The sequence below is a fragment of the Falco peregrinus genome, chromosome 7, assembly GCF_023634155.1.
Source record: "Falco peregrinus isolate bFalPer1 chromosome 7, bFalPer1.pri, whole genome shotgun sequence".
In the NCBI taxonomy this organism is placed as follows: Eukaryota; Metazoa; Chordata; class Aves; order Falconiformes; family Falconidae; genus Falco; species Falco peregrinus.
The window spans coordinates 12,537,323-12,681,501 of NC_073727.1; the positions used below are offsets into that span (position 1 = coordinate 12,537,323).

Genomic DNA, 144,179 nt, shown 5'->3' on the forward strand with positions numbered 1-144,179 from the left:
AAACATCATGGTATCCCTACACTCTCAAGCATGATTGTTTGTGGCACAAACAAGCCAAGGTTTCTGCTTATTTACTGGGCTGACCATGCTTCTATACCACCAAAAGGTATTCTCTAAGGAGGAGGCTCTGCATCAGAGAGGAATCTTCCATCAACCTTCCTAGGGAAGGAACGTATCCAAGCCTGCCTCCCAGCTTAGCTGACAAGACTGAGTCAATGTTTAAATGTGAACACATAAAATTTTTATCTTCTTCCTCAACATTTAATTGAAGACCACCTTTGCAAAATAATATGTTTGATTATCCTTACAATTCTGCCCTGACAGCATGGTACAAAAATATTTGTAGAGCTTTTTAGCACTGCTATTCCCCTCTGCCTCAGCACAGTGCTTGCTGAGCTAGCATAGCAATTAAAACTGTAGTTTCCTGGTTTATAAAACAGGCGTAATCTGTATGTTTTGATACTTACAGTCCCACAGCATCGTAAGATTAACTTAGTGTTTCAGTGTTTTCTGCAATCCAGATTCAGATTCCCAATGTGATGGTGTCACACAAATGAGCAAACTAATGTAAGATGAAGGATACATCATAGATAAAAAGGGGAAAGTTGATCAATGTCTTCCTGTCAGTCAATTCTTCTCTCACAATGATCATGTAATGTTTTCTGTTGAGTCACAGTTGCCTAAGTTATTGATGTTAATGAACGTTCTCTGAATTCCCTTCCAGAAGGCAAAAAAATAAAGCTAATAAATAAACCCACAATTTCAGTGAACATTTGATGAAAGGCAGTTACCCAGTACATAGTCCAGAGAATACAGTAAGCAATAGAGCAAAACAAGAAACAAGAATATTTTTCTGCACAGACATAGGCTCCTTCACTTCAAATACACATCTGTTTTACCTCTGTCCTGTACCCGTTCACAGTAACCCTGTAGTCCACATATTAAGGAAACCCTATCAGACTGGAATCTTTAAGGTCATGTTCTTGTAGAAGACTTTCTTCCACAGTCCATAAGCTTTATGGCACTCTGACAAATTTAAAAAGTTTACTGAGACAGGAAAGTAGCACCTCTGCGTTTCAATTTCATGCTTCTGCTTTCACTCTATGATTCCTGCTGGGAAAAAAAAATCTTTTGGCTTGGAAATAATAATAAGCAGCTTCTGCTTATGGTCTAACATTAGGAGGAAAAAAAAAAAACCTCAACAGAGAAGCTAACATTTTTTCAGTAGTCAGGGTAATTATTACCAACAATTCATAACATACCACAACTAGCACAGCAAAACTCCCACTCTAACTGTATTTAACTTTGTTTATTGAGGCCAACAGAAATCTTTTCTCATATCAAAGCCTGAAGGGGGAATTACCAACAAATTCTGGCACACAGTTACATTCTTTTCAAATACACTATTATACATTATGAGATTTCTGAAACCAGAGAACTTTCCATAAAACTCAGACCATATTATTCCAAAAGGTTTTGGGGGGAAAAAGAGAAAAAAAGTGATATTACAATTACAGGCAGTGACAAATCAACAGAGAAAAGAAGCAGGAATGCCCCTATCATGACAGGATCCCTGGAACGCAACTCAGACACCATGTTGTGTAAAAATTGTGTCTGCTCAAACGTCTAATACAACTAGAAATCCTGTATTGCTACCAATTTACCAGTTTAGCTGGACTGTTGCTATATGCAGAGCATGAAAGAATATATTTATCGAGTTACAACGAGAAAAATACATGCAAGGAAATTATAGTAACGAGCTATGTATGTCTGACAATACTATTCACTTCGACATAACACGTACAGTGAATAGGAACTAAGTTCCACTGACAGTTGACTCAAAGAGGTTACCTGCACAAGGCCTAAGAAACCAAATTAACTGAACAATAATGGATTAAAACCCACAGAGTTGAAGTTAGTAAACACTGTATCATAAAGAGAAGTGCAATTTGTACAATATCTATAGTACTCCTGAAAATAGATTTCAAAATTAGAGCTAACTTTTCTCCTTGGAATATAAAAATAATGCTTTTTCTTCATGCTAAACACTTCTAAAAGACATTTAAAGTATACTTAGGTACTATTCTAAAAATACACATATCTCCAAAATAGTAATAAAGTCTGTGTGATGAGTAATAGACCAGTAAAAATTAATACAGGAGATACCCAATTGTCCCACCGGTACTCTGTCCATTTAATTAATCTCTTGGGACTACCTTAGCAGTATGGAGCAAAATCATGGTGCCACTAATATCTGCAAAAGATGCACCAATAATATCAACAGGGAAAAATTTTTACCCTGTGGGCTTCAAACAACTGCCACTTAGAGGAAAAAAAAAAAGAAAAAAAAAGAATGCATTCGAATCATCTGTTAGTTTCCCCTTGACTTAGAATTTCCTCCAAAATTATACTGGCCAAAGGCTCGCACCGACACCTTTACTTTGAGGCTAAAGACAGATATGAGGTCTGGCATAAACCTTAAATGTTTCATAAATGACTCACTACATATGGAAGAGAGAGAATTGTAGGTATTCCAGAAGAGGACTACGCATTTGACTCAGCTCTGAAAGGCCCCAAAATAAAAGCTGTAGCAGTTTTTTACATAGAAACTAATTTTATAATTTTCTGGAATGTTTTAGCTACCCTTTTCTTATTCTCTGAGGCTGAGGAACTATGAAAGTAAGCCACGTGACAGAAAAGTAACATTTTTTAACTGTGATATGACCGTAAACACTTTAGAAGTACCCTTTTTTGTCCAAGACCAGGCACTTTCAGCCTCGTATAGCAAAAAGCTTTAATGGAAGACACAGTTCTCACAACAGAATCAGATTAATTAAATTTTTGCAGCCTTTTTCAACACCTAGGACTGGACTCTAGTTTTTAGACATAATTTTTCATTTTTTGTAACTGTGTCGACAAGGTTTTTGTCAAGCGCTTCAAACAATAGTAGCTGGAACCTAAATTATATATTAGTTGTTTCACAGCATTTCATAATTCACTTCTCTAAGCTATAGGCTAGAAAAAAAGTATACAAATTAAAATGGAACTGAAAATGAGGCATGATAAATTTCTGATTAGAATCTTCCCACCACCATTTTTTAAATACTGATGAAGTTTTCATGATCTTCAGCATACAGCTTTTCATTAAAATGTATCTTGTTCTTTTATCCGTTTTCATTCGCTTCCAGTAATAAGCAGGGTCACCTGTGTGATCTAAAAGACAAATCATTGAGAGGAGCCAAGTAAGACACATGAACATCAACACTGAAACAATTTTAGAAGTTAACGACCTGTTGCAGGGTAAGATTTTGTGATCTGTATCATGCGGGTAATTAAACTACCATAATGATGTGTTCTGGGTTTAGTGATCTATGTATTAATTATCCAGATAAGCACTTATGTTTTGAACCTTAAGTTCTGCAAGCCTTAATGCAAGCATTAAGTTTTACAGCGTTTGCTACTCTCTGTTAGTATGGATCATGAGACAGTTTTCAGATAGAAATTTAATTTTCCAATGTTTATAAAAATAAATAATTCCGGCAGTAATACAATAAGAAGCCTAATACAGTTTCTGTACCAGTAAAATCTAGAATGATGATTATGAGTACTACACTAACAAGACACTAATCAATAATATTCAAAACAAAAAAGAAAAATAATCCAAGAGTGGATTATCCAACATAATAAACACTAAGGCCTACAGTTCTAATACAAAGTTTTGAGCATGTGCACCAAGTTTCTGACCACTGACTTTACTGTTTGGAATAGTCACCATCTTCAATAACTAAATATGCTCTTATAAAAATCTGCAAACTGTGTCAGATTTCAAAACTTGCTCTTAACATTTTGCCTCTATCTTTGCGTTTCTTCTTTTTCTGCTGCTCTGTCTTTTTTGAGAGCAGGAACAGGACATCAGGCTTTCATTTTTCTTTCATCATAACCTCTCCTCATACAGGAGGTATATTATACAACTTCATGTACTGAAAATGCTAAAGTACAAAACTAAAGATACTGTGATTCCAAAGCACATAAACAGATGAAAGCCCATCGATTCCCATCCACTCAAGCCAATCCCATTCAAAGTTTGCTAGAAATATAAGAAAAGCATGAAAATTGTTGAAGATTACATAGATTAGAACAATTTTCAATCAGGTTGAGATGCAGATCAGTAAAGAGAGAAACATGGTTCTAAGTGTGTCATCCACCTTCTATGTGACATAAATGCTGTTGACACTTCTTCCCTCTGGTACAATTTTTACACTTCATGATTTAAAATGGGATTTCTACATAACTGCCTTTTTTTTTTTCCCTAAAGACAGTAATTAGATAAAGTACCTCTGATTATTTTTAACTGAATGAGCATGGAAATGGAAGACATAAGAAAGTTGATGTAATCTCTAAACCAGTTTCTTAAAAAACACAAGAAATGACTTGAAGAGGGTCTTCTGCAGTACCAATTTACTATGATATATATGATCCTGTGATGCTGTTAAAAACCGTATATGCTCCGTTATTTTACATTTCTTTGGTATTATTTATGTTAACTCTACTTAAAATGAATTAATTTTATAATTAAATACAACCATCACTGAACTTGAATCACAAAGTGAAATATATTCATTTTCAAGAAATAATTCTGAAGTGTTTAAATTAGATTACTAGACAGGAAAAATACTTAGTTCTCATAGGTATTATTTATTACAGAAGTAAAGCATGACAGATTCTTTCTCTTCTCAGTGCTGACGTGGTTCACTCCACACAGCCAGCTGAGATAAAGTTGTTCAACTAAAAGCACCAAAAATAATTGCAATTTTTGGCTCTTGTAAGAAAGCACTGCATTTTACAGGAAGGTCACTTTGTTTCACTGGCAGGTGATGTGTACATCAGCGATACCATGTTTCAAACTTTTCAACAGGTTTCAGTAACGATGGTATAACCCTTCAGATAAAAATATAATCCATAATTAAGACACAAACCACAACTCATCATGGATATGCCACATCATTCATGGTGAGCAAACTCTTGTAATATATACAATTATAATGAAAATACGCAAAACTTATAATTTAAGTCTTAAGACTTATAGTCAGGAACATCTAACGATGTTGTAAAAACACCTCAGACTTTCCAGTGTTAAATAGACACCATAGTATAGCTATACTGTATACTGTACGTATACTAATATGCTACAGTGCTTCAGCTGGTACCTGTAACTTAAATTTTAGGGATTTCGGTCTCATAGCAAGCTTAGACCTAACGTGACAAGTGATTAACAAGCTGAATAGCCTCAGGTTTGAGTGATTTCCTCTGCAGTCACATGGTTCAGGTACTCTGTAAAGTTCATAGAAAGAGGCTCTCATAGTTACCACTGAGATAATTTTGTCTATCTCGTCCTCTCAGTTTGCTACCTGTACATACGTATTCTTTACCGAGGAGGAAGGTGGAATCTTCTCCTCCGGTCTGGATATCCCAATCCATATTCTCTACCTGGAAGGAGCAGGAGAGGAATGAAATATTTTTAATTAACATTAAAGCATGAAAACAAGAGCTTATTCAGATAGTCTGCAAGAAAAATTACATTTATACATATTTTGAGAAAAGAGCAAGCTCCTCTCCAGTTGGTGTATAATTATGGCTAGTATTTTGAGATGTTGGAGGATAAAGCCCATGGTGGCATTGCTCTTCTTAAAGCTCTTGGGTCACTGTAACTTTTAAATCTAGTCCAACTAATGGGTTGGTATAGTGAATCATACAGGTCATACACAGTGGCTGGTAGATCAGGCTCTGTGAATTCAGGAGAGGAAAATACACTTTTAGAACCAGACAAGCTATATTAACAAATGTTTTCATACTGGTTTAATTGTGCCTGTGTAAATTCCTACAAATAAAGCTGTAGTCAAGCTGTAAATGAAATCTTTTTTTCAGCACCGAAGTTCTACCAAGTCCCACCTACACTACAGTTCTATCAAAATCCTATTAATCAGAAACATGCTTGAACACAGAGTATGCAACATGAGTGTGGAAGCCTTGATTAAACAACCAGCAAATGAAATGGTGCTACAAACTCAGATCTTTCAGTATAGTTGCATTATGTTCAGCACATGGTTTACAGTGTGCCAAGACTGAAATATATGAACCCTTCTGATGCAATTACATTCCATGAAGAAATGGAACTCTGGATAATTCCTTTCTGTCTTGGACAAAAGAGTTTCTCTTGAGTGAGACATACCTCCAACAATTCTATCTTTTCCATATCCTTCCTTGACATCCTTCCTTTCCCCTGAAAAACTGGTTTCAATTTTCCATGAAAGCTTTTCTCTCCAAGATTTTGGGTTTTTGTAAAAAAAATCACTTTTGAATTCTTTAAAATTCAACTAAAATTCTCTAGAATGCTCTAAAAAAAGTCCCAAAGTTTCCCTTTTTCTCTCCTTTTCCATCAGAGAGAAAGAAGAAAAAGAAAGGAAAGGTGGGTGGAAACAAAGAAAGCAAAACTAAATTTTTTTGAGGGAAGATAATTTTCTTAGGCAGAATATAGCTGACCACCAAATCCAACACCTTCTAAATGTAAATATGAAATGGTCAAAACTCTTCACTATCTCCCCATCTCACTGTTTATGATTCTGGTGGTAGATGACTGGTAGCTGAAATTATCATCCCTTACTTCCAGCGCTCTGACAGCTCTTACTCATTATGTCCTCATCCCTCCCCTGGGTCTGTCATACAGAGAGTTATGATGTTTACCTTATCACCAGCAGAAATTCTATATCCTTGCCAATACCTTTCACTATTGCTGCTGTATTAGGGTATCCTTGATTTCAGCAATTCATGCAGCTGCTACAACCAATCCCACATACACTCTCTCCCCTATCTCCTCCCCTTATCTTCACTCCGCTTTTCAGACAGGTTTTCAAACACTAGTATGAGAACTGTTGTAAAAATCACTGAAATTTTAAAATATAGCTCTAAAAGTATGTAAGACAATGCACAGATAAGGTTATAGACTTTTTTTTTTTTGCTATTTTTTTATGTTGATTTATATCTAGGTGGCAATTTGTATGCTATGACAATCTCAGTGTTCACCAGTTGGACTGCTGAAGAGTGACAAAGACGCACGATACTCAATATTGATTTCCATAGTTCTTAGTGCTCAGTTTATTTTTAGCTATTTGTAGAATGAGGTTACAATGTGATTCCAAAACAACATATTAGTGGCCTTAACTGCTAATTAATGAAGTTTTGTCTACCAATATGGCATGCGCTGTGGTGTTTCAGCCACGAATCCATGTGTCATGCTTCATTAAAGACATCTATGCCACCTCTGGCAAGTTTTTTAAACTCAAAGCACACAGGTTATAAAGTGCTGCCATGCAAAGTTTCATATCTCAGTAACAGAAGCCTAATCTTAACTTTAAATTGCACACCTACAATATGTTTAACAAGCATCAGAATGGACAGACACTCAGAATGGGATACATGTAAGTCAGCGTGCTTAATAGCAAGTCTCCTAAATTAACAAACAAGAAACAACAAGGGAAAATCTACCTCCCTATGAGGCTTAGATGGCCTGTTCCGAGTTAGGTGGATGAATTCTCTACTTGTGACACACAGCCAAGAAATTTACAAAAAGAATGTAAAATAAATAAATAAAATCAAGCCAAAGCAACAACAACAACAAAAGCCCCAAAACCCAACCCCTTTGAAAACACCAAAACCTCACAGCTGAATTCCCTTCTCTCAAAATACAGCCAGAAGACGAGATATTAATCAGAAGAGATCAGCGGTTAGTATTCACCATAAAATGAGAGATGCCTAAGTTCAATTCTCCTTCTGCCTGAGGGGATCTAAACCACCATCTCCGAGAAATGCCAGTGTTTCTAAGCTTCCTGCTTCCTGGGTGGAGGCACCCTTTCCTCCACTGCTGAAGCTGAGACATCGTCATGGAATTCTTAAACATTAACTTGTAAAAGAAAGCAAAGGCTGCCTAATCCTTAGGTACACTCCTGATGAGAAGTAGAGGATATGGGTCCTGTGGTTACTGTTCCATTACTTTTTAATGAATTGAATCCAATGATTTCCACATAATATACAACAGCAGAAACCATAGCTGTATGCCACAAGAAGGGATATAAAAGATGGGATAGACAGATATCAGCAACATTACTAGGAAGTTTTATCATGTAAGCTATCATGGAAGACAAAATTGACACTTCTTTGTTCTTTTTTCTCCCTCTTTGGGAAGACACACACTTACAGCAGAGACAAAAGCTACAAAATGAAGCAACCCAAGTGTCTGTCTTAATATTAGCGAACAGGAAAAAGAAACTTTGTCAAAATGAGTCATCTTGGCAGATCAGTTTAAAAGGAGCTCTAAAACACTGCACGGCTCTTTTGGAGGGAGATATCTATTTTCCCATTAAATCTATTTTACTTATAATAGAGGCAATGTAACTGCACTTAGGGGATCATATTTTAAGAGCATCCTGAGGGCAGTAAATAGGGCTAGTGTAGAAGAAGCCAAGATGTTTTAATAGTGCTACTGAAACACATTTGTAACACAGTTCGGCACAGTTACTGTGGAACATACTTTGTGGAATATATCTATTCGTAAGGTCTCTGGAGCTGGCCCGAGATGACCTGACCCCTGAACAGCAGGCTTCCTGAGATGGCCACAGTAAGAATAACCAGTCTGGGTTCTGCTCACAGTCAGCATACACACACCATACTTTAGCTTTACATTTTATCTACGTGTATATGCTTTAACTCATAATAATGAGGAAGTAAAACTGAAATGCTTCATTAAAATGTCTGTTCTGTTTAGGAAATGAGATTGGTGAATGACTTAAGATTAATGCCAAGACAAGACAGAACCTGCATTTGTATTACTGTGGTGGGTTGGCCTTGGCTGGATGCCAGGTGCCCACCAAGCCGCTCTATCACTCCCCTCTTCAGCATAACAAGGTGGGGGGGAGAAAATAAGATGGAAGAAAACCCTTGTGGGTCAAAAGATAAAGGCAGTTTAATGAAGCAATTGCAAAAGTCACACGTGCAGAAGCAAAAGAAAACAAAAGATGTTATTCTCTACTTCCCATCAGCAGGTGATGTTTGGCCACTTCCCAAGGAGCAGGGAGTTACACAGAACGGTTGTTTGGGAAGACAAACGTAAAAAATGAATGCCCTCCCCACCCCCCCTTTCTTCCTCCTTTCTCTTAGCTTTTCTATCTGAGCAGATGTCATATGGTCTGGAATATCCCTTTGGTCACTTTGGGTCAGCTGCCCTGGCTCTGTCCTCTCCCAAGATCTTGCCCACCCCCAGGCTACTGAGAGAAAGCCTCCATCCTGAGCGATCACTGCTCAGCAGCAGCCAGAGCACTGGTGTGTTATCACCACCTTTCTAGCTACCAGTACAAGCACAGCACTACGAGGGCTTCCACAGGGCTCAGCCAGACCCAACACAATCACTTAAGCAATGATCTGAAACTGAGAACCTGATCTAGAAAACCACTTAAGAATATGTTTAGCTTTATTCATATGCTTAAGTGTTTTGTTTAAGTATGAACTAAGATTTGCAGCTAAAGACTTCAGACAGACATTTCTATGCAGCTGTGCCAATTTGTTTTAAAACTATTACAATTTAAAATATAGTTTAGCTGAGACGAAGCATGGAGAGTTTAAATACCACATGAAAGCATTTTTTTCCCCAGAACACTGGGAGTAAAAGATGACTCCAGATTATAACACTACACTCTACCTCAACTTGCAGAGTTAAGTTTTTGCTAATGGTAGTACGCAACTATAACTGAAACATTTTTTGTTACTGGCTGCTGTAGCCACAGGGTAACTGCATACATACAAGCACAAACTGCATATACACAGAGAGCTGTTATATTGCTGATAGAGACAATTCCAAATACACACACGCGCACACATTTTTTACCTTGTGGTTGAGGATTTCTCCATAGGAACCCCCTCATCTGGTGACGATATGGAGGAACAAAAGAACTTCTGTGTGTTTGCTGGAACCTGGGATTAAATTCTCTTTGTTGTGTTTCTGAAAAACAGAATTTAGTAAGAAACTCGGACTGTATGTAAGATTAAATGAAGAAAAAGAAAGACAGCATATTTTTTGGGGGGAAACATTTCTTAGTTTTATGCCAAAATACTTGCGCACAATTACGGTTTTTCCAAACTGAAGTCAGCCTAATAAGCATGGTTCTTGTCCTCATTTCCATCTATGCACATCATGATTACAAGCTGTTAACAAATGTATTTAGAAACCAGATCAAAATTTTATGACACAGATTTGGAGACTGCAGTCATTAAAACAAAACAGAAATCCCTGTCCAAACTGGAATCACAAATCATAATTAAAATGGTTAAGTACAGCTCTCAAGCAATAGCAGATGCTAACAAGGTCTGGTATCACAAATCACCAACAGATACCCTTAGTTTTGAATGTCCAGCACCAGTACAGTGCAGTACCACAGCTGAAGTATCACTGTCACATAATGCAAAGTACTGAACTAGCAGAAAATCATTTTGCCTTGCAATTTGCTCTAGGAATTCTGAAGGGGTAATTTTTGTCCTCACAGACACTCTAAGTAATCTGGTAATAAGCAGGTAATAAACATAATACCAGCATAAACACTGAGACTCAGTGTGAATTATTTTGAAGCCTCAAAAGCCTCAATGTTCAGGCTAATCTGTGACTGATGCTAAAAACCTTTTAGATATTTTTTTTCCCTGTAAGTCAGGCAGACTAGGTGGGGAAAACAAATACCTTTAGTAAACCAAGCCATAAATTTTGGGGGAAAAAATGCAAGGTCTTAGGCAGTAACAAAGCTGTTCTCTAAGTTGCTCAAAAGCTTCTTATATTTTGGACTATATCAATCAGTCCAGTAAGAGGTATTCTCTCTTCAGTGCCTCACTCAGACCTTCAACGATCAATGTTAAGATAGGTCCCCTGAGGGAAAAGGAAGAAAAAAATCTGAGACATCTGATTCTTCCTATCAAAATAACTTTAGCCACTGAGTAAACAGCAGTGATGTTTCTGTCAGTGAACGATATTTCAGGTACTGCATATATCTCAGTAACTACATAGCCAGATGGAAATATTATTCTACCCAAACTTAGGTAATCATCATCACAGAATAACAGAAGGGTTTGGGTTGGAAGGGACCTTAAAGATTATGTAGTTCCAACCTCCCTGCCACGGGCAGGGACACCTTCCACTCGAGCAGGTTGCTCAAAGCCCCGTCCAGCCTGGCCTTGGACACTGCCAGGGATGGGGCATCCACAGCTTCTCTGGGCAGCCTGTTCCAGCGCCTCACCACCCTCACAGTGAAGAGTTTCTCCCTAATACCCAATCTCAATCTACCCTCTTTCAGTTTAAAGCCACTTGTCCTGTCACTAGATGCCCTTGTAAAAAGTCTCTCTCCAGCCTTCTTGCAGGGCACTTCTAAGTATTGGAGGGCTGTGATAATCTTCTCTTCTCCAGGCTGAAAAACCCCAACTCACAGGAATTCCTAAAACCAGGAAATATTTTCTTAGATCTCTCCTTCGGTTGTTTGGAGAAAGAGCTTACAATTTACTCAGCTCAATGGGCTGCCTATGTAAATGCTGCTGCTGTTGGAGGATAATTGAGCTCATCAACATATTGACTTTATTGAGAAAATTAACACAATGCCAACCTGTGACAAATCCACTCCCTCTTGGTCTGCTCTGTATTGTTCTTTTCTTCGCCATGCAAGCCTTGCAAATGAAAGACTTCAGATTCTGGAAGGGTGTATACAAAGACTCCTGCAGACAATAGGGTTAAACATCAATGACTGTTCTGCTTTTCTCTCTTCAGGTGTAGCACAAATCAATCACATATACAACAACTAAAAGACTTGCCTTAGCCACACTCATGCATATATGAAGGTCGTAGATCTGACTGACATTTTTTCAGGAAACAAAGTTCAAACATTTGCTAATAAAAGTGTATCCTTGGAAGGATGGGTAGGGGTGCAGAAGGAATGTTTTCCCCTTTCTCAGTGAAGTTTTTCTTCTCTGTTCAGATCTGTAAGTCACATGCTTCCCTATTCTATAACCTTGCCTTCTGTATATATACTTGACTAGACTTCTATCAGCAATACCCGAGGCAGAGGTGGTTAAAGCCTCCAGGTAAGAACTGATGGATTCATGGAAAACACACCAGTGAAAATCAAAGTGTCTTAACATCATACATGAGAAACAAAACTTAACACAATAGTGATACATCAGCTCTGACTCCTGACTGAAAAAAATGTAACAAAGTCTAAAGAGAAATGGGGGGATTAAACAAAAATGTTTACCTTGTGGTGTGATGAAAAGTTCTACTGTCAAAAGGACAAGCTGAAACTACTTAAAGACGCAATATTAAGAGATGTGCTATATCCTGAACTTTCATCGATTTCAGCGAGCTTTGAAGAAATGTCAGGTTTTAGAATACTTGTCTTTTTTATTCACTTGCACTAGGCATATGGGCAGTAGTACGCATTGAAAAGAATTATGAAAAGACAGATTTTAGAGCAATAACATAATTCGTGATTTTCATAAAATTGAACTGATTTTTATATGATGAAAATTGCCTTTTCTAACCACCAAGGCAAAGGGGGAGGCAAGAAGGAGGGGAGAGGACTACAGGAGGTAAAAATCCAGTAGGTGGCAAGACTACAGCAGCTAGAGAGGTTCCTTAAATTAAAGGTAGAGTCTAAATCTCTGAACCCTCCTGCGAACTTTCCTAGCACATTTTTTGAGTTAACAAACCTCTTTATAGAGCCTTAAGCAAAACCCACAGATATATTTTTTTTCCGCACAAACCGAGCACAGTCGGTGAAGAACACCCACTAATGGGAAAAACTTTCATTGTGTTCCTGGGAGAACAGATTGAGAATGTGTTTATGAAGGCTGGATGAAAGGCATGATCAGAAAAAGACAAAACATATCACTTATGCTGACCCCATTAGGTAATTTAGTTTTAATTTAAAAAAATTGATCACGAACATACTCATTAGTGAGCAGCACAATAAAAAGGCTAATAAAGTGATAATATCATTGCCTCACTGCTTTATAAGACTATTATATCCAATTTTCTGTGTGGATAAACAAACTAATATGATTACTGTTATGAAAAACAGAGAACTAGCATAATATGAGCTTAGCGTATTTTTTTTAAAAAAGCAAGATGGCTCTATTTTTGATTCTTATCAGAAGCTTTCCATTTTTTATCTTTAACAGCTGCTGGGCCACAAAGAGCTGAGCTACACAAAAACTTGCCCACAAATATAGCAACTGCTTTTAATTTATACATTTTCTTCTTTTGGTACAAGAATCTGTGGGAAGCAAACCCCAAAACATTCAAAATTTCTGGTATACATGTAAATATTTAACCAAGATTGTATTTCTAATACGATTTCCATAAAGCTGTTAATTGTATTTAAGCCCACCATAATCAAACCAACACTGATTCCGAGATCTCCTGAATTCCCTGAAGTAATGTAACTGTCCAGATCACAGAGAAAGGACCTTAGGAGTTAGGAGACAAGCACTGAACACCAAAACAAGTAACTTTTTCCTATTACTTATCTTTTCTATAACAAAACACACATGTAGAATAACTTTTTTTCTGAATACAATGCTGTCACTATCATCAGATTAGATTTATGGTGCTCAGGGGTAGATTGTTAACTAACAAGTGCTGAAAGATCTTGGCTTCCAGTGGTACATTAAGCTCTGCCAGGAACTAAGTACCAGTTTTATTAAAGTTAAATGTAGAATAATAGGAAAAAACAGTCACATATGCTTGTTGCCTTGCCAGTGTCCCCAGCTAAACTGGCACCTCTTGGCAATTCTCCCAAAACAGATTCTTTCCTCAAACTGATAAGCTGGAAAGCTATTTTATTAGTCTGGGAGCTATCTCTGCCATATATGTACCATAAAGTCGTACCTAAAAAAGATATTTAAACTACTTTAAAAATTCACAGAGCCAGACTATTCTTCCCCACAACAGAACAGTTTATCTGGAGGTTGTTTAAATTACAGTATCAGGCTTATAAAAACCCTAACCTAGATATTTCAGTTGATCAAGAAAATTCCCAACTCAGTTCTAGGGAATCTAAGTATCTTCCTTCATCTTCCTTCTAAAATATAACTTTAGCCTGACCACATCAAGGCCTTCAAATGTTAGATAAAACACACTACCTAACACATTCTAAAATACCTCTCAGCTGATATAAATTTTGTACAGATTTAGGTACCTATCGTAAAACTTACACGCTAACATGAATTCTATCCAAATGGAAAAGAAGTATCGATTTCACATAGATCTGTAGAGTTTTACATTTTCCCATTTATTCTTTAGATCCTCTATTGTTCTGCAAAAGTCCTACATGAAAAACTGGATGAACCACTGGCCCAGTCCAAAACCTACTGAAATCAACGGACCAATTAATAGGAACAACAGGATTTGGGTAGAGGCTATAGTCCTAATCATATGATTGGTTCCATGTGGAAAGGATTATCCTCCTCCTCCATGCTGAAAACACATACATTCCACCCACCCAAACCCACTTCACTCATCAGATCAGTATGGTATGCAATTGGACACAAAATCAGAAAAGAAAACTAATTATACAACAACTGGTATTGACTACATTGAGATTAAAATAATTCAAAATTCGTAACTTTTTTCTCTGTAATCACTTTTATTTATTTTAACCTAAAGTGATATATGTAAGCGCAGGTAAAAACATTTTCAAAGGTAAAATTTTCAAAAGTAATTAAATTATACAGGATTTTCAGTTCCACATTGATCGAAGGTCTTAACAGATGAGTACAGATCTACCCAAGCATCTCTCCACATATTCTCTTCTCATGGGGCACAAGCCAGGTCTGGTCCGAGGCTTCACTAATGCATTAATACAGCCTTGTACCCTGCCTAGCAGATTCCATCTCTGAGCCCAGCCATACCACCCTACTGCACCAGATATGGTCCATACCCAGCAAGACTCTGCTGATATCTCCCTGCCCTTGCCTGGGCAGGCATGTTTTAAGTCATACGGCTTTTTGGTACCATAGCATGCAAACTGTACAAATCCCCAGCTTCTGAAAAGTGGGACTGAGAACTAAATAAGTACCTAGAGGTACAGGAAGGTACTCGGTGAGATTCTAAAAAAAAAATACCTGAATACACATCTTCCTCTACATCCAGTTCCTCTTTGAATTCACCAAACCTTTCTCTCAAACTTTAGGTTCCTTAATACGTTTAAAAATATCGCTCTTAAACACTTTTAAAATTATACCCAGTATGCTTATTTAAAGACATTCTTAATACATTGCCTAAAATCTTACAGGGAAAAGATCTCATTGATATCTTAATACTAGAAAACCATTACAGCTATTTCCATTTTTTTAAATTGACATTTTGACACTTCCTTATATTATTTTCTGACTAATGAAAACAAAAATAAAGGTAAAATTATAGCTTCTTTCATGGTCTCAGTATTTCTACCTTCTTAAAGTGTTTTTTTTGGCAGAGAGGGTGAAAACGGAATAAGGAAGAGAGGAAATACACAAAGAAAGGAGCCCAGTGTAAACATGAATATTAAACCAACAAACATATATGGACAGGTACATTTTTCAAGGAATACAGAGCTGTCTAAGAGAATGCGATTACTCACATTGCCTTCCAAAAGCTCTTCCAAAGGGCAACCTTGGTGTGACTGCTGGTATTTTTCTTGGAAAAGTTTTCCATCAAACACTTCCCAAGGCATCAAATCATCCATTCTGAATGGAAAGCCACAGGCACTATTGGCCATGAGCAAAGTCGTAAGGCCACGAACAAAGACAGCGCCAAGATGTACACCTCTGGAGTCCACTTGTGCAAGCTGTTAACACACACATACAAAAAAAAAGGCCTCAAAAATCAGGAAATATAAGCAATCTTACCATCACATCTAACCATGCATACAGCAGAGCAAATGATGAACAGTCCCAAAGCTGTGACAATGATGCTCCTCTATTGCACTGTAGAATTCATCAAAGGATCCTGTATCTATTTTTATTCAATAAAGTGAAAGAAGTGAAGTTTGTTTTAACAAATACAGCATCTCACTCAAGTTTTTAAGACAGTTACATTCAAAATGAAAACAGAAAGAGAAAATAAATGGCTGTTCTCCATAGTATTTCTCAAGCATTAGCAGTTCCCCAAAAAGAATTCTGTTAGTGGAATGCAAAACATGAACTGGGAGTATAAAGTTATGTGTACGGCGATCCATTGACCTTCCACAGTTTGATCAACTGGGAAACGTTACAGTACTTAGAGATTATTTAAATTATAAGATTTGACAGAACAAAGTTTATTGTACCCAGGCTTTTATTTTAAACACACTAAAATTTCCTCAGACTGTAGTCTGAAAGTGAAATTATTCCACTTCAACCTGGATGTCTCCAGAAGAAATACTGGAATGGTATGACAACATCCAGAAAACACAAAATGAGAAACTCAACAAGACAATTAAAACTCATGGCCAAAATAAACTTTATGGGTGAATTTAACATCCTGCTGTGGCAGAGCATAGCAAGCTATAAAAGCCTTGAATCCAACATGGGGAAAAATCGTGACTTTAAGTATTGTGTAAACAGTCCAAAGCTCCTCAGTGGGGAATGCCTTTTCCACAGTCTGTACTGGAGCAGGCTGTCAGGACAGGGATGGGTTCATAACAGTGTGGCCATTAGCGCTGTAATCCATGGCAGCTGTTGTACCCTTACAGTACAATTTTCCTTACAGTATAAATTATACCAGGAATGGAATAGCATCCAAAATAGTCCAGAACAGAAAGGACAAAAATGTGGCTCAAATTTGTCTTAGCCCTAGCTCCTGCAGAGCTGTGAATTGTTTGTATGAAATGCAATGGAAAGGGTTGGCTCATTATTACTAACAATAACATCTTACATCTTGAAAGATGCCCAAAAGACTTAAAGGTATGCATATACACCATCAGTGCCCTATTTAGAAAAAATTACAAGTAACAGCAGACAACATCAAATGTTGTACTAATGGATCAGAACTTTCTCCTCCCTAAGGTCTGTATAACAAATTCAGGGAACCTTTGCTAGCAACATGGAGCTACAAAGCTTCTTCCAGAAGAGACAAACACAAGAAATAATTTGGAGAATATGGCTAGAACATAGTCGAGGACTTAGGTTTTCTGTATTATTATGCAACGAGCTGAAGTCTGTTGCATAATTTGACTATGTGAAACTGGCTTCTGTGATAGGGTTCCCCCCAACCACAGACAAGGGGCAGCAGGGTTCTGTTAAGCCAGCTTGAAGGTATGAGGTGTACCTCCAGTGGCTGTTTTTTCTACAGCACAAAAGCAAAAAAGGACCCAGAGATGATGATACAGGCAAAAGATACCAGGCCGGGTGGTCCAGAGCCCTCTGGGAAGAACCTTTTCTGCCTCTAGTGATTCCTGGAAAGGCACCATGCTGGCCACCAGGGCACTGACCCAACGTGACACAGTACTTGAAACTCACCCAACACAGACAACCGAGGACAACCACTGACATCCAGACAAATGCAGACAGACAACACAAGCTAATTTAAGCAGTCTTTGAGAAAATGAAAGGTCCATCTTTCTTTGACTGTGACACTTCATACTTGAGTAAGGGGGACCTTCTTCTCCCCTTCCTTTAAAATAAAAGTATTTTTAGTCCGGGATCAGGCCACTGAGTTTCAGGAAGCTACTGCCTCCAGAAGCAAGCTATCGTTTTGCCAGCTGAGACTAGTAACTACATGCACTCTCACAGCTCTTCTGCTCTGGCAAGTAAAGCAGGTTTTTGCAAACCATTTAACAATGTTGAAAGGTACCTGAAAGAGGAATGTGGTTTAAGTGAGCCAGTATGATTTGTACTAAAGTAGACTCTAAGAATGCACACCGCCAGTTACCATGTTGCAGCTGTGAGATTCTTACATTGCACTAACCAGATTGTTTCTGATCATCCGATCAAATCTTAAGACCTACTAAGGAAATGAGTCCACATCATTACAGGCTTTAAAATGGAATCTGCTTGGTTTGTGATCACAAAGTAAGACTTTATGAGCATGAAGTAAAGAACTGTTGGGAATCTTCAGAACTCCCTTTTTTTTTTTGTAAACTAAACCAGCTAGGGAATTACTTCAGAACCTATTCATCCTGATCTTGTTCTCAACACAACAATAAATTGAACTTTAAATAACTTCAGTAAAATACTTTCGAGCACTTTGACAAGTGGTGAAGTTTTGCTCTTAAGCTATAAGGAAAATGGATGTGTTTTATCCTTATATTAAAATATATTCTTATTATTATATTTTATTATAAATAATATAAATGTATTATATATAATATAGAAAAATATTATAATATCAATATATAAAAAAGGAAAATTAGCAGTAGAGGCCATGAACAACAGTAGCACACCAACTGAATAAATCTTAGCCAAATTTATATCGATATAATTTATACCACAAATAGCCTCTATTACAGAACAGTACAAAACCAGACTGAAATTCCCTGTCATACAAATCAGTATCTTCTGTCACTCATTTATCAAGTAAGTACTGATAACATCAAAAGATTTAATTACTGAAAACTAACTTTCATGAAGAATAAGGAAAACAAGTATTTAAGCTGCTGAGAACAGTAAATGCTGTCATCTGCAGCAAGCAATTTCCCATCTTCTAATTTAGTGGCTGTGTACTAGATGTCTATTAATTCATACCTTTTTGTCATTTATTGACAAAGTTGTTTTTACTGTCCTTTTTAATCCCACCGGTACCAAGGATGTAAAACAGCTGTTAGAACAGATTACTAATACTATATGTGGATGCTGGATGCCATCTGGGCCATAAATCTTAACACAAAACTTTTATATTTTTATTGTATTCTGAAAACTCTAAGCATAGATACTACAGAAGTATGTGACTAATCCAGCTTTCTTTGGTGATGTTATTCTAGTGCAAAACAAATGCATAGATATTTGCAGAACAAGTGTCTAAATGAGAATTTGAAATATTTTGCTTCTGATGGTGATGCACAAAATAGTAAAATATAGAAGAGGACTTCTGAGTGCTGTCTTAAGCTGGAGATCAGCATAGTACTGTCATTGATCCTAATTGTTACTTCTGCCTAAGTGAACATGAAGTCTGAGCCACCAACACAACCCTAGCTGTTCTCTTTTCAACTACACTTGAGACACGCTGGTTAAAAAGGTAAAAAATGTTGCTGGTAACAGGTTTTACAGGTAGAAGGCTTCACTGTCTAGGGATATCAATCCAGAACTTTCCTAAAGCACTAAAGTATTGGGAGATGGACATCAGGTAAAGCTTGGATTTTAATGGAAATCAATATTGGCAAGACCAAGGTGAGAACTATCAACAGTTACCTTTATTTCAATAAGCAGGAAACACATTCACTAAAGGGTAGTTTCTATTTCCCGTGTCTGGCAATGAAAAACAAAGAAAATGAAAGCACAGCGAGCCTGTAACAATGAGCCCATGCACATGGCAAACCACAGACTTGCTTTGCCATGGGAATGCTCACAACTGCTTGGTGTCTGCAATGCAAAGACGTCACGACAAGGAGAAGTGGAAAATTCCAAAAGAAAAGAAGGCTTGCCTTCCAGGGCATTACACCCTAGAGATTACTTCTTGTTGGAAACTGTGCCGGTTCTTTCTACTATTTTTGTAAACTCAGGACCCCAGTGAATCATGTGAGATACACCCCTGTGCTCCCACTGCTGCTACTCCTACCACCAGCTGATGACATTTGTGTGAGAGCCACAGTGCGTGAGAACCGCTCCTCCTGCACCAGCTGCCCACGCTGTGCCCCTGCTGCTCCGACCGACGGCAGCTCCCCACCCTCTCAGCGTTTAGGGAAAAAGATGACTTTTCCCATTTGCCAGAAGACTGAGAATGCAAAGTTCACAGTCCTCTACTATCACTGCAGCAGAGGTTACTGGTGGTGTGCTCCGAATGCCTGAGCTGAACTGGGTTAGCCCGCCTGAAAAGAGCAAGAGAATTGCTACGGCACCTGCATCGCTAATGTATCATGGTTTTTTCCAACAATTTGAGAAATGTCTTTACTAGAAAAGCTGTCATCATAGACTTATATTACGCCTTTTTCTGCTCTAGAAACACAAGGTTTTAGGCTTTGGACCACACGTTCAGGCTGATCTCTGTGCTTGTGTGCACCTCACTGACCACAGAAAGAGGCTCTGCAAGAAGGGAAGTGTTTGCTCACAGGAGCAGTTTGCAAATCTAGACCCAGAGACTGTATATCCTGCAGAGCAGTTTTTACTCACAAGAAGAAAAACACATGGATCTTGTGTAAGAAATGCACATTTCCAGTCCACGTTACATCTAGTTAAATAATAATTTTAAAATAATCAGGACGTAAAAATACCTTTATATTTTAAGAAAATACTACTAGTCCTCTGAGTCTCCTTTGTGGCTTCACAAGGGATTTTTTGATAGAGGTGTAAACTTTACCCTATACGCTTTGAAAGCTGCACAACCTATTTTCAGGAACATACTAAAAAAACCCCACGACTCCTTCACCACTCTAAGGAGATTAGAAGGTTCAAATTCTGTTGGAAGGATGAACAGGTTCTACTGTGCTTGTAATGTGAGGGCAAGCATCTGAACGTGACAGATGTCAGCAGACACAAACGAAGGCCAGAACCATACCCAGGGGCAAAGCTGTCACACACCATTTATAGAAACTAAGGAGAAAGGTAAAGATATGATAATAATTTTACAATTCTTTACTTGAATTACTTTAGACATCATCTGTATCTCACTGCATTAAATGCTACATTTCATTTAAGAACTGGTTCCTTTAGTAGGATTTTCAACAACATTCTGGACACACACTTTTTCAATGAAAAAAATTGTATTAAAAATTGTTACTTAGGTTAAAGCTCTTCTTACGTATTTAATTTTTTTTCCTAACCCATTGCCTATTTCCTGTGGTTGAGCTGAATACAGAAGATATGACTATGGCTAATAATTTGCAATATTAATTTAAATAGAAATAACTTTAAAATTGCATAAGGCATTTCCCTCCCTTCTTTCCTACCCTACCCACCCTCAAAAGAATGTACCTGTTTCTGTTATAAAAAGGTAAACATAACACTCAAGGACAGGTTAGTATTTGTTAACTTCAAGTTCAAATCAATTAACTGAAGAACAATAATTAAAAAAAAAAATAAATGAAATTTCCCCCAAGCAATAAACTGCTGGAATTCAAGTGATGGTGATCAAAATCTTGAGCACCTTCCTAGTTTAACGGGTTCATTTTAGATCCACTTTGAACTCAAGTCAGCATATTATCAGTACACTACTTTCATTACCTTCCCCCAAACCCACCTGTATCTTAAATGATCATATATTTAGCCATAGGCAATTTATGGTTGAGCAATAAAGGCAGCAGGTAGATCCTATCTCAGGAACTTGTCACTAAAACAGTAAGGGTTAGCTCTGTCTGGGAGAGGTAAGGCACATTGTGTTCCAAATATAAAGAGATGAACTGTGTCAACTGAAGACAACCTCGCTAAAGTTAAATTCTCTGCAAGGGAAACTATCACTAAAATTCTTTGAAGCAAAAGACAAGAGTCCTTTCTTGAATTCCAGGTCTTCCTGCCTTCAGCAGGAATTCCCAGTGTGAGCTGTCAAAAGATGCTAAAATCCCTGTGCACTGGTGCTATATGCTCTGTTCTAGAGCAAAGATAACTTAAACTGGTGCAATGGTGGTAAATTTAAGGAGTGTTACCCTGCAGAGATGCGCTGGTGAAACAATGTTTGCCTGGCATCAGTCAGCTTTAAGGAACAGGCTGCTGGGAGTGTAGTACATCACCTGCTTCCCTGACTTGTCAAATGGAGGGGGGAGCGAAGCACCAGGTATTTTGAAAACATGACTAAGGTTTATTCTGATAAAAGATTAGGGCTTAAATTAAGCTCTTCCTGCTTAAACAAGGTGTGTGCAAAGGAAAAGGGACTGAAAAGAGATCCTATGAGGGCATCTGCTGCAACAGAAACTAGAAAAACCAGTTTTCAAACACTTCCAGGGCTTCACAGTAAATATTTGGCAGTAAACAACCCAATTGTTTAGTATTTATATGTGAGGAAAGTTTATTTACTGGGTTTTATCAGGAGTTTGATGTAAAATGATACCTCTCTGTGGAACAACAGTGTTATTTCCATTAAGCCAAAACCTGCAATGAAGTCAAAATTGCTTTTACCTTTAAACACCCTACAAAACAATAACACACAAGTACTACTGCTAACCAATCTGCCACCAGATAAAAACCTCCTTCAGTTCCAGAAAGATTGTTTCTAATTTCTTGTTTAATTTTCAAAAATACCAGCTTTTCATGGAGCTCTTGAATCATACCTACAACAAAACTCAGCACAAACGACACTTTTGTAATGATGAATGTCATCAGTTAAAAAGTTTAGTCCCTTCAGTTTATTTGTACACAGTTATGTAATGGACAGCATGCTAGCACCTGCAAAAAAGATTCAAATAACATTACATTTTCTTACTTTAGCCACAACCGCTTGAATCTGATCTAAATGATTACTGGGCTAATGACAGTCCATAATACAAGTGACATTTACAGAACATTCACATAAATTTTGAGTTATAGCCATCAGGCTAACCATCTGACTGTAGCCCAGCCAGAGGCCACATTCTTTCTATAAAACTGAATAGATTCATTAGGATTTTAATTTTTACTATCTTAAAGACATGCTTGTGGTTTTGGTAATGTACTTACTTTTGAACCTCCTCACCTTTCCCTCATATTGATAATACTGGATTTATTTGGTAGCAAAATATATTTTGTTTGGGACCCTGAAAACTCTTATGATCACATTTCCTTTCCTTTTTTTTTTTTTTTTTTTTTTTGTAATACATTAGTTAAATGTTGTGGAATTATGAGAAAAGGAAGCATTAGTAGCTCCATCTGCCTTGCAACTAATAAAGTTTGTCCCTGATGGAGGACAAACTGCTAGCAGACTCCTGGTATGTCTGCACCAGGCAGGACCTGACAGGCTCCTGTACGTGCTATGTCACTGGCATCTGAAATAATTCCGTAATTATTTGAATTTTTTTCCCATGCCTGTAGCAATGTCTCCCTCTCACACAGATGCCCTAATAATGCGATGTCATGTTAAAGCTTCATCCTGTTGGGCAATTTAGAGTGCCTTACCCTTCTCCCCAGTTGTCTACTTAAAACAATCAGCAGTAACTTATTTCTCTCAGACTCCTACACCTCTGTCAAACTCCGTCTCTGAAATTAGCCAACATACTCAAAAGTTATTAGGGAACACAGAGAGTAATTTAAAAACCATCAAAAGGTCACTTTCCTCTCTTAGTTCCAGTAACTTTCCATTGCAAGCCTTCAAAGACCAAACTTCTTCCATTCCCTTACTTTCTGACACTCACTACACATTTCTGTATTCTACTCTCCACTGACCAGCCCCTTTCCCAAAGTCTTTAACACGGGGGGCTCCATTCGTCACTACCTGCATCTTGACCATACTCCTGCTCTCAAGTCCTTAGCCGCACCTTACCCCAGCCCTTTCCCTTTGTTTAATCATAGGACTAGTCCATGGACCAAAGTTCTAGGAGTAATAATTCTGCCACCAGCACAACTACTCAGCAGAGAGTGCTTGGCTACCTTTGCTAATGCAGTGTGTCCTTTCACAGCTGCAGACTATAGCGGCGAATGATAGCTGGTTAGGCATGCAACTGCTCAGTGTGCTGCTGTCTGGTGGCCTGTCTTGCGGACATTTTGCACAGTGTACTGTGAAACCGTTGCCGTGGATTAAGACATCATCGTGACTACAAAGAAATTTTGATAGGTGGGAGTTCACTGCTAAACCTGGCCAAGGCTTAATCAGCCAAGCTTAAAAGTTAGTTTTGTTTTTTCTTCTCCCCAGAGGCCGCATAGATGTTCAGATTTATTTAATTGTCCTAATGTATGACCAATCCCTCTCTCAAGCTGTTTTAGTAGATACCTTTTAAGGACCTGAACTAATTCCAACTGAAACCAACAGAAAGACCAGTGAACTTCAACAGAATTAGATTAGGCAAGATTTAGTATGTCTGAAGCACTGCAGGTTCCAGAAACATTAAGACAACTGTTACTAATGTCATGTCTGGTATATAAGCCCTTCAAATAAAACTGTCATTGAAACAAGATGGTTAGTATAGAAAGCTCCAGAATAAATACTGTTTGCCAACGCAAGATAGGTTTAGTTGGTTTGTGGTTTGTTGGGTTTTTTTCCCCGAGAGTTTCTTTGTATTGCAAGGCAGCTGCACAATACAATTGTTGATACTACGGTTCACCTTTTAAAGTGATACAGTCCAAGGTAAACAGATCTGGCTAAGGAATTTTCTAGCTGTTAAGTCCACAGGTTGAGGAAGAGAAGAACTGCTCTGCTTCTGTTTCATGACAATCCCAAGGTCCAAGACAAATTGAACCACACATCACTGCAGCAGTATCCCAGATGACTTGTGAAAGGAACTGCCAATCTGCAACTTGCGATCAGTTCAAGATACTAGGAATTGATTTGTAATTAAGCTGCAATACAGTATCCACTTCCAGAATACCTATTTCTTTTGGAATGGAAAACTGTCATACACGGCTTGAACGTTGCTACCTTTTGCCACAAGAACATCAACCCCATGCTGCTATTTAGATGAACACATACAGCAATATTAGAGAATCCTTGTTTGATGCACACATCTGTTGCATAAAGATGGTCTTCTGAGCTATTCAGGAACTGACTACAAATAAAGGTTTTAAAGAAAATAACATTACTCACATGTAATATTCTACATTTTCTTGTATCAGCACTATGCCAGAGCAAATTAATATAAATAGGGAAACAGTTTATGTGAGAGTAACTTGGCCATTTTTAAAGCAGTACTTAACAAGGAGAAGAATGCTGTTTAAAAGAAAATGCACGTAGTAAGTCAAACTAGGATCTCAGCACTTTGGCCAGCACTGGACTCTGCAGGCACTTTGCTCATGAAATAAGCATTCACTGACATTCCAGCCTCAGGAACCGATCCACAGCCATTTTAAAACAAAAGGTACCTTTTTTTTTTGGCATAAAGTGCTGTGCAAAAATAAACTTCCTGCAGAACCACTACGCTTTCAGCCTCCTGTAATTGAGAAATATTACTTGCCATTGTTGCCAGACTGAAGTATGTCTCTGTTGTACTGAAGCCTCTGTGCACAAATACAGGATACAGTTGTATGATTTTGCTAAAAAGTAAATAACGCTGAGTAGACTGAAGGATGGTTTTTCAAAAGTGTATTGGCATAGCTCTGCTTTTATTAAATTCAGTAGTAAAGCTCTCATTGCCTTATGTAGGAATTTATGCAACTTCAGTCTATACAAGTATTTTCTGCCAAGATGTACTTCTGTATCCTATACACAGAAAGTAAATACAAAACTACTGCTAAATAGGAAATGATACTTCGGTATGCATTAACTGGCCTTGCTAAAACCAATACATACATAATTTTGCATTTGGCAAGGAACTGAATGTCTCATCTTTTAAATCTATCAAGGGAATATATAGCAGCCTAGCTGAATGTAATATACCTTTTCAGTTAATGTGCATATGCTTCCTACTAGTGCTGGTGTAACACTAAACACACTGATTAGATTCCTAAGCAATTAACTAAATCTCTCCATAATCACAAACCACCTTTACACATCTGGTGTTTATTGTCCCTATGTATTTTTTCCTCACTTATAACACCGGGATAGAATTGTCTTAACGAGTGATGATGTCTTAAGATGCTAAGATGTAATGCTGGTAAGAGATGTTACAATGCACATGTATTGCTTTCTTCTTAACACAGCTCCTTTCTTTCTAAAAACCTCCTCTAACCACATCTCAGCTATTGTTCAGTGAACACCAAATTAAATGATTCCAAAATAAAGGTGAAGAGGAGGAGAATATACATGCAACATCATTAATGTTAAGAATATTTTAAAAATCACATTTATACAGCACTTTTGGCTAAAGAACTTCTACTGTTCTCACCACTGGTGCATGGCTGTTAGAAGAAAGAACTAAAATACCAGAAAGAACTGAACAATTTGACCAAAGTCATAGAGGAAGCAACAGATAGGAACTGGACACTGTCTTGACTTTTAACCCCTGGGATAATGACTATGTCAATCAAGAATACACTTGAAAAGAAAGGGAACAAAATCAGTTCTTGGTTAGCTTGGCTGTTCCTGGTATCTTCAAGATGAACATTTCTGCTATAGTAATTTGAAAAATTCCAGTACATCCTACAAAGCACTGTAACCATATGCCTAAAGGCTTTTTTTATCTTCTTTCTCCATCCACCTATAAATGGCTCATTAGGTCATTTCAGAAAACATTTTTGCTTTGCTGAAGTTACACATAACCATCTGCTTCTCCAGGGAAAGCCCAGACAGATGTGCAGCTTGCTTTCCTGCTCAGGCGTGACAGGGGCACGCAGGCAGGTGCAGGCAGCCCTGAGCAGAGGACAGGCAGGTGCACACGTGCCACCGCCTCCTGCCAGCACGCTCCCTTCCCTCCTGGCTCCAGCCCCTGCACGTCACCTGCCCCGCGGGGACACAGGTCAGCCCTTAAAGGCAGCAGAGAGCAACCTCACCTATGTCATGCAAACACCACCTCCCACCCTAAGATACTGCTTGTTCCTTCTAATATACAGTATGCAAGGAAGTGAAAACTATTTATCTCATGAGTAAACATACACTTTGACCAACACAAACTTGGCAGGAAAATGTCAGTTGATAACCAGAAATTATTATTTCCCCTCTCTGTAACAAATTATCTCTGACTTTTTCAAAGCTGTCAGTTTCCTTAATATTTTGGGAGAGCTTTATTATCCTCACCACCAATAACCACATTTCACTTTCTGAAATAATATTAGGCATGGATTAAAAATTAACAGTAATTTTGTTATCTGAAATTCCAGAATGTCTTTTACCTTAAACATCCTGGAAAATTCTTTACGCTATATGAAGTCTAAAAGCAATTTTAAACTGAAACATTGCTGCTATTTCTTGCTGCTGAAACCTTGCTAATGACGAGCTACAGGGCAGTAAAGAGGAAAACTCAAGGAAAAGCAGAGCAAATTTACACAGTTCTGGAGAAAAAACGCATGATCGTCTTCCACAAAGGAATACAAATGCTTTCTTTTGAGGCCCTTGCTCAAAATTTTGCTCAAAATTTTCTTCATAAGCACAGTGAATCCAACCAAATTAATGGATTTTTCTCAGAAGGTAGAAGAGCTGATCTAGTCATGCTGGGGTTTGTATTTGTGCCAGTGACACATAACAGAATTCACACAGTTATGTGAATTCTGATACTAGAGCTTACGTCAAATATAAAAAATGTTCAGGGAAATAAACTCTAATAATACTAATAAATATACCAAATTTGGTAAAGAAGAAAATGGGAGAGAGAAGGGCAGAATAGCAATCTTATCTAGAAGTTGAATTTGTTACCCTGAGAAAAGATTTTTTGCATGTTTATGAATGAACAGCAGCAAAGAAAGAGCCAGTTGCCCATGCAATAGGACCAAAAAACCCCTGAATTTCTTCAGAACTTCAAAAGATGCTTATGAAAATAAGCAACAGATAAGAGAGGGGACCTTCAAAGAATGCTGTAAGCAGTGAGTAGCTTCAGCTCCTGCAATACAATTGTATTTGCAGTAACGCATGATCCATGCAAGTGCAATACGTCACTCTTAGTGACAGACCAAGGGAGCCATACCTACCACTTCAAAGTCATTAAAGAAAATAAATAGGTTCTGCAATATGAAGGCAGCATGCTGAACTAGGCCTGCAGGCTTAAGAGGCCAAAACACAGTTATTAAAAGCAGTGTATAGATGTCTGAAAACTGTCAGCCTTAATACACACATTAATTATAAGCAGGCTCATTTAATGCAACTTTCTCTTGATTAACTCTGTATTTATATATTTTTTTTTAATGTTTCAAACCAAAAATAGTTTAACTACTTGAAGACTTGAACTGTTTCTCTTTGGACTAGTCCATTTAAGACATAAGTCCATCTCAAGGACATGAGAACAAAGTTACATTTCTGAGGTTGCAGACGGACTGAATTAATCTCAGCTTGAAATCACATCCCATACTGCTGAACTTTTGTTCCAGATTAGCCCAGTACATTGAGAAAACCTGAAGACTGCAGATGAGAGAATGGGCTGAGCAGCAATTCCATGACCAGTAAACCACTGCAATCCCCACCATTCCTCACCCCCTGCCAGTTAAAATCTCACCTATCATTTTAAAAACACTTTTGACAGATGCAAATTTTGTGGGGATATAACCCCTGATTCAGTAAAGCATTTAGGAATACACTCAAATTACACTTTAGTTAATACTAAAACACCATAGAAGCAGGTCCTAAGTATGTAAGAAAAGTTTACCTGAGAGATCTTTACAATTTATTTTATGTTTTACTCAATCCGATTAGACTTCAAGCAAACATTTATTAGGAAACAGTCACACAGGCACAATAAACATACACTGCCTGGGGAGAAAAGTTTTTTTTAAAAAAAACAACTGTTTTTGAAAAACAGATAGCTCACAAAGGCTGTTCCAAGTCTGTCTGACAAGTATTACATCTAATGGTGTTGACAAATGTAACTTGGCTTGCCAAATAGGTCAGAAGACTGAAATTCTGGAATGTTCAGAATCTGGGTATTATTTATGCTTTTCTGTCTGCATGGCAAGGGAGAAAGAATACAGAGTTTAAAAATAAAGAATAGATTTAGCAATATCCTTCTGAAATTTGAGGGACCCTAACCAAGATACCTACACACTACTCTAAAACATACTGCTTTTTTGCATGTGTGGCTAAGTATCTCTCAGGAAAATATTCAGAGAAAAATATCTTGTGCAATATTGCTATAATTCTATTACCAAGCTAATTTTGCTTCCATGACACTGTACACCAGAAAATATTTGAAGGTTCCATACAACTCCAGTTCTTGCTAAAGCTATTTCTGCCCGTCAAACTAGTTAACTAGTTTGCTAAGGTTTGAGGGTTTTTTGTAACTATTATTCCAAAAGCTAATTAATTCTTAAGAAGTATTTCATGAAAGTTCATTTGCAATCAAATTGCAAAGAGTCTCTGGAACTTAAAATTTAAGATCTAAAATGACAGTGTTCATTTTGTATCAGTAATACTTTTTAAATAACCAAAAGCACTTGAAGAATTGAAGGCATACACTTCAGCACTTGACTTTCTTATACCTCATGCACAGCCAAACTGTTCCTTTTACAAGTGGCTCAAAAGATGTAATTACTCCAAAGCAGATATTCTAGTATAAGTGAGTATTTTTTGGGAAGCTATACAGAGCTTGCAAATGTCATACATGCCAGCAGTGATGTGTATGTCCACCCATGCACCTGCTACTAACTTTGAGTTCATATTTTCTGACATACGCTTCACTTTTAAAAGCATTTAACAGGACACAGATTTCATCTACCAATTTCCAGGTGTATTTCCTTTTTAACCAGATTTTCCCATCTCATCTTTGGCCACAAGAAAAGATGTGATTCACAACTTTACACCTCCAATACAAACTTTTCATATTTACATATTTAAATAGTCACATATTTAAAACGTATCTGTGTTTATAAGTCATTATGGCCTCTCCTGTTTGGGCAGTATTTTACATGCATTACAGGTGAAAGATGATCTATAAACGCACTTGTAAACAACCAGGGCCAGCACAATATAAGAAACAAGACTGCAAGCATGCCTGCTGGTGCCTCTTTTTCTCTACAATGGCCTCTAAGTTAGACTGACGGCTCTCTGGGCTTTTTGCCAACATCACACACCAGATTAAAATAGAAAGAAGGGAAACAGGCAACCTGGGGTCCAAAATTTAATTCTGATCTTATGTATAAGCTCTATGGGAGGCTTGGGCAAAATAGAATGTTAATCTACCGTATAAGGGGGGCACAACAAACTAGGAAAAAAACCCCAAACTTATGAAAAAAAGAATGTATAACAAGTCTTCTCTATCGTGTGCACATTTTGAAACCATCGATCTTAAAAAATAATCAAATCTTCATGTTATTCTCAGAAAGTAATACTTAATGTGCATTTTAGTTATATGTCCACAGCCCACTTTCTTTCAGCATGACATAAACTATACTTTTTATGACTTTAACCCAATTTATTCAAACCATGGATAATTCTGTTTCAGAAATCTGCAGGTTTATGGATCACATTAACTATGAAATATGTATAGCATATCAGAAAGCAGATTTTAAAGTGAAGGCTAAACAGTTCTCTTCATCCTATCAAAGAACAGGCTCTATTTACATTTTCTCTCATACTTAACAGTGGAAGTTAAAGTTCTCTTCTGCTAAAACATACTTGCTAACGGACTCCTTTGCAGAAACAAAGCAAATTTTTTTATTAAATCAGTGTTCTTCACAGAACTGTTTACTAGGAGTAAACATTTTTTCTACATTTAAAATAATAATGTAGTCTTAAGTCCAAAATTGCAAATGAGCAAACATTTCCATAAAGTTTTGCAGACGCTGACTAAGTTTAACATAACTTCCTTGAAAGCTCTGTTATTCAGTTGCTCCTAGGGATCACGTTTAACTTCTCAGTGAAGAATAAAAAGTATGGTAAACAGATTTAAATTCTATTCCTTTGTTTTCCTACTATAAACCCAACATATTAATTAGCTATGTACTATTGAAATTCATTGTACTTGGATCCTTCAGTTCTAAACACAAATACCTAGAAAATTAAGCTGTTAAGAATACGTATTGATACCCTGTTTACTAAGTATTAAAATAACAGTATAACTCAATTTTGTAAATGTACTAAATAAACATAGCAAGGAGTAAAAACAGGTTAAGGTATTTGGAGAGAATCTTGAAAATGAGATGCTTGAATTACAGTACTCAGCTTGCTTTATTGATCATTATTTTTAGAACAGTTATATAAGATGTTCTATTAATTTAGTCTCCTGACCTTCCAAGCAAAAATTCACAGGATATTATTAAGTTCATCTGCACACCACATTTCAGAAGCAAACAAGAAACAGTTTTTTACTCTTCCTGTGAAATGAGATTATCCTCATATGAATCTTCAAATTGATCCTGGTGCTACCACAAAATTACAGGTAGCTTATATATGAAGAAAAAAAAGTATTTTTATGGCAATTAATAAAACATAACCTCTTGATATAGCTTAACCAGTCAGAGATACACAACAAACTGAGGAATAGCAACTGTTTTTCACTGGGAGATCCAGGTCATCAAAACACAGGACAGGGGATTAACTTGAAGGCAACAAGGGTAAGTTTCGAAACCGTTATTCACCTGTTTACAACCTCAAAAGGGAAAGAGACCAAAATCATTCCTCACTGTTCTCTTCAGAGGGGTTTATTCTGGCTCAAACTACTACCAAAGGCAGGACCGTGAATTTCAGTAGAATAAGACACAGAAGTGCTCTACAAAATAGCCCGACACAAACATTTCAACTGCATTATACGAATCTTTCATTGGCTTTTAGCAGAGCAGAAGCCATTACGTGTCAGTGTGTGAAGTGCTTACATAAGCAGCAGACTGATGTAACTTTGGAAAGGACCTACCAACAGCACCCATAAGTAAATCCAAACAATGTACTGTCCACTTCACAGAGTGATACATGATACAGTGTAAGTCCAGCTTTGTGTTTCATGTATTTTTATGTCAACAGTGGAAGAGCAGACAAAATCTGACCTGCCATATGCTTTGTGGGAAAGTTACAAAATTTTGTGAACAACTCTGAATTAGTGGAATGACCATTGCTAAGTAGTATACATTAATTCATATTACATGTTCGGATGCAACACTCAGATTTATAATTTCATAGAACCACAACACAAATGAATCACACAGACATCTAATTCAAACAGAATAAACTTCCAAGCACTTTAAAAACTTACATAATAGTACCTGTCAGTGCACCTATAAACAAATTGCTTCAACATTTCCTGCTTATGCTGGGCTTCCTTTATGCTTTTACTGAATGACTGCCATGATGGACTCGATAAAGTAATGACACCCTCAATATTAAGTGCAACACTATGTGCAATGTCTTTGGCAGAAATTACCATATTGCCTTCATTTCATCATTTCCTTTTTGTTACACAGATCTAACACTTGATCAGCTGCAGAACAAATTTGTGATTAATTCAGGAGAAACTGATAAGAGGCTGGACTTCATCTGTAATGATGAATCCAGTAATGAAACTGGAATCACAGCAGTTTTGTTATTTTGGTCCCTGTGCACTAGAAACAAATGGATAGTAACAGGAGCAGTGGTTTTACCTTGCTATCAGCAAAAAGTACTTTTAAAACTTTAGCATGGACTGTTAAAGTAACAGAGAATTTCTTGGAAACACAAGCAAGATTTTCACAGTGAAGGTACATTAAGATTCCAACCATTTCTAACCCTTTCCTCCTCAATTTTAAGTAAACCCACAACTCAAACAGCCATTGACACGTGCAGTCTGTGCTGTACACTGATAATACTTTGAATACAATCTCAAGCTGTAAAATTGAAAATGCTCTTGCATAATTAGACATGCAAGAACTATTTAGATGGTTCTACTGTGATAATCATCTAGGAACCTGCTTTTCCACATGTGAATTCAAAAAGATAGGAAAGAGGAAAAAAGATTTACAGAGTATATAATTTTTTAAAAAAAAACAACTTCTGAATAATTACAGAACAGTGTGATCCAAAAGGTATTCACTATAGTGAGCTACAACAGGTAACAAGACCTTTTTCCTGGTTAGGTTTATGTTATGCTTATGTCCTCCCATAGGTAGTAATACTAAACTTTATTTAGTAATTTTCATACAACTTATGTCTCAAAAATACTATCTTCCTCAGGAAAAAAGAATGAAGCAATGTTGCAAGACAGGATTTACCATTACAGATTTTCTATCAGCTGGAAGTCTGGAGGCCAAGTCAGGAAGAAATCTGAGACTAGTTCGTTTATCCTAGGACTGCAACCACTAGAAAATGTCCTTTCTATATTATTTTTTTACATTATTAACAAATGCAAGTATTCACATGAACTGTAACACATTAAGAGCCTGTATATTTACCATGATCCTCAGTTGTGGATCTGAAAAGAAACGTAGAAGAATTTTCCAAAAAATATTGATCCCAAAGTTACCATGAGCATTATTCCAGTCCATACCTGCAAACCCGCCAGTTGAGCAGCTGACTTCCCTTTGAGGCAGAGAATGAGTGCCACAAATGCATTTAAGTCCTCCAGAGAGAGGCTACTGACCTAAAATAAAAAAACACACATTATCTGAAGGCTCTGAAGAGGAACTTTCCGAAAATTGACTTTTCTTGCTCAAGCACATAAAACTTAAATCAATGACTTCAAGAAGTTACGACCACCATGAATGTATCATCTACGAAAAAACCCTTAAAGGAAACAAAACACTTACTTTCACAACTTGAGTGAAGTGCATACCCCAATACCTGTGTATAGTGTATATACATGGATTTCCACACACCAAACAAAATGCCCACCCTTCACGTACTCCCTTCTCCTCTTCCCTTAAGAGTTTCTTAATAACAGGAAAATTCTTCATCTCCATAACACTAGGCATAGTAAAAAAAAAATATTATTAAATATTAATTGCTTTATAATCAAGGCCCACAATAAAAACCACCTCAATAAACCACAGATGTGATGACCATTGTGATTTATTTCAAATGCTTACAGTTATCTGTTGGAAGCTTTTAAAAGAATCTAAAATATTTCAATTACCTATATTAAGCTATATGTCAGGATTTAAGAAAACATTTAGATTCTTTTAGCTTTTTTAGGCTACATATTGAAGTGGGAAAAACTCAGAACTAAGAAAACTAAACCTAAAATGTTCAAGTGGGAAAAGATAAATTCTAAACTCATGTAACAGTTCACTGTAATACTTCTATCAGGAAAGGGATAATGGGGGCATTTACTGTTGTGAAAAAGTATTCTGAGATTCTATAAAGGCACATGGTCACCTCAGGAAAAAGACAGTACCTCCAGACCAGCTGGGCTGATTCCCTTGCAGAACCAGTCCATTTCGGATCACTTGCTTCCTCTTGTAAGTACATTATTGATTATACATGTACACCAAGACCAAATACCCGTTACAAATGCTGAGGCTATGAAGAGGGCCCTAAGTGAGATCCATAAAGCTTTACAATTCTTTATGAATTGGAACCTGAGGGAAGGTTCCTCTAGCAAAGTGTGGAAATATGCATTGTGGGCTTACAGTACAGTTAAAAGGCTGCCTAAAACTCTGCATTGCCTTTCTTTTAACAGTGTAATTTTGGGGGGATATTGTGTACACCCCATTTGAATCTGTTAAAGAGTTTTTACTATGGCTATTAAAAATCAAAAAGTGACAGAAAAAATGAAGGGGAGGAAAACTAACAAAAGGGTATTGATGTAAATCAATAGAAAAATAAAATAAAAAAACCCCAAACACTAAGAAACTGTCTATAATTACTTCATTCACTTGCTTAGGAGGAGCAACCCATTATTTCTTCCTCAAAATAAAAATTATTCAACCTCTACTGAGAATTTTTTTTTTTTAAACCAGGCCTTGCTGCTTGTCCCACTGTAAAATACTTTCCCCTCTCTGATGCTGTTAAGACTTGCACAAAGCACAGGAATGTGAGGGATATCAGAACAGTTTTAAGCTTTCAAAATGCTCCTTGGTATTCATTAACTCCACCTGGCTGCTAAAATCTGATAATGGCCCTACTTTACCCTGTATTTCAAGTCAGGTGTCACCCTTGTGTAGATCACAATAAGAGAGGTTTGCTAAACCTGCACATTTCATACACTGCAGTAACAGAAGTGACTTAGACAATTCTTAATACTTGCACAATTTTGTCCTAGGAAAAGTTAAGTCAAATATTGCTTGCAAGTACAACAGCATGAAAACACTGCTAACAGAGCAGATCAGCCAAAATGCTTGTGAATATTAAAACACTTCTTTAAAGAAATATTTTATTCAGTAACTGAACTTGGTGAGTTATCATGCTTCCATGGTCAGATTTCTTCCAAAACTGTAAAAGCTTGAAAGATAAATGTCCCGTTTCTTTGGAGTTTGATATTTGAACTCATTTACTCCTTTCCCCAAGTTTAAAGAAAAACCTATTATTTTGTAATTTTTTCACTATTTTTTCTTAATGTGGAGGACATTTTAAAAGAACACTCACCAAAAAGATTCCTTTCTTTACATAGTTAAGATTTGCTTGTTGGATTTTTTTTTCCTGACTTAAAAAAAAAAGCATCTGAAGTTTTCATAAAATACTTGTATATAAACTCTGAGGAAGCCCGATGGGTTGGTCAGTATGTGATTCCTGCAAACACCTAAGTTTTAGGTTAGATTAAATGATAAGAAATGAAATTTTTAAGAAGCTCATTTCTCCCTCATATGAGCTGAAGGAAATTACGTTAGCCTGCTTCAAGGCAACCTACAATTGCTCAAGTTAAATCACCTTTGGGGTAACAATCCATCTTCCCTCTCTAATACAAATGTAAGACTGAAGTGTAAAGACAAGTACTGGGCCACAGTTAGACAAGCATTGTTTTCTCAGCTATAAAACAAACGGAAGCAGGAAGGCCAGCTCAAAGCATGGCTGCTGACACTCTTGCTCTAATGTTTTCCTCTCAAACACCCCAAAAACCCAAATGGACAATATCAGAGAACCAACCAAAGTCTGAAATAGCTCAGCAGTGAAAAACATTTTAATCCAAATCAATGCCCTAATCTGGCTCACAGGTTAGATGGTATCAGTGCAACTCAGAGGGCAGAAGAGAATCAGGAAAAGCGGACAGGTGTTGAAAAACTGGCACTGTGATGAAAAACCATCCATCAAACTAAGCCCTTTGTGTGATGTCTCTGCTATTATTCTTGTTGAAAACATGAGCTGCAAAACTGTTTTCACATCTGTTTTGAACATTAGCCTTTGGATAATAAGTTCTGAAACCATATCACTAAAAGCATTTTTTTTTTTTTCAGTTTTATTAATGTGCTGTGATCAAGGCTCAGTAAATCCACATTTCTGTAGGTGTTCTGTCCCATTACTCCTCTTCTTAGTCCCACTAAAGAAACCCTTCTCAAATAATTTAGCAATCATTCTATGAAAGGAAAGCACAATAATTAAATGATAGCGTGAAAATAGATAAAGAGAAACTGTAACTTCATATGCAAATATCAAGAACACTTAAGGTATGTTAAAAGCTAAGTACATATGTATCTTGCTGAATTGAAACAACATGACATGAATTGATGTTTAATGAGTTTCATCTTCCAAAAACTTTCCATTTATATTCTGCTATACAAAAATAAGAAAAAAAAAAAGCTATACGGATCATTTGTATAATTCCCATGTGTACTTCCTCAACACATCATCTAAGTTTGATCAAACACGTATGAAGGAAAAAGAAAGCAAAAGTCAGGAAGAACTTGTTTTCACATATCATACACCAGTATAAATCTGTTATTGAGGAAAGTGAAGTCCAAAAAAAGCAAAACAGAAGACAAACTGCAGTTCAGTGTAAGTAAAAGTGCACTACTGCTTATCAGATTAGATAAAGGCATTACAATTTTCTCATCCTCAGAGAGGAAAATCTGCTTGTGAGATCAGCATTTGAAAGGTAGCAAGTACAGACAATATATTAAATACCTAAGAGAAATGTAAATAATGAAGCAATATTGTATTTAATCTGGTGTTCCTTTTTATTATAATTAAGGTAGTCTGCTGCTGCCAAATGTTTGAAATTATAACAGAACTGCTAGCTAATGATCCCCTATTACTCAGAATTTAATGAGAAGAGCCATGTCTTCAATTCTAGCTTAAAACTGAGTAGACTGACAAGATGGTGTAAAAAAGTAGTGAAAGCTGACTAAATATTTATAATGCCTGATTACACAGTCTGCATAGTCACCTGAGGGAATGTCGTCTTCTCACGACACAAAGGAAACACAAAAAGAGAAGCATTAAGTTGCAAACAGGTCCCAAAAAGCAGAGGAAATCCCTCAGTTTATACTCTCTCTGTTAAACTGCCCAAGGGGATTTGTCATGGGCATGTGAGACTTATGACTAACCACTAAAAACCCCAAGTGTTTCTTGAACAAGATGATGCATGTTAAATGGAGTAATTAAAAATACTGTAATGCAGTACTATTATATTTGATCAACTATGCCTACAGTAAAGATTAAGAGAAAAATCCAGCACAGGCTAGCAAGGAACAGTTTATTAGTCAATCACATCTATCGGGGCTGACAGCTGAAGAAAAAGCAACTGTCCCAGTTTACCTGCATCATAAGATAGGTCAGCAAGCAGCAGAATGCTGCAACAGGTGCTTCTAGAGCTTGGAGATCTTCCATCCTGTCCTGAAGGTGAAAGCATGCCAGAAATGTACTATACCGTTGTTTTTCCACATCAGGTCCTTTGGCAAACCACAGTGTTTTCAAATTAGGTGTTCCACCTACAAAAGAAATCCATTATTTTATCTTGGCAGCAACAAGATAAAACATGCCTACCTCATTACAATCTGAAAGGAAACAACTGATCTGCTCTGGGCACTTGCAAAGACCACAGAGCTGAAATTAAAATGTATTTGACAAAACTTGGCATTTGAAAAAAAAACAAAAAACAAAAAAATTTAAGGCCTGTAATTTAAACAAATTGTATTGAATCCAGGCATGTTTAAGCAGAGTGGACTGAATTCAACTGTTATAACAATATAGACAGCAGGCTTTTACCCTTTGCAAGAACAAAGTTTGCCTACAAGTGTGTCCTTTCCCTTGGGGATCCACAGCTTTAAACAAGGTTAGCTTCATCAAAAAATAGTGATTCAGCAGAAAACAACCACATCTCTTTCTTCTCTCTCTCCTAGAGCTAGTGTATCAGAGGTCCTTGAAGGATTCTTGCATTGCCTCTATAATCACCTGTTCTAATGAACAAATGGGTCACCATTTGCTGTCCAATACACATCCTCCAAAACACACTGTGCTGGTGTATCTCCTCCGCAGTAGGTTCCAGTCTGGGAACAAAACCCAAATCTATCTGGTATTTTGCACTCCCTAGGCTACTGTATGAAACACTGTTGCAACCACACACAAAAGAATTGTCATTAGTTGTGTATAATGTATTTTTCCCGTCTTTCTACAGCATCATTCACCCTGGCCTCTAAATCCTTGATATTTACCCCATTTTGCCACGTGTGAACTGTCAGATTTGCTCCCCATTTAAATTACATTTAATCTGTTATCAGAATAAACACTAATGCACATGAAATAACAGAACAGCTAACTAGTTAAGCCTAAGAATTCCAATTAATGCCAGAATCCTCCCCAAAAGTACTGCTGCTTCTGTAGTTAACTAAAACGAGGTGTGAATTTTAAATGTGGACTAATTAAGCTACATTTGGTAACACCTTTTCCTTTTTTGTGTGACATGCAGCAGCTGTAGTCCAGTTAGGAACACTTGGGTGATAATAAATAGTTAAAGTGACAAGGTGCTGAAATCTACACAGAGGATGTTTATTTAGCCAAGAAAGCCCATTAACCAAATGGTACTAATTCTTTGGAAAGAGGGAAACTAGAAGAGAAGTTAGTATTTTCTTTCTTCATCTCCCTGATGGATTTTTTTTTTTTACTATTTTTAAGACTAACTCTCCCATCAAAAGTTTTAGCCATGTAAAGATCTACCATCATGATTGTAGGGAAATATATATATTAAGAAAAAAATACCAGTTGCTTGATCAGTGTTAGAAATGCAGGTTAGCAATAACACAAATACTGGGAGTGAGTGGGCCAGTACAGACTGCATGACTCAGATTGCTGGTTTTGATACTGGTAATTGCTGCCTTAAGAAAAAAAACAAAAAACAAAAAACAAAAACAGAACAGCAGAGTCTAAGTTCCAGGAAGAAAAGCAAATATAACATGCATAAAACCAAAACAAAGACAGCTCTTCTACCAAGCCTAAGAAACTTTAATGTCTGAGACAATTTTTGCATGGGTAAACTCAAACAGTTTTGATGGTTTCTGCTTTCCAGAAGGTTCCCAGCCAGCTGCACATGAAGAGATACACCAAGAATTAGTTAAAAGTACTCTTTCCATTTGTGCAGTTTTTTTTTTAATGAATTGCATCCAGGGGTACCTAATTATAGAAATCCTTCTCCAGAGTAAACCCATGAACTACATCAATAATCAAGATTACATATCTATATTGAGAGAGCTCAACAAAAAATTCAAGACATCTGTTCCATAAACAGTTTCTTACACTTTGAGAATCAACATCTACTTGTGTCTGGGAAAAAGAGGTACTGATGAATTATGAGTTATTTACTCTGGGAAGGAAAACTTGACGCTATTTCTTTTTGGAACATACCAACCTAAAGCATTATTTTTCTGAAAGGATCTCTTATACGAGTAATTAAATTTCATGTAATACCAACAGCGATCCATTACATTAACCCTTAAATGAAAGATAAGTAAAACAAAGAAACAAATACACTGAAGTGTAATGACTCTCCCATCATGTGTGCAGTCAACAATAGACCCCCACAACTGCTCTGTGCTCTAGTTACATTCTCACTACATACTTCACAGCAATTAGAAAATGTTCCTGAAAGAGAGAATTCACTTACATAGGGAGGGAGGAGCAATATGTTACTTTCTGAACACATCTAAATATTTAGTAAATTAACCTAAAAAAAAACCCAAAAGTGAGTAACAAAAGGGAAACAGAACAAAACATACTTAGGTATATATTATTGATACATCTTTACAGTAAAGATTAGTCATTAGAAAATTATCTGTCCTACTGGGGTTGTAGGAGCCCTAAGTTCATATGATTTAGAGATATTCAAACACTGCATATACTTATGGCTATTCTCAACTTGCACAAAACTGCGTGAAAATCATATTCAGTATTATGTAAACTGTAATCCTTGGGAACTCCAAGAAGAGAGTCACAAAGACCTCCACAGAGGTCAAGAGATACTTCTTGCCTAAATACAAAATGGACAACCAACAAGTTAAGAGAAAAAGCATTGATTAATTTTTTTTTCCTTTTTCCCTTACACTCACACATTCAAAGACACTGTCATATACCAAGCATCACGATAATCAAGAGCACTTCAAGGGAATGCATAAATATTTATTTCACTTGTTTGAACTTCAATAACTGATTTATGAATATGCGATGCATGCAAAAGTTGTGGAATGCATTAATACTACATCGTTGAACTCAAGGCTTATACAAAGGTGATCCTCACATTCATACTAACTTAAAACATGCCATCACTGTGTATATAGGCATAAATGTATAATATTAACTGTTAATGCACATTTGAAGTAGTGACTATTGAAACTTCATTTTATAACACCAGTAACAGAACTTTAACATTTAATCGCTTTACATGCCCATGTAAATACTGAGCAATGAAAATAAGTTTATAAAAATGTACTTGCTAGGAACACTCAACATTAACTTGTCAACAACTGTGGCCAATTTTAAAGATGCCATAAACCCAAATGCCAGTTAAATCTGATCATTAAAGAAGCATTCCAGAGACAGCATTTTGAACGTAAGCGTATTTGTGACATATTCCTGTAAGATGCAATGATTAGAATACTGGAAGCACATCCAAACTCCTGTGGTATGAAGCTACAATATCCTACGCATTTTCGGAAGAAATAAAATAAAAAGCAGAATCAATAAATTTCCAGTAAAGACTTTAAAACTTCCTCTGTTCCATATAAATTGCACAGATATCAAATAGATCCACTATGTTCACAAGATATGGATGTTAAAAAGTACTTTCTTGGATCACAGGTCTTCTAACAAAATTAATTTCTCAGAGACATTTTTTATCAGTTTAAGTGCTGCTCTGTCAGTGTGTGGGAAACATCATGATCACATTCATTCAACTGAAAAGAAACATTCCAGAAGGGAGAAAGAGACAGAGAATACGAGCAAATGCAGATGCTTATTCAGAAGACTGTCTCTCAAGAAAAATACATATACATAGTATGCACTATATTTTAAAAACATATTAAGCTATCATCTTCCAGACTTTAGGATTTAATATTTCATTTTAAAAAAAGAGCTAACATTCAATCTATCACCTGCAAGCTTTTCAGATGCAAGACATTCTGCTGTTTTTTGCACATGCACAAAATCAGTGGGAATTCTACTTTTTTTAAAAAAAAAATCAATGCGAAATTTAAAATATCTATGGTTATGGGAATTACAGTTCAAAGTTTATATCAAATATTATTTCTACAGACTTTTTAATCTAAATCAAATTTAGAGTCATGATTTCCCATATATTCTCAGTATACTTCTAAAGTAATTGTTTTCCAAAAACCATAAAACAAAGAACCTTCCCAGATTAATTGCACCTGTGATTTTTCAGATAATTTCTGGTAAGGTTTTTTCTGGTTTTGAGTAACCTGATCTTGACTGACAGCTTTGAACTCTAACTTCCTATAACAACTTCTTTAAATTTAGCTCTAAATATGATCCCTGTCTGAAAAATGTGATGTGCTGTTGAGAACCTTATTTGGTGAATTTGAAAGTCATGCTGTGGAAAATAAAAGATGCATGAGCGAATGTAAGGCATACAAATATGGACTGCAAAAATTTTAGAAAAATATTTGTTCGCTGAAGGAATGACAACAGAGCACTAAAAATAAACACTAGAAGTCCTCCTCCCCTTTTTTAATAGTCTGCTTGAGCAGCCTTTCATTGCTGGGTTAGTAAAGATTATGGCTGAGAAGACCCTGTTTTTATAAACTCCTCTTATGTGGTTACTAAAAACAAGCAAACACAGTGATTTCAAATCTTGTTTACTGTCAACATGAAGGTGGGTTCTATGTGTAGCATGTTTGCAGCGCAGTACAACCAGCGAACGTGAGATTAAGGGGATTCCTCTCCAGAAAGGGAGAAAGGTACTGTACTATTTGGGAAGGAAAATTTCATAACAATAAATACAGTATATTTATCATTAAACTGAAATGTAACTACATAAGTATGGTCTATACTTGGTTGAATTTTGTTTGCTTGTTTTACAAATGCATGTCCCCAGACCATTTTATGCTGAAATAAAACAGTTGTACAGGACAGACCAATCAATTTTTATCCTGCATATTCATATCCATTTGGAAAATTTTGCAGCAATTTTATGCTATCATCAAGTCAATTAGATAATCACTCTCTTAATATCAGGGTACTGGACAGTGAAACCACTGTATATCAAATGAAACCTTGTTTGTGCTTTTTCTGTATAATTCATCTCTTTCCAAACAGTTCCCTTCAAAAGGATTTTGAAGAGGCTAACATCTAAAGAGCAACTGTTTTACCTTTATCCTTGAATAAGAAGACTCACATCAGACATACGAGTTTCAAATATGAAGATAAATGTATAATCTTAGGATACCTTAAAAGAAAATTTACTATAACCTTAGAAGAGTAAAACCAAGCAGGTTCTAAAGCAATATCTAACCAACAAAGATTAAAAAAAAAAAAAGTGCATGCATTTCAGCTGCTTCTGGATCTGGATTTAGACCAGATCAGAGCAAGGACTACTACAGAAACCTCTGGGTACAGAGGGAAGAAGCACTGGTAATTACTCTCAAAAAGTTGAGTAGATAATTTTTCTGAAGAACATGGCAATGATATTGTATATCAATGGAACTAATTAATTTAATTTAAAGACAAAAAAACCCCTCTGAGCTCCTGGTCCACAGGATAGCAGATGACTAGACAGAGAGAGCAAGTTGTGAGAGTAAATAGAGGGGTTATGACTACAATAGCATGGAGAAATGAACAATCAGAGTAATTTTCCCTCTGAAATAACAAGATTGAATCAGTACTTTTACTTCCTATCCTAAACTTTTATTGCATGACACAATTTAGTGACATATACAGTGACCAATCTTTTCACTAATGTGCATGATACTTCCTCATAAATGTAACACATTCCTCCTAACACTAATTTCACTAAGAGTGTTTATGAATGTGTCCTTTACCAAAGGAAAGAAGATAAAAACACACAAAACACTTGATACTTAAGACCACAGAAAGAGCTTCACAGAAACAGAGCGCCTAATTATTTTTTAATTGAAAGCTGGATTCTCTTTTTGGGTTTTCACAGGTGATCTAAAAAGTACTCTTTTTTTATATTCTCCGCCAGCCTTGTTAACACACTCTCTAACAGCTTAACAGAAGAATTTTAATAAGGCCCTACACACCACTTATCCTGACCTCAGAGCCACATTTAGAACCTTTAAGAAATTGTTTGCATTTTAGAAGTGACGTTTGAATTAGCACATAGACACATTCTCCCCCTATGCTGGGCACCGGTGAGGCCGCCCCTGGACCCCTGTGTTCAGCTTTGGGCCCCTCACTGCAGGGGGACGTGGAGGGGCTGGAGCGTGTCCAGAGCCGGGCAGGGGGCTGGGGCGGGGGCTGGGGCACCAGCCTTGTGAGGGGCGGCTGAGGGACGTGGGGGGGTTGGCCTGGAGAGGAGGGGGCTCAGGGGGGACCTGATCGCTCTCCGCAGCCACCTGACAGGGGCCATAGGCAGCGGGGGTCGGTCTCTTCTCCTGGATAATAAGAAATAGGACAAGATGAAACGGCCTCAAGTTGGACCAGGGGAGGTTTAGATTGGATATTAGGAAAATTTCTTCACTGAAAGGGTGGTCAAGCATTGGAACAGGCTGCCCAGGGAGGTGGTGGAATCACCATCCTTGCAGGTATTTAAAAAATACGTAGATGCAGCACTTAGCAACATGGTTGATTGATGCACTTGGCAGTCCTGGGTTAATGGTTGGACTTGATGATCTCAAAGGTCTTTTCCAACCTAAATGGTTTCATGATTCTGTGATAGCAATAACATGTAGGTCAAAGCTGAATCCTATTACAATTACACAGGGTAATTAAAAGCAATTACAGGCATGCAGCATTTCTACTTTAGCTCCTTGTTCTCCACAGTAATTTTGGATTCCATATCAAACATGTAATGATGGATTGTCTAACCTGATTTTAGTGATGTCATTATTTCCGTTCAGACTTAAAACACATTTTTATTTTACCTGGAATAGAAGGTTGTACAGGTTGTATCAGCTCTGGCTGCTGGAGAGGATTTCCAAAATAGACAAACCACTCTTTTACCAAAGGATAGGGTCCACCTAAAAAACACAGAATTGGATCATTAAGTCAAATGCAAGTATTGACACTAGTGTAAAAGCTGGAAGCAGTGGCGATCAGGATTGTAAAGTAATAGAAGGCGCTTCATAATGACTTGTTTGCTCAGCTTCTTCAAAAACAAACCAAGGAAAATTAGTGTTGGTATCTTTATACCAAATCACCAGAATAAAGGAAGAGAGTTTGAATTACATACTATAAACACAAGTTTGGAGTTGGGAACTGCAGCCAAAAAGGTAAGTACAAGAGTCTGTGGAAGGCATTGTAAAATGGCTTTCAGCCAGTTTTAGGCCTTCCCATTCCAAGGCAGTTCAGCAAGCTGTGGAGGTATCTGGCACAGCTTAGGGACCTATATGGGACACCTCAGTCTCTCAAGGCTGTCACACTGCCACATATGCAGGCAGTCCTTAATATGATTCTCCTCCCAACTTGCCCTGACATTTCCTGTGTCAGGGTTTGAGACAAAATCTTTATAAGGAGGCCTTGATGGCTCTTTGAAAGCTGACAGCAATGGAGTCATCCCACTGTCAGATGCAGAGCTTTTACAGCCCATTGTTCCAGACCTTTTATCTAGTATAAAGGGACTGTTTATGCATAATAGCTCAAGTGGCTTCCCACCCCCTAACCTCAATTCTGCCCTGCCCCCCAGTAAAGAGTAGGGTGCCTCTTAAATTAAAAATTCCACTACTGAAATTGGGCATCTACTTGAAGCTTTAAAAAAAAACAAAAAACAAAAAAACGCAGAAAAAACTCAGGCATTTAAGAATTTTTGAAATGCAGTCTATCAAATATCCAATCATTCCAATGCAAGTCTTCATAAAAAAAACCCTACAATCATTATCATTGTTATAAATGATGCTTCTGAATTCTGTCCAGATTTTGCTTACGGTAACCCTAAATTTCCACTCTCTGTAGTCTGGTAAAGAGCACAAATTAAACAGATTTAGCTAGTCCTAGGCACTTGGAATAGTATTTTCAAATCTTTTCCAGGCAAATCTCAAAGCTTTCTTTCCCCCTGCCCCCCTTTGCTTGTCCCTTTCCAGATTCACAAAACTGCATCTCTAATTCCTTCCAGCTCTCACCCAGTGCTGAAGCCACTGGTTTTAAAAATTCCTGCCTTTTATCAATTCCAATCAGCCTGCACTTTACTGCACAAGTATTTCTGACACCACACTATAAGCCGTAATCAAAAACTTCACCTAGCTTAAAACAAACTAAACAAATCTCTCCAACACTCCACTCTACCACCCCAAAAAGTTTGTTCACATTCATCTCCTGATCCTGTTCATAGCTCAACAATGCAAAAGACTGTTAGCATGAATGAACAAATAGCGTGCTATGGTGCAAGGGCAGAAATTCCTCAGATGGAATTCTAGTGCCAGGGATAAGAAGGAGGGAAAAGAACACAAGATCTGTTTTACAGTCCTGCTTCTTCCCTCCTTACCCATGGACCTGCAACACAAACTCCCAATAAAGGTGAAGGACTGAAGGACCAACATCTGGACCAACAAGGGACAGCATTACACCAGGCTTGCCATGCTTCACTGATCAAAACCTGATGACACTAAGAATAAAATGAAAAAATGCCTACACTGGGGAAAAACAAAGCCTTAGATTGCACACACCAGTCATCTGCGTACTCCTGAATAGTCTCACATCTTGATTACAAATCATTGCCTACGATAACGCTATCTCATGAACAGACCCCTCCAATTTAATAACCCAAAGTCACTTTCAGAAACATTCTGACGTTTTAGCATTCTGTTTTAAGATTTATTATGTAAATTACTCTGATTTATTCAATCTGTTCAGCTTACCCAGCCTCCCAGATTTTAGCCTGGCTTCTTAATGAAGCAAGCCTAATACAATTAGGACATCTGTCTTGCAATTAATTCATGGATGCACTGCTCCGTTTCAACTAAATCTGACAGAGGAGAAAAGACTTCAAATTTATTAAAATCCTAAACATTTTGTGAAACTGGTGACTCAGCTGAGGGATCCTGTTAAAGCACCAACTGAAACAAAGGCAGGAAAGTCAAGTTACCTCATGTATGCGAACACACTGGATGGCAAATCAATACACAAGTAGCTATAAAAGAGCCAGAGGTGAGTAAGAAGGTAGACAGGATTTGGGGAGAGCAGAAGGCAACAGGGAACAAACTTAGCAACTCATATATTGCCAGAAGGAGTTGTGAAGGACACAGTGAGAGGCTAAGAGAAGTCTAGGAAGAGGAATGGAAATATAAAAGCTTTGCTGAGGGGAAGCTGGTGAGGAGAGTCACTCTTTATGAGTTCCACAACTCACAGAACAACTTATCAAAACGTCTCTCAATTCCACATGCCAGTAAAATACTATTTTTACATCACCCATTGACCTCAAGCACAGTAAAAAGAGAAGTCAGTAGGAAACCTCAGGGAACAGTACCACATCTGCTGCGTGCTTTTCACTATTATAGTCCATTAGTTCCATTAGTTACAAAAGTATATTACTGTTCCCGTAAGTAGCCAAATAAATACAAGCTGAAAGCAAGGTCCTGCAAATCAACAGCACATTAACATAGCAAGAACAAAATGGAGACATGATTACTAAATGCCAACCCTCCCTGCATGGAAATATCTCTGGAAAAAAACAGTAATTTTTAAAACTTTTTTCCCCACACTGTACTTACAGAATATCACCACTGAAATTCAAAAAACAGCAGTTCCTTTGTTTAAATAGATTCTGAACAACCTGTGGAAGCACTGCTTAGACAGCCTAAGGAAAATTTCAACTATGTGCAAAACACCAAAACACAAGACAGCTGGAAACGCTGTTATATGTGCTCTCTTACACCTGCAACGATGCCACCCCTCCTGAGTGGTCACTGGTGATAACTGGCAAAAATTCTTCTAACAGACTGTTTTTGACAGTATCACAGTGAGGATCAGTCTGGCCTGCTGATGTTTGAACTGGGAGTGATTCCAGGACTTCCAGGAGCTGGCCACAGGCTTAGGCTACGTTACATAACCTCCTAATTGGCAACAGTTATGCAGGTGCAGGTATTTCCATGGACTGCACTAGTGCCAAAACCTGCTGGCTTTGTTCTGAACTCTTCGCACACAAAAGAAAGAGCTTGGCTGGCCTACCAAAGAGCACTACTTACTGTTATTTTCCCATCCTTGACTTTTCCCAATCGTACTGTTTTTCTATGAAAGATACTAGAAGTTGACAATTTATGTATCACTATATGCAATATTCCACGTAATGATCAGAAAAAGCTCAATTAATTTTAAAGATATTTTTAAAATACACAGGCAACCAATGCCATGTTATTAGGATCACCATCAACCCCTATTTATTTTTGTAGGGTCAAAAATAAAACTGTGATTCTAGCAACATCTCTATGAGTAAAGGTACGCGCATGCTTACCATATACCAAACTATGACAAAGGCATAGCTACATGAGTAATTCTTTGAGCAGCACTGCTAACTTTTACAGGCTACCACTGATTTGCTCATTCCCACTCCCTGCCATTCTCTCGGGCTGTTTCACCACAGCAGTTTGTGGCTGCACAGAGTCAGATGGGGAAACAGAACCAGATTAGTTACCTGACTGCAAGAAAGTGAGGGAAGGGAGAGAGGGACTGTTTTCAGTTTCTCAAACTAGGACACCACACAGCTGCACCAACAGCTGCACCAGCACAACTGAGAGGTTGTGCAGGGACTGAAATGAGTGGCTGTGCAAGAAAATTACTTAAACTGGCAGTGACAGCAAAAGAAATGCTTATCATATTGTGGCTTCAGGCAAAGTGGCACGGTCTAGGTGGGTGATTCCAAAAGATATGACAACATCCAGCTCCTATGCATTCTTGGGTCTCTTAAGGAGCCTTGGAAATCTCAACCTAGACATTCAAAACTAACAGTTCCTTCTTTCAGGATAAAGGAAACAGTTAACATTATTTTTAATCTGCTCTTACTAAAACTGTAACCACTGCTTTTACTAAATGTTGGCTGCTTTGCTATCCCTATTTAACAATAAATAAGCAGATGTGCAAACTGCAAAGAGGTTAGTTTCCATCACAGGAATTTTGTAATTGAGGGATCTTAAGGAATAAAAAAAAAGGATCACTAACACATACATCTGTGCTGCAAAGTGGAACACTGTGTAGAGTTAGCCAAGTTAGCTTCAAATGAGCTACATCAGGGACTGTAGCGTAATGGCAGTAGACTCCACGTGTACTAATTTAATTGGTTACCTCCTTCCAATAAACTGATTTTTAATGCCAAACCAAAGTAATTCTACATACTATTATAACCTACATACAGTGTAGGTTACTTCTTCCCATCCTACCCCTCATCAAATCAGAAAAAACAGTCAACTTGACCTCATCTGAGGAAAACCAGCATAGGATTCTAGTTACTTTGTAATAAACAAAACTTCCTTGTAGGTCTAGCAGCAAATTCATATAAAATAATGCTTACATTGCCTTATGAATTCCCATACAGACTCTGATTACTGAGCTACACTTTCACCTTAGAAGCAACTATCCACTGGAATAAAAATCCAACCCATGAACTACTAGGAAGTGGCATGGTTAAAGCAGTTTTAGAGGTAGATACATGCACTAAAAATGCAGATTTAATAGGGGTGTCCACGCATACACACTCTTCCTACCTTTCTGGAAGGCTTAAGGATTGAGGGTACACTGATTTACTTTAGAAAATTATCTCCGTAATTTGAAGTATTAACTGGGAAGAAATAATACGTTATCTACGTTTTTTTCTAAAATCACTTTCTTAGAAGAATTCTTGACTTCTTTCATGTTCAAATTTCATTTTCAATAATATTCTAAATTAATGTTTCTGTATTTCAATTCTAATCTTCATCAGAGTACTACAAACACTGTAACACAAATGCAAATCTGCCTACTACCCTGCCATCTCACAGAAACAATTGTTAATTAGAAGTTTTGGTCTGGTTGTTTCAGAAGACAACAATGAATATCCTGCTGGTTAGAAGAATAAACAAAACCCAACCAAGTTATAATTGTCTACAGAATTTAGAGGCAGTAGGCTGAAAAATGAAAAATGACAGATGTGCATGACTACCGCTGAGATTTTTGTTAACTCTCTCCAAGTGACTATGTAAACTCTGATTCAGTTTTTCCTACTTTTTTCCCTATTATGGCACAACTTCAGCCTCTAGCTACTGAAGGAAGTCAGGTACTTAATTACCTTTCTGTACCTTTCTAAGCACATATGTTGAAGATTAGCTTTGATGGTGGTGTATTTTCATCAGTAAAATGTAAAATGATTACCAAGGTGAAATCAATGTATTGAAGAGAATAAAAGTTCAGTACATTTTAATTTTTCAAATAACTGTCTAAAAGACACTCTAAAGATAACATTAATGGAAGTCTTAAGAACACAAAGATTGTCCAAGGATGTGAATAACGAATTCCCTGTCTTAAACCAGGAGAATAAAAACAGATATATGTATACCTGCTACAGTATCTGTTTATACCACTGGATAAAGGAATCATATTTTCTTGCACTTTGATGAAAGAACTAATAATCAGTGGCATGACCACTTGCATTTGTATTACTACAGTAACTATCCACTGTTCTTAAAATTGCAGACTTAAAATCAATAGAAGGTAAAATAGTAACACTGCATTACTGTTTTGTGGGAGTATATTACAACTCACTAATTCATTAGGAGCCATGCTCATCAAAGCAATGTAAGGTTTCATACCCTCTCAAACATTTAAAATCTTCTAAATGTCATTGCTTTGATCAGTCTTTTGATCATGAACTTTCACAAATTCCCATTTAACAAGGAAGAAAATACCTGTTTTTAAAAACCTCTTTAAAAGCACTGGAATTGAACATGTAGAAAAACTGCAATTTCACTGCACATTTTCTGATTAAGAAGTACACTTCAGCTGCCCAGTTTCTCTCCTAAAGGCCACACCGGTGAAGCCACTGAAACAATTAATTCAAGATTTCCTATTTCAAAATTGAAAGTATGCTTGTATAATGGTGTAAGTAGTTTAATCCTTACCTTTTCCAGACTCCAACAAGACAGAATAAATATGCTGACGAGCAGGACGGTAGATAAGTGCCTGTCCAGGAATTTCCATATCACATTCATCTTCCAAAGAGTTGCTGCACTCGATCTCTCCATTACTCAGGATGTTGAAGATTGTATAATTCTCAGATTGGATATGCTGTTCTTTAGCTAACTGTTTGTTCAAAGAAGAAAGAAGACATTATCTCCAAAATTAACAAGGATCAAAAGGTGACAAAATGTATTCGCTGTTCGAGGAAATAGTACTTCCTCTATCAGTGGAAATGGAGGGGATGGCCAGGGAGGTAACAAGGGCTTTTTCAAATAACACCAGTATAGTGTATCTTCAGGTGCCTATCTTTTTGTAGACAGGAATCCCCAGGAAATGCATCATTGCCTTTCTTAGCCCCTCCTGGAATTGCTAAAACTTGGGTATTTTTAATGACAGTTTTTTAGAGAGTAATTATTCTTAAAATTAATTCTGAATGCAGACAGAAAAATGACCTGCCCTCCTCCAGTCACCTGAAAATGTATCTTCCCTTTTTAAATACTGAGTGAGGGCATGACAAAATCCAAACTTATTTTTATTGCAAGATGAACTACGTAAGACAGCTCCATTTCTTACCTGAGCTAGCTCTGTGTAGTTTACTTAGGGCGAAATGAGAACACTTCACCACACTCTTACTTTGTGCAACAGCTCTTCCACAAAAGAAATACAACCTACTCCAATGAGGAAAAACAAGTCTTCAGGCTGTTGCTGGAAAGCAGAATCACAGCATCACCCAGCCTGCATACTAACCATGCACTGGCTACAGATACATCTGGCTATAGCAGCTGCCTACAAGCAGCCTCAGTACCACAGGGACTGCTGGTCTGGAGCAGCTTAAGATGCAGAAGCAAAAACTGCTCTCAGGCAGTGCAGAATTTCAGCCAGTAACACTTGTAACCTGGACTGGCCAAGTGCAGAGCCAGACAGACTTTCTACTTCACAGCCTTAGACCAAAACTACAGGGGTGTTCAAAAAGCTGAACAGAGCCAATTATTTCCATGCGGTGCCGCTAATAAATTCCCCAGGACCCATGCCTTACGGTGAGCAGGCACTGAAGTTTCTCTGCTTTGCGCTCCCTGCATGTGTCACACTACCTGTATTACTTGGGTCGTGCCATCCATGCAGGTATCTCAGCCTCTTTCACTAGTAATTACCAGACCCCTGGCAAGAGCCAAATATTTTCGCCATCCCTGCAGAATTCCTCTATCTGCAACCCTGTGAATTCAGCAGGTCAAAGCTACAGTCAGTCACTGGGTCATTACTGACTAAAATTAATTCTCCTGAAATGTAATACTTCTAGAAGAAGTTCTCACATGAGCATAAAATCAATGACAGGCTTCTGCCTACAATGCCAATCAACAGAGCATTTACTTACAGCAATAAATTAATGGTTGCCCTGAAAGAAATACTTCCGTATTCTTAACATACGTAAACAATGTAATCCCCCAAAGCTAATTTTGTATAAAACAAAAACAAAGAGTTGAGTATTTCCAAGCGTGATTTGAATGCAGCACGGAACTATTTCATACAAACCACTGTCACAGATGAGATCATTTGAAAATACTAGTTTCTTGCAATTTGTCAATAAAGTATGTACAACCTTATGTACTGAAAAAAATTTAAGCTGATTTCAGAAGTACCGCTGTATTCAATGCTGTACCTTGAAAAATATTTCTGAATTACACTTACAGTCAACTAGAAAGTTATGCTGCTCTTTTCTGAAAAAAGCAGCACCATGAGGGTATGTTCTTAAAGCTGGAACTGAGCCGTGTATGCCATTCACATGCAGCTCAGACCATGTGCAAGGTAAGCAGAACTACGTACCAGTTTCAAAATAGAAAGCCAGACATACATATTGCATATACAAATATTTAAACACCTGTAAAAAAAACAAAGGACAAGCTAACATGTCTATGACTTTGACTGCAATGCCTGGGCCCAGGGACTAGCTTGACATAGGATTTATGCAGTGCAGCATTCTCAACAGAGTTTCTAAACATTATTATTATTTTATTACAGCAGAAGCTCAGCATGATGCTGGAGAACTGCAACCCTTCAAATGAAAGATCAAGCCAAGAAATAATGACCACTTGTCATAAGGACCACATGGTACATTCTCTTAAGGAGTAAGGACATTACCACTATTGTCCTGGCCATAATCCAACCTATATAATTACGTTCTGGCTAATTTTTCCTTGCACTTCAAGCATAAACAGTATTTTTCAACACTTTATTAGTTATTGTTTTCTTTTAAAGAATGTCTTCTACTTAACTACTACAGTCAAAAGCGATGTGTATTGTATCTGTGTGTGGTTAATAGAAAACCCCAAATATATCTGCAGTTTAGCTGAAATGAGCATTGTATATAGGGTATAATGTAGCTTTAAATGTTCTAGAGTCTTTTTAGAGAAGGAAAACGTAAATTATAGGATTACTTTAGAGTAATATGAAGAAACAAAAGAATAGTTTTAAAGAAAATGCTCAAGATAAGTAAGAGAGACAGAAGAAAAGGCTCTTTGAAGTCTACTCGGAACTAACAAAATGGGGAGTAACAGATGGCTAATATAGCATCTAAAATACACTGCCTCATATGGATTTGTTTAATTAAATCTCAATGTCATCTTAACTGCTATGAATTTACAGAATTCTACTCTAGACTTACTACTATTGCGTAAACTCTGATGCAAAGTACCTCAGTTTCTTTCAGCCAGGTAGGCTATCCTAGCTCATATAGCAATCTCTCAGTGACCCAGCCTGCCGTACCATTTCTCACCCCAACACCAGCACATCTCTGCTCATGTGGGAAGCCATAAGTGACACTTGCTAGTGCAGCCCTGCCCTTTAAGCATTAACAAGCCACTCAAAGTGCTTTTGGTTCCTTCAGGGACAATGAATCTGAAGGATAATTAACCTGATCCAAAAAATCATGAAATATAGATTTATAGGAAGTTTCCTCATCTCCTCCATAACAGTAACTTCAACTTCTGCATTCTTAGTACAGCTCCCTTTGGCACCTTGACTGCATGTGCCAGGCACAGCCAAGCAGACCACTAACCAGCCATAGCTGTCCTGTGGATTCTCAAAGCAAAAAGCAATTTTTTACATCATTACATCATGCAATACGTAGGAAGTACATTTCTGCTCCCAGCTACAAGTCCGTATAGGAACTGTTCCCCATTATTTGACCTGCTTGACATTTCAAAAAAAAGAGACATCACTTTTAACTAAATGTGCTGAATCTGCCCTCATCAGGATGCATGTAATAGTCCTAACCATGGCTGTACTTAACAGACAAAAGATTTTGCTCAAGCAAATTTAAATCAATAGGTTCAGTGTACTCATCATCAACTTCCACTAAGTAAACATGGCAATAAAGTGACCATTAAGCTTTAAAAGGCAAGGTACCTGAAAGATTTCTTTATCTTGACACAGTTCAGTCTGTTGTTGAAGGGAGAATGTTTGGCAGTTTGTTATGTTTGGAGGAATCCAGGGAGACTGCTGCCCAGGCAAAAGATAGGACTCCACTCCTCTGTAAAGTATTGTCTTGTCTGATCCCAAAGGCAACACCTCTTCCAAGTGTTTCAGGCTGCTGTAGGAGCATGGAACACGTGAGATGTAATTTGCCACAGCTAGAAGTATGTTTGTTCTTCTGTTGTAGCTGTTATTCTTGCAGGGACTGTTGACTAAACATTTCTGCCAAAAGCCTTCCAACAAGCTTTCTGGAACAATGTCATTACCAAGCAAGCAAGCAAAGAGAGGGAGGTGTGTCAAACTAAGACCCAATGCACGGCAAAGATCTTCTCGAGAGTACATAACAGTGACTAGTCTGTCCAAACGCAGCTTCTCAATGGAAAAGTAGGGGCAGGTATTATAGATGAGGTAGTCACTATCTTGCCCAAGAATTCCTATGCAGTTATGTTGCAAACCATATGCAGCCACCTCAAAGTCTGCCTCCTGCAATGTGCATACTGTTTCTTGACCAAGTGACTTCAGGGCAAAACGTGTAAAAGTAGGCAAAGCTGAAGGAACAGTGAACATTTCTCTTCCCGGTTGTTTCCTGTGAGTCTTGATAAACTGAAATATTCTGGCTATTTCCTTGTTATTCTGCAACCTCCGTTTGATCCATTCATCCCTCTTTTTCTTTTCTACCACTCCATCAAAGTAAAACACTAACTTGATACCAGCTGCCATAAAAGCTTTAATAAAATCCTCTAAAATGTCAAGGTACTCCCTCCACTGGCCACCGCACACCCAGGAGTCTGGTGTGTACCAGTATCTAACACAGCTCATGGCATCTACTACAATAACAGGTGGGAAATCAGGATGATCGATGCGATGTTTTTCTGCCATTTCTCTCAGATCTACCATTCTGCATGCATCAGGGCAAACTCTTGCCACAAATCCCTGCAAACCTTTAATGCCCATGGCTGATCTCCGAAACTCACAGCAGTCTGGAAGAAGAAAAAGAAAAACAACATTCTGAAATGCAATACTGAGCAATGTAATGAAATTCTACAATAAAAAAAAAAAAAAAAAAAAAAAGGCAGCTTGAAAACTCAACTGTTATTTTTCTGCTTTTGCTGATCACTTGTTGTGCTGTCTTGGCCTTTAAACAGCTCGAACCAGTTTTCTTCCCATCAACAAACTGGACATAAGTGCCCATTCACTTTGCCTTCGACTTCTGCTTTTCATATCAGTGAAAACTCGAAGTATCAAAAGGTTTTCATAAATACGACTTCAAAAATTTCAGATTAATAGCATAAAATATAGATAAGTACACACTGCTAGAAAACCAAGTATAGATGTAATTAAAAGCTTTATAACATCTTGGATGCCAAGTGTACAACATGGGAATTAATGGCTTGATTTTCACACTAAAAGTATATGAACATCTTTAATTGAAGTCAGTGGGAAAAAAACCTGAGTAACTTTGGAAATCATCTTGTACCTTGATTGTGCAAATGGCTCAGTTAACATCTGAGTTCACAGACAGCAGTCCATTGATAAGCCACCAGGTGCAATACCTCAACTGCCTTTTTTTTAAACTGTTTTTGTAGTATTGGTTCTGCTTTGAATCAGAAATTCAGTCCATTTTACCATCTTGTCATTTGAAGACATAATTTTTAAGACCTGTTTAAAGAATTAAAGGTTTACCTATACTTTGTGAATCTACAAATCTATCATTAATAGTGAAGTTAATCTATTAAATGGGATTTCTAACATGCACAGCAATTTTGAACCAATCTATTTAAAAAAACCACACATGCAAGTATTAGCTAGACGTAATAACAATGAAAAATCAAATAAGCCTATTTTCAGTTTAGGAAATACCAAAAGACTGAAGAAAAGAGTCTCTGAATTCTGTGGCAGAATTTAATAGCATGCCAAATGAACCAATTTACATGTTCCGTAGAATGAGAGTTGTGAGGTAAAATTAAAACCATTGATGACCTCCATTTTTATTTCTAGACATCTCCTCACAACGAAGTCTGGCACAGCCTCTGTGATAGATGTGTCTTTCCTCTACTACAGCATCAATTTCCTCTCCCACAGCACCATTTTATTTTAAAGGCTGTTCCAGTGAAAAATGGAAGTAATAAGCTCCACCAAGCTTTGTTTTCCTCTTTATTCTCAAAAATGTTTTGATTTGTTTTTTGATTTTACTTGAAAGTAAAATCCACTCTCAGTTAAACAGTGAAGGAGTTCACTGTTTGAATTAAGCAGATAGAACTTTTCCTGGTTTTCACATCACCCATTTCTGACATTTTGATTATAGACTGTCTCAGGAGTGTTACATTACAGTATCTGTGCTTATAGCATACAAAAAGAAAAAAAGGAAGAATTCACAGAAGTATTGTGAATTGACAGCTTTTAAAGGTATTCCTGAGTCCTCAGATTTTAAATACCTAAATACCCTCTAGATACAGGTTTTGAATACCATCCTCTTTAATGATAGAATAGCTGGGGTCAGGAGGGACCTTTAAAGGTCATCTAGTTCAAGCCCCCTACAAACTAGATCAGTTTCATTGATCACTAGATCTCCTTCATTGCTGCACATGGATATAAGGTAGGGCACTGCTCTCTCTACAGCGCTGCTTCCAGTGTTACCTCGCTGCCCTTCAGACTCCAGACACTTGCTTTTCCAGGAAAGCTGTACCTCTGATTCTAAACAGTTTGGGCATTGTTAGGTTATCCTTTTTTATTACTTTCCATGGAAATCTAGCAGTAGGTGTGAGGGTCTTCATCTTTCAATCACTAACACATGCGGTCAGACTAAATGATCCGAGGTCACCACACAGACACAGTAGACTATGGCAGGTCTTCTGCAAAAACGCATTGCATCCAAGCAAGTTTGAGTTATGATTCAGTACAGATTCTGTCCATAGTGGATACACACCTAGAGCAAGAAGTGTGGTAAACCACTTACTAGCTATACTGTACTGTAACAAATGGAAAGAAACCTTTTGCCACCTCCTCATACTTGTATCTGAAGCACTCTTCTTGCCTAACAATTTAAGCAAGTTATGATACAGAGATTATCAGAAAAATTTCCATTACAAGTACTAGTTTAGCTTAATCAATGGCAAGTTTGCACCTAAACACATAAACAAGTACCTTGGCCACTACTAGCATTTTAATATTACTATCCAACACATTGACCAAAAGCATAATAAAAATTGAAGAGTATATATTGTCAACCATCTCAATTCGCTACTAAACAGTAGCACTCATGTTAAGAAAATTACCCTCTAATCCATCACAGCAGAGAAGAGAACAAGTAAAATCTACTGTCTTGAAAAGTACTTTCATCAGAGGCTTCTCAATGAAGTTGGCAGAATCAGGACTGAAATGTTTTATGTTGTTATGCTAAGTTTCCCAAGAGGAAAACACATTCTGTGCAACAGATGAACAGTTTCAGGACAGACACTTACTTCTAATCTTACTCGTGTGAAACAGAAATTTCAGGTTACTACAGGATCTCAACTGCACCACTATCAAGTGCATGAATATGCAGGGGGGGGTAAAATATCCACAAACTGAAATAATCAAAGTAATTTCCCCCCTGTGGTTTTATAAACACAAAAATTCAGATAAATGACCCCTACAACAGCCGATGACACCACTGAACTGGTCAGCAAAAAACTACCACACCACCAATTTTATTAAGCCCATAGTAACACAGAGCATGGCAAAGGGTTGTCGGTAGAAATGTTCACAGTAACCGCTCCAGCCCTCACAAGAAGCCTCTAGTTTGAGGCCCACAGCACAAGGAGCAACGTCCTCCGCGTCCAAGCGGCAGCAGCGCACAGCCAGGCCCGCAGCCCCCCGCTGCCTCAAGGGCCGGAGCCTGCCCCTGAGGCACGGCAGCGGGGGCCTGCAGGCAGGCGAAGGGCCGGGGGTACCGGGGGTACCGCCCGCCGCTGAGGGGGGGCCGAGCCCCCAACTGGGCCAGGTGTGAGGGCCGCTGCGCCCAGCCCTGAGAGGGCCCAGCCTGACCCCGCGGGAGGCCGTGCAGCACCCGGGCCGTGCTGCGAGCGAGCACCGGGACTCCAGCCGCTCTCACACCCGACAAGCCGCCCCCTCCCCGCCGCCCCGCGCAGCGCCCGTCACGCTGCCACCCGCCCCTCCTCACGGCACCCGGCACTGACCCGAGCCTGCGCTTCCGCTTCCCGCGGGGGCGGGGCCGCGCGTGCGCCCGGCGGCGGGGGCGGGGCTGTCGCCGTCCCTGTCGCTACCCGTCCCCTCGCTGGTCGCGCCGTCACTGCCCACCCTGCCGGGGACAGCCGGCTGCAGCGGGGCCCTTCGCATGACAGCGGCGGGGGGCGAGGGGGGGCCGGGCTGGTTTGAACCGCGGCTGTCCCCGCCCGCGGCCTGGTGTCCCTCGGCTTTGTGCGACCACAATGGGGCCGGAGGGGCCATTGTACCCCCGGACAAACCCAGCCGGGACGGGGGGGGGGGGCGTGGGGAGATGAAAGCGTCGCGCACCGAAATTGCTTGAAAACCCCCGAGTCGTACATGGGAGATTTATGTCGGGCCTGGGCTGCGCGGCCTGCGGAGCCGCGCCGGCCCTGTGTGAACAAAGCAGCCGGGGCAGCCCGGCGGGCGGCGGCACCGGCCCGTGGCGCGGGGGGCGGGTGTGCTTCGCCTTGCTCGGCAGTTGCTGGGGGGGGAACACCCCGGTTCCCCCGGGGTGACCCCATCACACAGCCCGGGGTAGCGGCCGGGCTGCGGGGGTAACGGCCCGCAGACGTACTGGGTGTGCAACCTGCTCCCAGCTCGGCAGCAACAGGTGGGGACCCGAATAACTTCACATCTTTTCGGGGGGGGGGAGGGGAGAGGGACGTGGGGGAGCTGATGGGTTAGATGTGATGTTACTGCCAGTGAAAAATTAAACAGAGCGGTGCTCTGGGGAGCACAGATTAATATATTTGGTGACTCTGCGTGCACAAAGCCTCACCATTGTAGCCGTGTCTGAATGCCTGTGAATAGGATGGAGCATATGTGGCCTGTCACCGCAGGTGCCCACATCTGTTCGTCTCCGGGCAGATGCTCTCAGAAAAGGGGAGAGCATTTCCAAAAGCTCGGGCCCGCCCCATCCATACCATACCCCATCCTCTTTCTCATAATCACCTTCTGCAGAGGACTTTCTGCCCCCTCCTCCCTCCCCTCCCCCTCGCTTCCCTGCACATGGAGAGATGCAGAAAGAAATAAAAACGACACAAATTGGACGTGGCTTGGAAAGCCTCGGAAACATACAATCAAACTGTCCCCCCTCTAAAGTTTATTAGCAGCAGGTTTTGCACTGCAGCCAGCGCACAATGCGCAAGATGTGCACACCGTGCAAAGGGGGCTGCAGGCCACAGGGGAACAGAAAAACCCTTCATGCATGAAATGCAGTACAGTACAGCGGCACACTGTGCTGGCTGTCACAGGGAGAGAGTGGCCTGTGCAGCTACTGTCTGGAATGGTAGTTTGCAGCTACTATTTCAGAGTTCCAGTGTAAGATGATGATTAATAAAACCAGGGGAAAGAGAAGAGGGAGTTTCCCTACAAGAACTGATGAATGCAGCAAATGTTGCTTGGTAGTGGAAGGGAATCTTTCCAGCCATCCAGTGAAATCTCACAGCCAGAATGCAAAACATTTTTCTGAGAAGTGCCATCACGTTTTTTATCCCACATACATGATCTGAGCCCAATCACTCACCCTCCCTGCTCTGTGACATCCCCGCCAAGATGAGCCAGGCCTCAGCCCTGCACAGGGTTACGCTGGGCTTGCCTGACAGGCCAAATAGAAGTGCTGGGGCACAGGGCAAATCTCGGGATCGTGGGATATTTCGGGTTGGAAGGGACCTCAGAAGGTTATCAGTACAAACGCGATGCGTGGTTTCTAGCCGGGCGAAGACTGTGTGAGTCCTCGGAGTCGAAGAGGCCACTTCTCCAAATGCGAGGCTGAGCTGATCCCCGGAGGGGTGCGGGCGGTGACAGCGTTTAACCCGCCGTGTCCCAGAGCAGAGAACCGGGGGGGGGCAGCGGGACCCACCCGGCCCGGGGCACTCACGGGAGGTTTCAGGGGAAGGTGCTGTCCCGGGCCGGGGGGGGAGCCCGAGAGGCCGGGGGGGAGCAAGGCAGAGGGAAGCCTCCTTCCCCCGAGCCCCTGATGTCCCCTCGTCCCCAGGCTCTGCCCCCGGGGCGGGCGGCGCGCCCTGGCAGGGGTAGGCAGCCCTTCTCCCTTCCCACTTCGGGAGCAACGACAGCTCATGCACACGATTGACCGATTTTTTATCCCTCGTAGTTTCCCACACGCAAAATCCCGTCGGAAGCAAGCCGGGGAGCAAACCCAAACAAACAAGTAGGCCAGGGGACCGGGGGGTGGGGGGTGTCGCTTTCTCCTCGTGTGCAATCAGTAAAATACATATAGGGGCCACTTCGGGATTTGCCCAGGGAAGGGTTGGAGAGCAGCTGGCTGCGGTAATCTCCTCGGGAGACAAAGGAATGCCCCGTCCCAGGATCACAGGTAAACACACAACCATTGTCATGAAAATGAGGGGCTAGGATAGGGCCGGAGCAGATGATTTGCGATTTGAAAAAGGGGGCTGGGGGGGAGGGAAGGCCCAGAGCTGCTTATCTATCATCTGGCCTCGCTGTGTGCCAGCTGAGCCACGCGACTGCCCTTTCTTATTCTAATCAGCACATGCCTTTGCAACTTTGGGCTAACCTACACGCTAAACTTCTTAATCCCCCTCCCCGCACACGGCAAGGGCGGTGGAGCGCCCCTCCGGCACGGCCGCGGCCCCCGCCCACCCGCCTCGGGGCCGGGCGCCCGGCGGCGGGGTCCCGAGCAGCGCCAGCACCCCTGCCCCGCCGCCGAGCCCGGGGCCGGCGGGGGACCCCAGGCAGAGCCCCGGCCCGGGGGCGGCCCGCCCGGCCTCCCCTTCGCTCCGCTCCGCTCCGCTCCCCTCCCGCCCGGCCCGGCCCGGCCCGGCTCGGCCCGGCCCGGGGGACAGGTGAAGGGGGCGTGCGGCGCGGGCTGCGGCGGAGGGGCAGCCGCGCACACATACCTCCGTAGGGACTATAGACCTAATTAAAATATTATGCACACTCTGCTACACATAGCTCCACACGTACACGTCCCTCCGCCGAGCACGGCTCGCCATATGCCCGGAGCCCTCCGTCCCGGGAAAAATCAGGGTTGCGCGCCAGCGATGGCAGCGCGTCGCCCTAATTAACACACCACCCCCCACCACCCCCCGCCACCCCCCGCGAAGGGACTTTTCCCATAATGTGCCTCGCTTGGAAATAAAAGCCGCGGCTGATGGGGAGCTCCCGGCCGCGCTCCTCCGCGGCGGGACCGTAAATCCTCGCCGGGGCAGGAGAGGGGCCGGCGCTGGGGGAAGGGTCTCAGTTAGGGGCACGGAGGGAGAGCACAACACCCCGCCAGCCCTGGCCCGCCGCGTCCCGGCCGTGCGGGGTCACCGCGCCCCGCGCCCGCCCCCGGGGGGTCCCGCCGTCGGCTCACCCCGGCGGGGCGGGCGCGGCCGGGCAGGGCGTCGGGCGGGACCGGGCGGGATCCGGCGCGGGGCTCGGTGGCGGGGCGCGGGCGCGGTTAACACCGCGGGGGCGGCGCGGGGGGCGGCGGGCGAGCGCGGTGCGGAGACACGCGGTTGGGAGCGAAAAAGCGCCATTTGGTTGGGAGCAGATGGCTGGCTGGGGGGCTGATCGCGTCTAAAGGCGTGTCATCCCCCTTCAGCGAGAATCCCTAAGGGCTCCCCTTGTCTTCGAAATCAATGAAAATTAAAGTGCAGAGAATGGATGAATAGTTAGACCTCGAGTCCCTCCTTTGTTCGCCTCAGCTACTGGTGGGCAGGAGTTAAACTACAACAGCCTCCTATAGAAACACTTAAGTTAAACAGTCTCCCCGTTAGCCCAGCATCTGAAAGAGAGAGGGAGAGGGGGGAAAAAAGCAGAAAAAGGAGCTTTCTGCTTGATTTCCCCAATACAGAATCGCGTGGCATAAATTAAGCCGGAGAAGAATGAGCGCCGTGGGCAGGATCCTGCCGGCTCTCACGGCGCCTTTCAGTTACGCTCAGCAGCGGTAATCGAGAAATCTGTGCCACGTCAATTTAACAAATACCCGGTACCGAAGGGGGGTTGTTAAGGATTTGGGGGCAAGTTTCTTCGGGTCTTTTTTTTTTTTTTTTTCTTTTTTACCCTATCGCTAGGTTAAAGCCCTCGCGCGTGTAACTTTTTACTTCCAGTTTTTTAAGCAAGGGGATGCTAATGGACCAACTTTCTGTCTTTCGTAGATTAAAAGATCCGCGGTGATATATCACTTCTCGCCTCCACCGACGGGCTACCCCCAAATTTCAAGACATATATTACCCTACTTGCTTAGTAAACCCGGTACGAAGTGATTTTCCCCACCCCCCTACACCCCCACCTCTCCCTTTCCCGAGGATAACGCCGCAGCAAAGTTTGCGAGGCAGCGGCAAGTGTCTACTTGAAAAGATGTTGACGCTAGGTGGCAAAAGTAATGTACAGTTAAATCCAGCGTTGCTGCAGGGTGCCCCCCCCCGCCTACCCCCCAGAGGCTGGGCACCGCGGGGGCGGCCCGTCCTCCGGGGACCCGCCGCCCGCTCCGCGGCCGCCCGGGCCGCCTTCCCTGCGCCCTCGCACGGTGCCTGCGGCATCGCTGCTCCCCGCTCTGCCCAGATACAGCTCCGGGGTAAAAAAAACAAAAAACATCTAAACATTCCTGTACATTTAAGCTTTTGCTTAAGCGTTGAGGGGCAGGGAGAGGGGAGAAGAAGAGTATCTGGATGTAGATGGCTCTTTCGACCGAAATTAGTTGTAAAAGACGCGCGTTGAGTGGCGAAGCGCTGCAAAAGTCTGGATGCTTGTTTTAAGCACCGAGGGGTACCTGCCTGGGTTTGGGGTAGGTGTCACAAACCTCCAGTAAAAGAACATGGGCAGCTATAGTCCTGCAACAGTCAAGAAGAGCTGGGCTGAATGAACTCATTAGTGATTTTCTTGTAATTAGTATTACCCAATGCTTTTACTTTAAGAAGTCTTTAAGATTTTTTTTTCTAGCGCATTGTAAGATAATTTCTGATCAAGACATCTGCTTCAATGAAAGTCACATTTTGCCATGCAAATGCACGTTTCAACCCAATAAAGTCGCCATAATAAGGCTTTTAGCACGGCATACCTACAGTGAGGTTATTGTAGCCAAATCCTCTCCTTTCGCATACAAGCTTAATCTGTGCTGAAATGATCTGTTACAATTAAAATGACATTTACAGAGACAGTTACACCTTGCATCCTAATGAATCCGCCTGCGCCTACCGAAGGTGTTTAAACAGAGGGCCCGCAGAAAGTGGAAAACCCCGCTTCGAGTGACATGCCGGAGTTGCCCTCCAACTTTTATCCCCCGCTTCCATCCATCATTAAGAAACTGCTCAAATGGTAATCATCTCTATCTCTCTTTCGCCGCACCAGTAAACTCCTTTCCATGTTTTTAAGATCAAAACAAAAGTTCTAGTGTCTGATGGGTATGTAAAAAAATAATAAGGTGACGGTTGGTGTGAAGTTGGGTTGGGTTTTTTTTGGTTGTGGGTTGGTTTTTTTTGTTGTTTTGTTTTTTTTTTTTTTCTTTCTTACGGAGGGGGGGAAGTGCTGGAAGGGATTTCTTTAAAAAATGTGCGGACATTGTTGTAGAGGCAGTAGCGTGCGCCGAGGGGAGCTCTTTCTCTCCCTCGCATTGTGCTGGGAGCAGGTGCTGTCTACATTACCATACAGCTGAGAGCACAAAGAGCTAACTGATTCAGTCCTTACACAATAACAAACGGCCTTAATGACAGCCACGCGAACGACACACACCAAACTCACTTTTTACTAAGCTGAAGGAGGAAAAAAGAGAGAGAGAGAGGGAGAGAGGGAGAGGTTGCTGGTGATGATGATAATAATCATAGAGGGGTGCGGGACCCGGGCGGAGCGGGTGGCTCTCTCCGGCAGCGGTGGTGGTGGGGACGGTACCCGCGGAGCCCCGCAGACGGATCCCCTCCGCGGGTCTCCTCCGGGAACCCGCCCGCGCCCTCCCCCGCCGTCTGGAGCCCCGGGGACCCCCCCTTCCCTCCGCCGGCGGGATGCGCGCTGGGAGCGGAGCCACGGGATGAGCGAGACCCGGCTCGGTTCGCTCCAGTTCATTCCCCCTTCCCCAGTTATCCCGCTGATGCCAGGGGAAGTGCGGTGTGAATTTCAAGGGATCAGATTGCCCTTGTTGTGGCTCGCTGGCTCCCACCTCCCTCGTCCCTTTAAAGCCGAAGATGCCCCTCGGAAGTGGTCACGACCACCGAGTTACTTTTTGGGGGCACGGCGGTTGCTTTGCACGTTTCAAGAGGTAATTACAGCCCGCCGTCCCCGGGGTTGTTTTCTCGGCGGAGCGTGTTGCGCTGGCTCTCTCCGGTGCAGAGGGGGTGTCACCCTCTCCCCGGAGCAGAAGGGGGATTCTTGCGGTTACCAAATTTGCAGGAATGTAAATGAGCACGTTTTGTGAGCGCGGAGGGGAGGGGGAGGAGGGTTGCACATTTTACAGCTCACTGACCATTTGGCGATCCATTGAGAGGAGGGTTTGGAAAAGTGGCTCCTTTGTGACAGCTCTAGCCAGATTGGGGGGCTGCTCATTTGCATCTCATTAGGCATGCAGGCGGCCGGCGGAATATAAGGGAGGCAGGCGCCCAAGGAGAGGCAGATCCTTAGCGCTTCACCCTGGGAGAGAGCCGCCGAGCTGCGGCGCAGAGCAGAGCAGAGCAGAACACGGCAGAGCAGAGCAGAGCAGAATACGGCAGAGCAGAGCAGAGCAGAGAGCAGGCACCCCCTCCCCCGTAGGAGCACACCCGGACACGCTCAGTGCGCCGCTATTGAGACACGAGCTTATTTTTGTTGGCTGGGATTCCTCTAAAAACAAAAGTAAGCCCACAACAAGGAAAGAGAGCTTCGCTTCTTCTCAACAACAACAACAAAAAAAAACAAAACCAAAAAAAGAAAAAAAAACCCAGAAAAAAAGGGGATCAAGGCTCCGACGTGACCTGCCCGCCGCCGCTGCCGTTTGACACCCGCCCGCCCCCACGTGCGCAGGGGAGCGCAGCCGAGCAGGGCCGCTCCCGCATCGCACCGCACCGCACCGCCGGGAATTATCGCCGCTGCTACTGCAGGGATTTCCAGATCGCCGATTTTTTTTTTTTTTTTTTTAAATCTTCCTTGGGAAGCCTCTTCTCTGCCTCTGTTGGGAATAAAGTTGCTTTTATTTTTTAATTTTTTAAATTTTCTTCCTGAAGAAAAGGAGGAGCATCGTGGATTGGGAAAGAAAAAGAGTTTAGCAGATTAATTTTAACATTTTTTCCCCTTCCTTTTTCTTTTACCATCCGAAAGAGCTGTCAGTCGCCGACAGGCTACATACGTAGAGGTATCGACAGAGGGAAAAAAAAGTCAGAGACACTCCTGAAAGAAGGAGACCGTGACACTAACTCTTCCAGCTCTGCTGGGGCGAGCGGCTTTGGCCGCTGTATTTTTCCCTTAACCCCGAGAGACACTTTCCCTTTTCCCCTGTGACGAGAAGCCAAGGGGCAGGAACGCGAGGGCACCAGAGCTGCCCCTCCAAAATGGGAGGTCGGTTCCTGCTGACGCTCGCCCTCTTCTCGGTGCTGCTGAGCCGCTGCCAGGTAAGTGCCCGCGGGGCGGGGGGCAGAAATACCTGCGGTGTTCCCTGCACCGGGGGGTCCCACGGGGCTGCCGGGGACTTGCTGCCTGTTGCAGCCGGGAGAAGCGGGGAGGGGCGTCGGGGCAGGGGGTGTCCGGCCCGCTGATGCCCGGCGGGGCCGGGCCGGGGCCGGGGGAGCGGGCTGCTCGGCGGGCTGACGGCCGCTGTCCCCGCCCCGCAGGTCGGCTGCTCCGGGGTCTTCGAGCTGAAGCTGCAGGAGTTTGTCAATAAGAAGGGGCTGCTCAGCAACCGCAACTGCTGCCGCGGGGGGGGGCCCGGCGGCGGGCTGCAGCAGTGCGACTGCAAGACCTTCTTCCGCGTCTGCCTCAAGCACTACCAGGCCAGCGTCTCCCCCGAGCCGCCCTGCACCTACGGCAGCGCCATCACCCCCGTCCTCGGCGCCAACTCCTTCAGCGTCCCCGACGGCGCGGGCGGCGCCGACCCCGCCTTCAGCAACCCCATCCGCTTCCCCTTCGGCTTCACCTGGCCCGTAAGTGGGGGGGCGGCGCGGGAGGGGGCGGCCCACATCCCACCCCGGGCCACCCCAGCTGGGCGAGCGCCTTTCCGAGGGGCCAGCGAGCCCCCCGGGGGTGTCGGGGGGGGGATGGGGACTGATAACTTCGGGGGTTGGGGGCGCTGACCCCTGGCCTGCCTGCTCTCACGCTCTCCCGGTGGGTTGTCTCCGCTCCTTCTTTCCCCAGGGCACCTTCTCGCTCATCATTGAAGCTCTGCATACGGACTCTCCTGATGACCTCACCACAGGTAACTGCCCGGAAACAGACTCTTCTCCAGAATAATCCCAGCCCTGCGGCCCCACTTGGCCCCTCTCTCTGCCGCGTGCAGCATGTTCCCCCCATCCCATCCCTGCTCCTCGTTGGGAGGTCATGGGAAGAGAGGCCAGCCTGCTGGCGTGCAGCCCTGTCATCCTGCCTCTGTGGTTCCCCTCCCACCAGAGACCCCCAGTGGAGCATCTTCCTCCCCCCTGCCTGCTTCGGGCTCCCTAATCACGCCTCTCCTCTCCACTTTCACACAGAAAACCCCGAGCGCCTCATCAGCCGCCTGGCCACCCAGAGGCACTTGGCGGTAGGTGAAGAGTGGTCCCAGGACCTGCACAGCAGCGGCCGCACTGACCTCAAGTACTCCTATCGCTTCGTGTGCGACGAGCACTACTACGGAGAAGGCTGTTCTGTCTTCTGCCGCCCCCGGGATGATGCCTTTGGTCACTTCACTTGTGGAGAGCGTGGCGAAAAAGTCTGCAACCCGGGCTGGAAAGGCCAGTACTGCACTGAGCGTGAGTGTCCACCTTCTTGTCTCCCTGGGCACCGGTTGCAGCAGTGTCCCCTGAGCTCTTGGGGATGGGCATTTCTCTGCCATCAGGCCCCACGGGACAGGGGGAGCCAAGCTACAGTGGGTGGAGGTCTGGTGTTGTGCACGGGCTTTACTGGTGCGGGGGACGGGAGGTCCTCAGCATTGCCACAGAAAGTTAACGCAGACAGCCCCTTCTCAAACGAATAAAATGTCAGTGCCAACATTACACTCTTGCTCGTTTGCTGTAGGTATGAAATCTGATAGCAAAATATCCAGCAGTTGCTTGAGATGTTATTAAAATGTATCAGGACTACTTTCTAAACCTAGCCATCCCTTCAACCATGGTACATTGCTATCATCATCTGCAGGATACATGACTTCAGGAGAGGGAGCTAGGCTTTGGCAACACCCATGCGGCAGGCTTGTTGGTAGGCTTGTTAGGGTCTGATGTCTTGCCGCTTTGTATTGAGAAAAGTATTGGGAGGCGCAAGATACATTCTCTGGCCCCTAGACTGTACCTTTCTCATTTGGGGTACTCATAAATGGCCAGTAACAGAGATTGTTGTACCTGGAGCCACAAGAACATTCAGCTTCTTCCCCATCTCTCTTCTGTGCCATTGCCATGATCATCACTGCTAATAAAGTAGCGAGGGACATGAGTTTTAAAGTATGTCTGAGCTTGAAGTTGTCAAGGAATGTGGTGTGTTGATACAGCAGGAAAAGCTGGGACAGTACGCATATCACAGAGGATAGTCAGGGATGTGAGATACCTGCAGCTTTGTACAAGATTACTGCCCTTTGTAGATGCGTAGCAGTGCGCACCCAAACATGCACACAGCGCTCCTGCCACAGCATGTGATGGCATTCTCTGTGTGTATACACGGCTCTGAAGTATGCTGGCAGATGACGTACTGGGTGCGTGCTCCTCTCCACTCATCAGAGGGCCAGGCAGGCAGGGAGAAAACAGTTACAGGCTGTAAACCAGCCTCTTGGTTCCCTTCTAGTGTTTTTGTTTTTCTTAAAGCCCACCTACACTGTGGTGGTCTCAGCTGAGCTGCTAGCAAATGAACCCAGATTGATTATTCACACTGTTAGTGACTGCTAGGATGCTTTTAGCAGTGCATGGTACAATGTTGCACAATAAACAGCAGGGAGAGGAGCTCGCATTTCCTTTGATAGTGCTTTAAATAGGAACTACAACCTTTCCCATGATCAAAAGTGCCCAGCCCAGTTGTGTCAAGGGGTGGGGGAAAAGGAAGCATTTTGATAATGAGCTCTTTCGGGGCTGTCAGCACTTTTGGATGCCTGTACATCACTGCTCTTCCCATAGCAAAGAAGAAGACTGTTCGTCTTTTTTGACTTGTTACGTATGCCCTTCGCTCTGCTTTCCCTCTCAGAAAGAAAGAGCTTGTAACAGTGACACAGACCTACTGGGCAGGGGAGATGTGTTTATGTATGCATGCAAAAAGACTGTTTTGCCGTTAGCGAACGGAGCTGCCAGTTGCAGATTGCTTCCCGTTGCCTTGCCCCCAGCTCCATTCTTTCCAACTTGGAGGCGATCTGATTATCAGCGCTGATTCTTTCTTTCTTTTTCTCCCCCCCCCACCCCCCCATCCCGCTTCCCTTCGCATGCCATTGTCTCTGGCTGGCTTTGTTGAATTAAAACTTTGCAGTGCCTGCTTAATGAGTTCCATAACCAGGCAAAGTAATGAGCAGAAGTCCCTTTTTTTTTCCCTTCCCTCATCCTCCCTCCTGCTGGCCCGCTTACCTCTTTCACCAGGGCTGCACCCACCCACCCGCCCCTTTTTGCAGCGGGGCGGAGGAGGGGGGAAGGAGGGAGGAAGAACTTTAGACTTATTTATTTGAATAAGAAAAAAAAAAAAGTTTTTTTGCAGCGAAATCACGCGCGTGCCATAGATTAGCTGTGGGCAGGGATAGGCTGCCGGCCGCCGGCCGCCGGCCCCATTGGCTCCGGGGCCGGGGTATTGTTGCAGTGGGGCAGCTGCTGGGAGAGAATAGACAATAGAGCAGCTGTCTTGCACTGGCACCCTGCACACCAGCTGTCCACTCTTATCTGCACACACACTTTCGGGGGATATTAAGAGGTGGAGCTGTGTGCATAGAATTGGAAAAAAGGACTTCTGACCCTCACTGGGAAGGGAAGGGGGGTGAGGGGCTGTGGGGAAGGGAGCAATTGTGAGTCTTCTTTTGTCTGTGTGCAACTGTATTAAGAAGAATGCTCATCCCCGGTGATAAGTAAAGTGCCCAGTTACGGGGCGAGATCAATATTCCTGCAGACTCCAGAGATTAACTCAGCTGTGCTTAACTGCCCCAACCTAGTAAAAGGGGCTTGCTCCCCACCCGCAAGGTGCTCTCGGGATGGGATGTATAAAAGGGAGGCATTCAGCCCTGGTGCTGATGTCTTTCCCTGCTTGGTTTGTTTACAGCAATTTGTTTGCCTGGATGCGATGAGCAACACGGCTTTTGTGACAAACCTGGGGAATGCAAGTAAGTTTTCCACTCCTCTCCTGCTCCCTTCTTTGTCTTTAACATTGATGCTCTGGTGTTAAGGAAGCCACTGGTTATTTGGAAGGTCTGTTTAAATGCCTTGCTACATGTTAGATGGTAATTTGAGAAATCCAGGTGATGTCAGATCAAAGTATTAATCTACAAGTCAAACATCAGTGCCACTAATATTAACCTGATGAGTTTACAGTGCTGTGTGTAAGGTTTAGCTGTTTGTTACTGGAGTAAACAAATTAACTACCTGGAACCATGGCTCTGTCTAAGCAAGTGGAAGAAATAGCTGGAACCAATGAAAGCCGATGCTACGGTTGGACTCAGTGACTTTCTTACATGAAGGATCACTGAGGGCTTTTAGGAAACTTGATCCCTGACATCAGTGTGTTTGTAGAGTTTGTGATAGGGTTTCCAACTGTGAAAAGTCTAAATCTGACAAGACTTTGTTGATGTTTGGTTTTTTTTTTTTCCCCAGATGCAGAGTGGGTTGGCAGGGGCGATATTGTGATGAGTGTATCCGATACCCAGGCTGCCTCCATGGTACCTGTCAGCAGCCATGGCAGTGCAACTGCCAGGAAGGCTGGGGTGGCCTTTTCTGCAACCAGGGTGAGTTCTCAGTCCTTGCCTGACCATCTGTTTTAAAATGCAGAAAGCAAGTGACTATTTCCAGCTCACCCACCCTGTGCTAGCCTTGCAAAGGAGCAAGTATCTTGACTGCCCTCTTTAAAAAAAACATAAATAATCTTTTACAGACCTGAACTACTGCACCCATCACAAGCCCTGCAAGAATGGTGCCACATGCACCAACACTGGTCAGGGGAGCTACACTTGTTCTTGCCGACCTGGATACACAGGCTCCAACTGTGAGATTGAGATCAATGAATGTGACGCCAACCCTTGCAAGAATGGTGGAAGCTGCACTGTAAGTTTGAGTTGCTCGTGCCGGCTGAAACCCCAAGGGAGGAGTTAATGTCAGTTTTACTGATTTTCAAAATCCCTTTTTGGATTTCAAAGCAATTTCAGGTTGCTTTTTTTTGACAATTTCTCATTTCTTCCTCCCAGGATCTCGAGAACAGCTATTCTTGTACCTGCCCCCCGGGCTTCTATGGTAAAAACTGTGAGCTGAGCGCGATGACTTGTGCTGACGGACCATGCTTCAATGGTGGGAGATGTACTGACAACCCTGATGGGGGATACAGCTGCCGCTGCCCACTGGGTTATTCTGGGTTCAACTGTGAAAAGAAAATTGATTACTGCAGTTCCAGCCCTTGTGCTAATGGTAAGGCCAAACATGCTACAGTGACCTTCTAAAAGGAGACCATTCAGTTACTTTGGCTTCTGGTCTGGAGTTCATAACAAGGCCCACTAGGTCAATCATGATCCACGTCATGTCAATAGTTGACTTGGTGGAGGAACTGCACTTAAAAAGTAATGGTGTGATTTGGGCTACTGCTGCAGATTGCATTTTCTCAAGGGGTGACTGTAGCCAGGTAACTTGGCCTGAAGCTTCATGCATGAAAATGTGGAAGATTATACTTGCAAATGTTTTGCAAAGACGCTCTTGAGCTCTGTGGATGCAAAATGCCATACAAGTGCTAAATATTATTACTTGTAATCTGGTAACGGTAATCTTCCTGTTTTGATTAAACTAGCAAAGACTTTCTTTACTGCAGTCCTCCTCATTCATTGCCACTCAAACTCTGTAATGGGAGACTGTGGTGTTAACCTGATCTGGACTAGCTTTGTTGTCCATGTTGAGTGAAATGTTAAAAACTGAATAGGATGGAGAATGAAAAATAGATCTGATTAACAAATGTTTTCCTTAAAAAAACCAACCCCATACTTTTTTCTGGTGGATCAGACTGGGCAAAGATTGAGCTAACCTCTCAAAAAGGAAAGCTTTCCTTAGCCTCTGGTTGTGACAGTCACCCTGAGAGCAGCAGGTGGGAGGCTGTCGGGTCTGGCTGCGCACCACTCAACGCTCGTCCCCCTTGGTGTCTTGCAGGAGCCCAGTGCGTTGATCTGGGGAACTCCTACATATGCCAGTGCCAGGCTGGCTTTACTGGGAGACACTGTGATGATAACGTGGACGACTGCGCCTCCTTTCCCTGCGTCAATGGAGGGACCTGCCAGGATGGCATCAATGACTATTCTTGCACGTGCCCCCCAGGATACAACGGGAAGAACTGCAGCACCCCGGTGAGCAGGTGTGAACACAACCCCTGCCACAACGGGGCCACCTGCCACGAAAGAAACAACCGCTATGTCTGTGAGTGCGCCCGGGGGTACGGCGGGCTCAACTGCCAGTTTTTGCTCCCCGAGCCGCCTCAGGGACCGGTCATCGTTGACTTCACTGAGAAGTACACGGAAGGCCAGAACACCCAGTTCCCCTGGATCGCCGTCTGCGCCGGGATTATTCTGGTCCTCATGCTGCTGCTGGGGTGCGCTGCTGTGGTCGTCTGCGTCAGGCTCAGAGTGCAAAAGAGGCACCACCAGCCTGATGCCTGCAGGAGCGAGACTGAGACCATGAACAACCTAGCGAACTGCCAGCGTGAAAAGGACATTTCCATAAGTGTCATTGGTGCCACTCAGATTAAAAACACAAATAAGAAAGTAGACTTTCACAGTGATAACTCTGATAAAAATGGCTACAAAGTAAGATACCCATCAGTGGATTACAATTTGGTGCATGAACTCAAGAACGAGGACTCTGTTAAAGAGGAGCACAGCAAATGTGAAGCCAAGTGTGAAACGTATGATTCGGAGGCAGAGGAGAAAAGTGCAGTACAACTAAAGAGGTATTTCTCACATCTGAGTATGGGGGGGCCAGCTTGACTCGGAAGGGTGTGTTTGTGTCTTCTAGGTAGTGTTAAGCAACATCCATCTGACTTGTGTTGTCTCTTTTTGTCTTCAATAGTGATACTTCTGAAAGAAAACGACCAGATTCAGTATATTCCACTTCAAAGGACACAAAGTACCAGTCGGTGTATGTCATATCAGAAGAGAAAGATGAGTGCATCATAGCAACTGAGGTTAGTATACTGCCTGGCGGTTGGAACATCAGGGAGAAGTCTCCGTGCACAACCCTCATCTAACACATGTCAGGGCAGCTAAACTTTTTTCCATGTTGCCGCAGTGATTTGTACCTGTTGACATCCAGCCAGCTCGAGTTTGTTATGCTTTGGACGTTGTAAAGACAAGCTCAGTGACTTACTGCTGTGGATGTTATGAGTCTGACAGCTTTTGCAGACAAGGGTACAGTGGTAGTGTGGTTGTGGTCTGCTGACCTACCGCTTGGCCAGCTTCATGCAGAATCTGTTCTTGCCCGGTGTAGACAAAAGAGTCCCAGTCTGCTGCAGCCCTACAACCCTCCTGTTACTTTCCATTAACCTCTCCTGATCTCTGCTCATGTTTTCTCTCACCAGGTGTAAACCAGAGGTGATACGGCAAGGTGGTTGTTCAGAACAATTTCAGAGGAGACGTGCCCCGATGAATGCTGCTGAAAGAGGAATGGGAGATAGATTCCTTCACTGACTGCTGCTGAGAAACTAAATTCAGGCTTGAGCTGGTTCTCTACTGAAGTTAGCAAAGTGACTGCAAAATAAAGAGACAAGATGGACACCAGGCAAGGGTCTGTGTTCAAGGATTACTGTTGCACTGCCTTTTATGAATTTTATCATTGCACTATGGTCAGTTGCTTTTCTATATATATTTAAATGAATGGACTTAATTACTACATAAGAAGCATGCACTGCCTGAAGTGTATATTTTGGATTCTTATGAGCCAGTCTTTTCTTGAATTAGAGACACAAACACTGCCTTTATTGTCTTTTTTGATACTAAAATGTGTTTTTACTAGGTGAGAAAAAGTGTGTTATTTTTTTGAATCTGTAAAAATATTTTCATGATAATTGTAAAGCTTGAGTATTTTGTGATGTTCGTTTTTTTATAATTTAAATTTTTTGGTAAATATGTACAAAGGCACTTCGGGTCTATGTGACTATATTTTTTTGTATATAAATGTATTTATGGAATATTGTGCAAATGTTATTTGAGTTTTTTTTACCGTTTTGTTAATGAAGAAATTCATTTTTAAAATATTTTTCCAAAATAAATATTATTAATGATAACTAGAGTGCTACGTTTATTCCATAAACCATGATGAACTGACTGAACCTTGCAACCAGGCATCTGACAGGCTTCTATGGACTCTTGGGTGAATGGGGTAGGACCGAGACCTATCACAAAGACTGAGGAACAACTTTTTCTGTGTAGACCCCCCTCCTTCCCATCCAAAGCTTCTGAACTGTTGACCCTGCAGTTGTGCTCACTCTTACCCCAAAGGTGAATGCCTGTCACAACCTTGAGTAATGTTTGCTCTGTCATGTTGGGCGGTGTATATTTAAACACATACAGCATCACTTCCCGAGGAAGAGCAATGTGAGTGTGCTCTGTCGTAATCCAGATGTTGGGCTCATCATGACTCAGCTTTTAACTTCTTGCAACCTCAAACACTTGCCTGGAATCTCGGGGGAGTTTGGGACGTGCAGGGCATGCCGGTGAGGACCCCCAGCTTAGGTCCTTGATGTGCACCCATGGGATGTGCGCTCCCCCAGTCACACCTGCCAGGGGGTGGCACTTTCCTCTCCAGGAAAGGGTGACACTGAATTGCCTGGTGGCCTCAACTCTCCTGGCTATGCCTGTCTGAAGTATTAGTTGCATCTTTGTTTTCTACTCTGCCCCTGGTGCCTGCTGCCTTCGTATTGGGGCAGGGTGTGATCCTGTTCTCTCGCTTGGCCCCGAACACTCGGGCAATGTCCCCAGTTTAGTTTGCCCTAACTAGCTCTCCTTCAGGTTGTGCTGCATGTTAATTAGCAGAGGTCCTTCAGAAACAGGCAAGTGTTCTTTCACTTCAGGAAAACCTAGGAAATAATTTCCTTTTTGCTCCATTAAAGGTGAACCCCTATCATTGTAGGCCTCCTTCCACAGCTTTGGGGGGCTGGTGAAAATCCTCTGTTCCCATCCATGTCAGGGGGAGAGCCATCCTAAACACAAAGAGTGGGATAGCAGATATAATCAAGCAATTATCACAGCTGGTGATCTATAACTGTAAAGTATATATGTGCTCCCCTTGTTTTAGTGTACATAAATACATGAACCGTTGGAACTGTACTGTGAGGTTGATGGAAATCTCACACTGACTGCAGGGACTTGTCTGTCTATAACTATAAGGCTTTCTGGCTAAGCCAAACCTTAGACAACATCTACTGACTCATGCAAGTGAGCCTTGGTAGGTTTTGTTGCCATCTCTGTTGCTGATCTGCTCTTCAACCTTGCGCCAATCACTTTATTACTCTCTGTATCCTCTTCCCAAGCTTTTTGGAGCAGGCTTGTCTCTTACAATGTACTGCACTCTGCACAGTCAGTGCCGTGGTCTCACCTGGGCCCTCGTAATGCTGCTTCCGTAGAAATAACAGCAACAAACAGAAAGTCATAGGTGGCTGAATGCCTCTGTAATGTCAGGTCTTTAGTGCTACAGCAAATACTACTATAGTATTTATATACATCTACTATTATAATATGGTGTCAGGTAAAGGTCTGGAAAAGCACACAGCTCCCTGCTCTTGTAAAAAGGCATGACATTGGCATCTACCTAGCTTCACTTAAAAATAAAATAGCTTCAGAAAGCTCAGTCTGTCCAAGTGCGCTAATTACCAGGAGTGCTGAGCTTGGTGAGCAAAAGAAAACGTGGGCAGGGAGAAGGGCTCGGTCTTGTCCTGAAGCACCTTCTGAAATGGTGGCTACACAGATGAGCCAAACAGCTTCTTCCTTTTCTGTCTCAAACAGGTTTGGGGCTACTGCTGCATGCAGGATTTACTTCTTGTACAGGATTACTAAGTGCCCCGAACCTGAGTGTGCGTGTATACAGGGGCTCTCAGTGACCAGAGCAGGTTGAGCCATGCAGTGTGGAGCACTGGCTCCATGCTCCTCTCCTGTAGTGCCTGGGCCTTTCTAGGGGGAAAAAATGGATGATCTGGGCGGGGGGTGGAAGTCGTACATGTGTTTGCTCGAGAGAGAGAGGGCGGCACACACAGGTGCAGAGCTGTGCGTGCAGGTGGCACGCACTGTGGGCAAGGGGCGGCTATGGTGCCTGCCTCAGCCCTGCCAGGGCCGCGCTGGCCCTGCCAAAAAGCGTCGGGAACCTCCCTGTCAGCAGGGTCCCCAAAAAGCCTCCTCGTTCTAAAACAAGAGGAGAGCCTGCCTAGAGAGGCTGCTTAGCCGGGACAGCTGAGAATTCAGGGCCTGATCCAAAGCCCATTAAAACTAATGGAAAGGCTCCAACGAGCTGCAGGGACGCATGGCACCATGCCCCTCCTGACACAGCACATCTCCGTCCTTCCCCGGGGAAGCTGCACATACCTATGTGGTGCGTGTCCCCACAGGTGGGGGCCACAAAAGCCTAGAGCCCATCTAGCCAGGTTTGCCCCCTGGGCAGCTCATCCCTCTGGCTCCAGCCCGCATGCTGTGCCAGGACCTGGGGGGCCTGGGATCCATCCCCAGGCCATCACTGTGGCATCGTCCCTTCATGCCCCCACCTTGACCGGCAACACCTCCTCCCCTCCACCCTGCAGTGGCCAGGGAGAGCTTGGCCTCCTTTGGTGCCAGGTCTCAACAGGGTGGCCCAAGAAGGCATCCCTCAGCCCACGCCTCTGCCTGCAAACCTGTCTCTCTGTGGCCAGCGGTGTTTGCAGGGTTGGCATGGACAGGACATGTCTGAATCTTAGAGGCACTGAACCCGCAGGAGAGGTTAGCTGCAGGGAGGTGTTAGCTGCCCTGTTTGTGGAAGGGGACTTTTTAAGCAAGGCTTTTGAAATGTAGGAAGCTTTGGGTTCAGACAGCATGTCTTCGGTTTAATTGCAAGACACAGGCTTATAAATTGTTTTAAATTGATATTTGTGCTAACTTCATACACAGTGCAGGAGGACAGCTTGGGTGTCAGGAAGCTTGGCTACTATTCCTGGCTCCGCCACAGACCTGATGTGTAACCTTGGGAGAGGAAGGATGGTCTTGTGGTCAAGGCAGTGCAGAGGGACTCAGGAGGGCCCCCTTCTATTTCCAGTGCTCCCTCCAGACTTCCTGTGCAACCTTGGACCTGTGTCACTTTATCTTTCCAAGACCTTAGGAAAATGGGGGCCTCCTGGTTGTGCTAACAAGGAGAAGGTCAGTTTGTGCTTGTGAGAGGATACCATGGTGGTGGGGAATGTTTAAATGCCCTCCAAGGTGAAGAAGGCTATTTCCTATCTCTGCACATCAGATTGCTTGTCTGCGAGGTGGTGAGCTATTTTTGCAAAGCACTTTCAGATGCTTGCGTGGAATAAAGACCCCTGTCACAATTGAAACATCCATCATCTCGGAAAGGATACGCAAACCCTGTGCTGGCAGCAAGGAGACGAACTGGTGGGGGGAGGGGAGGCAGCTGCGGTGTGCTCGCAGGGTGTGCGGGGGGATGTGCTGCAGCTGTGTGCCCACTGCCCAGAAAGGATGCTGCACGCAGCAGTGTTAATGCGGGGGGCCACAGTGCCATCAGCCTCTTGTCACAGAGCAGCACCTGCCATCAGGGTCTGTAGCCTGCTCTCTGCTGTAGCAGGCTTTCTTCCAGCGAAACTGTTTTGCAGGTAGAGATATAGATTAAACTTTGTTTGGAGCTATGAGGGACAAGGAGGAAAGGTGCAGAAATGATACAGGTGGGAATTCTTCACCAGCAGACCCTGGGAAACATCCCTATTGTTATGGCCTAACATCCAGACTCATCTATTTCAAAGAAAATGACCTGAGAACTACTTCCAGGACAAATCCCAAACTGAGTGGCAATCTCTCATGATGCCTGACATCTTTCAGATGTAACATGGGACCTACTGTTGTGGAAATGTGACAACTGATCCCGCTGCTCGCAGTGAGGCAGAGGTGGGTGACAGAGCCGCTGTGGTGTGGGGGCTGCTGCCTGGCCAGTGGGGCAGGGAGGTGGGGCTGGAGGTCACGCCGTCTTCGTGGCAGGTTGGCTTTTTTTCTTAGGAAGAAGCATCTCTGATCTTTTCTTCTGCTGCTACGGCCTCATCTCCTGCACCAATAAATTCGGTTCTGCTGGGGCTGCTCTCTGGCCCTGCAGCCCATTGGTATGGATCAGTCTGCATCCGTAGCGTTAAACTGCCTTACTCTCCCAATCCAGCTGCTTACATCCACACTGCCTGTGGGGGATGGCTCCTGCTTTGTGCCTAGGAACAGCTTGGGACAGTGCTAACCGTGGGGGCAAAAGCATGGCAGGACCACTATAGCAATGCAATGATACAGATGGTTGTTCTCCAGAAACCAGGAGCTGCTTAATTTCCCAGCACAGCTGTATCCAGAGCATCTTAGTGCTGTGTTCAGGAATGCCTTACTCCTTGGCATAGATGAGGGAACGCTGTACGTCAGCTGTGGGGGTAACTGTGAAGGGTCAGTGCGGGCTCATGTCACCTTTTAGGGGCAACTATATAAACTGGCATTGCTTGCTTTAAAGCCTGCTCTGTGTATGGATTATATATGAACAGGGTGATATTTTTCATGGTATAAAACTATACCACCTGAATGGCTAGTGTGGATGTAGTTCCACTGGAAGAAAGGTCACGTACATCAGTGGAGATACCTTCCCTTCCCCTGTTTATTTAGCTAAACCGTGCTAGTAAAACCAACTTTATACCAGTGCACTCTCCAGAGCGTGGCTGTGTGGCTATAAAGACACAGGTATAATTCACAAAGTAAATGGCTGTTCAGGCAAGGCTTCAGCACTCACAGTTGCGCAGGCTCAGGACTGCTCGTTAGTGCGTGTATCTCCACGGGGTAATTTCCCAGGGTGCTGAAGGCTGAGCAAGAGAAAGGATCAGGATGGGGGTGTCCTGCGTTCTCTTTTGTAACATGAAACTGGAACTTTGCGAGGACAGCACTTTCTGTGGGAAAGGACAGAGCAGACAGACAGCTCCGTCCAGCCCTTGGTGCAGGGAGAACATGTGCTGCAGAGCCCCCTGAACCAACTGCTGCCAGGATGTTCATGCTGGAGGCACTTGATGACCATTTCTAATCAGAATTTTTATCTAGCAGAAAATTATGTTTTTCCCTAACACTTCAAAGTAAGTATTTTTATGAAGGAGATTTTCAGTGGGGAAAATGTTTTTCAGCTATGATAAACTGAAATACCCTCTTGAAAAGCTATTATGAGTTTCACTTTCTTTGTGAAGCAAGATAGCAAAACGACAAGTAAGTGCTTCTCAACAGACAGAAAATTAGATGAAAACTTCCCATCTTTTTCTTTTTTTTCCCCGCCCCAAAAATAGAATTGATCCGGGAATTTTATCTCATTAAAAAGTGGTATATTTTACTTTTGATTTTGCTTTATAATGTGAACATCTTTAAAGATAAGTTCTCCCTCTCACCCCGTTTTCTGGCCCTAAGTAACACCTTAGTGTCCTGAGGTTGTATTTAACGCAAGCAAACTGCAGGATTTGGCCATATGTCATAAAATATTTTTAATGATAACCTGCACAAGGAAAAACTGGTATCCTCAAGAACAACTTATTACACGAGGCAGAAAGCATTATGAGATATGAACTCCTAGCACAAAAGGTTAGCACTTTACCATTAATACAAATAAATTAAACCTCTTCAGAATGTTTTCAACAGGCATAGAGTCAAAATACCTCATCTACATTTAAAGTAAAAATTTTACAGAGGAGAATCAGGCCTCCAACATTTGGATCCAAGTTCCACATCCAAGATAATTTGGCTATTACTTGTGTGCTTTCCTTTTCAAGGCACTGAAAGGTTTTCCTTTACCAGCTTTTCCATATATGCAAACGCGGGTGTTTACAAAGGCCACCTGTCTGAAAAATGTAAACCCCTCGCTTCGGTCTGGTTTTACCTTGGTTTGAATCAAAGGGCCCGTGGAATTCTCCATTGCCCTGCAGTGGTGATGGTTTGGCACAGCTGCTGCTGTTTCTGCCGTGTTTGCGGGTGTCTTTGGAAAAGTCAGATGCCCGGCGCTCTCGCTCAAAGTCAGTGGAATTGTTCAGAGCAAAAAACTAATGTGGAACAACTATGTGTTATGCTTGTTGTAGCCTTTTTTTGTTTCTTTCTGTCTGTCTTTCTTTCTGTATCAGTTTAAAGAAAGAAACCTTGAAAAAATATATGATGCTGTGTAAGTTTTTCTAATTGACTTCAGGAAGTGTTATCTGAAATGGCAGTTGTGAGCACACAAACTCAGCAGACTTATCTGTGTTATCTAATTACCAGACTATAAAGTTCTGCTGACATTTCCCTTTGATAAATACAGTACACTGCTTTCTTTATCTATCTGTATTAAAGAAACAATGTTCTCCTAAACCCAACCTCATGCACGCTTTTTACTAAAACAACGCTATAAACCCCAAGACTAACAGAAATGTTGCCACAGCTTCAACAGTCCTAAATGAAAACAGTGGCTTTCAGATGAAAAACATTATCTAATGGTGGTAGGAAACCACTACAAATCTCAGTGTTTAAACTGTGAATAAGCATGAAACAGATTTGACCGGTATTTATTAAGCAAAAAGAGAGAGCTGGAGGGGGGGGAAAAAGGAAACAAAGAGCAGCAGTATTACAGGTGTGCTTGCATTTCTTCCCTGCTGCTGACGTGTTCAACTATGTGCAGAAATATGGAATCATAGAATAATTTAAGTTGGAAAAGACCCTTAAGATTGAGTCCAACCGTAAACCTAAGACTGCCAAGTCCACCACTAAACCATGTCCCTAAGCACCACATCTACATGTCTTTTATATTATGTATTGTTTTATAGTATATATTAGTGTTTACTATAAAGTTTTCAATCCAGGATTGCCAGAACTGGCTGGACTTTCAGAGCTCGTTTCTGCATGTGGACAGGAGGGGTTTGGATGATCGCGGAAAGCAGGGCTTCCTACACCAAGCTTTGGTCTCCTTTGTTTTCTTCTGCCATGTGAGAAGAGCTTTGGGTGCCTGCTGCACTGGGATGGAAGGAGCAAGAGGCAGCCAGGGGCTGTTTCAGGAAGAGGTAAGGCAGGGCATTGCTTTGCCTGGGGAACCCCTGGCTGGGCTTGATCTGAGCAGGGAGACAGAGGCTCCCACAGAAGACAAAACGGACACAGAAACATTACAACACCCATAGCACTGAAATCCCATCTTGTAGGCCCTCTGAGTTTCCATTGGCCTTGGTGAGAATTAGGCATATGGGGTCTGTGGTGGTTGGGAATCTTTTGGCACCTGTACGCACCCCACAGTCACTGTGTGCCCCTGCCCCTGTGACCGATGAACCAGCGCATATTGAAGATTAAAGGCCACATCCGCAAAAGATATGGGGTGTTCAGTGCTTTTTACTTTTAGAATAAAGAACCCACAAGTGAAAAAGAAAAGCTGCGATACCACGCTGGGGTAAGCTGTAAACACACATTGTACATCAAATGTAGCCACCAAGTTCTGGGGATGTTCCAAAGAGCACTTTTCTATCACGTAGAAAAGATACCCATTTCTGTCAGAAATGCTAAAGGAAGTGTTAATGATGGGAATAAATAACAGGTGCTGGGAGCAGCTGTTACTGATTAATGACTTGTCTTTTTTTAAATAGGTTTTCTGTTGGGGGAATCAGAAGTTTTCAGTAATGCTCCATTGTCAGACATTCGAGGAATTTTTTTCTGTTTTCTAATAAAGTGCTCCTGCATTATTTCTAAGGCAAAACAGATCCAAGAATCAAGCTAAATTCATGTTTGAGTTTCAGGCCATCAAAAATTGAGGAAAATCCAAACTATAATGCTTCTCAATTGTACAAATGACTTTCTTTCTTTCTGCCCATTTCCATCTTGTGTTCTCTCACTTTTTCTGTGGTTTTTTTCCTGTCTCTCTTTACCTCTCCATCTCCCTCTTTCTGTTTACCTGAGGTATCTGCAGACAGTGGTTCCAATGCCATTTATATTTGTCCCTGAAGTTGTCTTTTTATAAACATATGAGGGATGATGAGATTGAATGTTACAAGAAAGACTGGCACTGTTGCCATTTTTCAATGATGAAGTAATTTAAAAGTCATTGAGGACAGCTCAGTGAAAACATCTGCTCTGTGCCTTGGGGCCATCAGAGAAGCAAACAAAATAGTGTGATGGAAAACAATATGGAAAATACTGTAGTAATTATAATTATTTTTTATTCAAGAATTTAATTTTTATATGCATCTAAACCCACTTCAGAAACAATGGCAAGTACCATAATATCACATTTTTTGGCACAAAAAGGAAGGCATGGGGGCTGCTATCCTGACCCCTTTGAAGTTAATGGCAATGCTTGTATTGACTCAAATAGAGCTAGGATTTCTTACAGAAATCTAGGTCACCCAAGACTGCCTTTCCAGTAGTCTAGAGCCCCATCTCCCTGCATCCTAAAATGGCCAGAAAGCCACAGTCAGTTCCCATCTTGGCATTTCAAAACAGATAGGTTCAAGACTGAATGGACTGCAGAGGCTGACAGGGGAGGTTACAAGGCGTGTGGAAAGGCTTCCAGGTCATGATAAAATGCTAGGGTTTCCTCACTAAAGAGCAGGTAAAGATAGAAGATGACAGTACAAGGAATAGTGGTTTGGCTTCTCCTACTTGCTTGCTGGAAAAGGCCAGAATAAGAGGACTTGAAACTACATGTAGTTCACCAATGGAATTTAGTGCCTATGAACAACTTTGATGTCATTTCAAGAGCTTAGCATGCTTTAGAAAAGCATTGTTGTTCATATCAATAGTGAGCGTCTCTACAACTACATTAGAGATGATAAGTAATAGAATAAAAGCCTTAATATGCTGAAGCATAACATCACCATACCCGAGACACATCATGTATTACATACTCTTCCAAGGCTAGTTGCTGTCCTTATTGTTTATTAAAAATCTTTACTTTTTTCTTTTAAAGTGACTGTTTAAAATTGTTGCCAAAGACAAGATGCAATATTAAACAAACGTGGTGATTTGTTCTGGTTTAGAGACAGAGCTGAAGCACAGAGTTGAGATTTGCTTTCCCACTGCCTGGGAATTTTCAGGAACTCTGAGTTACCTTCATCTGACCTTGATTTTTCATTCATCTGAAGATAAAGTTAAAAATAATGCTATCATGCTATAATTTCCATGTACTGAGCTCCTTAATTATCTTTGCGCATATAAGGAAAACACTTATTTTGCAATGGAGACATATCTGGGGAAGAACACAGCACTGTTCTGTACAACACCAGTTACCTATGATACTTTTGAAGAGAAAAGCAGCTGTTAGCGTAAATATGAGGGAAGAGGAGAAGGTTAAGGTTAGGCAGGAGGTAATGGTCTTCACTGACGTGAGTGACAAGGGCCACTAGCTTCTGGTCTATGAGGATAAATCAGCCCCCATTCTGCACTGTGCACTGCGGTACCCACCAGTGTGGTTCCAGGTGGAGCAGTGCCACTTGCTGCATCACCACTGCCACCTCCTGAGCCCTGTGAAACCAGGGCTGTGTGGGGAGTGGTCCCACTGCGAACCTAGTGCTATCCCGTGCCCTCAGCCCATTTGCAGGATATAGAGACTGTAGTTCAAGGTAGCACAGACACATGGCTATGGTGCCAATCAATTCTAGAGCATCCATGCACAGCAGTCTCTTTTTATCATCCACCCAGTTTTTCTCATATGTGACCACACAAGATTTTTTTTTTAACTGATATGAGTGAAACAAGAATTGTCTCTACACTTAGATTTGCTGATCATTATGAGCAAGCCACTTCACAGTGGTTCCAAGAAAACATCCTGGGCTAAACCAGTTTCTGAGAACCTGAAGTGCTAACCCTAATGGATCTGTTTGGTTTTGCATGCTAGTCATGACCATCCCTGACTGGTTTAAAGATCTCTAAGAAGTATTCCCTCTGCCCAAAGAAATCCATTCCACAGTTTTCAGCATCCCTTTCTGACAACCAGGATTTCAAATCCCTTTATCTGGAGACAAACAGAAAGAGTGTGCTTGTGGTGAATAATTTGAGCTGATATTCTTGCCAGCTGTTAAGGGACACATGCAAAAAAAAAAAAAAAAAAAAAAAATCAGTGACATCTGGTCAGCACTGATATTTCCTAACAGAAGTATTTGTTTCAGGGTGGGGAAGGGGTGGTGGGGGTAAAGAGAAATACCATCTCCATGCACCCCTTTGCCTGCTTTTGAAAAGTGAAAGCGATAACATTGACCACAGCAACTGGAACAAAAATTGCAACTTACATCATGGGGAAACAGTGACATTACATTAGCCCATATTACACAATGGTTGAGCAGTTGCTTTCACACACTAAGCTTTCAACTTTAACTTTTTTTCCCCCTTAAGCTACACAATAGATTTTTTTGCTGAGTTGGAAAATATCAGGAGACAGGCAGAAAGCTTTCCTTTTGTTCCTTCATCCTGCCGAGCACCTCATCATAAAGATTTTTTCCCTTCTGTTCTGTTTTGCTTTCCCAACTTCCTTTCCCCTTTTCACCCTCCCCCACTTTTTTTGTCAAATAAATGTGACTAATTAACAGCATGACTTCTTTCCACTAAATTGTAAAACCACCTCCTTTCACTTCATGAAGGTGTTAACACCGCATCCTGGTTTGTACTTGGGAAGCAGACTTGCAAACTGTCTTCTAAGTGCTTTGCTTCAAGTGATGGTTTTCCTGGGCCTCAGACTGGAAGACAAGTTGACTTTAGTTCAAGAGTAACTTCAGCTCTCTCCTTCTCTTCTGGGCCTTTTCACCGAGGTACACCCAGCTCAAGTCAGTAGATAATAGAAATCCCAGAATGGAAACACATAAAAAAAGTTGTTTCCTGGGGTCAACAAAGGACAGGAAAAGAGCCAACAATTACTTAAATAAACAGTATTCAGAGAAACAAACAAAAAAAAAACCCAAAACACCACCCACCACAAAACTTGCCTGTACAAACTGAGTTACATTGTCAGGGAAGCAATAGTTTAAAGCAACCCAGCGCTCATTCTGCTGAAGTTCAATACTGTTGGGAAAAGGGAATCAAAACCAAATAAAATTCAAAGGGTGCTTACTCTTAGAAAAATGTCTTTCCCCCCCCCCCCCCACTTCTCACCTCATAATAATATTCCACTCTTACATAACACTTTTCATCCTAAGAGCAGTAATGACTGCAAGGTGGACATTTCCTGGGGATTAATGACTAGCTGAAGGTTAACGATTTTCTGCTGCACCTCAAACCAACAGCTCCTCTTGATTTGTCTGTAACTCTTCAAAAGTAATCCCTACACCTCAGCCGTTACTGCTTATTAAGATTAGGACTAGAAGAGTGGTAGAATAATTGTGAATTTTGTACCATATAGTTATCTCAAAAAAGGCACGGCAGGAAAGAAAGTAGAGAGATGAATAATGTCTTTAAGAGAAAGATGCATCATGGGGAATTTAGTAATTTCTTACCAATGACTACTCCTTACTGTCAACACAGCAAAATCAACTGTACTAGCAATTGCTCCAGGTGTTTCTGGCTTCTCAGGAGAACCATAGGGCAACTGCAGGGGAGGCCAGGCAAGAGAATTTTCCCTACTGGGAGAAAATGCTTTGCCTTCATATCCAGAATGCTCAAGGAAAAATGTAGGCTTGATCATAGGCAATTGTGAATTCAGAGTGTGGGAAGCCATTTGCTTCCCAGCCCTGGCTCAGCTGGCACAGAAAGCTGCCTTGTGAGGGTTTCTGAGGGCTGGTAAACTTTAATGTTCTTTTGCAGAAATTGGTGTGAAAGTAGGAGATGGGAGTTGGGACTCTGAGAAATCTGTGAGAACAGTGGGTCTGGCCCTTCTCAAGTCCCTGTGTAAGGAAGGACATATGAGGACATGCTATTTATTTTTTTCATTCCTTTGGGCTGTGCCTCCTACATTTCCCTCTGCACTTTGGTGTTAGAGACTGGCTCTCTGCCTACAAGGTGGGTGAGGTGCTGTGAGACAACCCATCTGATATGATAGACCTAGAGTCTCCATTAAAGGAAGGAGCCCTAACTCTCATGAACAGCTACTTCCAGAAACACAAAACCTATCAGAATACATGTCAGGATCAGCTGAACCACTCAATTCTATCTAATCTGCTTCTTCCTAATTGTAATCTCTTCTTGGAAATGTGAGTTCAAGTGGGTAAGAAGTTTAGGGCCAAGTGAGAAGAAGTACACTTGAGCTTCTGGTTTGCTATGGTGCCACTTTTTACCTTGTGAAGACTTATAGATGAAATTCATGTCTTGCAGAAAATCGGTAAAATTCTCCAGGTCCTTAGCATTTAAGTCCTCCAAACAAGACTTCACTGGCACACCGGTTTGGTCTGGCTGTATGTGCAAAGGCTGTCTTCGCTCTATTAGAAAAATCCAGTGCACTCTGAAGCAACATCAAAAGGTCTGAGAAAAAAGTCCCCCTTGACTCTAGTATTTGGAATGATCTATTTTTTTAAAAAAATATTTATTAAACCACCTAGAAATATAGAAATGAAAGAAATGAAGCAATAAAACTAATGAGAATACTTCAGTTAGGGAGAGACAATCTCCCCCCCCCCACGCCCCCCATCTATATCTATACCCATATCTGTATCTCTCTACCTGACACACATGAACACATACACCACACACATCACCATATTATGTTTCTTTCTACTAACTCCTCTAAGATTTTTTTTATTATTGTTTAAGGAAACTGAATTGTTCCTTCAAATATTTCTGAGATTGTCTTTTCTCTATACAAATTCCTGAGACAGCTAGTGACAGCTATTGTCTTCCTCATGCCTCCCGTGCCTAGCATTTATTTTTGGAGAAGGATGCTCTCGCAGTCGGGAGGGGGGTCTGGCACTCCTGGATCATAGTTCTCACACTGCCCAGAAATGGTGAGATTTTTGGCTAACTGCTTTGCACCAACATCCCCATCTCCAAAAAGGGAACTGTTGCACTGCTACTTCTTGCGGTGTTGTGGATGCATCCCTGAACATTAGCACTTCTATTATTGCCTCCAAAACAACAATGGGATGACTTCTATCAGGAACCAAGTAGCAACCTTACAGAGACCGCAAACAGCCCTTCAGAGAGCACACAGTACTCCAAGTACAGTACAATCAGCACTTCAGGTGCAATGGGTTGGGAAGAAAAGCGTTGAATAATTAGGTGAGCATAAGTGGTGAGGTTCAGTGGTGAGTGGCAGTGAAAGCCTTTTGGATTATGAGTTGAGAGCAGTCGGAACTATTTATTTAAATTGTTGATCTTGTGTGGTTGAATTTCAGTGTTATTGTCACTGAAGCAGCATTGAATTATAGAGTGTCACAGGTCGACTGAACATGAGAGTGGAGTTAGTAGGTGATCTGAAGAAGGAGAAATACTTCTGCAGTAAAGTAATGAAAAAGAAGCTAGTTACATTGGAAAGGTTGCTCAGAACTGAACTTAACTTTAATGAGGATCACCCTGAAAGGTCTGCTAACAACTAACCAAATATTAATCTTATTTACATAGCACTTTGAGTTGCCTGTGAAGGATCAGGTACTAACACAGAATAAAGGCATAGGGTGGGACTGAAACAACCTCTTCCAGAACCTTATACAAGAGCTAAAGAAGACTAAGGCACAAAGAGATTAATTCAGAAAACCAGTTCTCCATTGCTGGGAAGGCACCTAGAATCATTCAGATTCAGAGATTTTGGATCACAATGTTCTCCGAAATTTCCCTGTTGCCACTGGAGCTTTACAATCCTGGGGGCAGGCACTTGCCTCAAGGCCAAGCTCATTGAGCTTTGGAGACACCTATGCTCTGCCTGAGTACTCTGATGGCTGATGTCTTGGTGTGTCTGGATCATGCTTAATTCACCCTAAAAGCATTGAGGCCCTTACAAAGGATGCTAGGTGTTGTGGAGCAGATGGCTGCTTACCTCACTGAGTGCACAGATGGACAAAAATAGTGAGTATAGAAGGATGAAACGTATGACTTGCAGCTGTAATAGTTTGCTGATCAACCGGCAGCAGCAAAATGATGCAAATGTTCCTCTCAGCTGGGGAATCAGAAAATTTGTTGGGGAGGAAGGTAACATATATTGTTCCCCCCAAAGACAGTCCAGTTGAAGATGATGGTATTCATGCAAGCAGTACATCACTCATAACCTGTGATGGTCAAGCTGTTAGCCAAAATTACATTGAAAAAAATTCTAGTTTAAGGAGTGACAAAACAAACCCTGCTTTGATGGAAGTAAAGCCTGGCCTATCCAAACCAGAAACAGAAACAAACTCATTTGACTTCTGTCAAGTTCAGATGGTAAATTCTGAAGAATGAGAATGTGCTGAAAAAAAGCTTGCTGCGGACCATTTGCCAGTAATCTGTGACTATACTATTGCCGTGAAACCTCAGTAAAGAAAGTTTTGCACAAGGATCAAATTAGGCCTGACCCTGCAGAACCTCACAAGCACTAACAGTGGCTATTTTGAGTCATGGAGGGTCTTCAGCTGGGAGGTATTTCCCATTTTTCTATTCCTCTTTTCCTCTTGGTGCTTTCTGATCCTCAGTTGCAATGCATATGCCTGGCATAGCGGTGAGGTCAGCTTCAGCAGGTAAGATCAAAGTCTGAAGGCAGACGCAGCCCCACACTGTGCGCTCTGGCCAACCCTTTTTCATTAATGGAGACACAATCCAATGATTACTGCAATTCTTGGCACATACGCAGATGTGGGACTAAATCCATCCACACTGACTTTTGCAGAAAAACAATGGGGATCGCTGGTCCTTGCTCTGGCCTGTCATCTTTTTGGTGATTGCAAGTAACAAAAGAAAAGTGTGTGCGTGTGGGGAGAGAATACTGTATTTTACAGTAAGTGGATGGGGTGACGGCACGTGTGCGTGGCCCGAGTGGCAGTGTGCAGTGTGTGCCTGGAGCAATGTGCACTTACAATTAGTTGAATTTCACTGTGTTGGAGATGGAAGCTGACAGGCCACCACACAAAACCTCCCTGCAGCCAGACTCATGCTGAGATCCAGAGCGGAAAAGGATTTTAACTGAAAGGCTTTGAAGGCTTTAAACATGGAGGCAGTGAATTCATGCACTGTTTACCTTTGCAGGCCTGGCTTTGACTCTGTCTTTCATTTTGTTTTAATGAACTAGGTGGTCTCATGTAATTCCCAATTACTGCAGAACTCCAGTCCCCTAAACCCCATAGCCTGCAAATTATGAATATTCACTGAGGCTCACCCAAATTCTGAAGCGGTGACAGTATTGCAGTATTTAGACAGAAACAGCTCAAAACAGGTATATCCTCACAGAACTATTATAGGGGTGTAACAGCTTCTGAACAAGCCTGTGCTGGTGGCTCCATTGGGGTACTGAATTAAATGGGCCAAAGGTCTAAGCCACCGTGGAAATTTCTCTCTTTCCAACTGAAATGGTGTTCTTCCATTTGCAGCCTATTTATTACAGTACTGATCTAATCTCTGAAAAGACCAGATTATTCAGAGGAAGGTCAGAGACCTCACAGGTGCAATTCATCTCTGGATGATGTTTCTACCTGCCCGTGAACATTTCGTTCTGGTTTGTATTCTGAGATGAGGACTAGTCTATATCATACACGTACATTTTAACTTACCAAGTGATGCTATATGAATGACGTTCCTCTTTAATATAATTCCTCACCCTTCTGTGAATCGCAAACCTTATGTCCCACAGCATACTGTGGAGATACCCTGGCTCATCCCACAAACTCTACATCCCAGCTCCGCTCTTTCTCCTCCTTGCCTGTGGCAGGACATTCACCCCAGCTCTTTATCATGACAGCAAAACTCACCTTGCACCTACCCTACTGGCAAACCTCTGAGCAAAGGGAACTTAACTTGGATTAAACACAGAAAGGATCCTAGGGAGTACGAGACTCCAGCCAAAGCCCAGCTAGCTCATTTGTCATAACATGCATCTCTCACTTGAAGTCCTTGGAGTGCTTGCTTTTCATCCTCCTGCCTAAGGACTGACTCAGACTGAGGTGGGACCTGTGCCTGTTAGACCATTACCTCTTCCTACAGCCTTCCAAATCACCTCAGCTAGTGGGAAGGCAACAGCTCCCTTCCAGATTTTGGAGATACCCTGATGCTCCCACTCTTCAGACTCTGAGCCAGAAGGAAATACAGTATGCACAGACAACTTTGCTAGTGGTCAGTGTTCATTAGTGTCCAGACTGAAGTTGCTAAAAGCGTCCAGGTGCTTTCTTTTCTTGAAAGTAATATGAGGGATTACCAATGAAACCTGAAAAGGAATTTCTTCCATGCAGACACATCGCTTATTTCTCTCCAGCTCTAGAGAAATGGAGTAGAGGGTACCTGTGTTACTAAGGACCGCTGGCAGCCTTCCACACAGATTGCCTATAGACACAGTCTAGCTGATGATGAGAATGGGGGGAGGTCAGAAGGGCACCACATGAGAGAGCATCATGTCTTTTTCTTGCCCCTACTTTGAGAACTGAAGTGTTGCTTTCCCTAGCGCACAGTCTGCCAAGCAACAATGATGCTTGATGGGGGTGCTGAAAAGGACGTTTTTGTATATGTGAAAGAGAAGCATGTATGACAAAGACTTAGTTACATGCACAAGGAATGACTTGCAAAACTCAGGTTCTTCCTAATCTTTTCAGACTTGTTTTCTTTCTTGTCCTTATCCCATGCACCTATATCTCCTAGCTGTAATATCACACAGTCTGCTCATGAAGTGCCATGTCAGGGTCAGCTCATTCAGGTATCAGGAAACCCACTTGCAGCATGGATCGTTCCACCTGGAGAGTGCCTGATGGGACCTCACCCTCTTATACTTCTGTGTGTATCCCTGGAAAGAGAGACAGATACTCACAAGGTGGATTTTCCACTTTGTGAGGCTTCGTTTCACAGCTTTGCCAGCAGTTCTGACACCCTTCACCACTTTCCCTCTTGTTTGCAGTGGCAGGCACAGATTTACCTTGCAGAAAATGTCACTGGCCAGCACCATCTGGGCAGACTTTGGAGCACCCGTTGGTGCCCTGGTTAGCCAGATCATCCTGGCAGGTCTGATGGCTCATGGCAAAACCGCTGTTCCCAGGAGGCACCTGAGGGAGACAAGGTGGCCGTGGCTTAAAATGTAATTGAAAATCCCCATCATAATATCACCTTCATGACAGATTATCTCCTGATAATAGGGGAGGTATCAGATGCTCAGAGAAATGCTGATGAAATTAACGATTAAAACTGTCCTTTCCAGGGCATTACTTTTTATTAAGCTCTTGAAGTTAATCTTTTATTTCTTCCTTTATTCTTTGAATATCTTAGATACAGCTCAGATTCCCCCTCACATGAACTTGTTTCATTACAGACGGAAAATCACTGAAAATGTTATTGAAGTTCTTTGGACGTACCTGCATGTGGGTGAGCCCAGATGCCCTTCCACTGACATCAGTGGAAGCTGGACTTAGGCCTCTTTGCTCCTGTTTTGCAGGTGAAATTCTAACTATAGATCCTCAGGCCCTGCGGATGGCGGTCAGCAGCCTGATGGGTCTTTTCAGAGTCCCATTGCTTGTACCGCCCCCCATGGGGCCACCAACAAACAATGGTATCCACCCGCAATGCACTGCAGGCCTGGGGCTTTACTACCCCACATCTTCCCCAAGAAATCTGTGTTCACAAGAGGTCTTTACCACTTCAGAGGACTCCCCTTTGCCCCGAAGTCTTTTGTTGGTTCAAAGAGCAGATGTGGTGCAGGCAACAGCAGTGCCAGCTTCCCCCAGCGTCCCCCAGCACTCACCTGGAGGGAGCAGCTGAACGAGAGGAGGTGGTTCAGCCCTATTGCTTTTTCCATTCTTCAGCCTTTTAGCTGAGCTGGCCTCAAAAAAAGTACCAATTACTGCCACTTGTAGCAATGGCCTTGATGATGGGGAGAGCTGTCAGCTGGGAAGTGGACTGACACAACCAGTTCATTTCACATAGGTCAGCAAACAGCCATCAGATTAAAATGATTTTTGTTCGCTATCGACCTGGGCTCGATTGGAACCAGTGACCCGGAGATGAAAGGCTCAGAAAGAAGGGTTTCTATCTTGTGTATGGTCACACATCACTTCTGTCTCCACCTCACTCATTTTCTTGTCCAAAACTCTTTCTTTTCTTTTTCTTTTCTCCACCCTAAAAATTATAAATCCATCCTCTACTCTTTTAATTGCAATGCACCATATGGGGATCTGTTGAGGTTTTGTTAAGGCTTCAGTAATCTATTAGTCATCCTCTCCTTTGTGTTACAAAAGATCTATCCTTCAAGAGGCATGTATTGATTTCAGTATTTCTGCAGCTTGTTTGAGTTTGGAGGGCACTTTGTGAAGTAAAGCAGAGCATGGTTTGAAATCAACAATGATAGCAAAATAGCAAAACAGACAATTCAACATGCAAGCTCTATAAGGAAAAGTTAAATGAATGGAAAGGATATACACTGGTAGTCCAGATCTGCTTCCTTTAGGGAATAAAGCAATATTCTCTTGGGTCTGAAAAGTCTCTATCAATTTTTAAAACATGGGCAACTCTTTAATTCTATCTTATCACACCCTTCTCTCTCCTTTTTTGTTCCCTAGCCTCACCCTACAATATATAAAGGAAGCTTCTAACTTTTGTTGTTGTTGTTGTTGTTAGAAAAAAGGATACGTACTGGGAAATGAATATGCTTATCAATTTTTTTAGTGCTAATACATTGTTCCAGACCTTCTCCATTTACACTTTGTTTGAGCAAGCTTCCCTCTCATCTACGCTTGTGTTTAAGTCCCACTGTAGTAACAGGAATCTCAAAATTCTCCTGAATTAGAATCTTTGTTGCTTATGAATTTCACAAGATGCTCACAAATCTGTTTCTTTTTAGCACATGGTTAGTTTTTTCTTTCTATGTCAGGGACAAAACAAAGATGATATAAATGGGACCTGAGTAAAATTTTAGAGCTTATAAAAATGTTACCAATAAACATGTGGGACTCTGTAATGGCTCTCCTTACCATGATCATGACATTAACACCCATTTTTAAAGGATGGCAAAGAATATCTACATAAAATTTCTCTCTTCTTCTAAATGAATAGTGCAAATATGGTAGCCCACTACTTAAATCAGTGTAATTTTCAGGCATTCAGAACAAGGCATTTTCCTAGGACCATACTCCCCTGTAAAATTCATTATCTGTGATAAACTATTCATTTTGATTAAACCTGTAATCCATCCCCTAAAACACTGGTTATTACCATCCTCGCTACAGTTGAGCAGTATCATCATCATCCTCATGACCATCATTACCATATGAATCACTGGTAATTGATTTTGTTGGGATAATTGCTTCTTTGTCATGTCTGCTGTTGCATTTCCAGCACATGGGTGATGGTTGAAGACCAGGAACAGGCAGTAGTTAATTCCTCCAGACACTTTATTTAACCCACAGAAGTCAGCAGGCACCAGCCCTTATTCTGAAGCTTTTACCACTGACAAGCTGGAGCTGGCTAGCACTGGTCTTTGGGTCTTTAAAGGGAGAATTCTTGCTCTTTTTGAGAGCAAGCCCCTTTCATTCAGGTGGTAATACTGAAAACACGGACCCCAGAAAAATAGTCCTGGAAGGAGGCATCTTTGGATGTCATCAAGTCCATAGCACTGCACCAAGGCAGGAGCAGCTCTGCTTATGTGATAGATCTCCCTTCCCCAGAGGTATTTTCTAATTGCTTCTTTATGACCTTCAGTGACATAGATCCTGCCATCATTTCCAATGATCCAGTTGGGTGTTTCACTGTCTCAACTGTCAGAAGTTTTCCTAATGTCTGAATGAGCTCCTGGCTTGTGGATAAGAAGAAGCATAAAGAAGAGAATAAGGTTATTATGTTCTTTACTGGCAGCCTTTCACATGTTTGAAGAGTCTCATCCTGGTGTCCCTCAGACTTTTCTGAATGTGGCCACCCTAAGTTGGCCAGCCTTCTCTTATCTTCTTTGGGCTTCTTCCCATTTCTGCACATCTTGCTTCAACATTGATACTGAAATTTGCACAGAGCACAAATGGTGACCTAAGTACAGGACTGTCATACACTGACAATGCCTGTTGTAAAGTCAATATATGTTTATAACAGATAAGATATAATATTACATGTATTTATGAAAATAGATAGAATGTATTCTTATGTTTATACAAGCCAAATTAATATAGCAGTGGCATCATTCATTAACAGCATACAATACCTGCAGCCTGGCACAGTCTTGGCATGGGACTGTCACCTGTGGCTTCACCAGTTGTTTCTCTTAGGAAGAACATTATTCTGTCCTTGAAAAACTGCTAGGCTAAATCATGTTGCCTCTTTCCCTGGGTAATTCACTTCCAACGTTGGAAGATTTTGACCCTGGTTTTGTCTAACTGGAAAGAATTCTAGAAACGGGATTGTTTCTGATGAATTGCACAACAATATTTTTTGCTGAGAAGTCTCAGGCGATGGACTTTTGAGTGTTTTTTTCCCATATCTCATGTACACAGAGTATACAGAATACATTATTGTATGGGTGATGGCTGGGTGATATTCTGCTCATTCAGCGCAGCAGCTGGACCCATGACAGCTCCAAACTGGAAGCTGTGGCTAGAGGAATGCTGAGCCTTTACTAAGGAGTCCTGCTGAGAGATGCAGGAGAAAACACCTTGGATACAGGCAACATTAATACAGCTGCGTGGCTTCTAGAACAAAGTTTCCTTGGTTTTCACTAGGGTGGAAAGAGTTTGTGCTTGCCTGGAGTGTGGGCAGAGTGAGCTTGTGTCAGCCTACAAAGCTTTTTGCAGCCAAACCCTAAGACAGTGATGCAGAGTCTAGGTATTTCTTTAATATGTTCTGATTCATTTCAAAAACTCTGGCCCCTGGAGCTTTTTTGAAATACTGTCTAACCAGTTGTTTCCCAGCCTGCGTACAGTGCACCATTGGCTGTCCAAGGAGCTGGTTTATGGAACAATCTTCCCTTTAGAGTGCATACAGCTAAAAGGTGACTGTTTAAGGTACCTCAAGACTGACAGAAATGTGAATGGCTGTCAAAAGTCTCTGATCCAGAAAGCCTGAAACCTCCCACACTGAGAAAATCCCCAGACTCTGTATCACTTCTGCTCCAACCAGTAGCTGGTTTGCAAGACCACAAAATCTGGTACTGTTCAACAGAGTACTGATGCCTATATAGAATGGGTCCACAAATAGCACTCTGTAATGCTACAAAAATATGAACAACAGAAGAGGCAGTGCACAACACAACTAATGATGGAGTAGCTAAAGCTTGGAAAAGTGTTTATTGCTAGATGTTGTGCAATTCTCTGAAAATGTTACACCTATCAACAAAGTCTATTACTGTGTTTAGTTCCTTTGCTGGCTTATTTTTGGGCACAGTTTCTGTCTACAAGATATTTCTGGGTAAACCAGGGATTGCATGGTATGTGGACCAAAGCAAATTATGTGAATGCTGGTAAATGGAAATTGCAGAGTTTTGTTCAGCTTTCTTGACTATCTGCTGCAAAAGGAAGTTCACTGTCTCCAGCTGCAGCATTAGGAATAGAAAATTATGCAATCATAATAACAACAACAACAACAGAAATAGTAACAACAATAATAATAATAATAGGAATATTGCAGCAATTATACCACTTCTGCTTTTTTCTCATCAATTTGCAAGAATAGTTGGCTTTAGCCCTTTGTATAATGCTGTGTTGGGTTGTAGTTATTGGCTATAAGAGGCATTAGTGCTGGACAATGTGGTGATTATTCTTAAGATCTAATAGTTTCCTCTCTAAGGGCAGTAGTTTTATTTAAAATTTGCCAATGAGTTCTGTACAGCATCTTGGCTCCTATATTGCCTAATCCGTATTTTGGCATTGGTTCCATGAAGCTCAGACTCAGGGATTTGGCACCAGAGACCAATATGTTTCTCCTCTCACTTTTCTCTCATTGCTTGCCACCAGCTAAACTGGAACAAGAAATAATGACATCCTACATGTTCCAAGTGAGGGGAAAAAAGTGGCCTATGGTACAACTGACAGGCCTTGTTCTGTGTAGAGATGGAGTCTCACTGAGGAAAATATTTGACTTGCAAGTAGATATTGAAATCCTGTTTAAAAAACTCATGACTTTAAGATACATGCGTAAAAATCATAAATGTTTTTTCTGTTTTCTTTTTGTTGTTGAGTTCTTACTTGGGTATAGGGGAAGATATTTCTCTCAGGAACACTGTTCCTTCAGTGCAGAGTGAGAACTTCTTTTAACTAGTACATGGCTCAAACTGCCTGGATTTCCCTCTCTGTTTAAGAACCAGCTAACACCATGTGCATTCTGATGCTTGTTTCACACAGAATTATCCAGGGAAGCCAAGCCTACCTGCAGATTTACTTGAGGGTGAGAAGGAGTGGCAGTACCCTAAACGAGCCCTAGGTCCTGCCTCTCTCACACTTTTTTGCATTCAAGGGGTTCCCAATGTCCATCAGCCCAAGCAGAACAGTGCCTCTGGCCAGCTGTTGGGCCATTGCTCACGAGTAGTGTGACTACAGAGTACTGAGACAGTCTTGCTCGTGACTGCACACCCGCCACGTGTCATGCACATCCATATTTCTGCCTGGGATTTCTTGAACTAGTCTTGATGCCTTCTCTGCATGATCTTGCCAATGTGACACAGTCATGAGGATGCAGTGGTACGGCCTGCAGCTTTGGACTGGGGCTGCATCAGAAGTTATCGATATGTTGGTATGTATCCCCTTTCCTCTTGGAAGGAGGACTGCTTTGCACAGAATTTGTGATTTCTTAGAGTCTATCACAGTGTTGATATGCAGTACATTTTTATATTGTCTCTGGATAGAAGCGATATTTTACTGTAACTGTGCAGATAAAAAGAAACAACAAGAGCATTGACAAAATATTGAAAGCAGCAGTCAGAAGTAAGAAAGTGTAATGAAAAAGATAAAATCAATAACAAAGACTGTAATAAGGGATGGAATGCAGAAAACTGATCAAGGAAAGCCAAAGTTATGTAAAACTCCATCTGTAGATGCTGAAGACAAAGAATAGGATTTTTTTAACTACAGTAGGAACAAAAGAGATCCTAATGATGGGATATAAATATTAGCAGATGGAGATTACAAAAAAGGATTCCTTGGATGTGGAAAAATAGATATTTCACAGCTATGTGTGTTTTTTTTCTTGATGTACTTTTACGAAGATCATGGAAGCTCCTTTCAGACACTGGGTTACTGGAAGGAAAGCAAGGCAACATCTTTTAGCGATAAACATTTATAAACCATCAGAGCTCTGTACCTTATACTCAGAAGTTCAGAAACCCTTGACTGAGGAAATCTTCAGCTTGTTGACATTAATTTTCAATTCATCTCAGACTTCTAAGGATATTCTGGCTGTACAGAATGCAAATGGCCTGCTGATACAGGGGGCAAGTAGGATGACCCAAGTAATGCCATTTATCTGAGGGGAAATAATGCTTAGACTTATACAGATTTTAATCAATAAAGAATTAGAAGATGGAAATATCTTTGGATTAGTGACACCAAAGCAAGCCAATCGTGTCAAATAACTGCAAACTCCTTCAATGAGATTCAAAGTTCAACTTTTAAAGATAACTACAGATACAATATATTTCATACAGCTATGGGACACTAATTAAGACTAAAGTTCTTTAAATTATCACTAGATCATGTGATAAACTATATACTAGCCTGTATTGAAGAGAAGTTGTCCCTGGGTAATTATCTTTCAATGAGATTGTTCCTAGTGTGCTTGACAGCAGCCAGATACAAGCCTTATCCTGCTCATCTTGGAGTAAAAAAAATGTCCTTGTAAATATACATTCACATACAAAGATTATCAGGATGGTTGAGAACACAGCAGTCATATGGAGCAATATGATCATATGTCAGACAAACACAATGCCTTTGAAACTGCAAAATGGTGCACACTTAGGAACAAAGAAGGTGGGCTACTCCTTGAGAATGTAAGGTTGCCTTCTGGAATACAGCAGTTTTGGAGGGGATTGGCACTCACAGCGGACAAGCTGCCTGGGCATGGCTATGGCAAAGGGGTCAAAGCAGACCTTTGGAGCCTGCATCAAAGGATTAGCGAGTGAAAGTAGGCAATCCCTACCTAACAGCAAAGAAAGATCAAGAAAGTAGCTTCCAGTGAAAACCCTAAGGAGTTAAACCACTTTATATTGGCAAAAAAAGACTAAAGACATAAAGATTGCAAAGAGATCTACATATTTTGACAAGATGAAAATACCAGGTTCAGGAAGGCTTTTTTACTTTAGTAAAGCTAAACCAGGCAAACCTGAACGTTAAAGACAGGCCCGCTCAAATGAGAAACTAGGCACATGTTTTTGAAGAGTGAAGGTCATTAGAACACTGGCACAATCTACTACAGGAGGTAGTAGTTTCCCATTTTTTTTATTTCATCTCATTAGGACAGAATGGGTGATCTGTTTTAATCAAGTACAGGTAATTAGGCTCAATATGGGAATAACTGGGCAAAATACGATGGCATATGGTATGCATAAAGTCAGAGCAGATGATCTAACAATCCCTGTGGTCTTTGACTCTGTGAAATTATGAAATCTGTCCGATCAAATTTAGTGCTAGCAAAGTCCTGACCTCCAAATTCAGGCTTGGTCCAGGAGAGTCTTTAATGCCTTCAGACCCAGGCAGATCAGCCTGCTGTTACTGCAGGCTTCACGAGTGGATCCTGGAAATTTACTGAACTCATCGAAGTCAAGGGATGTTGAACTTAGACAAGTTTACAGAATTGACCAACTGTGAATGGGTCAGGGGAGGCTGAAGAAGGTGGTAGGCAACAGTACATTCACCGCTTGGCAGCCACTGTATATAGGGTATATGCTAGGGCCAAATCTAGAAATCAGCAAAATCAGTGTGAGGAGTCTCACTGACTTGAGTTGGCTTAGGATGACACAGAACCAGGATCATGTTGTTTCCACTTATTTATATAGGAACAACTTAAATCCAGAGGAAGCAACACAGGATTTGATATAAATACTATGTGCATGTTGCACACGGAAGTTGATGGTGCATTCATTCTTACTCAGTGGTTATTACCTGCTGAAAGTTCCTCTTTGGGATGCCAGGCATATTAGGCTTTTAAATATTTAACATATCATGAACTTATAGGTTGCAATGTCACATTTGCTGTTACCTGTGAAACAGGTCCCAGTCTTTGACTACTAAAGAGCTGTGGGGAAAAAAAATAGAAAAACTAAAGAGCATTTAGGGTCCAACCCAAGCAAACAGGAGGCACAAACCACCAAGCCCAGACTGACATGCAGGCACCTACCCTGCTTCCCTTTGCTGCCACAGAGCAAAAGGCCCTACTGCCGTGATGGCAACAGGACTGTCTCCTTCCATCAGAATGATGCTCCAACACATGTTGTGGTGTTGAGTCAAGTTGCCCTCTTCAGGACTTGCCAGCAATGCTCCCGTCTCCTTCATTTTTCCCAGGAATGTATTACAAATAATCAAAGCTGTCTACTTTACCAGGCGCTCCGTGACTGTGCACAAAAAAAAAAAAGAATGAGTTAAAGGTAGGGCACTGGCCACTATGCTGAATTTCCTGTCTTTTGTGATCAGCCTATCTTACAACACCCAGACATTATTTCCAGGCTGTAGCAGAGACTGATATAGATTTGTATTTATTAATGATTTTGGTGTATGTGGGGGCTAGTCACTTTTGTGTGCAGTTTTGGGTTTTTTTCATGTTCTGTTGTTCTTGCTGCCGCAAACACTTGTGCCTGGAGAAAAAAAGAATTAAAATGGGGGAGAAAAATAGATCAGCCTCTATCAATTGGTCTGTTCAGCAAAGAAGGAATAGATTTTACTCTAATCTGTACCATTAGCATAACAAGAGAAATGCTGGAGCAGTTGTTAATAACAGCAAAGAGGTTGTTTAAGTCAAGCATGTGTTTCAGCTCCACGGGCTGATTAATCTTGTCACCACTTTTTTTTTTTTTCTTTTTTTTTTTTGTGGTTCAGAAAACTTTTCACTGGAGGCAGAGGGGAAGGGAGGGGGAGGGAGAAAAAAAAAAAGAGGCAGCAGAATAGCTATGTCCCCGCCTTCAAACCTGTCTCTGTGTCTACCCTTACTTCTGCCTGGATTAGTCGACATAAAGCTGTTTTCTACAGCCAGGGCCCTCAATGGCAAGTTAAATTCAGACAGATTGTGAGGAGTGGAGAACATGGGCCTGAGAAAAGGGACCCGGCTCCTGCCCTGACCCCGCTTTGTTCCCCCGCCGTGGTCACCTGCCACCCTGCACAAAGGCCCACGCTGCCGCCGCTGCCGCCGCTGCCGCCACTGTGCCGCCCTGACCCGGCCTGGCCCCGTTGGCTGCTGCCCTGCTGTTGCCGGGAGAGGAAGGCTGGGAAGGGGCCAGGGAAGGCCGGGAAAGGCCAGAGGAGGCTAGAGGAGGCCAGGAAGGCCAGGGAAGGCTGGGGGATCAGATCCCAGCCAGCCCCACCACCCAGCCGGCACAGCCACGGGCGCTGGCACAGGGTGGCTGGGCGGGGGCCGCCGCTGGCGCCTCGCAGGCGCTGAGGGAGAGATCGCTCGCGGCCATGAGGCCTGGGGCCAGTGCCTGGGTGGCAAGCTTCTGCCGAGGCCGGGTGGCAGATCTGCCCTGGCGCGCCATCTCCTCCTCTGGCAACCTCATCCCAAACTAAGCACAGGCCTCTCCTGCCTCTGCTTCGCTTTATTTTAAACTCCGTCGTGCATGGTGGGAGCTGTAGCTGCTTGGCTAAATGAAAAACAAACAAAGAGTGAGTGGTTGAGTGAGTGGTTGAGTGAGAGCAGCCTCCAGCTCTTGCTTGCTATCAAAACCTACCTGCACATGGCAGGATATTTTTCTAGCTTGCAAACAGATCTACTGACAATAACGCTGGAAGGAGGAGAAGAGAGAGCAGATCCTAGCCTAAATACCCTGCTTACCCATAATAAAGGAATTTTGTCCGTACTTGTTCCTGCTGCTGAAACAAACAGGGAAAAAATATTGCTGCCTCCTTGCAATATTTCCTGGTTCGGGAAAACATTTGTACACATGCTTGTCTGTGAACGTGCCAGTGCTACTTTTCATTCAGGGAAGCTGCTGGCAGGGCTGACGTTCGTTCTGGTTTCTCACACTGGTGAGGCTTGGGCCTCTCGTGGGTGCTGGAGGGGCAGCGTGCGCCCACCGCCTCTCCAAGGAGCCCTTGGCTGACTTCAGCCAGGCCCTGAGCAGAGAGAAGCCAAAATGAAGAGCAACAGAGTCCCCGTGATCAGCCTGAAATAGGGAAAAATACCTGGTGAGGCTTGTTGAAGCAATGCTATTAGTGTACAAATCTCTGTTGAAAGCAAGTGCTTTTGTGCCTCCTTACCTCACACCTGGGGTTTGCTGTATTTTGCTGAAGATCTCAGGAAGGTCATAGCTGTTTTGTAGTAGGTCTTGCCTTGGTTCAGCTTGTCACAGGAAATAATAAACACACAGCTCCTCCTGAAAAAAAGCTCTCAGTAAAGGATCCTGTATCCTAATGGAAATAGCAAAGGATGCAGTGGTGCCTCAGGGAACTACAGACTCAGAAATGGTGGTAGGCTTGCAGAGGTTCAGTTTCCACAGCCCACCTGGGAGGAATCTGTAGCTTAAAATCTGTCATTCAGACCATTTGTATATTGTGATCCTGTGCAATGATTCTGTCCCAAGCCATGTTATCTGACTGCTAGGATAATTTTATTGCTTTCCATCTATGGATATTAAATTTTTTATAAAAGCGGGTCACTCACTGTTTGTACTTACAGATTCTTTCACATGCACACACATGCTCTTCATTCTTTTTTAAAAAGAAATAATGAATTTCTCCACACAAATCTGCCTGTGCAGATTTTGCAGCCATCGTGGAGATCAGACGCTGTGAGTGCAGAGGTCCAGCTCTAGGTACTCTTATGTGCTTCCCCAAGCTCATCTTGTCTTTGCAATAGAAAAGTTGCGTATGACCCAGCCATGGTTTTCCTTCTGTTATCTTTTGCCTCTGGAAGAAGGATTTCAGAGTGTAGAGATGAATTCAACCTTGGATTCAGCAATGTATTTTTAATGGTCTTAAACCAGCAGCTTGGCAGATGTTTTATCTAACATCATACCTGGCTTAGCCTGTAAAGTGCCTTACTCTCCCTAACCTTTTACATGCACAGAGAGAATGTAAAGCAGTTTTAAATAGCCTTCCTCATTTAAATTTATGATAACACTGAAAATGGACTTAAAATAACTAGCAAAATCGTAAAGGCAAGATGAACTGGTACCAAAGAGAGTAGTACGTTTGTATGGTACTTGTTCCTTATGTTCCCTCCATGCTGGTACTACGGTTGGTATTATTAGAACAGACAGGGTAGAAACACAGTCGAAAGAATGTAAATCCCCACTTAAAATAGGAATGGCCAAGATATAAAATCCTCAGAAGCACTGTCTCCCAGAAAGTGTAATATAGGTGATGCAAAAAATGGTACAAGAAAGGTTAACAGTAGCCAAATGTAGTCTTGTAAATGCTTCTCTGATATTTGCTTCGTCACCATGTGCTGTATTATACCACCTGACAGCTCCTCAGGACTGGGCAGAAGGAGAGATGAGGATTTGCAGGGGGCTTAGTTTTAAAAGCCTTCTTCACAAGTTCCATGTTTGGTTCCCCCTGTCTCTCCAGTATTTTGGTCTGCTCTAAGATGGATTTTAAAAATCAGCTCATTATCATTATTGCTTCCAGAGTCAGTCACCTTGCTTACTTTAGCTATCACAAAATTGTGAAAGTACCTCTGAGGCGTTTTAGGCATGATTCCATATGTGATAAACAACCCCAAATTAATGAAAAGTTAAAAAGAAGGGGGAAAAAGGCATAAAAGATATATGAGTGTATCTGGGGAGATAAAACGTCACTCATGTCCTATGTATTTTAGGGAGAGATATTTGCAATTTTTATACATAAATACAGCTGTAACGTGGTAACTGCTTTATTTCAAAGTGCATGGTGTTACAAATGATCTGGGGGGTAACGGGAGCAGCACAGACACGTGGGAGATGCGATGTCTATTTTAATCGCATCTATTCTCTGCACAAAGATTTATGTGAGCAGAATTGACTTAAAAATCCAACCGCTAGGAACCTGGCCATCTTTTAAGTGGGTTTTGGTCAGAAGGTACATAAGGGCAGTAACTTTACAGAATTGTAAACATGGTTTTACTAGTAACATCTGTTGTGCTTTCTTTCTCCTTGCCCCATAGTGGGCTATTCTGAGCTGACACCAAGGATATTGTCGTGAGTTAAAAGTAGCTCTCTGGAGACCGGACCGTTCTGCGCTTGCAGTCTCTTACTCTAAAAGTTCCCAGGAGAAGCGCTTGACACTAACTGTTTGACAGAAGGACAAGGCAAGATGACAGCTTGGGACGCCTATGTCCATCAGAAGTCTCAGTCTGTATCCCACTAGCAGAGGGTATTTAAAGATCAGACACATAAATAATAGCATTCACACACATTTGGTTACAATGCTTAATAGCCGTATCAGGAATCAGGAGAAAAAACAATGCATCCTTTATAGTATTTTTAACAGAATTAAAACTGCTAGTTAGGACATTTTTTGCTTTTTGTCTTTTTGTTTGTTTGTTTTTAAACCTCTAGTTTACTTAGTGTCAAACTGTCATAATTTTAAAAGCAAAAAATACCCCAACAACAAAAATCTGTTTCGCTTTCCCATCCATTGCAAGCCTTGAAGATTTTCCTTCCAAAAATGGTCCAGCCTGCTTCTTTTTATTTTAATGGTTTGATGCATAGGAAAAGGGTTAACTGCATAACTCAATCACACAATATCTTAGATTACAGATAGCCTGCAAGAAAAGGTTTTGCAGTGTGGTAATAACTACCACTGCATCGTGGGAACAGGCTGTGGCAGACAATGATGGAATTGACAATGGTGCATACAAAGGCCACCTTTGGGAGAAACCATATCTCACAGCATGCTGGGAAAAGTGAGAAATAGTAGCAGATGCTGTCAGGACTATAAGCAACAGATGCCTCCTGGCCAGCGTTCAGCCAGTACAACCAGATCACACCATTCATAAGCAAGGAACATTTTTTTTTCTCCCTCTCTTTGTAGGAGGGAGGTAGCAAATACAAATATTGCAGAGGAATTAAAAACAGCAGATGGTGGCAGCAGGATTTGATGAGATCAGGGTCAGGTATGGGTATACATTTGGTAGTGGCATTAATCATCCTTTCCCTTTGGGAACTGAAAGTTCAGGCCACTAACACAGCATTAAATTGACCACCTTCAGGTTATGTTTTACTTACCCAGTCACCCTCAATACCCCCTTGTCATCCTCCTCCCACTTCAACAGCATGGCCACATAGCTCTCCCGTGCAAGGCTCTGGTAGATTTAAGAGAGTTTAAAAGAACATATGTTCAATATTTGGTTAATTCAATTTGTGCTTAAATCATTAATAAGCCAACCAATCCTGAACAGGAAATGTTAAAAGCCTCCTATTAAACCCACTGCATTATCTCTCTCTCTCTTGTGCCAAGCTGGTTGTTTTCACCTACAAATGCTGTTTATTATAGGCTTGAATATATTTGGTCACCTTTCATCTTCCATCTATTGCTTGAGACATTTAGCTTATAGATCCCGTCGTAAATGCTCTAAAGGAAATGAGGAGGTAAATAATACAGCTCCCTTGGAAAAACAAAGTTGGAAGTGTAAATGAGCTTTCTTGCATGTGTTACTCAGTGTGTTGGGTTCAATACGGTCAGATCATTAAAGGAATGTAAATGAACTGTTCGTTTCTGAAAGTGACACAGATTCCTTTTCAGAAGCTTGTTTCAGATTTTAGTTTTATTTCAAGAGTGGTTTGAACTCGTTGCAGGTCTCTGTGTAAGGACTTGTCGAATCTCTGAGATAATTTTTCAAAAACAAAATGTATTTTCTCCCAGTCATTGCTCTATTACCAGATTGTTGAGTAAACAGGATGGTGATGAAGGAGCAATCATTCTTCTGCTAGAGTTGTGGGTTTATTTGGCAATTAGGAGAACACAGTCCAGTAATTAGACGATCTGTGTTCTAGCATTGTCTATGATGCTGGTTTCCTCACCTTAGGTAGGTGATTTTTTTCCATTCTTCAGTTTTCTCTGTTGTGAAATGGAGATTTTTATTATACCTACATCAAAGCAGTAGTGTGGGTGCTTAAACAAATTATTCTTCATTTGCCCAGTGAGTTTGTGGAGTCTGAAAAACATGCCCAGTAGGCATGTTGTGTCAGATGCCAAAGCCTGACAGTTTGGTGGTTGTAATCTGAAACTTTGACACATAAAATGTAGGTTCTGAAATTCAAGGTACAGGAGAGGTGAGAGCTGACTTCCCTTTTTGAATTTCTTTTTTGAAAGTCTGATCCTAGGCCTTCATGGAGTGTTCTGGGAAGACACCCAGCATTACTCCAGCACCGTGACTTTTCCAGGCCAGTGGACCTTTCTGGCCACCCAAAGCACTGATTTTCTAGAGACATATCATGGAATGTGGCAACCAGTTATGGGTCAAATCAGGTCCTTCAATCAAACCACTAGATTTTACTTTACATGATTTTGTAGATATTTGCTAGGTGGATGGTAAACTTCTGCATCCTCATTAGAGGTTTTTCTTCTAGTTCTTACTCTAAAATCCATCCTAATTATCAGTGAGTTAGGATTTGGAACATATTGTATCCATATGCTGGGGATAAACTGGAGATTAGGGAGGCACTATTTAATTTATTAATCTGTCTGTTGCATAAATATACTGGGATGAGCAAGAATAAAGAAGATATTCTGTGGGCAGCAGGGGAAGAAAATATTTCCAGCCTCCTCTGCATAAGTTTTCCTTCTCCCAGATTGCTATCTTCAGCATCACCAGATTCATTTGCTTCAGGGTGTATGGCCTGATCTTTCTCCTACTAAAGCCAGGTGACTCATTACTACTGAAATGGTAAGAAGACTGGGCTTTTATTATGCAGTATACTCTTCTGTTGTAATTATTTTACAGAAATGGGGAAAAATTGTGTGTTCAACAGGAGATTGCACTGGAGATAGATGCTACTGCCTACTTTCTTTTGCACACAGCAGTACATGAAAAAGGAATTATCTCAGTTAAAAGGCAGTGGGTGTAAAATGAATAGAAGGGCGTGATTCTTTGTGCTAAGTTGTTTCATAGAGCTTTGAGCCAGATGGGACAACTAGATGATTTAGTTTGACCTCCTGTTTATCAGAAATGATTACATTTTTCCCAGTTACCTCTCTTTCAAGCCTGGCTGAATGCATGCTTGCCTAAAGCATAGCTTGTGCTTGCACATGTCATTATCTGATGAAAACTCACAGCTTTGGGATATTAACAAGTAAAATAAAGAAAAAACAGTAGACATCTGTATGGATAAAAATGTTACTCATGTGAATGCTATCCGGTCTTAGATTATGAATGATAAGGCTCTTCCGGGACTTTAGTATTCAAGGTATCTACAGTTACAAAATTAAGGGCTTTTTGAGGCATTTTATTATTCTTTTGAAGGCTCTGACATTGGACACTGTATTTATGATACTGGAGAAGTTATGACAGAAATATTTATTCTGTTACTGCTGTGATATCCTGCTTGATTGAGAGGGTATGGCAGACCTCTACTGGATCTTGTTGGATGAAACATTTGTATCAAAATCTGGGCAAGCAATCAATTTACAGCTACTAGCAGCTAAATGCCTACAAAGTAGCATAATCAAAGAGAGTGCATTTACTAGATATTTATGGTTCCTTTGACTGAAAGAAATCAATCAACATATTGCTGTGACTTCTCTGAAGTCTTGAAATGCACATGGTTTTATTGTACAGAGTGGCAGAGTGAAAGTGAATTTTTGTGGAGTCCAAACCAGACCTTTATCTTCCAGAGATCTCAATAACAAACAAAACTGACCCCAGAACCAGACACTACAAAGCCCTGTAAATGTGAATTTCAATTATGATGTTATGGAATCCCTGTTTAGTTATGGAGCCAGCTATTCAGATATGGGAAAAAAACTTTCCCTGAAACTGAGCAATCCTGAACTTTGAGGTGCTGAAATCTTGCAAACAGGGTTATGGATTTGTCCTCCTGGAATACATTTGATTGTGATAAAATGACAAACTGAAATATGTTGACTAAATGATCCTACTCCATGTTACCCTTTGACACGCTAAGAAAGATCATATGTATTAAGTACGTGTTGCCTGATCCTTAAAACGACATGTTCTGAAGATTGGCAGTGAAGACATTTCTTAGCAGAGGAGACAGAGCCGTGCCAGATGACACAGATGAAGCAGGTGAGCTTCGCAGCGTTGAGGCAGAGCTGAGTGTGGGCACCGATGTGGCCAAGGCAAGGCATGTCCATGCTCCAGCAGAGGTGTGGGAATGCAGCTTTGGAGACTTCGGAGCAACTTGGGCTGCAGCACTCTGTGACTCTGGCAGGGAACAATCCTGCCTGATCCTGCAGTCCTGCACATGTTGAGATATTGATATCTAGAGTTAGCTCCTCAAAGATCTGGCCTACTTAAAGAATAATGACCTTTTAACATATATGGGGGCTACCAAAAGCTTTTTAGTGCCTTTGCAGATTGGACTTTTGATTGAAATTCCAGCAGCTGGATGGAGCCCTGACCTTCCACACCTGCCTCTGAGGATCAGCAAGATCCATTCTTTAAATTTCCAAATTGTAAAGAAAAAGACTTGCTCGGGACGGTATTTTTACTAATAGCCAGTTGTGTGTGGTCAACATAGTTCTCTTTCATTGCTCTTTCAACAAAGTTCAAAACCCCTGTGATTGCTAGTGAAAGCTAAAATTAAAAAATGGATCTTTCCAAGCCTAATCAAGCTTGTGTATTTGTTTTCCTGCTAGGTTTGGGATAAATCTTTCCACCCAATCGGAAGTTCTTTTGTTTTAACTTTCTGTTTCAAGGAGCCAATCGTCAAACTTCCCCCAGTGCCCGCAAGTTCAGCTGTCATTAGTCCTTTCTTCTGAAATGACTAATTTCCATCACTCCATGTCATCCATGAATGGGAAAGTAATCAGCACCATTTAGAGAGAAAAACCACTTGAGCTGCAGGATCCTTTTTTCTCTGTCGGCTGATTGTGATTTCATATCTTTTATGTAAAGCAGACTTTCAGAGCTGTTACCTATTTAAGGAATTTTTCAATTAACATTTTTTTTCTTCAAGAGTGACCAGGGCCTTTCGATTCCACCACAAAGGATTGGCTTACTTTCCATATAACACTGTGCTCAGCTCAGTTCCTTCATCCTGAAGGTCTTTTATTTGGCAGTGATAATTTAGTTTAAACCCTCACCAATCAATAGCTGATCAATGCACAGCAGGAGAGGATTTCTATTGAAAACCCATTACACTTCAAGGGACTAAAAATTTCTCATTTGAACAAAAAGAGCTCCAACCTTATTCAAAATCTGTCTAATTGGCTCTTGGTTAAAAACAAAAATAAGCCTAAAAGGGAAGAAAGTTCCATATGAACATTAAGGAAAGAATGAGGTTAAGGGCTGGTCCTGAAAGGTAATGAGAACCTTTAGTTTTTGAAGAACGCAGCCTTTCAGGACTTGCCAAGGTTGGGTTCTAATGTCAAAGTGCATTTTATGAAGAAGATCATATTTATTTGTAAATGTTTGCATTAGGATTGATTTTCCTTGAGTGTGAATTATATTATTTACAAACCATAAAGCCTTCAAAGTGCATAGTTTTTCTGCCTTCACAGGACGGGGTAAAATCAAATCCCAAACAACACGTGTAATCCATTATCTACCCATCTGTTTGCTGGATGTTCTCCTAACCGGGGAATATCATAATCACAGGTTGTAAATATTGTAAAGCTGGCCTCAATACTAATTGTGATAGAGAGGCTAGTGCTTTCTTGCAGAATGATCCTCAGCTTTCACCAGCACTGTGAGCCTGATGATGCAACTGATGTTGTGTGGAGCTTTGTCATTGATTTCTGTGCCATCATCTCTCTGTCCAGCCAAGATGGCAGGACCACACTGATATAGTCTCATGACTGCTTGTAGGGCCACTCTGCGAAATGCCCATTGCGAACTCCTGTTTTGACAGGTGCTGGCTGGGTCCTGGTCCATTTTCCCACAGTTTTGTCTCCATCTCACTACTGCTCCTTCCTCTGCTGCTTCTCTCCACTGTCTCAAGAGGATGACATGAGAGCGAGCCATCTCCTCCACAGCTGCAAGCGCATGGCCTCCTGGCAAAGCAAATAGCTGTATCTGTGCCCAGCTGGGTGACTGCTGCCACAGAGCAGTAGTGGCTGTCTGGTGGCCTCAGAAGGAACCAAAGCACCATGAGTGCACCTGTGCAGGTGGGACCCCCAGGAAGCCGCCTGCTGAGTGCCACCTCTCCAAGCCATACAAGGATCCCTTATTGCTCTGCTCCAGCACAGGCTGTGCCCCAAGCCACCTCCCTGGGGAAGAAGTGACAGTCACGGGCTTCTCAGAGGTGGAGGAAAATTGTACTTCTCCATTCGATCTGCAGGGAGAAGGGAATACCTTAATCACACAACCTTAACTCCACTGAGCAGCAGATACTCAGGCTCTGGGTTTGCTTTGTCCAACCAGATTAACCCAGAGCCCCCCCCCCCCCCCCCCCCGCAGAGTGCTGGTATCCTCTGACTGCTCCTGGTGCAGGTCTCCTGATGTGAGAGACCCCATGTCAGTGAACAGAGCTCTCTTTCCAGCTCCTCTTCTGCCCACCCCCCATCCTGCCTGCTGCCGCTTCGCCTGGCCTTTCCCCTGCTGCCTCTGGTGCCAGAGGTGAAATCCAGCCCTGCGCAGAGGGTACCGCATGGCGTCCCTGTGCCACTTAATTCATCTTTACTCCCCACATGCAGAGGTGGCACTCTGCTAGCCACATCTTTGTCTTGTCTGCACCAAGTAGTCTTGGTTTTTTTCTGTCCCATCCCACTTAGACATCAACAGATGAAACAGCTTCTTGGGTGCTTGTGATTTAATGCAGTGGGAGAATACAGACAGTGACACAGACACCTGGTTAATAACACATACCCCTCCTCACAACACACAGTTTCCTAATCTGTGGTTGCTTCAAAGAGCACAGGAAGAATGCATGGCCACATGGAGTTGAAAAAGTCATCCTGAGAAAATAATTGTTTCAATTCTTATGCTAGATGTTTTTATTTTCACTGCTTTTTAAAGATCTTGAAAACCCTAAATCATTGTCAGATTAGTCTGACTTTGCAAGATTCTCTCCACTATTTTTTATTAGCACGATAATTTAATTTTTTAAAATCAAGCACAATGGATTCTCTTAGTGGAAAATAACATTTCATCAAATGAAGTCTTTTTATGCGGAAGTAAAAAACCCACCTTCAGCCTAAAACTTTGTTAAAAATTTTGCTAGGGAAAAAGAATATCTGAAAAATACCCTAAGAAATTGTGCAAGAATGTATCCACTGAAAATTCTGTAAAATAAAATCGGCTTTGATTTTCACTCCTATTTAGTAAATAATTTTCCTGAGCTTTGGTCAGTTCTGCTTGAGAAGTGTAAAGAAGGTAGATTAAATCTTAGAAACTCGAAGTGGAAAAGAACTTTTACATCATTTTGTTCTTCCGTTTGTGGAAGACAAAGGATTTTTCCTCTTCCTATCATGTATCTTCCTACAATATGCTTTGTCCCAACCAGGATATTTTTTCACAGAAGTAATTATGGGCATTAAAAAAAAAATCATCTTTATGAGTGTTATCAATTTAACTTTGGCTAATAAAATATAACACAAAGGGAGCTAAAGCACCCTGAAGCATTAAAAGTACTCCAGGAAGGTGAAGACATTTAGGTTGGTTTTATATCAGTGCATTTCAATTAGTTTCTGTCTCTCTGAAATTTTTCATTTTCTATGTCTACTGAAGACTGCCTACAAAGATCACCTGTGTGGTAACCCCTCAATATTTTAGTGATATTATAATTTAGTGATAATTTAGTGATACCCCTGCAAAGGGACTCTAAATTTAAATGAACCTTTAAATGGGAATGGATGCAATGACCAGTACATTTCCTGTAAATTATTTTTCTCACTGAAATCTGTGTAGGTGGCTGGAGAATCTTTTTTAAAGAGATGAGCACAGAATGAATTGTTAGAATAAAAGTGCGATGTGACTTGGTTTCACTGGAGAAACCCCAGCTCCCCTGTATGATATAGCACACAGCTGCGCTCCATGGACACAAGCAGGTTTCTGGCCATCCTATTTCCCCTCCTCAGCATTGTTTGGGGTTTTTTGTCAGGCCGCCTTCCTCTAAAGTCGCCTCCCCTGGGACAGAGGCTCTTGGATGCCTTTGAGAGGCAATCCGTCCTGCTGCCATACCCAGCTCTGCAGCCCCACAGCCTCGCAGCATCCTCCTGCATAGCCCTGTGCCTGCTGCCTGCAGCCAGCACTGCTGCTAGAGGGAACTTGTGACAGGAATGGCTAGTCCACTGTAAAAAAAATCACCCCAAATGTCAAATAGCCAGAAAAACATCCATTAAGGACATCCTTCTCTGCTGCTTCACTTAGGGGAAGTTATACAAGTAATCATGTCACCTTAACTGGATTGCTCTGGTGAGCAGGGGTGACTTGCATGGGAGGATTTGCAGGAACCAAACCTCAGGTTTGGTCCCAGTTATACTGGTTTAGTTCCAGGGTAATAGTATGCCAGTACTTAGTTGGGTTTGGTTTTAATTAGCAATGGACATCAAATATTTCTTCTGCTCTAAATCCAAGTGAATGTCATGTACATAAATCCAGCCACTCCCATCCCAAATGCTGTCAATAATTATTTTTTTCTGAAATAATTTCTTAGTGAGTTACTTGCCTCTGCGCACTCATTTTAGTGAGGTTTGGTCCTATTCCATGTGGCAAGAGTTTATCCATTGCTGATGTGAGAGGTGAGGCCCTGCAGATCCCATTATGGGAAGATTTGCAATCTGTGTCCTCTGAAGCCACCGATAAGCCCTAGCCGTGGGACCCACACCAGACTCACCACCCAGACCTGAACTTACTTTGTGCTGCAGTGCAGTTCAGATTGCCTACCCTGGTTTAGCCTGATCTGGTGATGGACTTAGGCCCCTCAGTGTGGACTTAATGCCCCAGCTTTTATGCCAGAAGCATCTTCTTGGAAAGCATCCCGTAGATGTCATCAGGCAGACGTTAGGTAAAATGAGGAAGCATGGGAAATCTTACAAGAGATCCTGTTTTCAGACTTCCAGATCCGCCTGCAGATCCTCTTGGAGGATATGGATCCAAACAACAGTGGTATAATAATAACAGCAACAGAAATAACAGCCGCGTATGATGCCTACTTTTCAGTAATGTACTCAGGAAATCACACTGTAACGCTGGTTCTTGAGCAGCTTTTGCAGGAAGCGAGGCTTCACAGGCTGTCATTTTAGTACTCTTGCTCTTCCATGCCACTTCCTCACCCGTTAGCCGAGATTTATTTTGTAGGTAGATGTTTTGCTTTCTTTTACAGGAGAATTGGGTGTCCTCATTTCTTCCTTTCAGTTTTCTGATTTAGCAGCAATCTAGTAAAGCCACTGACATTTCCAGAAACGTAGTCTTCCATATTGATATAAAATGGTGACTATCAACTTTGCATTTAGCTTTCTATACACTGAAAAAATTCCCAAGGGATTAGTCTAAGCATCTCCAGTGACCATTAAGAAGTAGATAAACAAGCATAAGGAAGAGCGTTTATTTTGACAAGGCAAAGTTTTGGCACTCCTACCCACGCTCCCTAATCCCTTACAGTGAGCACTGACATCAGCAGGCTCTGAGACAAGGTACTATTCAAGAGGGTGAACTTACTTTAGCCCTGAGTAGTTAAAATCCGAAAAGGTGCATTGTGCTCGAAGTCCTTTCATAACCCCTGCTTCTTTAATGATAGCCATTTCTCCTTATTGAACCCTTTCTACTCCTTTTCTTCTCTGTTCCCCTCTCCTCCTTTTAAGGCTCCTTTGAGTGAGTGCTGTGCCTCTTGTTTTTCTTTTCCTTCGCTTGCTTCCTCCCTTTTATTTGTTTAAACCATTCCCTTGTTCATCTGCTCTCATTTTCTTTCTGCCTGTAACCCCCCCATTCAGTGTTATTCTCCGTTGTTTTTTTCTGTGTGGGTGTGAGCACATTCTCCTGCCTTATCAGCTCTCTGGCCCTTTCTCTACAACATCTGAGTGGATGCTGGAATGATCTTTAGCCAGAATCTCCCTAGGGGTCTCAGTCCCAGGCTCCAGAGCTTCTGAAATGAGATGGAAAAAGAGAGACACCCTGGCAGCAGCTTGTCCCTAATGGCCAGATGGCCAGCACTCACATTAATACAATATCAGGCATTGCTGTAGTTCTGCCTTGGAAACTGCTTGCCTGTGCTGGCATCTTCTCACACTCCTCTGACAGCCATGCCAGTCCCAGCACCCTCTTGGGAAAAGAAATTGAAATGACCACATAAATACTTTGAATTCAAGTCACTGTGCAACAAGAATCATGTAATATTTTCATGCGTGAATGTTTACGTTATCCCCTCCCCCTGCACACTCCCCCCTCTGTCCCCCTCTGCTTCCATTATACATTGTCCTTTCCTGTATGTTTTGCTGATATTAAATTCAGCTCCCTTGCAGCTTGGGACTGATGTTTTTGAATTTACCCTAGCTTTCATGTGTACATCCTTTCACACTGTGCTTTGTCGGGTGGGAGACTAGAAAGCAATTGCACATGTCAGGACTGGAAGCAGCCAACTATCTACAAAGGAACAATCGGTTGTTAATGTTTGGCTATGGTTAGATGGAGGAACAAGCAGGCAGTGCCTTTTTTTTTTTTTTTTTTCTTTTTCCTTTTTTTTCCCTGACCTTGTAATACCGTGGGGCTTTACTTTGTGTCATGCCATTCCCAGAAAAATACGGATGTGAAACAGAACGTTTTGTGGCTGATGGCAGGATCAGAGGAGGCAGAGGTGGAAAAAAGCTGTTGAGTGCATCTTGCGCTCACAGTCGCTCTTCCTTCTCTCACCAGGAGTGCATTATTCAGCCTACCTCCATTGCCAGAGCTACCCCCTAGGTCTAGCTTCCCCCAAACTGTGTTGAGCGTGGTGTAATGTGAGCAAGGGCTGCCTGTGGGGCTCTTCTTCCTGGCCTCCAACAAGGAACAATGTGGTTCAGCTTTGACTGTTGTAAGCTCAGACCTGGCCTGATGCAGAGAAAGATATGTTTGGTGTCACTTGAATGTCCAAGCTGCAGTTGCTCACCCTGATGCGCTTGCTTGTCTGTGTGCAGCAAGCTCCAGCCTGTGTGCCAAAGAAGAGTTACCTGGCTGTGCAGGAACATCTCCTGTGGATCACAGAGCTTCCTGTGCTCCCGTGTCGGGATGGGTGGGCAGCTTGAGTGTGTAGGACCACCTAACACCTCAGTGCAGCATCAAAGCATAAGCCACTGAGCAGAGAGGTGAAATGTGGGGCACATTGTTATTCTTTCAGAGGAACTGTGTGTGGAGTCCCTCACTCCTGTTGGTAAGGGACAACTTGTCAGCCCAGTCCTGCTGGGATGGCTCAGGTGGACGTTCCCTTGCTAGAGCGAATGGAGGCACCACGCAGGGCTGTGCGTGAAGCTTGCTTTGCTTTTCAACCTCTGCTTGTCTCTTGCTTGTCTGTCTCCCTTACAGCTTTCTTAATCTTTCCTGGTTTTCTTTTACTTGGAGTGGAAAGGGGAGGGAGACTTAATCCTATACTGCTTCCTTTTTCTTCGTTAGGCTACCCCTTGCTTCTTTAGGATCTGACCTTTTTCTCATCGAAGTAAATCCCACAACTCCCATCAAGTTCAATAAAAAATGAGTATGCTCTTAAACCATTACTACTATTAATTATGTTACGATAATGCTGATTACTACTGCTATGACTACTATGTCTACTACAACTATTACTATGACTAGTATTGCTAGTATTGCTATTACAACTAATAATATGATTTATTACCTATTTCTTTTTTCTTTGGAGCACTTCGTAAAGGTTGGGAGTGACATGTGCAGCTTAAAGGATTTCCAATTTCTGGCTGAAAAGAGAGAAATTATTTTGGTGGGAACCTTTAGCCAGGAAATTACCTCTTACGCTAAAAGAGGCAACACCATTCAGTTGAGTTTACATCTAGGAAGTGAACAATGGCTGGAGTTAAAAAAGAAGGAGACTGAAACAAATAGAGCTTGGCAGATCTGGCTCAGCTCTGTCGGAGACATTTATGAGCCTCTCAAGCGGCTTGGACGTTGCAGGTCTGACCAGACAGTGCTACCTTTAGACTTAGGGAGACATAATGAGAGGGAAGAACAGGTGGCCCGACCCTTTATGCACAGAGAGTTAGTAAATATTTGTCGGCAAACAGGGTTGGCATTAGTGCACAAGTCTGAGTGGGGCTTCATTAAACACAGTTTCTGCTTCAGATCATTAATTCATTTTAATTATGTGTCCACTGGTCAGCGTGGGTTGGGGGGACGCGGCGAGATGAATGGGATGCCGGGAGGTGAGGGGTGCGTGTGGGGATGCCCCGCTTGCGGCAGCCGGAAGGGCGCCCTCCATGCACCCAGCCCACGTGCACCCTCTCCTCCCTCTTCCTCTCACCCCAGCAGTAACGAATTTTGCACAGGACATTTCCTCTGGGATTAAATAATGCCTGCCTGGGGTTAATAGCACTTGGCTGTGCTTCATGTCAGCAGCTCCACCTAGCTGGTCATTAATCCATGGCCTCAGGGGAAGTCCTGTACTTCAATTATTGTTGGATTAATGAGATTAGAACTAGTCTGCACCACTCAACAGTTAATTTCCTCATCTGAATGTTTAAAATTGTGTGAGTGATGGGGAAAAATTTTATGCTCTTCATATAAAAAATTCTCATCTCCTTTATGTAAACTGTGTCACGGGCCTTCGTTTGATTGAGGCAGCACTCCTGAACGGATGGGGGTACTGACGGAATCAGTAAGTGCAGAAAGGTTAAGGTCTGTGTTAGAAACAGAAATTGTACTAACCATGACTGTCACACTAGAGTTAGTGCAATGGACTGACAGTGAGTTCCACTTAAACACCAATCAATATTAATGGCAATGGAGAGAGCAGCTTCTGGCCTGAGCAGTGTGTGAAGTAGTTCTCATGCATATTTATTAGGACATAAGTACGTAGTATGGGATCTGCTTCTGCTGTTCTAATCTGGTTATATTATCCAAGACAGGCAAATATATAGCTAATAAAAGCATATGCTGCTATATCATTAACTTGAACAGCTAATATACAACTTAATTTTCCTCTGCAGTGGGAGATAATCTTGATTAATCTGTTATCATTTCTATCTCTGGATTGCTGAGGTGGTGTTTCTTTTGTTCATGTATTTTCTCCAGCTATAGGACAGGTTGTGTCTTAATCTCTAACGCTAACACATGTACACCTTTGCGTGTGTGTATCCTGAAACCACTTGGATGGGTCTTCTCTCCATGCTGGCCTCTATCTTCACATTTCATGCCTGACAATTAAAAAACCTCATAGTCGCCCACCTTTCCTTCCTCCATGCTGCTGCAGGCTGACAAAGGTGCTGCTGCTTCCCTTCCCAGACCCCAGACTTACCCTCCAGTCCTCTGGCCTTGGCTGCCGGTGGGCATGGGCAGGAGATACTTCCCAGACTCTGGGGTAACATGCAACACTGCACACTGACCCCTGACTTTCCCAAGAAAGAGGGGGGAAGCTCACTGATTTCCTTAGACTTCTGATGTGTTTTCAGGCAAAAATGAAGTAGCTGTAAGTGTGAGAAGAAACACAATATAGGACTAACGTTATTTTCAAAAGCCTAGCTAAAGACAGAGATATCCCCATTACAAATCAAAACTAGCAACTTCTGTCCAAGGTCCGGATCATGTTAAGCATAAATCCACAGCCGGGTAGGGCTGAGAAATTGAGACTTCTGTACGCCTCTAAAGGCAGAGGCTGCAGCATGGGGCTCCCTTTGGCGCTGCCTCTCCTTCTAGCCCCTGAAGCATTCATCCCTCGCAGGGTGCTGGTCACCTCTGGGAGGAGCGATGGAGGCATTGCCTCTCTGTTCAGCCCTCCCGAGTCTCTTTCCCAAGGCACTCCCTCCTCAGACTGGCACGGGCACGGGATCAAATCCTGTGGGACATGGGGAGAGATGAAGATATGTTTCCCAATTTCTAGGGAGGGTGTCCTGCCCTGTGTGCACCACATCAGAAGGCCAGCGGTGTTGCTGACACTCATCCTCTGGTTGTGTTTCAAGGGTAAGAGGGTCCGGTTCAGTCTTCGGACGTAAAGCACCAAAACATTAGCCTTCAGAAGGGGAGTGAGGGTGGCTTATGCATGTGGTTCATACAGAGCTCAGTAGGGTGGTCAGAGGTTTAAGATATACTTGCATTTTCTCAGGTGTCCACTAGCTACTTTACGAGGCTGCCATGACATAATTTGCTTTTGACACCAGTGGCCAAAAAGTGTGCAAAGTGCATGGAGTATGGAGAGGCTCTGTGCTGCCTCCTTCTTTGTGTCTGTGATGCCACGAGTCCCAGAGCAGGGGAAACCTCACTGGAGCTGAGATCAAAGAAGAAGAAATGAATGGGCTGGAGGACTGGCCATCGACCCTTTTATCAATATTAAAAACATCACTTAAAAAATAGCAGCAGGTAATCCGCAGGCATCACGGGGTCTCAACAGTGATCTTATCTAGCTCAGTATGCTCTCTATGATGCTGCTGCTATTAGGGCCTTGGATTCATTAGAAGAAGGTGTGTTAGACTCCTCAAAACAGTTACATAAATAACTAATTCTGGCAATGTCGGTCATTGTCTGAATTACACCAAAAGCACACAGGTCTGTATGTCACATATATACATACGTAAAATGATTCTGTCTGTTGTAACCGGATGTCCCCATTATCCATGTAAAGGATAGAGGGCATCGTGAATTTTTCATGCAGAGTGATTTCCATTTAAGTGCTGATCTGGATAACATTGATCTGTAGTCCCTGGTCATGCTATTATTCTTTCATTGACATGAACAGTTTTGATTCTTCTAAGGGGAAATATAAATTATTTTGCTTCTATGTTGGGGTAATGAATGGGACACAGAAATAAAAAGAAAGGTTGAATGGAGCAGGAAGCCTGCGTGTGACATAACAAAGAGAAGAGTTTTATACAAAACTTTCTAAAAAATGCAAAACGTTGACCAGAAGTATCCTTTAGGAAGATGATACATTTGATTATTATAGCCGTAACAATGAGCTTTAGTTACAGGAGTGGTAAATTGAGTATCTCATTGGGGACAAGGCTGCAGATTAGACTTCAACTTGGAAATGATATACATTCAAGTAAGCTGAATTTGATCCCAGCCTGACTGCGTAATGTGGTGTGGGGGGGCAGGGAGAGCAAGAAGAAAGAGAAAGAGAGAGAAATTATAGGGTGTGTGGACCATATAATGCCTGTGTCTGAACTTGATCCACTTGAGGAACCAGCAGGATGATGTGGTGGGGGCCCACCTTGTCCCTTTCATCTTAAAATTCAGAGAAAGGGACTGTTCCCATCAAAATCTGCCCTCTATTTTTTTTTCATAATCCTCTGCAAAGCCAGGCAAGGATGGGCAAGCATCCACCTACATGTGATTCACCTGCATACCCAAACACACGGCAAACATCAGGAAGGCTGCTAATGTGTGCAGAAAGGTGGCAGAACGTGGTGAGGGAAAAGTTCTTTACTGTCTTGCTTGGAAGATGGGTTGAGGGGAGCAGAAAACCATCAGTCATCTTCCCCAGGCCATTTTTTCTGGGTAGAGATGACAAATACCCATCTCACCTTATGACTGTGGCCCATATCCTGTGTTATGAGATGCTGCTGAGCAAGGGAGAATGGCATCTGCGAGACTGTCCCACATCCTCAGCCTCTCTTGAATGTTAGTCACTGTTCCTGGCACCAGTTCCTCTGTGTCCAAGCTGAGCACTTCCCCGAGCATATGGTGAAGGCTTTGCCTGCTCTCTTGCCACAGCAGAGCCAAAGCCGGGAGGTGGAGGGCTCCACAGTAGGATTTAAGCCTGTAGCATCCGCCCACAGAGAAAAGGGCGCAGTGTGTTTAGTCTCTCACTCTTTTGTACAAACATTCCCTGAAATAAGCGGATTTGCTCACTTCCACGAATTTTTCACTTTTGCTTCCTGTGCTGAGGATGTTGTTCCAACAGACCCCTGGGTACCAGGTAATGAGAGGGCTGAGGCAGTAAGACGTCCCTCTCTCTTCCCCCACCCCCCTTTCTTTTTTGGAAGCCACCAAATCTTACACAATCTGTTCAACTCATCTCCAGAGGTAAAAGACAGAAACAGTTGCCAGTTATGTGGGGCTCAGTGATCAGCGGTATCAATGCAGTCCCTTCATTTGCCTCCTGGCTCTGGCTTCCTGATCGGTATGGCCGTTAGCGGAGACAATGCCAGCAGAGCAGATGCAGAACTACAAACCACTGAAGGATGAAAGGGAAAGAGAAAAGTCTGTTTATTGCAGCCAGCTCTAAAGGGGGGAAAAAAATGACCCAAACTCCATCCAATTAAATTTTCTAATTAAACTGAGGACACACACATTCTCTCCCTCTCGCATTCCCTTTCTGCACACACGCACATGCTCATGCACACGCGCACCCCAGTGTTTTTAGAGTGGGGGTCTTGCCATAGAGCTCATCCTCCCAGTTCCTAGTGGGGCACAGAGTAACAAAGAGAGAGGAGCCTTGTCAGGCTGCAGAAACGATAATGACTTTTTTTTTTTTTTTTAGTGGAGAAACTTCACCACTCCAGCAACAGTGTTTAGGAGAAGAACAACTGATAGGAAAATGTAGAAGCAGCAGTAAGGAAAGGAAGAAACAATGTGAAATAGGTCAACCCCCCAGGTTTTGTTTGCAGAATTGCAAAATTAAACAAACTCTCTGGAAGACTTAAACATTCCCTGCGCTGATGCAGTATTTTGCTACTTGTCCAATGCTGACTAGAAATATGTATGGCTGGAGAAAGCCTGATGTGACTAGATGGAAGACCTTGGCCACACAGCTGGCCCTTGCTGCTCCCCACTTTGGTCCTGACACTGGGAGGGGATGGCAGGGGTGACACACTGCGGGAGCCGGCCTCCACTTATATCAGAAGAGTCTTCAGGATAACTTTCTTTCAACAGGGCTCAGAGATGGCTAGGTCTCTCTAGAGCATCGAGGAACTCCTGTTACCCCTGAGCTTCTCTTTCAAAACAGAAAAATAGATGGACATGCTCCTTAATCAAGGGAAATGCACTAGGTCAGAGAATTTAGAAAAATGAGGAACTATAGTGATACACTTGACAGTCAATACATCCAAGTTAATCACGAGTCCCTGTGGTAGCTCAGTTGTGCTTTGAAACTGGCAGAAAATTTTCTTGAATTGAGACTTAAAAAAAAAATCATAGCCAAAACACAGTATATGATCTCAGACATCATTTGCTAGCCTGAGCAACAAGCATCTGTCAATGAGCATCTTGCAACTTATCACCACAAACATGCGGCGTGCTGCTCAGAACAGGAACTTGAATTTTACAGGGTGATAGTGAGACACCAAGTATAAATGATAATCCAAATTAAAGTATGCCCAGCATGCTAAGAATAATAGAGGTAGGGGCACTGCAAACAGCTCATGGTAACACCACAATTAAGGTAAACCCTGGTCACCTCCACCTCTTTCCTGTTGGAGGTCCCAGGGGCTTCAAACAGTCCCATCCCTGTGGGTGAGCCGGGAGACGCTGAGGATAGTGTCTGCAGCATGGGGCTGAGACCTAGTGGGATGTTTTCACCACAGCTGGTGTTGCTGGTGTGGTGGAAAGGATAATCTAATGTTTGCAGAAGGTTTGGGCTGGGATGAAGGTTAACTGTCAGGAGTTTGCACAAGATGAAACAGGGAATAACAGATTACAGGGAACAACCAGAACCATTGGATACAATTATATCACTTCCACCAATTATGGTGTATAGGAAACTATTACTTATGAATCAGGCTAAAATATGGCACTGGGTACCGTGCTGCCTCTTGAATTCCCAGGTAGTCTCTATGCTGAAGAGCCTACTTGGGCTTGTTAATGGTGCTTGTGTGTTCACCCAGGACCTTGTTGCCTTCAGGTGAGACAAGCTGGGCTGGGGGTTAGGCACCACGATCTCTCATCAGAGAGGTCCAAGGTGGGAAGCCTCTGACTCTGTGATTTCCTTTCCTGCCTCACTTGTCCCTTCTTACAGGCTCCACAGAGGGGACTGCGGTTTGGTATTGGTGCAGCCTAGTAAAACACTAAGCCTAGTCTGAGCATGTTTTTTCTGGGTAGCTGATGCAAGTGAGTTAATGTGGTTTTGCAGACTTTTGGTTTTGTTCTAGCGAATACAGAGCTTGAGGTCAACACTTCTCAGTTTGCTAGTTATTAAATCGAAATAGATAAACCCCCAAGCTTTCAGTTTGTGGGCAGCTCTGTGTACAGGATTGACACAATAAAAAATAAAATGGAGAAATCGTCAACAGCAAGCCCTCATTAATATGATTGCACATAGGTAACAAGAAGTGAAACATATGAACTCAGTATCCACTCAGCCTATAGCACGTGAGAGTTTTCCTATAGCATATGAACAAACATTCCCTTGTTTGGTCTTTCCAGCTGCCCTTCATATAATCTTTTACCTGAGCATCTGTTCAGGGCAAGCTGTGAATTATGCCTGTTGAACCATGCTCACAGCATCACCCAGCCTCTGGGTATGAAGTTTTCAAGGGCTGAAGACACATTAGGGCTCTCTCACATCAGACACGTCAGTTTGTTGGAAGAATTGTCCTGCCTCTCAGGATGTAGTCCTGCAAAGGCTGCTGAGATCTTACCTTTTCAGTAAGTCACCACATACTTTTGCAGCCCCTAAAACACTAATTCACTGGCAATGTTCTGCCATATTAATCTATAGAGATAGTTTTTCCTGACTGCCACCAGTGTGAAGGGGCAGATCAGAGGAGAAACTGACGGTTGACCCAGTTTCCAAACCAGGACACACCTTAGGTGCCAAATTACTGTGTTTGAACTTTCAAATGGTCCCTAAATACCTGTTTTACTGATCTAAAAGACACGAGGTATGTGCTGCAGGGTCAGGGTGCTGAAATTCATAACCTCATTGTCTGGATTTGAAAACGTGGCATTTTACCCCATGATCACAGAGCAGAAAGGAGCTCTGGTCACCATCCGCTGCGGTCTCGGAGCATCACTCACAGTAGGTGGGGCAGAGCCTGAAACAGAGAGCCACGGGTCTCATTTTAGGGTTGTAGAAACGTTGGGGAAATGAGGACAGTGCTGGGTAAAAGGGATGCAGGAGGGATCAGGCTGGGTGTGGGTCATATGATCACCTGCCCAGGGAGAAAACGGAGGTAGCATAGGTTGGGTTAATTGGAAGAAATGTTTAACTGTTCTCTTAGCGTTTGAATGATTGGGGCTTAATACCCAGGTCAGGGTACCTGACCAAGCCACGTCCAGTATCCCTTTGGTCTTGAAAATCTGTTGCTTGTATGCCTGATTCACCTGATCAGACCCAAGCAAACAGGATCTGTGCCACTGACATCTATTCGTCGGGATACACTGTGCCTGCACCACAGTTAGATAAGGGAACTATTTTTTGAAGAGATGATGCTTTTGCTTACATTTCTAAATATAAATGACTAATTTCTACTTAAGGTGATCAAATGACTGTTGTTAGCTGAGTTGATCCATGGTCTGCCTGGTCCTGTAGACAACCTCTGGCCTTTCCTTTTTCTGCATTCTTTCGGACAAACAGGGAAATACATAATTATTTTGTTTAATTTAGCTCTCTTCTGATTCCCACTGACAGTGGGACCCCTGGATGCTTCTGTTCAATGCTCCACCTCATGATAGCTGTATCCACAGAGAGGAACTCATGTTCCTCAGCAAGGAAGGGCACATGCTTCTCTTACCTCTCTGAGTTTGAAGTTATTTATGAGGTGTTACCGGTGTTTCTGTAGTGAGACATGACTAGTTTTATATGATAGTACCACACAGATCAGTAGACAGACAGACAAAAAGATATATAGTGGGATAACCTATAGCCAAATTATAACAAATTCCTGGCACTTACTATTCTTAGAAAAATAATTTTGTGTTGTGAAAAGGAGCAATGGTTTGATATTGCAAGATAAGCACCTTCCTTAAAGGTAGAAGTTACACAGCACGTAGCAGGATTTGATCCTCTGCAAGTTTTTCTTTACTCATTCTTGACTTTTTTGCTGCTGTGAGGTTAAGGCAGTATTTGTAATACTTGAACGGATCAAAAGTAGTAACACATATGTGCTTTCCGTGAAAAAACTAGTACCACCAGTTTTCAGAGGAAGAAAAATACCTCTGATGTGCCTCACTATATTTCAGGTCAATATAAAAAGAAACTTCACTTTCAAAGAGGAACTTTTACATTAGATTTCTCTGTGGAAAGCGGAAGGCACTGATACGTTCCTTGTTCCTGCTTTCTCCTTTGCCAAGACGTACACCAGACAGATGAGGTCTGGCACTGGGCTCTGCTCTGCTGTTTTTAATTCAGAGTGGGAGAGGTCCAAGTACCACATACTAGAAAACATTTCTTTTACATATTTCCAGCACGACATGCATAATAAAGCCAACTTCCCAGACACAAACTACCCATCAAACATGCAATCATCTCCAGCTGCCAAGCCTGACAGAAGATCCAAATGTGCAGGTACATCTGCAGGCAGCAGCATCCCAGGAGGAGGCATGAGGGGGACACCTCTGTCTGGCAGTGTGGCCCAGGTTAGGTCACCAGCACTGATCCAGAACTGATCAATGCTAGTGAAAGCCACAACTACCTTGCTGGAGGAGTAGACCACCTCCACCAGGTGTGAAGATGGGTGATGGATGTGGTGGGGATGATGGGGTCCCCTCTCTAGAAGAGGTCAGAATGGTCTCCTTATGTCTCACATCTCCAGGACTGGCTCCATAGGATGACAAGTTTTCACCATACCACTGTGACCTTCTCCATAGCAAAAGCAGAACAAAAATACAAGGTGGTGGTCTTTCTACCAGGTGGAAAGTTTAGGTGGTGTGATATAAACCCACGTGCAGACAGACTGTAGCTATTTTCATGTCCTCTGACACTCCTAAATTCAGTGAGGGACTCAAGTACTGAAAATCTGCCTCCTAGGCTCTAGCCTTGTTGGGTGCAGAACTGAGAGAGTATGTTGCACTATTTAGATTTTTTTTTTGCAACTTTTAAAATCCTCAAGCCCCATTAGGTGGGATCTTCAAAGGTTTTAAAAGGAAATGAGGTGTTGACTTTCCAACTTCAGCTCCTTTGAAAGCTGCCACCTGGATTCATTTAAATGTTGTAATAATGTGTAAAATGGTTAATTAGAAAGGTGTCTTTTAGCAGTGAGGTCAGAAGTGGGGCAGAGGGGCGGTCTGACATTCTGGAGAGGGAAGAACTGCCAAATGGAAAGTAAACTTACTGGAGCATTTGAGAGGGACAGCGTCTTCAGGAAATAAATCAAACATTTCCAGATGATACTTAGCCATGCAATACCTTTCTTGTGTTTTTGAGGGTTTCTAGCAAACCTTCTGCCCTGCTGCCTAGACTGAATCTAAAGGTAAACTGATCAAAAGATAATGCCACTTAGCTTCTTGGATTGATTTTTTTCCAACTGCAATGCCTGTTCTTGCCTTCTATTGGTCTTCTGAGGTCTGCTCCTGGTAGGAAGCTGAAGGGAGCTGTAGATAGCTGCACACTCACTCTTTTGGAATGGAGCTCAGTCCACTAAGATGGAGGTCTGGAGAAGAAGCTGGCCAAGCCTCTGCTTGGGTTCTTTGATGTCTAATAGTAACTGGGAGACTCCAGACAGCAGGGTCCTTCTGTATCAGTCCTTAAGAGGGACTTTTTCCTCACAAAGCCTTTCACAAACCTTGTGAGAAGGTGGTGTACAAAATGTCTCTATCCCTCTGCCAAAATTAGTTGAAATTGCCCTATGGATTCAAAAGTTGTTAAACAAAAAGTTAACGTAAGGACACAAACAGACAATAACTAAATGATAAGGTAACTTCAGGTAGAAAAGCTGCAGTGCAAGATTATGTTTGCTTTTCCTGTAGCTGCTAATACTCTACATTTGCTTCACATACTGTTCCTGTGAGTTTGATACCTTTTCTGCATGACATGTTAGCTGCAGATATGATATCCAGGAAGGTATCTGAAGAAGCAGAGCACAGAGTAGGTGAGAGTGAAAAATCTTTTAGCAGAAGGAGCTGCTCTCACATGCATGACTGTGTCCCCCACCATGGTGGAGATTACAAGTAAATGGGAGCAATTCATTTGCTAACCAGAGTTTGAACCGTCTCTGGATCTCGATCTGCAACTTGGCCCCACCAAGTCCCTGAAACACTGTTTGCATTGTTTACTGTATGTGGTACTAGGGAAAAGCTGGTGTTACTGTTATTTAGCACCAGCACTCTCCAGGCTGCCAAAATCCTTGTGCCAAAAAAGGAAGGTCATTTGAACCTCAGTGTCTGACAAAACAAGCTTAAACTGTCTACTGTGGGAACATGCTTTCTCTTGGGCTGGTCCCATTCTGCAGCCAGAATGCGAAACGGCAAGCTCTTCCCCTCCTGCTGTGTCTGGAGGTGAGTCCTAAAATCCCAATGAATCATTTTGTTTGTTTTGTGATGCCTTTTATTTTTTAATAGACACTCTGCCTTTTGTTAATGACAAAGAAATGGCTCCTTCCATCTCTCCGAATAGCAGTTGCTGCTGCAGGCGGCGTGTGTGTCTTGTGGCTAATGGACCAGTGGTGGGCTGTGCACAAGGCTGGTGCAGCCTGGCGAGCAGAAGATGCTGATTTTGAACTGCTCTCTCTTTCTCCAAATGTCTGCGTCAGTTTTATACAGCCTGCATTGCTGATGAGGCATTTACATGCCACACCGTGGGAGTCACAGCCCACAGCAGTCTGATCCCTACTGGCTGCATGACCCTCCGGCTAAGTTTCTGAACATCATGGCTGGGCTAAAATGATTGATCACAGCAATAAAGGTTAGGCTCCTAAATCCATACGTTTCAGGTGCTGAGTGCCTACAGGTCCTGTTAGTCAGAGCAGACAAGGGGGCTATTCAGTGGCTCTGGGAAATTAAAACCTTTCTTAGGGAACCGCAGGATCACTCAGTGATGAGCAGGAAGATGAGGAATTTGCTTTATTTCTGCCTGTGGTCTCGGAGAATACGCTATATTTTGGACAAGGAAGGGATCACTCTTTTATAAGCATATCCATCTAAAGCAGCCTGTCGCTGAATCGCTGTAAAGCTGGTACTGCTCCAGATGTCAAGCCTGGCTGGAGGTACATGCAACTGGCACAGCAACTTGCAGCGTTTGCTGGTTCCTGCAGGACCAGGATGGTGGCTTGGCCTGGCTGAGGGAGGCACGGGCTGGAGATGTGACAAGGCCAAAGGGCTATGGGCTCTCTCAAGCCCCAGGGCACCCACACTGGACCCGTGCCCAGCCCAAGCACATTTGGCAGCCAGAGGCAGGCCAGGTGAGTTCCACCCATAGGATCCTCTGTTTCCAAGGAGGCAAGAAATTCAAATGAGGTTGTATGCAGAGACACTCCTGATAGGAACTGTGCTTCAGGGGAGTAATTTGGGGCAATTCCTAAGGCTAGGAATTATTTCCCAGTGAGTAGTAAAGATCTGGCTGGGGGACAATGCTCCCAAATGCCAATGCTTAGAAAGGTTTTCACTCTGCCAAATGAAAACTCACTCCTCTTCCAAACATAGGTGGCTGGGCAGCAGCTCACATCACCTGGCAAGCCTTAAAGCATCGTATAGCTCCTTTACTGTGAACAAGCAATCCACAAGTATAGCTTCAGCGATGACGCTCACTGCTTACTAATGTGCATTTTAGTAGTTTCTGAACTAGTGTCAGTTTATCTCTCTCATGCAATGCCTAAGCAGTGAAAGATCCAATAACTCTAATAAGAGAATAAGAGTATTGCCCTAGTGGTCTGAACATGTTTGTTTTATCTCTGTACTCTGGGCTGTCGATGTAAATCTAGGCAAAACCGATACTGCCTTCCACTGCTCTGAAACATCTGATAAATGAGCAGTTTGCTATGCAGAAGGGCTGATACATGCACTTCATGGTGTTTCTTATGAAAATAGGGGTTTACTTGGAAGGACTGTGAATAAATTTCTTTTTCTTTGAATCCAGCTCATCTGTTGCATGCACTTTGACTTCAGCTCCTTAGCTTTCTTGATATGCAATATGCAATGCTGTGCATGGGTTTTCAAATTTTTCAGGATGTCTATGCTGTATAAATGTATATATGATTGATTCAGAACTGCACTGCAGTACTTTCAAAGGTAAGAACAGTTTCTGCTCTTTCCATGTCTGTCTTGGTCTTTATTTATGGATCTGTCTGGTCTTTTGTGATGCTGGCAGGCTCCCTTCCAGCACTGTGTACGCACCTCATTTACTTTTTCAGAAAAGTCTTTCCATGACAAACAAACCCCATCAGAAGTGGTGTGACCTTGAAGAGGGTGTCCTGTGGTGCCGGTGGGGACAGTTCATTTGCAGAGGTCTGCCTTCAGCCTAGTGCCATGCACTGCACTGTACTGCACGGGTGTTGCCACCCCTCAGCACTGTGGCTGTTTTCCTCGGATGTTACTAGAAGGAGTGATGAGGCTTTTTTTTCTGAAGCAGAAGTTGTGGGAAGCCCTTGTTCATGCCCAGAAATATCCCCTGGAAATGGGCTTTCAGTGTGCCATAGCTGCTGAGAAACTTTCACTCTCCTGGGGGAAATGGCCTCTGCAGTTGCTGTGGGACTCCCTGGTCATCCTGACAGGGATGTATAGTGGCACCCTCACATACCTGCACTAACCTTCACATGAAGGCTGAAACTCATGTTGCCAGCCATGACGATTGGATTCTTCTGATTCCTAACTCTGGGGCAGATCAGCATTACCTTGTTCTTGCAGTTTGGGCAGGGTTAACATAGCACTTGTTCAATATTCAAGTCAGAAATCTTTGTCAGAGTCATGGATAGACTACAGATGTCCTCAGCTTCCCACTTGACTTGAAAATTAACTAGGAAACCCAGGGACCTTCTTCAGTAAGCCAGTTCTGTAAGTACCAGCCCAGCATTATTAACCAATAACCAAAGCACTGGTGCTCTAGCAGCTTATTTGCAACATAACACAGCTGAGTATGGGCACATTTTTTGGTGACCTCAACAGGAGTTTTGCATGTAGGTGAAGGGTAATAAATGGTGCCTTGCTTTGATATGGAACAAAATAATAAATTGTTAAGGTGTAAGTAGCAACAGATCTACACTGCGATGGATCCTCACATGGAGTGTGTTCTTGAAGGACAGCTGAACATCAGCTAAGAGGAAGCTCCCATCATGGAATGTAGGAAACAGCTTTCATAGGTGACTGCAGTGACCAGAGATTTCAAAACAAAGAACAAGATAAGAGAAAATCTTATTCTCAGTGCCTGGCTGCCCTCTGTGCTTGCTCTTGTAAAACAAAGATGCTTCCAGTGCATGAAGGCAGACAATAAAAGAACAAACAAGGTGGTGCCCTGCATTTCAAGAGTCTCTTTGCAAATACCTCTGACCCACTGAGGGCTAATACATTCCAGCTTTGCCTTCCCTTGCAGGAGGAATGCAATAACACCAGTAAGCAAATGTACCTGCAGTTTACAAACAACTGAGCATACCCAAGGCTGTCAGCATAAAGGCTTTTGTGGTAAAGCCTAGTTTGCAACCAACAGTGCCTGTTCATAATTGCCAAACCCTGGTGCAGCACTTTCCCTGCCTGTTGGGGAGTGTGCATGTTGTGTTCAGACTTGGCTCAGAGCCCAGAGCAGTCTGGGTTTTGTGTTCCTTTTGCATGAACATGCAGAAGATTTTCCAGTAGGATGGGTGGCTTAGCAGATAATGCACTGGCCTTTCAAAGTTGTGAACGTGGTCTGGGTTCAGCTTGAGGTCTCAAGCAAAATGATATTAGAGGTCTAGGCAAGTCACAGTCTTTTTTGTACAATAGTTTGTATGCTGTAAATTTTTCTCTGATTTGCCCCGCACAGGTTTATGGTATTTAGACCGCAATACTAGCAAGGACATGGTGTTGTATCAGCCTAGGTACCTCTGGTGAACATGATGGTCCTGCCACTGGCCTGCCATTCCTAGGTCTGGTGGAATGAAGAGATGCCCGTTACATTCTGCCATAGTTTATTGGTTTAAACATTTCCTCTGTTCCCACTGGTTCACTGGGAATTTTGCGGTTAGTTACAGTAGGAATAAGAGTGTAGCTCACCGTTTCACCAGGGGACATGAACTGTGAATCCCAGGGCAGTCTGAGCAGCATCCTTAGGGCTCAAGGTTGTAATTTCACACTGAACTCAGCATGGCCAGGGTGTGTATCGATAGGGGTTTAAATAGATGGTAAGACTGCAGGATCCCTATGCAATGGGCTCAGGGATTGCCCACAGCGGTGATGACTCCTGAACCCCACCTAAGCGAAAGGCTCCCTACCCTTGCATGCACTGTTGATAACGAGCAAGCACCAAAATGACTAGCTGTTGCAAGCATTCCTGGAGTGTTGACAAGTGTGCTTCTTTCAGCCAGTATAGCCTTCACCAAGGTAGACAACAGGATTTACCCAAGATGAGAACAGCTATGAACAGCTGATTATTGGCACACAGGACTGTTTCAATACTGCGCTCCATTTCTGTGAAAAGCAATGCTTCGCCATCTGAGAAAAGCTTTCTAAAGCTTGTTGCAGCACTCATTAGCCAGTGTTACTGCTCCCGTCTGACACAAGCGTACTGTGTAATGCTGCAGAGGATGGGTGTAAACCGGTGGAAGAGCTGGCTCCGCTTGCCCTGAGCTCAAACTCTGAGCTGATGGGAGACACGCTGGTTTAGGTCTGGAAATCATAGTCCTGTCAGTGTGGCACTGAGCTGGAGACAGCATGCACCAGGTGCTGTGCCTGAGAGCTTACCTACGAGACCTTCCTTCCTTTCTGGCAAAAACTGAGTGCTCTGTGTGTACTGAAAAAAAAAAGGCCCAAACCCAACCCAGCTGATTAAGTTTCATCATTGGATAGTGTTATTGGGACCCAGCTATGGCAGGGAGCAATGCTAGAGCAGACCAAAGGCATGGACATGACAGATGGTTTAATTAATCACAAAACATTGGTAATGTCTTATCTGTGCTACTGTGTTAACTCCTCGTTTGCTGGATTCAGGGATAACTCCCCTGCAGTTGAGTCCCCCAGTCTGCCTGTTATTATGGTGTGACTGGGTAGCGGGACCACTGGTGAAATAGTCCCTTTCACCTGGCCCATCACAAAACAGAGCTTTATGGGGGAACAGATGCAGGACTGAGGCTGCCCCCCCATTAAAGGTCTGACAAAAGAAAACCAGCCAATCCAGCAAGAACAATGGTGTACACAAACCAAAAATGTCCTGGGTTCATTGGAGATTGTAAGAGCGACCCCCATGGGGCTTGCCAAAAGCATGACTGTACCTCCTGCCCTGTGCTCCGAGGATGGCGTACCTCTCATGGGTGTGCAGGGACTGCGACGGCAGCTGGCTCTGCTTCTCCCTAGCAGCAGTCCTCACATATTCCCATCTCTTCTTTTGGCCTGCTCCTGGAGGTTAATCCTTTTCTTCCATCTCAGGGCTTTGCTACTTATGTACAACCATTTCATCATGAGTTATCAACCCAGAAAACTGCTGTTACTGGCCACAGTTGCCTGACACTGATCTGGTACCATCAGTCCATGCACAGCACTTGTGCTAGCTGTGGGTTGCTCCTCCCTTTCCAAAATGGTCCATGCCATTTGGATCCGCACAGCCTCTCTCTGCCCCTCAGCCCCTAGACTTGACCAAATATCAGTTGCATCATGCAGTGAAGCTTGTCCTGACTGAATATTTGTTAATACTCCAGAAAAACAGCGCTTTCTTCAGAGAGCGATACACGTTAGCTAGCTGGTGGGCTGAGGCCACTGCCCATGACCCCTGACTGTTCTTTGCTTCCCTGCCTCTCTGCCTGTGTTTCCCTGTTGTTCCTAATCTAAGTGAATAAGCCTGCTAGGCAGGGGCCATCCTTACTTGCCATCTTCATAAAATAGGTAGCCCATTGACTACCTATTCTACTGTTCTACTGTTAGAAACATTGTCAGCAGCACTAACATTATGGTAAAGGTGACTAATAGCTTTTTTCATTATGCCATCCTTTTTCCAATAAATTGCTAATATGCTGCATATAATATATGCACAAGTGTCTCATCAGTTTCTGGTTATCTCCCTTTGATTTAGGCTTTCAGGAGAAGCAGCCACTCCAACAAAAATGTCCCTATGAAATATGAGTGCCTTTTTGTGCCCAACAAGTAAAATCGAAAATTGAGCAGTGCTGTATAAGCCTTAACAAGTGCAGTAGTCCTAGTCCTGCAAACAGCAATGCTCTTGTGTACTGCTCTTTTACTTCATTTCCCCTCTGTGGCCAGGACTAGTGTCTCTCTGTGAAGCACTGACACAGTGGTCATAACCAACCATGGCTTTGCTGAGTCAAGAGGAGAAACAGAAGAGACACCATGAGGCAGGATACCCTCTTAAATTTGTCAGGTTTGTTAGGTGGTTGAGCTCATATGCTACCTGGGCTGGCACTTCCACCCCATGCTTTGGCTTCTGTGGCAGTTCACACTAGTATTTGAACTCCATTAGATGTCCTTTGTGTGTGAAACTCCAGAGATCTGTTGTCTTCAACTTTTTCATCTAAGGTTGACTTCCTTTTTTATTGTTTGGGTTTGTTAACTGGCTGCTGTCGTCCTTCTCAAGTCCCAATAACCATTTTTCATCCCCCTTGTTTTTTTCCACAGGAAAGCCAGGAAGAAAGGCGTTTTCAGCAAGGCCTCCCTCCTTGCTGCGTTTTGTGCACAGACTTTAATCATTGCCTCGCCTGGAAAAGGGAAAGAGCTTTTCTTAGAACGTCCTACTGCGGCGTGCAAAGGCTTCCCCCCTTCTCCCTTCCTACTCATTAAAGCACAATTGTTGACTGCTCTGGGGTCCCTGTGGGTAAAGCTTGTTTGTAATGTCAATTACCTTGGGTTTATGAGTTAAGAGCTGTTGCCGGTCCTCTGGAAAAAGGAATCCTTCATTTAGCTGTCACTGGCATACACTGCAGTTCATTCGGCCAAGAGGAAATGGGGATTAAAGGCCTGATCCTGCTCCCGCTGGAGGTGGTGGCATGGTTCCTGGTGAGAACAATGGGAGCAGACCCCGGCCTCCGAGGAGAGGGTGGTCCTAGCTAGGGTGCTCCCCTGCTCCCCCTCTCCCCCAAGTGAATGATGATAATTACTGCAGGAGTGTCTGTTTGGTGCACTTCCTCCAATTGTTCCCAAGCCCTTATTTTGCTTGGTGCTCAGAAAGGGTCATTTGTTTAGCTGGATAGCAAAGCTTGTCTAGAATGACTTAATGTGTTCCTGAAATGCTTGAAAAGGTGGGTGATCACCCTGGGGAGTGGCAGAGTGGCTGGAAGAGGCTCTTTGCATGTCTTGGCCTGTCCTGGTTAAAGCAGTAAGGACAGTCGACAACGTTGGTGGCACAAGGCCACATTTTTTATGAGGTATAAAGAAGCTGTGACTGCACTGCCAGCCAGATTCCTATACCGGGATATCCTGAGGCAGTGTTTGCGAACTCTTTTGAAGGAATTAATGTGGTTCACCTTGTCACTAACCAGATGCTTTGAGAAAAGATCACTTTTTGTTTGACACCTTGGACAGTGGATCCAGCAGAGCCCTCAGCTCTGGATGCTGTGGGAGGATAGATCAGGTTCTCCAAAAAGTGAGCACCTGACTTGTGGCACAACCCAGTGGCTGGGCTGGTTCCCTGTTGCTCTGTTAGGGGAGTGACAAACTGCAAGAACATGGAAGAGGGAGGTCCTGTCATCAACTCATAGCTCATGAAGGCCTAATTATGACACTTTTCACCCCAGGTGACTTCCTTGTCACTGGAATGTGCAGCTCTAACGGGAAGGAAAACCCCCCATTTATTTCAGTTTTGAACACCCAACTGTCTTTATCCCACCACAACGTGTTGGTATACTCAAGCAGATTTTCAGCTAGGTGTGCAAAGCCTTGCTTGCAAATGCTTCCTCTGATGCTGGTAAAGCACTGGGTGTTTTCGTGTTTGTTCTTCTGTCATGGGAAAGTTTTTGGAAACATCTTCCATAACAGCTGAGATTTAATTGCTGACAAAACCAGCAGCTCCACACTACGTCACAAGTTCAAGTAACAAGTTAGAAAGTGCAGAGATTTTTTTCTGCAACAGAAGATATTCTCACCCCAGGGGCCCATACCTGTTAATAATGACCCTCCTTTGCACTCCTTTTCATCTCCCACCTGAAGGCTTTAAGTTGCTGAGCAGGCATGAAACAAACCTCCAAAGACCTCCAAAGAAGAATTCTAGAGTTACTGCTTTTCTTTTTAAAGAAAGGATGTCACAATACAGAAAGAAAAGTGAATGCTTAAAGTTGTACTGTGGAGCTGTGATTGCAGTAAGCCCTGAAAGGAGATGAACCTGAAAGGGGCTTCCACATCTGAGTCTCCTAGGCATTTTGTGTTGGAAATGTGGAATAATCTCCTTCCAGCTTAAATGGCCTTTTCCAGCTCCCTTGTCCTCAGATAGCAGCACGTTTCTGTTGAACTCCACTTGGCAGAGCGGTGGGCTTTTGTTGAGCTTTGAATTGCCATGAATATTTCTCGGTTGCAGGAAGTCACTGATAATGCATAGGCTGTATTACAGCCTTAATCAAAACTAAGCATTTTCAAGATCTTCTTGAGAAATTCAGAAACGTCATGACATCAGCTGTTTTTTGTCACCAGCCATAAGTACCTCTTAAGGAGTCTGTTTCTGTGGAGCCCCAAAGTTCAATAGCTTCATGTTTATGATTTCATTGTAAGGGTCACCTATTACATCATCAAAGACCCTCATTAAAGAGTGCTTTGTTTTGAGGCAGAGAATACCTCACTACTCACACACAGCTCTTAGGTTTCTCTAGTTCTAGGCAGCAAAACTTCCAGTGAAAGACTTCACGCTGAAAACGTATTTCAGTGGCATCAGCTTAATAACAAGAGATCTGATTCCCACCCAGCATGAGATCTGATTCCCATCCCAGGGATCTCAACTTTGTTAAAGAAACTTCCTGAGCCTTCTGAATTTCAGAAAGAAAATGTTAAAGGATTGAGGTAGTTTTCACCCACCACTCTTCATTTTCACTTGATTGTGCAAGTCTCCTACATGTAGTGCCCTTGCATATGAGTGTATGCAAGTGTATGTATGGAGTGGCGGCAGCACAGCGAATCAACATGTGCCAGCTGAGCTGTGGCAACCTTGGTAGCTCTTTGCCGTGTGTGCTTTTGGTCTGCCCTAGATGTGAGGTAATGCCATTTTGCCGAAAACTCGATGAAAGAAGCTTAAACTGAAACGCTAAAAATGTAGACATGGACTGTTACAGAGGTTTGGCTGACATATAGTAACTCCTTCAGCCCGGTACCCAGACTGTGTGTCTGAACGCTTGAGTTGCTTGCTCACAAACCTTGATCCGTTCACCGCACCTGCACACCGGCTCGATGCACAGCCAGCACTGAGACACTGAGCCCAGCGAGCCCGGCGCGCTGCCTGTGGCTGCCCGCGCTCTCAGGCAGGGGGTGATTTTTCTGGATGCAGCTGAAAGGATTGATTGGACTGATCATACCAAATGTGTGGGTGATATGGTGAGGTGTGTTTATGTCAGTATAGGCTGACTGGGCACATTCTTATTTCCAGTGATCCTGACTAGCAATTTAGCTATGTAATTTTGCCAGTGGCAGCATGTTGAAAGTAAGACAGGCAGGGCAGAGAACCCGTGCTGCTTACTGAAGACAAAACAAGACCAGGCTGTAGTTAGTTTGTATACCAGTTGCTCCAGAGCAAAGCAATACTGGATATTTTTATCTAAGCAGGTCACATTTTGATGAAGAGCCATGGGGTCTAGAGCTCAGAGGGCAAGAACAAGTGTCGCAAAGGATCTCACCATGCTGTAGTCCCTCCTGAGCCATGGGCTTGCAGGGTGACCTTGGCTGTGACACTTGACCAGTCTGCTCAACCTTAGGAAAGAGGCAGCCAGCCCACCCCCTGCCAGCCCAAAAGTCACAGCGTCCAGCTTTTTAAGTGATGCTTCCCTTGCCCCAGCAGAAGTATCTGTTGATAAGTTATTATGCAGGGATCAATACCTGGTTCCTGGTGCACTGCTAGTTAGTAATCAGCAGCATTATGAGTGCTGTGAATTTTAAAGATTTATCAGTAGAAAGTTCATTATTAATAACAATGGGCTAGTGTATTAAATGGATGTGGATTTTGGGTGCTTTGCCAGATTCTGCAGTTTTGTCTTGGAACTTGCTCTCTTGATGGTTACTGTTTCCCCACGGTGATACAGCTGAGAAGATGCTTCATCATGGCTTGTCAAGATCTGTAAGATAACTCTGAAGCACAACCATTTTTTTTTAAAGACAGCATCAGCATTTCGAGACAAAGGAAAGCAAGTATAGTCACCTAGAGGCTGGTAGCTCAGCCCAGAGGGAGGGAGCAATGTGATGCCTGCACAGAAGCACCCAGTGCACTTCTTTGCACCCACCTGGCATCCAGCTCCCACTCCTGAAGGGTGCATCTCTTGCCTAGGTGTCCTGGACACCCAAAGACATACAAAATGGCACCCAACACCTACGTGTTGGACTTAATCTAATGGCCTGATTTTAAAAGGGGCAGAAAAATCACAGCACTGGTGAAGCCAGTGTAGTAGACGTGTTTAACCCATTTTTTAGGTTGGTTATTTGTCTTTATTAGACTTGTTCACTAGCTGCAGTGAAGAACAACTGAGGACAGTGGGTCAGTGGAAACCCTCACTGATTGCATGCAAATGGGAGGGCTGCTGGAATAGTGGCTGAGACTCCTTTGGAGGAAGAGGTAAGTCTAGATGCTGGCTGGCACTGCAGTCAAGGGGACCCTCCTTCCTCTGCGATGAAATGCACGCTTGTGACAAGAGCTAGGAGGAACTTGTCGTAGTAGGTCATGCTGCTTATTGGAGTAGGTTGGCTGGTCTCAAACCTTGCTGTGGATAGGTGGGCAATAGTTAAAGTGAACTGCCCTTATCTATAATAACCCACTAGTGATAGCCAGAATTTGGTTGCCTAATTTAACTCCTCATGATTGTGGCAAGAAGGATGAGATTTCATCTCAGAAGTCATATCTTTATAGCACTTCCATATTTTATCTCCTTGCCCTTACTTCCGTGACATCTGGGCTGTTTTTTTCAGTACAGCTTCTGGCAAAACAATCAAATTTCCTGTAGCTCTGTTTGCCACTTTTCTGAAACCTCTGAAATGTTATCTTATAACCTAGATATTGATCTTCTTTCTAGTCCCTTCCCCTTCCCCACAAGATTTTTGTATTTCTTATAATTTCTAATCTTAGGGTTAGTAAAGATGTTCTTAGAATAAAAATCATACAAAAATCTGTGAGGATGGACTGATTTGAATTGACTCACAAACTCTAGGAACTGGCCTGTGATTGAAAGAATGAGTCAAAGTGCTTTTTTTTTGTACTAAAAAAGCTGAAAAGTGTGTGCTAAGAGACTGGGATAGTATTTTCATGCTGGTAAAATTTTAGCTGTGTGGCGGGTGATAGAGGGTGCTGCTGCATGGTGCTGTGTGTGAAAGAGAGTAGATTGTGTCTCTGTCATCCCGCTCCTGAAACATCTCCCCTCCTGCATGGAAGGATGATGCACATGTTTGTGTAATGTGTGGTGGTGCCCTGTTGTGGTTGTGATGTCTCAGCATCATCCACTGAAGCAGGGAAGGAGCTCTGGGCAGCGGAAGACATGGCACAGGACAGTTCAGGCACTTAAAGAGCTAGTTTATGTGGTCTTTGCTACTCAGATAAGTTTAAAATAATCGTTAGATGCAGTTGGAGAAGGAGAGGGAAGTGGACAGCTTGGCCACAGAAACTTTCACTCTCTGGCAGCAGAAAGCAAATCTATCAGACACCGAATGCAATGAGGCAAATCAGGGCAGACCACAGGCCCAGCTGAAACTGGGGTTCAGGTCTGTTGACCTAACCGGTCCCTCAGGGTGAGATGGGGCTGCTGGGTCAGCCGTTCCCCCCAGCAGAGTCTGACTGTGGTGTACAGTGGTTCTAGTTTTCATCATGGAGCTGAGCTCTCACCTCTTTTCCTTTCCACGTTTCTGTTGTAGTTGCTCACGTTTATCTCATGGGGATCAAGATGTACTTGAACTTTAGAAATGAAAACGGAAATTTGAACAGGAAACATGGCAGATTGACATGTTCCTCATTATCACTGCTACATTTGTTAGACATATGTTTTAAAAATCAAAACACTGCAGTATCCAAAGCACTGGGGGTGGGAGCAAGGAGGGACACCCATCCATGCCCCACCCAGGGCATTTATTCTTAAGGATGATTCATCTGGAGATGAAACTACAGAGCCAACCATAGCCAATGTTGAAAGTACTTAGTTACTGTTCAGAGATTTCCTGACTGAAATCCCAGCTCCTCCTCAAACATGGTGTGAGCCTACTGCAGAGGGAAAACACCACAGACCAGGTTATGCCCTCTAGGAAAAAACAAACCCACAAAATGCAGGCTGCCTACACCTATCAGTTGTGGAGGTGGAGCCCTGTACCCTGGTGGCAATCTGATTGCCTGCAGTTTAAGGTGGTCCCTTGCTGGGCTGCCAGGTATCAGCAAATCAAAGCTGAACTGCTTTTGTCTGTTAACGTGGCATCCCCACAGAACTTGTGGCATCCCCACGGAACTTGTGCAGCAGGTGTGTGTTGTCCCGCATGCATCGTGTTTGCTGGGCAGCAGGGCTGATGGCGCGCACACCTTGGAGCTCTCACCCTCCTGCTGTGGGAAGGGCCCCGTGTGTGCAGATCAGCAGCTCATGCACTGAATTTCTGGTGCTGGGCACACCAGGCTGCTTGGAGTTTCCCCAGTGCTGCTGAGATAGAGCAACCCCTAAAGAAAAAGCAACAAAACCCTAAGAAACTGCAGGCGTTTCCCATGCTTCCTGGTAAAAAGAAAAGCAAGATAAATGGCTTACTCCTCCAGCTTCTCTGGGCTCTCTCTTCAGCAGCGATTCTCCTGAGTTGACCTTATCCTACTGTTGGAGTGCCCTTAGACAGAGGCATGTCTAGACAAAGGATGATGTCCCCTCGACATCTTGGCCCCTGTGGACTCTTTGGTCAACGTTAACTTCAACATAAGTCAGAGGAAGGAAGCACCTCAGAGAAAAGGTGTACTCCTGATGTATCTATCCCCAAACCTGAAGGATGCAACTTCATAACTGTAGGAGAACCTCTGAAAGGGGTCCTTGGAAAATGGCAGCAATGCCATGGATGTGGGACTTCCCACAACGTTTTATTCCCCCTAACTAAACCTGCCTGTCTGTATGGCCTCTTTCTGCCACGAATGCTGCAAGAAAGGTACACTCATTACCAGTCAATTAATTGACTTAGGGTTCATTTTTGTTTAATTTTTGAGAAAAAAAGTCTTCTCACAATGAAGTTAACTGGGTGCTTGCTGAAGAGACACGGATTTTTCTGGTATTCAGTGAATGAGAAGAGAGATTCTGTCATCAGCTTGTAGCTGTGTCCTTGTCCACCTAACTCTGCTCCTATCACTGCAGTAGCAATGTACCGTGTTAGCTGCAAAGATTTGGAATGAGGATTTAAAGTGCTTTTGCCTGACACAAGTCAGGCCCTCAGTGAGCTGGCCAGTATGAATGGGACATGAAAGGACCGCAGTGAAAATATGTCAAGACTGGTGTGGAAAAAGCTGTTGAGGCTGGTAGATTCACACCTGCAAGGCTGAAAACCTCTTGATGGTCTGGGGCTTGGAGGATTATGTCTGTATTGAAAGCTGCTTTGGGGAGCCACAGCCTGCTTACGTTCTGCTCTATGGATACGAGGATACAGAAGAAAGGATTTAACTTAGAGCACATCCTGTTCTTGAAGAGTGACTGTCTTTAGGAAGCAAAGCACAAGAGACTCTTCTTGGACACACAGCAGTCCCTCCTTGGTTTAAGTCGCGCTGGTCTTTTAAGCAGCCTGGGACTCTTGTGATCACGTGGGCATTGCTCTCCAGAGAAAACAGCAAGGTCTCCAGAAAGTCACCCAGAATCAATTCTGCAAGTAACTTTTAGAAGAAAGGAATTTGCCTAAAAAAAGTTGGGAGAAAAGCATTCCTACATTTCTGGTCCTTCATCTGTCCTGCTGGTACAAGTTTGGGGGAAGCTTGAAGAGCTTGCTCTCCTGGTGGTAAGTCTCTTGAGGTAACACCTTTCCCGTGAGTTTCTGGTGAAAGAAGCTCCAAAACGTATATGAGCAGATCATAGAATAAACACAGGATGTAGGTAGTTTCCCGCATTCTTCACTTTTAAAATCTTATATGGCCTGCTTTTTGTTAATTTGGCTGGGTCACTGAGGCTGTGTTGTGACAAGCCTTACCGGGGGACATGGTGGTGGCTGGGAAGGCACAAATAACCCCTGTTTTCACATCCATTCTTCAGCAGGAGAGAACAGTTTGTCTTTCCAGTGTGGTAAAAAGCAGGGAATTGTGGAAGATGACAAAATCATAGCCTTGTTGGTTTTGTTTTGTTTTGTTTTTTCATCAGCTGCAGTGGACACTGCTCAAAAAGAGATATCAAAGTTTCTGCGTTTGAGCATGTTCCCTCCAAGGCTGCTGGTGGTACTTGTCCCATCTCCATGTGTTACTGGGATGCCTGCTGGACCTGCTGAGGTCCTGGGGCCAATTCTCTCTGCTGAGGGCAGGCAGCACTGGCAGATAAGATTTTTCACTCATCCCTCTCTTGACCACAGACATCACCCAAGGGCTTGTTTCTAAATTAGGCACTAGGAGTAGCCAGCCTGTATATGGACTAATATAACTGGTAACCCTCGTTGCTGAGGACCCAGCTGTGGAGAAGACAGGCACACATTTTCCAGACACCAGTCAATCTGGGGTCCTACGTGAGAGCTACCTTGAGAAGTTCGCTAGTATGATTATATGACTTCTGGTGTCCAGGTGTAGCTCTTCCTCTTAATTTAATTCTGTATCCAAGCAGTGTATGCTTACAGGGTGGTTTGGGTAATGAAGACTCTGCTGCATAGTAAAAATACTCACAGGCTGATCACTCTGGTATAACTATGAAATAATATGCCATAATTAAGTAATCATCTATTCTGTTTAAAAAACAACATAGCATTTTCAGTAATGAGGACAGCCAGCGCTGACTTCAGGTGTGGTTTTCCTGAGATCGGAGTCTGTCCGTCTGGAAGATGGTGGAAGCAACTAATCCATCTCTGTTTTTCAGATTCCTATTTTGTCTTTCTAGACTTCATTTCATACAGAATTCTCTTTTATAAGCAGACTTTCAGGAAGGTTTCTAAAGGTAACAACTAGTTACCTAAAATAAGGACTATATTGCAATTTCCAAATATTTCCATAAATAGATGTGGGGAGAAGGGGAAAGGGAGATGCCCAGAGCGGCTGTATCTCTGCACTGGCTTTTTCTCAGCTTGGCATTACCAAGAAGATTGTCACCTAGTGAAACTCAGTGCAACTTTATTTTTATTTCAAGTGATATGCTGGCTAAAAGCTGAAGGTATTGCCCTAGAAAAGAGAAGTATTTTTTCTTCTTTTGATACCTTCCAGTAAAGTGATGATATGCAAATTCTACATTGGAATTTTCTATGTATCCTCCAAAGACCGACATCCTAGCCAGCTCTTCCTGGATGAGTTGTCAGCTCAGAAAGAAAACTGAGCCTATAATGTGTCAGTCTGATCCCCACTGAGAGGGCAGGCTCCAAAGGGAAAGCAAAGATTTAAAAAGGAAAGGGTATTAATATGCCAGCAGGTCATATGATATGCAGCATAATTTCTGGGGTCTAGGGTTGATTTCCTTGGCTATGCATGTGAGACTGACAAGCCCACTTGGTGACATGAAGTGCAAAGTTTGGTTATAATAAATGATCTTGCCTTCCTTTCCTCTGCGTCTGACTTTCGTACTTGCTTTTCCATGCTTTAGTTTGCAACAGTGAAAGCAGCAAATCCCATGTGTAGATTCTGATCACAACTAGCAGACTGCTATGAAAGAAACAGGTCAAAATGCTGATCTCACATGCATCAGGACAAATTTAGAGTGTCTCCCTGCCAGCTCCAAACTAGAGGTTTAAACTTGTAGCCTGGTTGAGTTTTGTTACGTTCTCTGTGGTTTGTGGTTTTTGCTTCCCATGTTTTGTGAAAAAGGACACCGGGACTAAGGAGTGAGGCTTGATGTCTCTTAAATTAAAATCACTATGCATTACAAGATGGGAGAGGTGATTCTGGTTAGCACCCTGGGACTTCTAGTTGTGCTGGCTTAGTAGCTGCTGAAATAGACTTCGTGTCCCCTTGTGTTTGCCTTTCCTGTTTGCCCAGTGTGGTTTGTGGAAGAGCAGCATGCAGGAGGACATCGTTGTCACAAGCAACAGCAAGAAAAGTGCAGCAGCATGCAATATTAAAAGAAGGGGGGAGCATTTTCATGTGTTTCAACCAATGTGCAGACAAAACACCCTCCTTTACTTAGGTTAGACAGGTCCCTGGGCCCAGGAGAATGAATGATGTCGCCACACTAGCTCATGTCCATGTTTTGGGAGATGCACCCATGGATGTACGCTCTCTAGAGCTAACACAAAGAACAAATTACATTTTTCTTTTCTGTTGTGGTCGTTGCTTTTCTTCTCCCAGGGTAAGGCTCAGCATACAGGTCACCAAACCAATTCTTCAGCCAGCCTACAACAGCCTCAAAACTGTGGAATGTCATTGTAAAAATGCAAACACGTAAAATGAGAAGACATCTAATGCCAGCCTTTTGGTGGAGACTAGATTTAGGTTTAAGACAGCTGGTGCCAGAGCATTTGCCTGTTAATGTTCCTATGCTCTGGAATGCCTTGCAAGAGGTTATCAGAGCAGCAGAACCTTAAAAGTAATATTAAGACTTCTAGGTGACATGATCATTTTTTACTTGGAAGAGTGTACTTTATGAGCTGAACTGCTAGCTGGAGAGGTACAATGTCATTGTTACAGGGAAGAGGATAAACCATAATAACCCCCCCCTACAAAACCAACAAAATTCCTCAGATGATGACTTGCTTTTATGCTGTGCTTTACCATCCAGGAGCAGGGAAGAAGAAAGCAGGCGGTTTCCGTGTGACACACACAGATTCATACCTGCCTGACCATGCTCAGATGAGTTACAAGTAGGAATTTACTCTTGGCTGGTCTTTAACCCAGACTACGTGCCAGTGCAAAGGAGTCAGGGTGGATAAGAATTCCGCTCAGATTTCTAATAGGATGATGCCACCTTTTATCCAAACATATGGAAATACATAGGACTGTTTGCCTGATTACTTCTTTTGCTGCAGCAAATGATGGGCAGTTATGGACAGAGCCCGTCTCCCTCCCTCCTGAGCTGCGTCAGAGTCCATGACAAAGCAGCAAGTAAGTGTCTGCGCCCCTGCAAGCCAGAGGAGGGACTTAGTGGGAAGAGGGACCCAGAGGGATTTCTGCTCAAAGCCATGGTGCTGCCCTCTAAGACTTAAGGGGATTCTTTAAAGGAATTGAGGGCATTGCCTTGCCTCAGAGGGAGAAGACCCGACTTCTGCCTTGTGCTGTCAGTCCTGACACCAGGGAAGAAGATGGGAGGGGATGAGAGCCACTGTCTCTCCTTGCCTTCCGCTCACAGGGCTATGGATGATACAGGGAACCCCTACAGAGCCACGATACAGACATGGAGTAAACTCTGCCTGCCAGTGTTACGTACAAATGGGTGATCTAAATGTTTCATATCCTGCCTATGGCATCAGCACCCTAAGCCTCAGCCCATACCTCTCTCCCGGTACAGCAGGCTGTGCAGAACTGAGCCCTGCAGATACACAACACTGATTCAAGCAAATGCAGACCGGTGGTTTTGTCTTGATGCAGGAAGAGCAAAACCTCAGTTCTTTGTGACTTCCTGAACCATAGATTGGCACTGACTGCATATCTGTTCAGGGGCAACCCTACGGTGGAGCCTGCAGAAGGTATGACTCCTCAGGAGGATGCTCTGATAAGCGACAACAACCATCAGGACAACAAATGTAGGCCAGGTTCTCATATAGGCTGACCCCTCTCCATACTGATAATAGAAACAACTCAGGCAAGCAGTGAAATTGTTCCAGATGGCAGCCACTGAACCCTGTTCATAGAGTAATAATTTACTTTGTGAACAGTCCTACGTATTTCAGCAGGACCGCAAAGTGCTGTGCGCAGGAAGAATGAAACAGGAGTGTCTGGTCTTAGGCTGCTCTGTAGCGTTTCCAATGAACACTGATTTCTGGTGGCGTAGTTGAATTCTACACCACGTACCACACCTGGACTCGTACACGGGTTGTGCCAGATGCTGCTACTTCCACACTGTACGAGGGCTGTAGAAAAAGGGGCAGAGGAGTGATCACTGCAATGGCAGCGCTTTCTTTTTGGTGTCTTTTTGGTGAAAATACTGCTAACGGGGCAATGCTCGCTGCTTGTGCCTGCACAGCCAGTGTACTTTCAGCAGCACTCTGTGCAAGGCAAGCATCTTCGGGGTCTTGGCAGGGAAGAATAAAGGATACAAATCAAAAGCAAGGTTGTACGCTGCCTCGTTTAATCAAAGGTGAATTGTGCCAGCAGAACCTGATATCTTATCAGAGAAGGCTAATTGGTTTTCCTGGTAAAGGAAACGCGGCTGATCTAGCTGGCTATCAGCAAAGCATTTGATATGATGCCACATGGGAAATTATCTGTTCAGCAGGGGATGATAGGGTTAGGTAGAAGAACAGTGTGCGGAGGTCTGGCTAAGGGAGGGATGAACACAGGTGATGTTGGTGTGGGAGTGATCAGCTGGAGGGGCACTACTTGTACAGTTGCTTAAGGAGTAATCATGGGACTGATTCTGCTTAATACTTTCAGTAATGGCCTCATCATGAAAAGTAGGAATGTGTAGATGAAATTTGCAAATGACACTGAATTTGGGAGCAGTTACTCTGCAAGAAGATTGTGGAGTGATACAGGAAGCACTGATTGACCTTGAGGACCGGACTAATAGAAATGGGTTGAAATTCAATATTACAGAGTGCAAGGTCATGCACTTAGGGACTAATAACATGAATTTCCACTATAAGCTGGAAGCTTATCAGCTCAAAACAAGCGTAGAAGAGAAAGACCTGGGTGTATTAGCTGATGGGAGTAACTAAGAAGCAGAGATATCATACCATCATGAAAAAGACAAATGCGAGCATAGGGTGTATGAG

At 42.6% G+C, this 144,179-nt stretch overlaps 2 protein-coding genes across 7 annotated transcripts; one reads left to right on the forward strand and one right to left on the reverse strand.

Moving 5' to 3' along the window:
• Window positions 1–1,294: 1,294 nt before the first annotated feature.
• On the reverse strand, window positions 1,295–64,660 carry FAM120B (family with sequence similarity 120B). Of its 5 annotated transcripts, none has more exons than XM_055810573.1 (11): window positions 64,584–64,660; window positions 53,888–54,933; window positions 50,428–50,608; window positions 44,272–44,367; window positions 37,478–37,650; window positions 33,336–33,428; window positions 15,699–15,905; window positions 11,688–11,796; window positions 9,935–10,048; window positions 5,430–5,487; window positions 1,295–3,213 (listed from the first exon to the last, which is right to left on the reverse strand). In XM_055810573.1, exons 2-11 carry the CDS (start codon window positions 54,905–54,907, stop codon window positions 3,201–3,203), a joined length of 2,064 nt encoding a protein of 687 aa, XP_055666548.1. In that variant the 5' UTR covers window positions 54,908–54,933; window positions 64,584–64,660; the 3' UTR covers window positions 1,295–3,200. The 5 variants fall into 5 exon arrangements, with proteins under 5 accessions (XP_055666548.1, XP_055666551.1, XP_055666550.1 ...); XM_055810576.1 differs by having other exon boundaries at window positions 5,419–5,487; XM_055810575.1 differs by having other exon boundaries at window positions 5,409–5,487.
• A 77-nt stretch (window positions 64,661–64,737) lies between these two features.
• DLL1 (delta like canonical Notch ligand 1) lies at window positions 64,738–73,696 on the forward strand. 2 transcript variants are annotated; one of them, XM_055810572.1, is made up of 11 exons: window positions 64,739–65,700; window positions 65,920–66,228; window positions 66,440–66,500; window positions 66,772–67,029; window positions 69,494–69,554; window positions 70,042–70,172; window positions 70,319–70,488; window positions 70,629–70,845; window positions 71,572–72,364; window positions 72,484–72,598; window positions 72,992–73,696. In XM_055810572.1, the coding sequence occupies exons 1-11, from the start codon at window positions 65,641–65,643 to the stop codon at window positions 72,995–72,997; spliced, it is 2,181 nt and encodes a 726-aa protein (XP_055666547.1). In that variant the 5' UTR covers window positions 64,739–65,640; the 3' UTR covers window positions 72,998–73,696. The 2 variants fall into 2 exon arrangements, with proteins under 2 accessions (XP_055666546.1, XP_055666547.1); XM_055810571.1 differs by having other exon boundaries at window positions 64,738–65,700; window positions 72,484–73,696.
• Window positions 73,697–144,179: the final 70,483 nt, after the last annotated feature.

Bases quoted from the DNA above. Each gene is read 5' to 3' on its own strand.
- DLL1 (XM_055810571.1), top strand. From the start codon at position 65,641: ATGGGAGGTCGGTTCCTGCTGACGCTCGCCCTCTTCTCGGTGCTGCTG. The intron at 70,173-70,318 runs GTGAGTTCTCAG...AATCTTTTACAG, and splicing joins TGGCCTTTTCTGCAACCAGG to ACCTGAACTACTGCACCCAT. The intron at 72,365-72,483 runs GTATTTCTCACA...TGTCTTCAATAG, and splicing joins AGTGCAGTACAACTAAAGAG to TGATACTTCTGAAAGAAAAC.
- FAM120B (XM_055810573.1), bottom strand. From the start codon at position 54,907: ATGGGCATTAAAGGTTTGCAGGGATTTGTGGCAAGAGTTTGCCCTGAT. The intron at 44,368-50,427 runs GTAAGGATTAAA...TGTGTTTTTTAG, and splicing joins CTTGTTGGAGTCTGGAAAAG to GTGGACCCTATCCTTTGGTA. The intron at 10,049-11,687 runs GTTGGCATTGTG...TCTGTTTTTCAG, and splicing joins AGGGAGTGGATTTGTCACAG to AAACACAACAAAGAGAATTT.